Genomic DNA, 144,179 nt, shown 5'->3' with positions numbered 1-144,179 from the left:
AGCTTGAGCATTTTCTCTTTCGCAGATCACCTCTGACAGTCAGATTTCCAGCCAGGCTTTGACTGAGATTGAACTTCGCCATCAGGAAATCCTCTGCCTCGAGTCCAGCATTAAAGATCTGCACGAGATATTTGTTGACACTGCCATGATGCTGGAACTCCAGGTAAAACAAGTTACCTCGCGTGGGAATGTTTAATGAAGATTAATGTAACATATTTGTGAATGACATTCATGTTTTTTTCTTCTCCCAGGGCGAGTTAATCAACAACATAGAAAGAAATGTCACAACTGCTGCAGAGTATGTAGACAGATCAAAGGAAGAAACAAGCAGAGCTGTTGACTACAAGAAGAATCCTTATAAGATAACATTTCTGCCGAACTTCATGAAGTCCCTCAAGAAAAATAGTGCCCCTGATCCTGTGTGAACAGTGACTACACCAAATGTCCTGGTGTGCATTGAAGTCAGTTTTATCTGATTTATGTTGCCTGTGTGCCCCTCAGGCTCCTTTCTAAAGGATTTTGATGACGCTGTTGTTTTAATGAAAAGAATTCATTTGATAATAGTAAAACGATTCTGTGGACAAGGCAGCAGCTTCCTAACACCACCTTCAGTCAGTGTATTTAGATTCCTAGTCCTCAGGGTTTAGGTTTTAGAAATGGCAAAACAGCCCCTTTTATGTTTTCCTTCAGTCTCTTATTTAGCCAGTAGGTGTCATGACAACACTACAGTGTTCCTTCTCTATTTGCTGCCCTTTAAAACTATGGTGCTGCATATTGTGTTGTTTTGTTTTTTTAATGTTTGTTTTTTAATGGTTTAATATAACACTGTGTTAAAGTGAGAAAAAATGTCTGTAAACTGACCACGCCGATCTCAAAATAAACCTGTGAGGAATGGTGCGGTACTTAATTCATGGGTCTTGTATTATGATAGCACAAATGAAAGAGGAGAAGGGATTGCTTTGATGATTGAAGGCAGAACACAGGCAAAATCATATTTATAATGTAAGTGAAGGTCAACTTTAAGTTGATTTGGTTCAGCTAAAAAGCTATATGTTGTTTTTAGTGCGCACAGTGGCGATCCATATTATGGGCAATAGTAGCAGAAACATTCATTCAGAAACATTTGGATGACTGATTAGAAGGTTAGGATTTCAAGCTTCCCTGTACCGTAATGTTAAGCACCCAGCCTTCTCTTTAGCAGCACTCCATACTCTGACCTCAGTTTGCTAACAAGATGAGAATGTGCGACAATCAAAAAGAATGTTACTGTGGTGTAACTTTGTGAAAAAAAACAAAGGCTTGCATTAGAATGCTGTTGCAGGCCTGAAGAATTTCTCCTCACATAAAATCACTTCAAGGGGACAACTAAACAGTCTGGATGTACTTGCAGGAAGATGACAAAGCGTCTTGTGCTATTAAGCCATGAAAACAACTTCTACAGGGATGAACCATTCTTCCAAAGGTTGTCTTGGTTGGGGAATAAATTTGCATTAATTTTCAATAACACTTTGTCAAAAGGGACAAGTCCACCCAAAACCTTCAAGAAAAATCTGGAAATGTCTGCATTTATGTTTCTCCCAATGACTGCAGTCACTTGTCTGTACTGACTCTTACCTGGGCCTTAAGTTCAATAGGTACCTGTTTAAAATTATTGCGTGTGTTCGTTTTTCAGTGAGATCTGACTGGAGTGGAGGATGAGCAAGCATATTCCTGCATTATGGGAGTGCTGCCAGGTTGAACCCATTGACTTATCCATTAGGCTGCGTTTCTCGCTCTCTTCCCCCCTCCTCCCCTCGCTACAGCTCCTGGATAAGATTTCACAGCACCTTTAGCACTTTGCTGAAAGCTCGGATTTTCAAACAGGGAGGGAAGAAGGATGGGAGATAAGGATGACGATGTAATTTAAAGACACAAAAAGAGAAAAGAGGTGCAAGAAGATAAGGAAGACAATGAAACTGATACAGCACTACATAAAAAGATGGTTTCTTTATTGGTTGCGCCAGGTTGGCGAGGGCCCACAAAATAGGGCTTGGCCACAAAGGACTGAGTGGTGTGTGATGACATCAAATGTTAGGCCCTGCAGTTTTGCTTTGAAAGGTTATCCCTGTGTTTGTCATTTAAGCAAACAGTAAACTAATGGGCTGAAAGTGGCCTGTCTCCAAAAGAACCATTAAACGTTTCCCCAGTTGGAATGGACAACAAGGATCTACTAATAGATTAGAGGAAAAGGTTGAAGGTGGGTAACAGTCTCTTTTTCTGCCTCTACAAGGAGTCTGGCTTATTTCTTCGCTTTGCCCTGGGCAGCTACAGCCTCCATGGCCTTCTTTACAGTTTCCTCATCACCGAGGAAAGACATGGGCTTAATGGGCTTCAGGTTGGCATCCAACTCATACACAATTGGGATTCCCGTGGGAAGGTTCAGCTCCATGATGGCTGCATCAGACATACCTGGTGATGCAAGCAGACAGAGTAGATGAAGACATGCGGAGATCAGCATCAGAGGGTACAATACACTGTACTGTAAGTCTGTTAGAATCCCAGCAACATAGACAGGACAACAGATGGACAACAGAAAAAAAAAAAGTAAAGCATGTTTTCTTTATATCTCAGTGTATTTTAAGTTCCCTCAGATCTGCCTCTGTCTTTCAACACTGGACCTGCCACTCCTATCTGACATTTACTATTGCCCTTGAAGCTCTTTAAAACCCTTATCCGTCTCTGGGCTGCTCCTTGAAAAAGTACAACCTTTCTACATAAAGGTCGTGACTGTAATGGGAACCAAGCTCATGACCCTCTACCCTGTCCCTGAGATCTGGTGTGAGCCTCTGCTGCTATTTATAGACAATCCACAACTCTTGTCTGTATGTGTGTAAAGTCTGTGTAAGTGTGTGACACTGGCTATTCAGGTCAACTTTCTGCAGAACTCTTTGGCTATCATGAAAGAATTTCACTGTTAAGTGTTCTGCAGTGTCATTTTTTAAGTCACTCTATCTACTGTGTCCGACCTTCTCATTCTTTTCTTTTTGTAAACTTTGTCCACAGTGCTTACCCTCTAAGTGCTTGACAATGCCACGGAGGCTGTTCCCATGGGCAGCAATGATGACATTCTTCCCAGCTTTGATTTCAGGAACAATGACTTCATTCCAGAAAGGCAGAGCGCGGGCAATGGTATCTTTAAGTGACTCACATGTGGGCAGCTCACCAGGCTTCAAGCCTTTGTAGCGCCGAGACTGGAGGCAAAAACAACACCGCAAAGTACAAAAGCTTAATAACTGACAGCACTCTCAAGCAAATTCTGGAGCAAAGTAGCTTAGCTTAAAGCTAAGCTACTTTGCATTTGTCTCACCTCGCTGATGATTTTGTGATAAGGGTGGTCCTTATCCATGGGGGGAGGTGGGATGTCAAAGGAACGACGCCAGATCTTCACCTGCTCTTCACCGTGCTTTTCAGCCGTCTCGGCCTTGTTGAGCCCAGTGAGGCCTCCGTAGTGGCGCTCATTCAGACGCCAGGTACGAATCACAGGCAGCCACATCTGGTCTGTGCCCTCCATGATGGTCCACAGGGTCTTGATGGCACGTTTCAGGACAGAGGTGTAGCACACATCAAACTTCATGCCTGCCTCCTTGATAGCCTGGGCACCACGCTTGGCCTCCTCCACTCCCTTTTCACTGAGGTCAGCATCGAACCAGCCACAGAAGCGGTTCTCTTGGTTCCAGGCGCTCTCGCCGTGGCGGACAATAACCAAACGATGGGCGGCAGCCATGCTTAATACTATTTCCCTAGATTTTTACTTAAACCAGACACAGAGCCCTCAGCCCTCCTAAGTTGTGGACACTCACACACACTCTGGCTGACCAACAGTAAGCCCAAGGCAGCATACCACACCCTTTTTATAGCAACCTGGATCATGGCAATGCCTAGCAGACAGGCCTTCTTTACTTTCCCCCTGTGAGAGGCCTTCATACTCTGATGGACACACTGGGAGGACCAATAGAACCAGGCCTCTATCCTGGGACATGTGGTGTCTGGGAAGGCCAGAGGTCAGATACTGATCCAGAATAGCAACATGACTTTTAAACTGACATCTGTGCAAGAAAAGTGTAAAGATCAGAGTTGGAACCTCATGCTCAGATGAAGCATTTCCTCACTCTTCAACTCACTGCACAGTGAAGATTTTGTATGTTTAGTAAATATTTGTCCACAGGGCATTTGTTGTGTAGGCATAACAGTGACTATATGACTCATGTAGGTCCTCTGTGTTCCACTATGGCTGGAGAAATTCCATTTTCAGTGTGTCACTAAACAGCTGCATACAGTAGCTGCCAGTGCCAGCAGAAAAAATTAATTAATTAATAAATTAATAAAAAAAAAATACATATATATATATATATATATATATATATATGCGGCTGACTACTGGTGCTAGATTTACTCTTACTTCTATAAACAACAATTATGTATTATCATAAAGAACAAGATAAAGGTTCATAAACAAGAAAAGGAGTGTGTAAAAGTCTGTCAGAAGTGCCTATCTTGGTGCAACATAAAGACATTATCAAGTCAGTGTAAAATCTGAAATCAGGGTAATATATAAGGTGTTATTTCAATTAATCACCTCTAGGAGCTGCTCTAATATCATGTCGATTATGTTTACCATTGTATTACATGAAACTTGTTTTTATGAGATAAAAACACCACATAAAAAACTTTGTGAATTACAGTTAGAATATTTTAGGGGTATGTTGAAAACAGAATGAGTTACGAATCCAATAATCCACTTTTCTCCATATGATAGAAAATTGTCACCATCTCTGCTGCATGCTTTGATTAAAACTTAATCACTTTGTATCCTTAGTCTTAAATAGAAAAAGGCCTGGCGCTCCACCAAAGTGAACCTATGACATATGCTACTGAGACAACATTTTTAGTATTTTTCATTAAATTTAATGCTGGGAAGAGAAAATACACTGACAGACAAAGAGCTGACAAAGCAGGGGCATTGAGCTGCAGAGCTAACAGGAAAAGTAGATGCCTTGTGTCCTGAACAATCAAATTTATGATCCAGAGGAAATACAATAATCCAAAAATAGAATATTAATGGAACTCCAGGCATGAAGCCAACCTGCATCATGTGATCATGACATTGAGATTTTCTTCTATACAGAATATAAACTAATGAGAAGGACTGTGACAAGGAAGAAGAAAAGTCACTATTTTTTTTTTCATTTTTATGGCTAGTACAAGATGTTTAACAGAGAATGATGAGTAGTCTTTCAACGAAAAATTCTCTGTGTGCTGCCTACCATCAAAAAACTGTCTGACAAGTCTTGCAGAATGGGAAAAGTTAAGTTGGAAAATAAATATAATATAAATACTTGCATTTAACAAATACACAATTGGTTATTATGTTAATTTAAGTTGTGTCTGGTGGTGGCTGGATAGATGAATGGATGGTATTTTTGGCCCTCTGGTGGTCAAGCTGGACTAATGCATCTTATTAGTTTATTTCACCAAGACAGCAGATGCTATCATGGATCACAAAATTGTTGCTCTAATCAGAAGTATGATGCTGGCATCGTTTTTTGTAAAATGCTAGCAATGTTGAGTGCGATAATACTGTCGTCTTCACATGTAGGCCGAGCTTTTATGTTAGTCAGCATCGTGAAGGCAAGAAGTACCAACCTGGAAATTAGCGCTGTAAGTGATCTAATGTGCTTGGGAAGAGAAGTTAATGATCTACTTTCTCTGTTTTATTTCCCCAGGTCCTGTAAGCGCCTTGTCTGCCAGAAATCGCCCCGATGCAGATTGTCATACTGCTGTTACGGTGGGAAAAAAAAGTGTACACAAGGGAGTTTATGTGATCACAACTGTTACGATGACTCAGCCAGCAGCGCAGCCTATGCAGCTCCCACAGAAGCCCCCCCACCTCCCACCACCTACCTCCTTTTTATTTGGGCACAGCACTGCCTATAGGCACCAGGGGCATCTGCTGCAAAGGCAAAGAACACCAGCCATACATGCTGTAGAGCTTTCCCATATACGACAATAGACAACTACACAAAACTGCACAATTCATGCTGCAAAACACTGCAATGCACTTCACTTATTCATAAAGCTGGAAAGAAAAATGAATCTTTGAACGGAAACTCTTTACTTCACACGCACACACACACATACACACACACACACACGCACGCACACACACACACACGCCATATATAGCAGTATGGATATGTTTTCTCCTGTTTCAAATCATGAGGGCAACACAATATGTAACTAGTCACTGAATATTTTAAATATCTTGTGTCGCTGTTATGGGCAATATGATGCTCTTGAGAATATTTGTTCTATATATATATAGCAGAAGGGGTATTTGGGTGAACACACAATTTTCAACTTCTGCAGAAAATGAAATCACAGTAAATATTCTTTAACTAAAGGATCAAAGAAGAGTATTAAACACACCCTGCATGTAAAAATTAATAACCTTTAACAGCAGACAGTTAAGAAACCTGTTGAGAAAAATGAAAATCAATTATGGTATTTTTGCAAGCTTTGCTATACCTGTTGATACCATTGATACATGTTGTATTTATTTATAGTTCAGACATTGTTTTAGCTGCACATTAACCCACTCTAAGTCATGCCTTTAATAGTGTTATGCCATCTGTTTGGGTGGGATTTTTATCATTGCAGGTGTTGAGGCCATGGCTGTAGTTCTGCTCCCCACCACACACAGAGATGCTGTGTCATGATTGTAAAATGAGGACACCCCGGCCCCACCCTCACCCTTTTTTCTGCAGTGAGTGAGGAGACAGAAAATGTGTTTGAGTGATATTTTGTCATTTTTACAACATAAAATTACTGTAAAAACTGTACAGTTTCTTAAAAAGATCAGGTTATGTGTTTAAAACTGGCCATGTGATAGACTTTTTTAAAGTTTTGCTGTAGTCTTAAAAATTACTGTAAAAAGCTGTTTTTATATTCTAGTTTATTTAGAAACTGTTTTTCTTCCTCTCTGCTTTTAACCCTTGCTCATTTCCCTCCTCCGTGTATTCCCATGGCTCATATCTTTCTCATTTCTTGCCATTGCAGTGTAAACCTATCAAGCCTTCATTGTCAGAGGGTGCAGAAAGTGCTTGCGTCAGCCCCCACCTTCCAGCTATAAAAGCGCAGGCTGCTGCAGCAGCAAGCAGTCAAGACTTAAACCCAAGCCCTTCGCACTCCTCCACACGCACACATACAGCAAGAGGAGAGGAAGAGCAACTTTTCCTCCCAACACTCAACCATGAGTAGCATCGGATATGACCCTTACTACTCCACCTCATCATACAGACGCTATTTTGCCGAGCCTCCTGCACGTGTGGTGGTGACTAGAGGGAGGACCCTCTCTGGCTTCTCTACTCATGCATCCCCACTGTCTTCCTCCCGTCTGCAGTACTCCTCCCCTGGCCGTGTGCTCTACTCTTCTTCCTCACCAGCTTCTTCCCTGGAGCTGGAACTCAGCCAAGCGGCCCAGATCAGCTCCGAGTTTCGGGCTGTACGCACACAAGAGCGCAGCCAGCTGCAGGACCTTAATGACCGTTTTGCCGGTTTCATCGAGAGAGTGCGTGAGCTGGAGCAGCAGAACCGTGCCTTGGAGGCAGAACTGCTGCTGCTGAGGCAAAGGCACTCTGAGCCGTCCCGCCTGAGAGCTCTGTATGAGCAAGAGGCCCGGTCCCTGAGAGCAGCTGTGGATGAAGCTAGGGCAGAACAACAGGCTGTCCTAAGTCAGAGAGAGAGGCTGGAGCAAACCCTGAGTGCTCTGCAGGGTCGATATGAGCAGGAGGTGTTGGCTCGTGAAGAAGCTGAGGGCAAGCTGATGGAGGCTCGTCGGGAGGCCGACGAGGTTACCTTAGCAAAGGCTGAGCTGGAGAAAAGTGTGGAAATCCTGCTGGACGAGCTGGCCTTCCTCAAGAGGATTCATGAGGGTGAAGTGGTTGAACTTCAGGCCCAAGTCCAGCTGGGTGTGCAGGTGGCTGTGGAATCTGAGGCTGCCGCTCCAGACCTCTCTGGGGCTCTCAGGGATATCCGGTCCCAGTATGAAAGGCTGGCTGCCAGGAACATGCAGGCAGCTGAGGAGTGGTTCAGAAGCAAGGTAGGCTCCCTGACTGAAACTGTGGCCCAGCACACTGATGCTGTGAGAAATTCCAAGGACGAAGCAGGAGAGTACCGACGCCAGCTACAAGCCCGCATACTGGAAATCGATGCATGCAGAGGCCTCAATGGATCCCTGGAAAAACAGCTGCATGACATGGAGGAGAAACAGAGTGCAGAGATAGCAGCTATGCAGGTCTGTAAATGTCGTCCAGATCTTTGAAGTATGTTACTTATGGTTTTCATTTGATCCTGCAGTATGTTATTTCCCTTTGTCTCATTGTATAAAATAACACTTAACTTTGATTTTTCTTTAGGATACCATTGCAGAACTGGAGAGTGAGCTGAGGGGCACTAAACAGGAAATGGCCCGCTACCTGAAGGAGTACCAGGACCTTCTGAATGTCAAGATGGCTCTGGACATCGAGATTGCTGCATACAGGTAATGGGTGAAACAGGGAGTGAGTCTGATAAATGATAAAGGGTTTATTTTTAGCGTTGCAAAATTATATAGAAACTCCTATTTAGAGGCACCTAGGAAACTGATGCTTTTGGATTTGTATCAGAGTCAGTGAAGTTTTTTTTTACATTTAATGTCTGAGACATGCAGGGGCCCCCCAATAATCAGACCCAACCAAAAACCCCTCCCAATAAAATTATGAATTGTCTTGCATAAATAGGCTGTTGATTTTCTTTACTCATTTCAGTTATTACCAGCAAAATAGTTTAATCATCTCAGAATTTGCCCAGATTTATTTATTTATTTAGACAGAGATCCTGACAATATAATTCTAAGAGTAAATAAATGACCACTTACTGTTACATTTAAGACCCATGCTTTTAACTGATCTCCCATCCTTTCTTTTCATTGTTTGACGCAGGAAGCTCCTGGAAGGGGAGGAGTCTCGCTTCAGTGTAGGTATGGCTGGGGGAGTGTCTCCGTTGTACAGCCACAGTTTGTCAGCACCCTCTTTCGCTAGGCCCGTCTTCTCCAGCCTGAGCTCTGGCACCTCCTACCTGATGACCTCACGCCTGCTCAGCTCCAGTGTCAGCACCACTGAAGGCATCATCTCTGCCAGCCACGCCCAGCAAGCAGAGGCCAGCCCACCTGGTGAGGAGGAGGTGGAAGAGGAGGAAAAGGAGGAAGAGGAAGCTAATGAAGAAGAGGTGGGAGAAGAAACAGAGGAGAAAAAGGATGAAGAGGAAGAGGAAGGTGAGGAGGAGGGTGAGAAAGAAGATGAAGCTAAGGAAGTAGAGGAAGAGGATAAGGAAGAAGGCGAGGGTTGGTTTAACTTGCTCAGTCATGTTCTATCAGTCAAATAAATATCAATTATTAGTGTCATGGTAACTAAATTTTCATCTCTTGATTCAGGTGGTGATGAAGAGGAGCAAAAGGAAGATGCAGCAGAAGCTGCCGAAGATGAAGGAGAGAAAGAGGGAAAAGATGAAGGGGAGGAAACTGAAGCACAAGAGGAGGCAAAAGCAGAAGGAGCTGATGACAAAGAAGATGATACAAAAGATGAAGCACAAGAGCAGGAGGAAGTTCAAAAGAGTGAGGAGAAAGAAGATAAAGCTGATGACAAAGACGTGAAAGCTGTTCCAAAAAAAGATGACAAAGCCGAAGTAAAAAAAGGAGAAAGTTGAAGAGAAAGCTGCCCAACCTGAGCCAGCTGAAGAGAAGAGCACAAAGGATAAAAAGTAAACCGTTATGGTCAAGACTGTCCACAAAAAAACTGCAGCTTAAAGACAGGTAGAGGCAACAGTGCTGTCCTCTTAGATCTGCTTGTTAACATGGTGCTCAATAACACAGTCCAACAGCCATTTAAAGCAACAAATCAAGGTTAAATGCTTACCAATGTTCCGAATAGCCCATAAAGGTCTTGTTGCACAGTTCTGAGTGAATGTAATAGTGTATGTGTGTGAGAGTTCTGGTGGGTAAATAAATTATTCTTAAAGCCGTGCATCTCACTGATTTTGAGCCCTGATTTAAAGATTATGCTGACATGCATACAGATTTATGATATAGTCCTCATAGGCACTTGGAAATGTAGAGACATGTGTTGATTTATTATTTCCTTAACAGGCAGAGAGGTGAGCAGCCCAATCACTTACCACACACACACTGACAAATACAGACATTTAGAGTCACAACATTGCCTCTAAGATAATTGCTATCCTGCTGTGTTATAAACACTGTCACAAAAGATCCTGCTGTAGTTCAAGATTGATTTTGAACATCAAAGAATGTGGCTTAAAAACCATAATCTTCATCTTACAAATAAAAAACTGTTTAGTAGTAAAATCAGATTAAAACTTTCATCTTCTATACTGTCTGAGATCACTTGCTGCTCACCATATACTGGGTTACAGAGCAAGTTTGTAACTTTTGAATGTTGCCAGGATTTATAGTGAGTATCTAAACTCACTGTGTAGTTTACTCAAAGTATCACATATTGCCTCTTTAAGAATAACATCCAATGATAGTCACTAGCCTAGTCCTTCAAAGATCTGAGATCATTATGCATTGGAATGAAGGGGAAATGACAAATGAATATGAGGAAGAAAAGAAGCATCAATGGGTGCAAAGTATTCATCTTTATTAAGCTAAGGTAATATGCTCAGTATGTTATGTATGTATCAGAAATATCACAGAAATATATGCTGGCATTTACACATAGCTAAATTTCATTTACCACATTACAACTGTTTAACAGCAATGAAGAACTGAAAAGAAAATCATCTCAATAACATCAAAAACGTGTTCCTCATGTCACCAATTACATTAAAGCATTGTGATCTAATTGAATTCCCTACAGAAGGAATTGAGAGTAGTGAAGTTCAGAGCATTAAAAGGCATGTTTTCAGACTATAACAGAGATATTTTTGGTGTTTATGGATAGTTACCACCTTCACCTGCTGAATCATTTGAATTGTGATTTAAGGGGTGGAGTTTGCTGACACAGGCTGCTGTTGTTGGTAGACTGGGAGTCACTGAACTGGAAATGTCGCCAATGTTTGTGATGTGAGTGCCTTGTAGGGCATTTTAGGTTTATTAGCATTGATTACTACCATTGATTAGCAGCAGGAGTGACAAAAGTACTGACTTTCTTTATTTAAGTAGAAGTACAGATGCCTTTACTCCAGTAAAAGTTGTAGTACTGAAGTGACTTTTTTACTCAAGTAAAAGCAAAAAAAAGTACAGGCTCTGAATTTACTAACAATGGAAAAAGTAGCTACACAATTCTACTAGCCATTTTTGTACAAATGTAACTGAACCTTGTGCTATATTAATATAATAATAATTAAATATTAGTATATGAGAATATAGAAATTATTAACATTTTAACGTTCTAATTTCAATCAAACTGCTGTGTTTGAATCTATTATACAGGGCACATGCAGTGAAAGAAAATTTAAAACAAAAATGCTATTTTCTGTCACCTACGTTGCAGACGAGGACTTTCCCTCCACACCTAAACAGTAAAACAAGGCAGGGGTTAAAGTGGGTGGGATTCAGCAGGTCGGGAAACCCCGTGTAGTGATCTGTGTACTGGATCAGCATGGGGAAAATAATCACAACTCACAATAATTTCTAATATAAGCTTCAGTAGATATTCTTGGTGTACATGATGTGAACAGCTGACCTGTTGCTCTTTGTGGATTTATGCAACTGAACTGGCTGATGTCCATCCCCTACAGTGACACTACTTTGTTTATACTGTCTTTACACTAGACTGTATAAAGTTGGAAGTCAGTGAATGAATCTAAACATCATCAGCTTAAATGCAAAATTCATCTTTGTTTCGCTTGATGTAACATCCCTTCAGGCTTCCTCCTCTTCTGTAGTGCTAGTCACATTCTGAAGTACTGCAAACACAATTTAATATAAATATAATATAATAAAAACACTACAAGAAAGTGCAGATATTTGTTTAAAAATGAAGGGGAAATGTAGTTGAAAGTTGTCAGAAAAATAAATACTCATGTAAAAGTTCAGATACCTGAAAATTCTACTTAAGCACAGTAAAGAAGTATTTGTACGTAGTTACATCCCACCTCTGATTAGCAGGTATTGTATGTATGCATCCATCTTTTATTTACAGTCTATAGCCATACTATAGTCTATAAGCGCAGTAGTGATATGCGGATCGATACTGAAATATCGATTCCTCCGATACCAGTCATTCATGTTCTTGAATCGATTCTCATATTAAAATATTGATATTTTAGTAATTTAGGGTAAATTTGTAGTTTATCATTAACAGGAACACAGTGGAAAGAAACTATAACATTCGGATTGTCTACATTCGAAGGAACTACTTCCTCTTCCGCCTTTCATAGTCATATGCGAAATATGGCTGTATAAATGTGTTGCAGCCCCTTGGCGTGCGCACTCACAACAATGGCTGAGCGTAAATGGAGTCATGTGTGGCCGTATTTTACCTCCACAAACAGCCAAGACTTGTGATACATGTGGCAAGAAAGTGAGGTGTTGTGGCCACACCACTAACCTCGTCAAACACCTCAGAGTAAATCATATCACAGAATATGACGTCTCTCGCGGAGTCCTTTAGTGCTGCAGGCAGGCAGCGTGTTCAAATAGTGCACAACTTCAGTTTTTTTATTTCTATGAATTCTGCATTATTAAGTGATAAGAACGAGTACTCTGATATCCTGTAATCATGTTGACGCTATAATTTGAGATACAATAAAAGATACAATAAATAAAATATGTTTTTGTACAAAGTATCGGTATCGGATCAGTATCGTCGATACCACCCTGAATTTTACTTGGTATGGGATCGGAAAGGAAATCAGTGGTATCGCACATCACTAAAGCGCAGCAGCCTTGGGCTCGGTGCCAGTAAAGGGATAGATGCTTAAAAGTGACGCTTCTCACTTTTAAGACATACTTTTATTTTAATTTAAACACCACACAGCCAAAGTTTACGGATAAAGAAAGAGAGGAATGGAGGCCAGAGAAACGAGCTTCCATGACTGCCAAGTTCGTTTGGTTTCTTTAAAAAGAAAAGTAGCAACAAGAACCAAACTCGCTTGTCCAGGACTTAATGTTTCTAAACTGGTGCAATGCGGAGAAGTGCGAGTACACTACGAGATACTTTATTTCCATGCATTTATTTTTAAATGAAATTCATGCTGATACTAATGATTAACCAGTGACACCCAACCAAGATCGCCCATGGCATTGTTTTCCCAATTATCTCAAATAGCTCCCTGTAGTTAATATTCTGTTATCTCTCCTAATGTGATTTTTTTTTTGTTGTTGTTGTTGTTTAAAAATGCCATTTACACACAAACACACACTGGTCCACGTCATTAAATTAGGCTTTTGGAACCCTTGTGGTGGGTTTTTAAAAAGACACTGATGCTATTTAATACTGATTTTCTGCACCCAGCCTGTTAGTGATCACATCTGTCGTCACTGCTGGGTTTATGTTGCTGTTGACAGGAAACAAACCACAGTAACTACATTCAATTGCTAATAAACTATGTAATATTCCGTAGCTGTAATGCTGTATTGCTGCAGTGCTGTATACAGTTGCAAAAAATATGATTAAAGGAATAATAAAGTGACAACAGACAGTTGGCGTTTTGAAGATCTTTATGACATTTATTGAGCAAATGCTGCTGGGAAATTGTTCATGATGAGTAAAGTCATGGGATTGCAAACAGTAGCACCTCATTAAATTCTGTATTTAAATTCAAGTCCATCCTATGCATACAGGAATGCATGTTTCTATCATTTACAGTATATATTTTTTTCAGTTGCAGTCAGGTAAACATAACAGACACTGATAAAAAGCATGTTTAAGGCTAGGAGTTTCTTTAGGTTTCTTAAGCTTTATCTGCTTCGGTAAATGGATGTATATGGTATTGTGTTTATCATATCACCGTCCATTTCTTCCGTCACTGTTGGCTGTGTATTTGTTGTTGTTAGTTTCTTTTTGGCTCAGTTGGTATCTTCACGTGTCAAGTAAGGCTTCGTCAGTAGAATACATATGTCTGCATCGAGGACCCTCCATCCGCCAGTCCCCCACTTTTGCTTCAACTCCAAAACCCTCTCCGCAGTAATATTGTTTATTGATTGCTTTCTAGTATTTACTCTTTTTAAGGTGTATTTCTACCATACAGAGAGGAAAGTATTCCGCTCCCCTGAGCTAACATGCAGAGACACCCCACCCACCCAAGCACCCACCCATTCGTGAGCTCACCCACTAACTGCAGAAAGGAAAAAAATATAAGGAAGAATAAAATATCTCAGTCACTTGCTCCTGTCCGCGTCTGCTGTGAAGCCCGTTTGAAGCTTTCACTCAACATGCATTTTTGAAATTTGTAGCGTTTAACTTTTGTCTTCTCGCTCTGACTTGTTTTGTATGTTTGAGAGTGGTTATCTTTATTACATCGCTCTAGCTGTATGATTTTCTTTGTTATGTTAGTTCTGGATTGATTGCTTGTGTTGTTCTCTCCCCTTCCTCCCCTCCTTCTCTGCTCGCTCACTCACTCTCCGTCACCTGCTTGATGGACTGAGTGGAGTGTTTCTCGGTCTTCTTAGTAGAGACCAGTTTCTCCTGCAGCATCTCTTCCGCCTCCTTCACTGTTTCGGTCACAGTGACGGACTTGATGACATGCTTTGACCCATCCTCTCCGGTGGTGATTGTCTCCACGGTCTTGGTGATCACAACCTTCTGGCTGCCGTCTTCCTTGACAGGACTCTCGTCTACGCCGTTGGTGATCACATCAGCTTCTTTTCCTTCATCCTTCTTCTCTTTCTCCTCAGGGCTACTCTTGTCTATGTCACCGTTCATGGCAACATCTTTCTTTTCAACTTTCTTCTCTTCTGTTGGCTCGCTCTTTTTCTCAGTCTTGTCTTCAGTGCTTTTAGGAGCCTCAGGCTTTGCGGTCTCGGTCTTTGGGGATTCAGCTTTTGGGGAGCTAGATTTTGGGGATGCTTCTTTTGGAGACTCTGCTTTAGGAGAAGCAGGCTTGGGAGATTCAGATTTAGGAGACTCTGGTTTTGGTGATTCAGACTTGGGGGAGGCAGGCTTAGGGGATTCAGACTTGGGGGAGGCAGGTCTAGGAGATTCAGACTTGGGGGAGGCAGGCCTAGGGGATTCAGATTTGGGAGACGCAGGCTTTGGGGAATCTGACTTTGGAGAGTCAGGTTTTGATCCCTCTGTTTTGGGAGCTTCTTCTTTCTTTGGAAATTCAGGTTTTGTTTCCTCAGATTTAGGAGCATCTTCTTTCTTGGCCTCGGCCTTTGTAGCTTCAGTTTTTGGAGCCTCTGTCTGGGTTACAGCTGGTTCTGAGTCTGGCTCATCTTTTCCCTTCTTCTCATCTCCCTTTTTGCCTGCATCCTCTTTTTCCTCCTTCTCATCTCCACTTTTGGATGCTTTGTCACTACCTGCATCTTCATCCTGATCTCCACTCTCTTCTTCAGCACCTGCTCCCTCCTCTTCTCCACTGCCCTCTTTGTCTCCAGCCTTCTCTTTGTCAGGAGAGGCTTTAGACTCTGGAGCTTTGGTGCACAACATTGTCTCCTCAACTTCTTCCTCCTCTCCTCCTCCCTCTCCTTCTTCATCACCTCCCTCTGCATCATCCCCCTTTTTTCCCTCATCCTCACCCTCACCACCTTCTCCCTCTGCTTCTTCTTCCTTCTCATCCTCACCACCTTCTCCCTCTCCCTCTTCTCCCTCATCACCACCTTTTTCATCCTCCTCTTCCTCCTTGCTGGGCGCACTTGAGCTAACTTTGGCTTCAGTGACAGCTACGACTTCTTCTTCTGCTTCTCCTCCCTCCTCTCCTTCTCCCTCTTCCACCTCACCCTCTGCTTCCTCTCCCTCTGCCTTCTCCTCCCCTTCTTCCTCTTCACCCTCCTCTCCTTCCTGTGTGGCAGAGAGCTCTTGCGCTAGCTCTGCCAGGGCCTCATCCATTTCAGCCTTCTCATCCTCAACCCTTGTCTCCTCAATGATCTCCTCCACAAACTTGTGCTGCACCTTAAGCTTTGTGGGCTCCGACTTAGGCTTAGAGATTTTAGTGGTGGTGACAGTCTGGCGGTAAGGAAAAGTGCTGAAGTGGGTCTCCTCACCCTCTAGGAGTTTCCTAGTGTAACAAATGCATAAATCAGATATTTAAAGTATGCTTCTATATGAAAAGGACTGCAAATATTGTTTCAAAATTAAATTTCAATTGTGCATGAGTGTATCCTGTACCTGTATGCAGCTATTTCAATGTCTAAGGCCATCTTGACATTGAGCAGGTCCTGGTACTCGCGCAGGTGACGAGCCATCTCCCATTTGGTGCTCTTGAGCTCATTATCCAGCTGGTGAATTGTTTCCTGAGTGAAATACACAAAAATCAGCTGTTGTTATAGGGTTGAATATGTTGAATAATTTAAATGCAATACGAGGTCCAGTGCTCAAAACCAGTCTTCATGTATTATGCAAATTTTTTTTGAAGCCTTAATAGTTTTTCCAAATTATCTGTTGCAGTGCTGCCCATGTCTTTCTGTAAACTCTGCAGACTCTGCGCAACAAGGCTGCTTGCTTTTTAATACATTCTGACGCAATACAGTATTCTAGAGATGTTGAATGCCTCTGTTTCAAGGGCAGCCTCCGCACTCTTTCAATACACCCCCACCCTCGCCCTAAAATCTCAGTGGTGTGATGCAAGGACAGAGCCAATCAAGGCATCGACCCATTGCCTCTGACTCAGCAAGAGAGAGAGAGAGAGCGGGAGAGAGAGAGTCTGCTGCAGCGATTCCCTTTTAACCATTTCGTGACTCTTGGAAATCTCTCCAGCTTGTGAATACAATCAGCCTGCTTAAGAGAAAAGTGTTTGTGCTGAACAGTCACAGTTAGGCAGAAGGGGACAAATGTTACAGAACCTGTCAAAGATAATAGAAACTAATATTTTATATTTGTGAATCTTTTTTTTATTTGATTTTAAAGGCTCACGCTTAAATGCTGCGTCAGTAAAACGTAAATGTGTCCTATTAAGAACATCAACTCTTTTATCAAGTTTTAAAAACAGGCTACACAATTCTTTAAGAATAATCTATGACAGGGATCAATAAAGTATTCTGATTCTGATTCTGATTTCAAAACAGAATTGCCTTGTTTTAGAGTTGAACGTCTGTTCTCAGCCCACTCACCGCTCTTACCGGGCTGCCTTCTTACCTGCAGGCTGGCCAGGTCGCTGTTGTGGCGGTCCTCGATGTCATTAAGCTGTCTCTCCAGTGAGTCTCTTGTACCGCGGACGGACTCCAGCTCCACCGTCTTGGACTGCAGCTGACGGCGATAGTCGGCTATCTCGTCACGGGCGGACTTTATGGCGTCCTTGTTTTGCTCTGCAGCCTCGGTCAGCTTGACGTAGCGGCACATGAACCAGTTTTCCACCTGCTGCAGGTTCTGGTTGGAGTGGCCCTCCAGTTCGCTTCGAATCTCCCGGAGAGCCTCGGTGATGTCAGCCTTCTGGAGGTCTTTCCTTTCCACTGTCACCTGAGACGCCTGAATCTGGGCGATGAGGTCGCTGACTTCTTCCTCGTGATTGTTGCGGATGAAGGCGATTTCATCCTGCAGCGACTGAACTTTCTTCTCCAACTCAGACTTTACCAACTCCGAGTCGCTCATGTCCTTCTTCAGGACACGGATTATGGCCTCTGTCTCCTCTCGGATGCGAGCTTCTTCTTCAAAGCGGTCTCTGATCCGCTGGATGTCCTCGTCGATGTGGTCCGTGTCGAGCTGAATTTGTGCCTTGTCATGGTGGATTTGCTCCAGCAGCTCCCGTAGCTCCCGCAGCTCCTGGTCATAGAGGTCGTCCATCTGGGAGCGCGACACCTGTTTGTGCCGCAGTGCCTGGATCTCCGCCTCGATCTGCTTGTTCTGCTGCTCCAGGTAGTGCACCTTGTCAATGTAAACAACAAACCGGTCATTGAGCCCTTGAAGTTGCTCTTTCTCGTTAGAACGCTTGTAGTCTCCGTTCAGAATAGAGGTTTGACTATAATCAACGCTGTCGGCGGAGCTCAGCACAGCTGAGCTGTATGCCCGGGTTGCCGGCATATTCACGCTCCTCTTGTAAGACGTGGTCACGGTGGAGCCGGGACTGGCCCGGGACCAGGACTGGGACCGAAAGCCGCTGGAGGGGGTGCCGCTGGAGCGGCTGTAGCCATAGCTGGTCGTTCTGGTATCCATAGTTCTCCTGAAGGGACTCCCTACAGTGTCCACCGGGTAACTCATCCGGTTAGACCACAGAAGGGGATGTGCGCAAGAATGAAGGAGGACGGTGCAGGACGTGCAGGAGTGTGGCGAACGTTTATGTGGGTGTATGTGTGCGTGCAGGTGAGGGGTGTGTGGCTCTCACAGCGACTGAGACCTCCTCTGCGTGCTCCTTATATATCCGAGGCTCTGCAGTTGCCAAAGCAAGTATGAGGCAATTTTATTCCATCCACTGAAATAGGGGGAGGGGAGGGCGCATCCCCCTCGGGCCGTCTGCTAATGGTCCGGGGTCCCGTTCAGCCTGAACCACGTGGGCTATACGGGTTACGTGGGTGTCCGGCTTAAAGTAACCTGACAAAGTAGATAGATAGATAGATAGATAGATAGATAGATAGATAGATAGATAGATAGATAGATAGATAGATGTAGCCCCCTCTTAGTTCAGCACCATGGACAGCAACATGCAGTTCAACAGCAGTATCAGTTGCATTTATTCTCGGTTGAAAAAATAAACATTCTTATCCTTCTTGTCAATAATACGGTATAAAGAAGGTAAAAGGGAGTGCCCACCCAGTGATCCACAGTGTGTGTGTGTGTGTGTGTGTGTGTGTGTGTGTGTGTGTGTGTGTGTGTGTGTGTGTGTGTGCGTGCGTGCGTTCCTGTCTGCATGCTGTATTTTTGTGTTTACATTAATATTGTCCATAGTTTGTCTTTTTGGATCACTGCTGCACAGGGTAGTCAAAAACAAGCCATTTTTTGAGGGGGTGGGATTTTTAGTCTTTGTTGGACAGAGCAGTAAAGAGCTTATATTAAAGTAGGAGGAGATCAAGGTGGAATGACTTGCAGGAAATGGCCCAGGGTGGAATAAAGCCTGTGCCTTCCTTAGAAGCCTTTTGGCATATAGGCAACCTGCTCAACCAAGTGAGTTATAGTGGCACTCCATCCCAAATAAATAGCTTACCTTATCAAACATCTATGGCCACACATACAGATAATTCAAACTTTAAAGTTGAGTGTTTTTTCTGTTTACCAACACTTCTAACCATTAATTGATTTCCAAACTTCCGTGAAAAGAAAAATATCATCATAAAGAAGCTGGATTAATTTTCATGAAGAGAAGTCTGTTTAGGTTAAGGCACAGCTACAAAGTACACTGAATTTTCCAACTCCTGACACAGTCTGTTCTTACAATTGAATGTCTAAACATCAGGTATTCATTCAATAACTTGGTTAACCGACTTTTGTTTTCTTTTTAATCTCCATCATGACAAAATATAATCTTTGTTAATTTACAGAACTGTTTAGAAATTAGTCTGTACAACCTACACGGAAATGTGTTTTAGCTACAACACTGTAATAGTCAGTGTTTATATTTGTACATGCTGCACGTAAACTTTCTTCCAAGTTAGTAGGATTTTTGCATGGGATTTGTGAGTTATCGAAGCATTTGATAAGGACATTTCACCCTCAACAAATGAAGCCTCACTGTGTAGGTTGGCTGCATTGTGGCTTGGGCCATCAGGGTATTGATCTTCTGTCAATCTTGAAGCTTCACTCAAATATCGTGTGACTTTGATCAATGTGAAAATGATTGTTGAAGGTAATGCACCACAAACAGCTGCATCCGCCTTTTTTCCCCTCCACTGCTTATTTAATTCTGTCAAAATTCTCAAACCTCTCCTCTGCAAGTGCAACCATATTTAAAATCCTGCAAAGCCAGTGCGGACATAAGGACCAAGACAGATACTTTATTGCACATCTGGAGATTGCACTTTAAATTTAAAGCTTTTCAAATAATAATAATAATAATTATCACCTTGATCTACAGTTTATGTCCCCGTCCCCCCCCCCCCCCCCCCCCCCCCCTCATTTCCTTCTGCTGAAAGGTTTAGTCAGGCAGTACAAATGCATCAAGCTTGGCCAATTTTAGATTGCTCCAGAGACAGAAAGGCAGACAGCGAGAGAAGAAGAGAGAGAGGAAGACAGAGAGGGATACAGAGAAAGTCACAATGACTTTCTCGCCCTGTTTATGCATGTCTGCCTATTCTAAGCGCCATCGTGTATTGTAAGTAATTATACTCCAGGAGCCACACCCCAGTCTCTCTGTTTGCAGACTTTACTGTGCCCTTGATCACTGTCCCATGACGTTCTCTTCGGGCCCTGATACTGGCTGCAGGATTTCAGACAGATATATTTGCTGTAGGGCTGTCGACTCAGAACCTTGAGGTGCTTTTAGATGCCCTATGAGGGCGGTGGTGGTGTGATGTACAACTTAGAGTGAGTGTGGGTGGGTTGGGCAGAAAAAGGGGAGTCATTCAACATCAGTTTTGGGCTCCAGCGCACTGCAGAAGGGTTGGAGTGTTTTCAAATAGCACTGCAGTAGAAACAGGCTCTAACAAGGAGACAAGCCCATCCCAGTCAGCCCCAGTCTGTCCCAGCCTGCAACCTGCAGTGAGCCCTCCACAGTATTGAAGTGTACCCGCGTGGGGTCAAGGTGTGGACAACCTTAAGTTGCATAGTGTAGAGGTGTACTGTTACATATTCACAGTAAGCTGCAAGGTCAGCGTGACCTTTTATTAAACCGATACGAGTGGATCATAAAAATGAGCAGCAGCATAGCAATCTTTTGTAATAACAGAATAACACAAACATATGTAAGACATTCACCTGTAAACTTAACACATAAACATCCTTGCATCAACTGACTAATAATGAAACTAGTCGTTCAACTACAGTTTATAATACCTTGACTGTGTTTGCTTCACATTCATGTGTAAACTATATACACATGAACATACATGCAGTTCATTTGTTTTGCCATTTTGTGTAGAGCCAGAGGTGGTCATTTGCAAAAGTAGTTCACTAATGAAAAAAAAATTGTGCTTAAAGGTGTATTACTGTTGATCAACAAATATCAACAGATGTTGCTGCATCCTGTATCAGAGGTTACCTGAATAATCTTACTTTCTTCAATACTCCCATCTAAAAGTGTCATGAAATACAAAACTAAGACGAAAGTTTCATCTTTCCCATGGGTAGTGGGTCATAATTATTTATTTATTATTTATTTATGTGTTTATGGTTTATATGATTGGTGAACACACGCTCACTTTCTGCATTACATTCAGTTGAGTGATATTTTATGCTTAAAAATGTCCTATGAAATAATTTCATACTCCATATTCTACACGCTAAGTGTGTATTGAAAATGATATATTTGCACTAATGATGACTCTGTAGACTTCCATGTAGTTATAGCTATAGACTTTCAAAGTTATACATACATTTCACTAATAGAAATATTGCCTTTACCTTTAAAATAAAATCTATCTATCTATCTATCTATCTATCTATCTATCTATCTATCTATCTATCTATCTATCTATCTATCTATCTATCTATCTATCTATCTATCTATCTATCTGTATGCATATCTATACATACGTATGCATATCTATATATATATGTATATATCAGTTTTGTACTTTGGTACAACTACACTGAATAAAAAATGAGAGAGTCAATAGCTTCAAGCACAGAGCACATATACCAAAGTCCAAACAACCGTTTAATTGTCAAATCTAAACCTGGTTCTCCCAGAGGTTTCTTCCTGTTACAGTTTTTCTCCATTGGTTTGGCTCATTTCTTGAAACAGAAATTACATTCTCAAAACTCTAAGATCATTTGGCAAAACACTCTTACAGTTTAGCACAACACTATAGCTCACCCGCAAAAGCTCATATCTCTTCCAAAACTGTTCACACAGGCTTCAATCTAAATCCCTTTCGCATTTAAACAGTCAGTGTCTCCAAAATGGCAAAGATCCTTCTCAATAGCTTTGGCTCATTTCTCGACACAGATGGGACATTCTCATCATTCTTGGTGCTTTTGTCAAAATAAACCTGGATGGTTGATCACAACAACATGGTCCACCTGCAAAAGCTCATATCTCTCCTAAAACTGTTCACTCATGTGTCAAAACTACATTTCTTTCTAATCTGAATAGTCAGTGCCCCCAAAATGCATCATCCCTTTGGCATTGTGTGAGTACTGCCATACAAAATGTTTAGATGTTTTGTCACTATGGCAGAGGACCAACAATATACGACAGAAAAGAGTAGCCTCCAAGGTTTGACATCACAGATTGCACTCACACTACCAAGGAAGTTATAACCATTTTTTATTCACACGCAAAGAAAGTTTCATACATATGTAAAAAGAAAATGTACATTACAGTAGTAAATTGTATGAACACAAAATCAAAAAACAAGGACTTATTCAGTGGTCGCTGTACTCATTCTCCCGCTCTTGTCCACTGTCTTCACCCTCCTGATTATTTACACGCTGTTGTCCGTCTGGCCACAGATTCTCGTCCACATCACAGCGGATACTTTCTCTAGCAATGCAACGAGGGAAGACACGGCGTGCATGCCGCAACCATCCCCTGCATTGATCTCCTGTAATGTCGTCACACGCTGCGTCCATAGCATGGAGCAGGAACGGCTGATCCTGAGCATGATGCTCATACACTCTCCAGCTCCAAGCAGAGAAAAACTCCTCTATCGGATTGAGGAAAGGAGAGTAAGGTGGTAGGAACCCCATGACCATCCTTGGATGCGTTGCAAACCAGCCCCTAATGAGTGGGCTATGGTGGAAATTGACATTGTCCCACACAATTACATGAATGGGTAGGTGAGGCCCTATGAGACCTCTCTCATTTTCAGGGATAAAATCGGTATAAAGGCGATCCAAGAAGATGAGGAGCTTGTGTGTGTTGTATGGGCCAAGACTGGGGATGTGAGTGGCCACACCATTCTCAGAAATGGCAGCACACATAGTTATATTGCCCCCTCGCTGACCTGGGACATCCACTGTGGCCCGGTGGCCAATAATATTACGGCCACGTCTTTGGCCCTTGGCCAGGTTGAAGCCAGCTTCATCCACGAACACCAGGATGTGAGGGGTCTCATGTCCTTCCAATGCCATTATTCTCTAAAATAGAGTAAAGAACATAAAATCAGTCATACAGAAGAGTCATATACTACAGTTAGACAATTACATGTTCTCCCCCACAGGTTCAATATACTACAGGCCACTGCTCCAGTGGTTCTAAACTAGTGATAGGCCTATGAGGAAGTACTGCAGGGTATTTGATAGAAAGGGGAGTGGGAAATACTGATGACTTACTGAGATGTTACAGTAAAACCTACAGTATTAGATAGATTTGATTGGGAGACAACAAAATAAGGATTATAATGAGAATCGTATCATACAGTAAACTGCAGTTTTCTGTTGAAATTCTTAAAGTCAGATAAAGAAAATACTGATTCTGAAATCAGGTAAAGGAGGTATTGAAACCAAATAAGTGAACTACTGCTTACTGTGATTACAGGTAAGGTTATAATGAGAGACAACCAGTAACTGACTTACATTTACATACTGGTAGCGCAGATCCTTCACTCGGTCAGAGTTCCTCTCAAATGGTACCCTGTAGATTTGTTTCATTGTCATCTGATGCTTCTTGAAAACCCGGTCTATTGTGGAGATGCTTAATGTGTTTATATTCTGGAATATGATTGTCCTGAAGGATGGCATCACAGATCTGTCTCAATGTGATGGCATTATTTGCGGCCTCTTTCCCCTATTCCTCCACCACGCATTCTCAGTCCTCCTCCTCTTCTTCTTCCTCCTCTTCCTTGAGGAAGAACTTCCCCTTGTCCGTTTGCTTGGCCTTGTCTATCCATGTTCAAAGATCGGACTGGCTCTGGTCAAGCTCTATATATCTGTGTTTGGCAGCACACAATCATGGAACACACCTGTGTGTGACACTACCCCTTCGTTAGTCTAGTTTCACCTGACTGTCAATGACTGTCATCAATTTATCAAATATTCAAAGAAGTTCATATATGGTATTCATGGTATTATGTTCTTGACCAATTTTGACAATTGAACAGACAGTTGTGCATGCAAGTACTTATACAATGAAATCATGCTGACATGTTTTGGAGGGAATGATCATTAGACTGAGAATCAACTAATCAGTTTAGATCTACAAGATCTATTCATTTGGAAAATGTGCTAAATGTGGGCTAACTGTATAACTGTAGGCTACTTGTACTTAATCATTTGCAAAGATGCACTGAGACAATTGAGACATGTACTAAGGCATTTTCCATTTGATAAAATGAATGAGAAATGCCATTCTGTTGTGAACATTTGCCAAGAGGTTTGGAGGTTTGTCCATGTTATTTTGAGAATGTAATTTCTGTTTCAAGAAATGAGCCAAACCAATGGAGAAAAACTGTAAAATGGAGTTTCTCCTTCCCACTGTCGCTTGCTCATAGGTGGTCATCTGATTCTTGGGGTTTTGTCTTTTTTCTCTGTATTATTTTAGGATTATCTACAACATAAAGCTCCTTGAGGCAACTGTGTTTTGTGATTTGTTGCTATACAAATAAAACTGAATTGAATTAAATAACTGGATAATGACAAATGCTTCGTGTTTGTGAAGTCAATAAGTCAGACTACTTCCAGATTCAACCATGGCATAGTATTAAAATTTACAATTTATTAGTACATTTGTCAAACTAAAGCCCAGTTTCTGGTTGAAAATAGGTAACCATCAATTAGCAGGAGTTAAGACTGCTTTTTACAAAATACATATATTTTGATTCAAAGTGAGACTTTACGAGTGTTAGTTGGTGTAGTCACCAAGTTTAGTCATCTCTAATTGTAGTATTATATTTAGAGCTTAATCTACCTAATGTTAGGGTTCCTGGGTCGGTGACCCAGTGTTTTGTGTTTTTGGTTATTTGATTTTGTTATTTCTTTATATTCTAGCTTTGCTTTACGGGTTTTTCTGAAGTTAAGGTCCTCTGGGTGGGGTTTGGTTAGAGTTTTAGTGTTTTGGTTTTCTGTCTGTGTTCCTTTGTTGCTGTCTTCCCTGTCTGCTGTATTTCCACGTCCAGTCAGTGTCTGTGTCTGCCCTGGTCCCACGTCTCTGTTCCCTTTGTTTTAGTGCTTGCCTGTGAGTCTGTGTTATGTTTCCTGTTTTACTTTGGAAGTCTATGTCTGATGTTAATGTGTCTGGTTTTGCTTCCCCTGGTCTCGTTAGGCCTGATTTGCCCCAGCTGTTTTTCCCTCCTGTTACTCATTCCCTGATTGCTCCCTCTGTGTATTTAAGCCCTGTGTTTCTCTGTGTCCATGTCGTGATCTACTGTTTATTTTGCTGTGTGTTTTGCCAGTCCACCGGTGTTAGTTTATTTTGAGTTTTTTCCAGTTGTGTTATGTTTGCGTTCAGCATTAAAGCTGTTTTGGTTTAAGTTTGTCTCTGGAGTCTGCATCTTGGGTCCTATCCCTGTCCGCACACAGCCGTCACCTAACACCTAAAGGTTTTAATGTAGCCTTCTTGTAATAGTATTCAAGAGGACTGGGAATCTATAGCTTAACTAAATAATTGTAATACTTACCACAATGATGCTTCGATCTTTCATGCAATTAACAAGGCTGCCTGTTGCCTTTCTGTCACTTATTTATTCATGAGGTGAAGCAGTATGTCATGAGCCAGAGGAGAGAAAGAATGACACTGAGACATAAACAGACAGACATAAACACAGGGAGATTAATTAAGACGTCTGCTGATAATTCTCAGCTCCTCAGTACAGAGAGACTTCACAGGTACACTTATATTACATTGTAGGTCCATATATGAAAATAGGACATTTGATTAACCCTTTCATGCATGAATTATGACCAGTGTTGGTCAAGTTACTTGAAAAAAGTAATCAGTAACTAATTACTGATTACTTCCCCAAAAAAGTAATCCCGTTACTTTATTGATTACTTATTTTCAAAAGTAATTAATTACTTAGTTACTTAGTCACTTAGTTACTTTTTAAAAACACAATTTACAACCTGAAGAGGTGATAAAGTGATAGATCTTTCAGCCCAATTCTACTTTTTCTGCATAATCCATCATACAAAATGTAATCAAATGGAAAAGTCTCTTTTTTTAACTTGTTTTATTAGTTTTATTCTTTTAACTTTATGCATCAAGTAAAAATTTAATTATATGCACCATTCTCTGACTTGAATAAATTAGTTTAACATTTAAACCTATTTTCTACACATTCCAGCACATAAAATAAAATATTTTTTGTGTTTACACTCAGTCTTTCAAATAGATGCAAGTAAAACACAGCAGAAAATAAATAAAGTCAAAGACTCAGCGGTCCTGTTGCTCTATTTTCACCTGTAAAGCAGGACTGCGGTAGGCGGAGGTTTACCCTGGTGCAGGTGTGCTGCGGTCAGTGGAAGAATCCACGAGTTTCTCTGTGAATTTCCCATTACGTCGTAGCGCACTCGGTGCTTGCTTGGAAGTTTAGGGGGTTTTTTTCACTGTAAAAAGAAGTTTTCTTCCCACGCACAACGGACACTAATGTTTTTGTCACTTTTTATGGAATCAAACTCAAAGTAAGGTCAGTACTTCCACGCTTTAAACGCTGCACGCTCATACTCTCTCCTGCACTCGATATGTGATCCATTGTTGATCTGCACACAGCTGTTGTCACTAACAGCGCACTCGCTTACGTCACTGTCGTGAGACATTCTTGCAAAAAATCACGGTTTTAGTAACGCAGTAACGCAGCGTTCCTACGTGAAAGTAACAGTAATCTAATTACCGTTTTTGCAATAGTAATCCCTTACTTTACTCGTTACTTGAAAAAAGTAATCAGATTACAGTAACGCGTTACTGCCCATCTCTGATTATGACAACTTCAATCAGGACTTTTTTAAAAGTATTTTTATTCATCTTTAGGCATGAAAAAAAAGATTTTTGAACTTCATTTTCTTTTTAAGCATGCACTTTTCAAAGAATTGTTTGCATGTCCACTTAGGTGGACAACTGATGTGTATGGAGTGACACATCAGTGGTTTATGTGCAAGTATACCATCAACACTGACACAAATACAAGAAAACGGCCTTTGAATAGCTGTTCACTGTAGTGACCACTATGTGTGAAAGGGTCAATGATCAAATGTCACATCTTTGACTGTCTTCTTTCTGTTAGGAGACCTCGGTCATCAACCCAGAGTTTTGGGTTTTCATTATTATTGTACTTTGATTTTGCCTTAATTTATCATTTCTAGTGTTTTGGTTTCTTTGTTCGTGTTCTACTTTCTGGTTTCTGTCTGTGTTTCTTAGTTGCAGTATCCCCTTGTCAAGTCCGCGTCTCTGTGTTATGTTTCCTGTTTTACTTTGAAGTCTGTGTCTCAGGTTATTGTATCAAGTTTTGCTTCCCCTGTCTCGTTAGCCCTGATTTGCCCCAGCTGTGTTTCCCTTCTGTCTCTCATTCACTGATTGCTCCTCTGTGTATTTAAGCTCTGTGTTTTCCTTTGTCTGATCGCCATCGTCCCATGCTGTGTAGCAGAGGTGTGGACTCGAGTCACATGACTTGGACTCGAGTCAGACTCGAGTCATTAATTTTATGACTTTAGACTTGACTTGAAAAAATGTTCTAAGACTTGTGACTTGACTTGGACTTTTACACCAATGACTTGGGACTTGAATTGGACTTGAACCGGTTTACTTGAAAAGACTTGATATTTTACCCCAAATATAAAATTTAACATGCATATTATATAGAGATTGAAAATGTGACGTCATTCACGGGTAGAACCGCAAAGGATTCTGGGAACTCGTGGCAAGCGGTACTAGCGCACGCAGGCTTTCAATTGAAATCAGTCACACAGCGATAAAAAGAAACACAAAAATGTCAAGAAGCTGTTGTATTATTAACTGCAATAGCCGGTCGCATGACAGCCACGGGAAGCCGACGGGTAAAGAGATCGGTTGTTATCGGATTACATCGTTGAAGAGAAATTGTTTGAGCCATGTTTCCGAAGTAACAAAGACGCGACGGATGGCCTGGATTGCAGCCATTCAAAGATCAAATATAACGTCCCAGAACACTCCAGCTCACAGGTTAGTCTGCTCCAAGCATTTACACGAAGGTCAGTGTTTTTTAGTACTTAATACGTCATTTTCATAACATAATTGGTGATATAGGTTACAAGCAAGTCTGGCGCTGAACAGAAATTGTCGCGCTATGCTCCTTTATTTATTGTGCATAAATAGTGAATTGTCCTGACACAATATTGCGTTTCGCTTCTGTTATTATGGTACATTAACAAAAACATATACTTTTATTCACAGGATAAAACAGGTTTTTTGTATCACTAATTGCCCAGTACGATTACAGCATACAGTATTATTGTCACTGCTACATTTCTGTGATGGGTACCAGAAATTATTTCCACTACTAATTAATTACCGTTGAGCTCAAAGGTCCTATTAATAAACGGTTAACGAATGTGTATTTATGAAGACAATTTGTGAGACTGGTAAACTTATGATACGTACGATGGTCTTTCGTTCTACACGGTGCATTTCAAGGTCCTGCACCCATCCGTCGGTAAACTGTACCTGGGCTTGTTGCAGTGACCTGAAGTTACTAAACTTCATGAGTGTATGCACTCACTCCAAGAACCGTATGATTATAAATATGCATATAAATATGCTAAGATGAGATAGCTGACTTCATCTAACTAGCAAATGTTGGCCAGGCTACGTTGGTGATACAGTTTTTTTTAATGTGTATGATATTTTTGTCATGCGATTTTAAAGCCGGTCCTACAACCGCATCCAAGAATAACATGCAGCTTATCTCAGAACCGTTGGTGAAAATTATTCTTGGAGCTAGGTTTAATTGAGCTGCATTTTAAAGAGGTGCAATTTCACAATTTGTGTATATTTTCTAAGTTCACTATTTTGTCATGTGTTGAGAAAAACACAGATTTTAAAATTACATGGTCTAATATTTACATTTAGCATAACTGCAACATTCTTTTTTCGTTTTTTTTTTTTTTAAAGACTCGAAAGGACTTGAAATTCAAAGTTTCAGACTTGTGACTTGACTCGGACTTTTACACCAGTGACTTGAGACTCGACTCTGACTTGCCTGACATTACTTGAGACTTGACTTGAGACTTGAGGATAAAGACTTGAGACTTACTTGAGACTTGCAAAACAATGACTTGGTCCCACCTCTGCTGTGTAGTCTGTCCATCTGCTTGCCAGTATAAGTTTCCTGTATTTCCAGTCAGCCATCCACCAGTAAAGTTGCATTTGAGTTTATCTTTTTGCTCCTTGTGTCTGCGCTTTGGGTCCACCACTCCTGCCTGCACACAGCCACACATGACACTTTCATCCACCTTGGTAACCTTGTCAAATTCATCTACAGTACTAGCAGTTGTAACACTGGTGTCCTTCAAAGCACCAGACTGTAAAAATGTCATACATAGGTTAAAACTCTGTACTGATGCATATATATGCGTGCTTGTTTTTCTGAAGTGATGCATTAAAGACTGTGTTACAGTTATTTTATTTTAAACCTTTGGTTTAAAATGAATAACATAATTTCTATAACAATGTCAAAATATTTGACCGTATCACTTGTTTTCTTCATTTGAATTTGTGTACGTGTGTGCATACATTGCACTTCACAGGCACATGGTCTGTCAGTGATGAATTTACATTATTGCTTCATCAGCTCCCCTTCGAGGTGCCCTGTACATTGATTAACATATTTTTTCCCCGGTGGGTTTCAAAGCTGCTCTGATGCACGCACCAGGGAAGAAAATCTATTTGTACATTGTCTTTTAGGTTGAGTGAAAATAATTGAGAAAAATACAAAACAATTTCAGTTCTGTGTAAATTTTTTAGGGTTTTGATGATATTCTGCAACTAAAATCATTTGAATCCACTCCTATAACTTACCAGACTTCACTGTCCTGGTGGTGGCGGCGACAAATCGTCAATTTTCATATAAATGAACACCTTAATTACACTTCCAGAACATTTTATTTGTCCACAGATTTCTTAGGTGGGGTAACAATTCACTTTTAAAATAACAAGAGCCAGAGTCTGCATAACCATGGATTTTTGGCTCAAGGCCAAATCAATAATGATTTGTTAAACAATCTTATGTTGTAGTGGATCTGAAAACTTTCGTCTTCAGTGTTCTGCAAAGGTCAAAGATTGGCTGTACGCCTCCTGAGATGGATGGTTGAGAGGTGGAAGGGTAAGAGCATCTTGTGGGGAGGTAAGCAGGGTGTGACAGCTTGTAGATAGCTGTACTGGGTGGTGCTGGTGGGAGGTGGGGAGCAAGTGATGTCATGGATACTGCGAGGGCAAAAAAAAAAAAGAAAGATGAACAACAGTAGAAGGGGTTTGCAAAGGAGAACAGAAAGGGAGGGGTGACACAAGGATCTGCAGTTTATCTGCAATGCATCAGTAGCTCTCTCTCTCTCTCTCTCTCTCTGTGTGTGTGTGTGTGTGTATGTCCATGTTAACATCGAGCAGAGTTTTTTTTCTCATAGGCGATCCTCTGTGGATGGCTAAGTAGCCACAGACAGAAATAAAACTGTTCCACATCTTCCTCACACAGGGAAAAGGATTGGCAAAAGCCCAAGACAGGCCTGTCACTTCACACACACACACACACACACACACACACACACACACACACACACACACACACACACACACACACACACACACCGATCGTATGGAGCAGGCATCAGCAAGGAAAATGCTAATATTCAGTCCTTCGAGTTTCTAAATCAGTTTGATTTTTTCCACAAATCAGTAGGGGAAAACGGGTATATGTGAAATGCACAAATACGCAAATCACTTGTTCCACTAGAAAATGTTTGAAAAGCAACCTGAAAAAAGTGATTCCCTTCAACATACTTCTTCAGCAGGGAAGCCATCAAACCTTTAATAAATTCAACATGAGATTCAATCACTCACCTAAAGTTACATAACAAAATATATGACAAACAAACTGGGGAGTGTTGTATCAATCTGTCAGCTTGCTGAGAAAATTGCAAAACTAATCTGAAGCATAAATACACACATACAAACACGTTATATTCCACTAAGCATGTTTTATCGTTTCCCTGTGATGAAGGGAAATTCACAGTGTTGCCTAGGCAGTGATTTATTTTGTTGTTGCCATTTATCTGTAGCATTTGGTGCTCCAGATAAATTATTTAGAGCTCAGACTAATGATGAGATTGCCTATTTATGCTATATATTATGATAATATTTGCCTAGACCTCCTGTCAGACCACCATTAGTCACTGAAAGTGTTGGACTCCAGATATAGAATAGAATAGAATAGAATTCAACTTTATTGTCATTGCACATGCACAGGTACAGGGCAACGAAATGCAGTTTGCATCCATCCAGAAGTGCTTTAGTGATATAGATATATTACAATATATATTAGCAATAATATAGATATGTAAGTATATTACAGAAATGGGTCTATTATAATGTACACGGTATGAAGTATGTTATGAATATTCTATAACTATGTACAGTAACTGGCTGTAGTGAGTACAAGCTATGTAAATGGTAAATGGCCTGTATTTATATAGCGCTTTACTAGTTCCTAAGGACCCCAAAGTGCTTTACATATCCAGTCATCCACACATTCCCACACTGGTGATGGCAAGCTACATTGTAGCCACAGCCACCCTGGGGCACACTGACAGAGGCGAGGCTGCCGGGCACTGGCGCCACCGGGCCCTCTGACCACCACCAGTAGGCAACGGGTGAAGTGTCTTGCCCAAGGACACAATGACCGAGACTGTCCGAGCCGGGGCTCGAACTGGCAACCTTCCGATTACAAGGCGAACTCCCAACTCTTGAGCCACGATCGCCCCAGGCTATGAACAGGATATAAATATGAAAAACTCTACAGAATATGAAATAAATAACTTTACAGAAATCTGAGATATACAGTTATACAGAAATGGGAACTATGCAAGTTGTAAACAGTTGTAGGATTAAAAATTATCAAATGTACAGAATGATTATTTACACAGAGCTATACAGTAGTGCAGTTAAGGTAAGTGAGATATAATTCCTACAGAGGCTATATAAAGTGCTAGTGGTTGTGAGTGGTGGTTCAGTCCATGTTATTATTGTGTGTTTGAGGGTACAGTTGTCCATTGTGGGTGTGTGTATGTTCAGTCCATGTGTTAACGTGGGTCAGATGTAAGGAGGCAGAGTTCAGGAGTCTGACAGCTGTGGGGAAGAAGCTGTTCCGGTACCTGGTGGTCTTAGTCCGGAGGCTCCTGTAGCGCCTCCCAGAGGGCAGGAGGGTGAAGAGTCCATGTGATGGGTGACTGGGGTCTTTGATGATTTTCCCAGCCCTTTTCAGACACCGCTTCCTGTAGATGTCCTTTATGGCAGGAAGTGGTGCTCCGGCGATGCGCTGGGCAGTTTTCACGACCCTCTGCAACGCCTTCCGGTCCGAGGCAGAGCAGTTCCCGTACCAGACTGTTATACAGTTGGTCAGGATGCTCTCGATGGTGCAGCGATAGAAGTTCACCAGGATGTCTGAGGACAGGTGGTTCTTCCTCAGAGTCCTCAAGAAGAAGAGGCGCTGGTGAGCCTTCTTGACCAGCTTGGAGCAGTTGGTCGTCCAGGTGAGATCCTCGGAGATGTGGACTCCCAGGAACTTGAAGCTGCTCACACGCTCCACAGCCGTCCCCTTAATATGGATGGGTGGATGTGGGTCAGCATTCCTCCTGTAGTCCACGATGAGCTCCTTAGTCTTCTCGGTGTTAAGCAGCAGGTTGTTTGTGTCGCACCACTCAGCCAGATGATCCACCTTCTCCCTGTAGGCGGCCTCAGATAATATCCAGATATTACACTCTTAATACTCGCACTACAGCAAGCAGTATGATTAGTGAAAGTGAAAACCTTACAATTACTATGAGAAAACAACGCTGAATAATTATTTGCTGTTGCTGATAGAAGTGTCACTATTACTTGTCTTCCAGTATTAGAAGTACAAAGAGCCATGCAACTTATGGTGTACAACAACCACTCAGCATGTGATGGTGTCATACTGGGTTGTGTGCTTTAAATGATTCATTACTTTTTTTTAGGCATAGGGATACAATAATGATTGTGCTGGGAAAAATCAGTACTCACATTCACCTTCATTATAAAAGGGAAAAGGGAAGAAAGGAAACATAAAAAAATAAAGAAGAGCAAAATAAGAAAAACAGCAAATAAAAAATTAAATTACAAGTAAAACAAAGTATTTGAAAAGTATTCAGAACTAATTGTTATGTTTATTTGTAATTGTTGCAATTGTGTTTGTGTGTTTAATTATAAGTAAAAAACTAATTATTCTACATGAGTCTTTTATTCATTAACATTAATCCAGTTTCTTTTTGTTTTTTACAGTCTCTGGTCAATACCCGAACGTGTTTGTGAAACAAGAAATCAATTATTGTGCTGCTGACTCACTACCACACCGTCATCCTCAAAGGACACTTGATTAGAACAGAGCCATTGATACTGCGATTAATTCCACTCCAGCAATGACAAATCAAAAGTTTATGCTGTGAAGACAGCCTATGTCTATGAGGCCACTCCTGATTTCTTTATATTTTGCTCCCAAGGAATCACAATTTCTTGGAATTTTTTTAATGTGGTCTCCAGTAACAGTTCTCCAGGCTTTTGAATGTTTTCTTTTATTTAACACTGACATGAAAAATTGACAAAAAAAATTGGAGCTAGATCAAGGGATGAACCAGTGTTGTGTCTACACAGAACGAACAACTCTGACTGACGAATGTGAAATTTTGGTTTAAATTATGATTATCTGGAGGAGTCCAGGACAGAGGTACAACGGTGAGTCTCTACAAGCATCTGGAAAACATGGTGGAGACTTTGTCACAGTCTGGGGCTTTATTAAAAAAAAAAAAAAAAAACAGAAAAAGAAAAAGAAAAGAAACAAGAAATCAAGTTAGATTAGTGGTAAAATAAATAAATAAATTAATTAATTAATTAATTAATTAATTAATTAATTAATTAATTAATAATAATGATAATAATAATAATGATAATAATGATAATAATAATAATAATAATAATAATAATAATAATAATGATGATAATAATAAAAGATGATGATGACAATACATACAAATTCAGCTTTGTACTACAAAATGTCATATGATAAAAAAAGTACTTTAGTACAATAAAGTGTTACTTTATTGTACTAAATAGTATTTTAGGGTGGTTATTTCAACAAATTCTTTGACTGACAGAACAAACCTATTCACAACCATATTTCTGAGAACTATTTAAAGTATCAGAAGCTTTGCTTACTACCACAGTATTTTAGTAAAATCCATTAAAATATTCTAAATATACCATAGCAGGAATAGCGTGATCTCAGTTACTTATGAACTGCCATTTGAAGTCACAAGCAAAGTAGAATTAAACTAAAATGTCATATTCATCTAATAAACTTCACAGATAGCTAAATAAATTTCAATCAAATTAAATTAAATCAGATTTTTGAATTTTATTAATTTAATATTGATCCTGACTCTTATGTCACGGTACTGGGTCCGTGACCCAGTCTTGTGTTTCTTTAACTTATATCCCTTGATTGTTTGTTATTCATGGCTTTGGTTTTCTGTTTATATTATATCTGTAGTTCTAGCTCCTAGTTTCAGTCACTTCATGTCTTCCCTGTGTTCCATGTTGCATATCCAGTCAGTCATGTCTCAGTATCAAGTCTGTTTCTGAGTCTTCATCTTTGCAAATGTCTCGTGCTTCCTGTTTTACTTTGATAGTCCTTGTCTTATGTCAGCGTATTCTGCTTTGCTTCCTTTGTCTTGTTATGTCTATTTAAGCCCTGTGTTTACCTTTGCCCTTTGTCATGTCGTGCACCCTCACAGCTGTGTGTTTCCCTTGTCCTTGTGCGCCTGTTTAGTTTCTTAGCTTCTCAGTTCCAGGTTTGTTTTCTTGTGCTCCTGCTTAAGTTCCAGTTTTCCGGTGTTTCAGGCCTTAGTTCCCGCGTTCCCGTGTTGTTTATTTGGTTTTTTTTGTAAGGTAATGTTATTGTGGATTTCCCAGCAATAAAGCTGCCATTTTCAGTTAAACTCCCATGCCCAAACGAGTCCTGCATTTGGGCCCTCATCCTGCCTGCCACACAGCAACATTACAGCTATGACAGCTGGGATCAGTGTGCATTGACCCAAAATGAGCTATGCTTGTTACAATATTTAAATCAATTACTATCTTACTATAATACTGTCAAAATAACTAATTTGATTAATATTTCATATGTTTGTAACAATTGTTCTTTCATTTTATTGTATGATAGCATTGTGACCCCAGGAAGAATAGCTGCTGCACTGCTAAACTTAATGTGGACCTTGATAAGCTAAAAGGTCTATGCATAAAAACTACCTTAAGGATGTATAGAACATTTATTGCTGAAGATCTTTCCTCTGCCTTCAGCAGTGTTGCTCCTGGATATGTGAGCCCTTGTTGTCCCTGAACCATGTGTGTCAGCATGTACTGGCTGTGCCAGTTGTCGATGTGTCCCGGCACCAATGTCATTGAGACAAATTCGTTTACACATGTTGCAGTTTGCTAATAGGTCCACAGAGTCCCCCACAGACCCGATGTCTGTAGAGGATGCCATTCTTCAGGGTCAAGGCAGTCACGGAGAGCACGTCTTTTCCTGCCTCGATGCATCACACACGCTGATGGGGCAATGCCTCATATTGAGTCTTTAAAGGTATTTAAAGCTGAAGTCAGCAGCTTTGGATGTCTAGAGGAGGAAGTGAACGATCAGCTGAAGCAGAGCAGACTAAACCCAATTACCCCACTGAGGGAAAATGCTCTGAGACCCTTACTTAATTATTTCATCAGTGTCAGTTTTTCCTTCCCTTCTCTCCTTCTCTTATCTTGTCACAAAATCAGCCTCTTACATTCATAATACATTAGGCTTCATTCTGAAATGCCTTTGATCTGACAGCTTTTTAGCAGTTACAAACAAAGAAGAAACATTCATCCAAAAGAACAATCTAGTAACCAGGTGCGTCCCTAAGGTCCCAAAGACCTGACTCATGCTCACGATCTGCAGAGGCTATAAAAATACCAGTGCACAAGATGAAAGAGGAAAATGTTAATACTTCCTTCTCTGTGTAAAGTCACTGATATTATCAATCCCGTTAATCTGTGTTGATGTTTTTATTCCATTCTTTTCTATTTTAATCTACAAAAGTTAATTGTGTTTGTCTTAAAGTGCATTCCCGTTAATTTTTTTTCTCTGTTCAGGGCTCTCAGCAAAGCAAGCAGATATTATTTTCTAAAAATGTCAGTTGCTTGCAAACAGCATGGCTCCATGCAGTTCTAGCCATCTACCTCCAATATCCTGGATCATCTGTAGTGCTCTGACATTATGGTTTTAATCTGCAGAGTCACTCATCAGCCTCCTTCACTGCAGCCCTCCTCCCTCCTCTGTTGTCTCCACCTACACAGTAGCAGATTCACTGTCTCTCTTTTTATGTCTCCATCCTCCACCTCCATCATTTTTGAGACATTTTAGTGTTATGCCCTCTGTGGATTGTCTATTCAGTACCCATGCATGAGGAAATTACCTCAGTGCGTATTTTCTGTTGCGGCAAATGAAGAAACCAGAAAAGTTTAAAAAAAAATAAGACAATGTAGTTGTTAATTAACTCACATTGAAGTTCTCTTTTGAAAGGAAGACTTGAGAATAGATTACAGTATGTGTACTCACAATAATGGAAATGAAAATGACGCCCACACATGACCACGCTGAATTAAACGGTCAGAAATATTAGACATAAAAGGTAATGAGACTTAAAGGTTTCTTGGGGGTAAATGTCTTTAATGTTTTTGCTTTAATGTTTTTTGCTGTGATGAACTTTCAATGCCATTTTCTCCTATAAAATAATGTTATAGCTCTTTAGCTTTTTATAATTAGGTTATAGTACTTAGTATAGCTGATGCTCATGAACTAACTGGATATAACTGTGCAAATAGCATCTCAACAGCATCATGACGATGCATAATATATTCTTTATGAAATGTACACAGCATGGGGGATTGTATAATGTGTTTTCTGGTACATTTTTCTGGTCAACTCAAATGTGCACTGTGTATGAAGGCGTGACTTCACTCATACCCATCAGATTGTATCCATGTCCGCACCTGGCAGCAAAACAGGCAGATCAGGTTGGGACGAGATTGCCCTGAGGTGCTGAGGACTGTAGACACTGTTGGTTGTCTTAAAGTGGGTTTGTGGCTCTCATTTGTAAGCAAAAAAAAAGACTTGAGGGTGTGTTGACAGGTGCTAACAGGGTGCTAGAAGACACTGTCAAATCCACAAACTGTACATAAAAGATGAACATAGCCACAGTGACTTCACAGATTGGTTTGAGAGGCTCTGTTTTGAAACTTCATAGTTAGCATTTTAGCTGCAGTCATGTTTTCTTTGCGAGTACAGTGGGACAATAAGGCAATAAGAAATAAGTCCCAAGGTATCAGCTAATGCAAGTATGTTTGAATAACATGCAAACTTATTGCATGGGTTGTATGCACAAAAGCATGTACCCACAAATAAGTGCAAAGTAACATAGTAATAACATAAGCGCAATCTGATATCCCCGTGTCAGTGAATGGTCAACATTGCAACTGACCAGTTACGTTATTTGAGTATTCAGTTAGCATTAGCCAAGAAGTTACTGTACCTAATGTTATCAAAAACTATCACAAGCAAACAAAAATAGCTAACAGCAAATCCAACCTTACAAACCTTATTTGTTGTATTGCTTTAAAAACAAACAAACAAAAAAAATCACCATAAATTATGATGAACGACAACAACACAAGATAATTAGATATTCCGATGACATGCTATAACCCAGTAAGACAAACATTTTTAGTACAAATTAACATGGCCAGTCAAATTATTTGTCTGAAAAATCCCCTCAAAAAGTTGATTTGGGAAAATATATGCAGATTTGAGTTCACGCAGAACAGTCAACCACATCTTTACAAATCACAAGATTATGGGAGTTCCTGTCCTGTTTACAGATGGGGAACCAAAACTCTTAAAACTTCTAGAGACAAAATGTTTAAAATATGTCACACTTCCTGTGATATCGCATTACAAACACTTGATGTCAGATATAAAATTACATTTTCTGAAAATTTTGCAACTATAAGATTAGGGAAAAAAATAGAAAACTGCAGATACCTGAAGATTTCTTACAAACAAATAAAAACAAAGTTTTTTATTTTTAGGAAATAATGGTTTAAAAATGTGTTCAAAAACTTTTTAATGCTTTAACTGTATTAAAAAACTGTTCAAATCTGTACTTTTTCCTTTGCTTTCATGCCAAAAATGAATAGAATTCAGCTTTTGTGTCATAAGGGGTTTGTCTCTGTGTAAAGAATACAGACAAAGGTGGAGGTTTTTCTCCTCTAAATAAGAGCTGCAGGGAGGATGGAGCTCTTTATGTAGTGTTGAAGGATTATTATTATAAGGTCTACATTATAAGTACATTATAGACCTACATTACATAGCTATGTATTGTTATATCTCAGTCTGCCGATAACCACATTAGGAAAGATTAAAGTGTCTGTGAAGCTTAAAGTAACACTCAGTATGACGTGTGCTGTCTGTGATGTTTGTGTGTATACAAGAATTTGTGGTCATGCTGCAAGTCTGCAGTATGAGTGCTTGTATGTACGACAAAGAGAGGACAGTGATATTTGTGTGTAAGTGTGAAAGTACTATAGTTCTACCTCCAGTTATTTTAAGCCATTTCTGTTTCTCCTGGACTCGTCAACAAATAGAGGGGGGCTGAGGTGCAGAGAGGAAAGTGGAGTCATGCTGCAGAGGTTGAGCTGCAGAATCATGATACAGCTGAATGAGGGAGGAGGGAGAAGGGGCGGGTGCAAGGAAGGGGTGGGGGGGGGGGGGGTGATAACCGAGGTGCTGAGGTTTAACAAAGTCGGATTTGGTGTCTGTGTGTGCGTGTGTGTGCGCTCGAGTGTGTGTGTGTGTGTTAGGAATGTTAACTATTGCTTTGAAACTCATTACGTAACTGTATCTGTTGCTGCAGCAGAGCAGAACACTGTTGCAGTGGAGAGGACCTGTCTACACTGTTGAGCTGTTGCATTCAACAAGCTCGCTTCTCTAAATGGCGACATTTGTCACAGCCTTGTTAAAAACTCATAAGACCATTTTTTTCTTCTGCCACCTCCCTAGATAATGATAGCTGAATTTGGCAGTTAAAACTAGTTTACCAGAGTTAGAGAAAGCTCAAGGTCAACACTGAGAGTCATAAATTAGCTTGTCCCCTGTGACACTAGAGAAAACAATGAGCATAAATGTGACATGAACTTGCAATCTTGTTGCCTTTGAAATGGCTACTTCAGCAAGGGACCAGGTCTTGTCTTCAAAGTGACTTTGGTGCATCAAGATGGAAATAAAGCTCCAATAAGACAGAGTCAGTTTGCTGCCAGTTCGTTATCAGTTTGTGACTGAATGGGATCAAGTTGACAATTAAATGCAATCTGTCTTTGGTAATACAGCCATTAACTGTGATAATTCTGGAAAAATCTCAGCAACCAAATGCAAAAAATAATGTAGTAGCTAATATCAACATTAGTAAAAATAAAATGATTGTGAATATGACACCACAATAAAAATCTAATTGATTATCTTATCTACTTGAATATAAATTTATCAGAACAAAGAATATTAGAAAAATCACAGGCACATCACAATCACAGTCAATGGCAAAAGTCAAAAAATTCATACATTAATATCATATTATCTAAAGTATATCCAATAAATATATAAATTATATTTATTATTACTACAAGGTATAACGTTAGTTAGATTATGTTAGCTTGCTAACAGTTTAGCCTACAGAACATGGTTTATTTCAAAATAGCGTGTATTTGAGGATGACATAAGAAGGCTGACACTTTGGATGTTGATAATATTAACTGAGACTTACTCAATTTAAATTTTGTTAATAGATCTTGAGCCCGGTCTTTTAGGCACTTCAGTAAATTGGACTGCCTTCCTTATGATGAGTTGTGACAGAGTTATTGCATCAGCTGAACTGGTCACCGTCTTCCATGTGTAGTTTTCTGTAATTTTGTCTTTCTTCTTCAGCAGATAGACTAGAACACTTACAGTTGTATGCTGTTACCCTCATTTCCACACAATTTGCAGCCTTGGTACATATGCTACATACCTAAAAAGAAAATCAAATACCACTGAATTTTGAGAATTTAGTAATTGAAAAATATATTGGCTTGCAAAAGTATTCGGCCCGCTTGAACCTTTCCACATTTTGTCACATTACAGCCACAAACATGAATCAATTTTATTGGAATTCCACGTGAAAGACCAACACAAAGTGGTGTACACGTGAGAAGTGGAACGAAAATCATACATGATTCCAAACATTTTTTACAAATAAATAACTGCAAAGTGGGGTGTGCGTAATTATTCAGCCCCCTGAGTCAATACTTTGTAGAACCTCCTTTTGCTGCAATTACAGCTGCCAGTCTTTTAGGGTATGTCTCTACCAGCTTTGCACATATAGCGACTGAAATTCTTGCCCATTATTCTTTGCAAAACAGCTCCAGCTCAGTCAGATTAGATGGACAGTAGTTGTGAACAGCAGTTTTCAGATCTTGCCACAGATTCTCGATTGGATTTAGATCTGGACTTTGACTGGGCCAGATCGGATGGCCCATTTGACTGGGCCATCTGCACACTGATCCGAAACAGATCAAGACTTATACTAATCTGAAGCTAGGGCAAGTTTGCAAAACCTAAAGAGCTCAAGATTATTAACTAAATACTTCAAACTACCAAGACAACTCATAAAAACATATGACTTAGTCAGCTAAGCAAGCAACACCAGTAACACTAAAAAGATGTGTCGAAAAAGAATGTACGGTTACTGTGTAACCTTGGTTCTCTTAGTCTCTTATATTGAGACTATCTCTCCACACCGTTACATATTCCATATGTACGGGGTACGACCCCCCTTTGTCGTGGCACGTGGATACTTCTTTAAGACACTCAGGCACGCCCTACAGCTCACGTATAAAACAGCTGTGCAGACATGACACCGGTGATAGTTTGATTGGAAAGCATCTCTGAGCGGCCTGACGGTTGAGAGATAGTCTCTCAGTAAGAGAACCAACGTTACACAGTAACCGTACATTCTCTAGCATATCGAGGCTATCTCTCCACACCGTTATATATTCAATATGTACGGGTAACTCTGTAAGACACCCCACGAGGAGACAATGCAACTGAACCACCAAGAGTGAAGGTGCCAATGAACCATTGACCATTGAAGTACACATAAGTAGACCACCCCGGTCAGGGCTTCACCAGACGCGAAGGCCAAGCCGGGGGGGTGGAGGCAGCAGTCTGCAGATGCCAGACTGGCCCGAACCGGTCATGCAGGACCGCAAGTGATCGGCCGCTCAAGGTCAGCCCAGGAACCGCGAGACAGACCACCAAGGAGTGCAGCACACCGAGCTGCTAAGTAGTATCCCGCTGGTCGCATAGGCCTATGACATGCGGGCAATGCCAGACAGAGAGTCGGCACTACAGGCTGGAGAACTCTCACTCACCACAGCGAGGTCCAAATGGTGTGTAAGCTAGCGAAGCAGGCAGTATGCCAGGGGAGCACAGCCTACAGTAGCAGGTCAAGCTAGGGATGAGACCTGTCTATCCACAGAGCCGAAGCTGCCCCATGCTGTCGACAGACAGGGAGGGGGACTGGCAGCTTAACCTACTAAAGTGGAGGGCTGAGCAAGGCGACGACCCGAAGGTCCACCCCCAGCACCATCACTACGTGCTGTCCACAGACAGATGAGCCTCAAGAGTGAAATCGAATGAGACACTTGAGGTCAGTCATAAAGTCCCAGCTCACTGAGCGGGCCTGTGCTGGCCTTGTAAGCCCGTGACACACAGCCAATGCACGAGACAGGGAGCCAGCGTTGCAGACTGGAGAGCTCTCACTCACTGGCTGAAGAGCCAGACACAGCGAGGTCTGACAAGCGTGTAAACCCGCGGAATGCGTGAAGAGGAGGAGAAGAAGGGTAGCTCGCCGAGCCGCTGAGTGGGGACCCTATTGGCCGCGCAACCCTGCAAGAAGCGGGCAACGCCAGGCAGGGAGCCAGCGCTGCGGGCTGGAGAACACTCATTCGCTGGCCGAGGTACCAGACACAGTGAGGTCCGACTGGCATGTAAGCCAGCGAAGCTCAGAAAATACGCCAGTGGAGAACAGCCTGCAATGTCAGCACGGCCGCTGAAAGCGGAGGACCGAGGCCGCAACACCACCCCGCACCATCCACAGACTGGCAAGGGTGCTGGGGGTCCAGCGAGCTGAAAGGCTAAGTGGGGACACAACCGGAAGGTGTGCCCCAACGCCAGTCGGCCACTAAGTGCTGTCACAGCAGGGGAGCCACAAGGGCGAACTTGCTACTTGTGCACAGTTGGCGCTGCAGGCTGGAGAACACTCACTCACTGGCTGACGTATCCGGAACTGGCGAAGCTTGGGCAAGACGCCACACCTGCAGCTGCAGTAGCAACAGTAGCAGCAGCAGCTCAAGCTGCAGTCAGAGCCGAGAAGCCTCCCCGTTCAAGCAATGACAGGAACCCCGCTGGTCGTGTGAACCGCGCACGGCGGGCAACATGCCAGAAAGAAAACTGGCTACACTAGCCTGAAGAATTTGCACTCCGTGCAGCGAGGTCCAACTGGCGTATGAGCCAGCGAACGCGGGCAATACGCCAGGGGAGCGTAGCCACCAAGCCACTCGAGCACAGCAGCTGGCTATCGCCATGACAGAAACCCAGGGCATAGCAGCCACTTTGCGCCGTCCGTACGTAGGCCAGCAATAGTGGGCCCAACGAGACACTTGCAGACAGTCGGAAAGTGTCAGCACACTGAGCGGGCACCTGCTGGCCATGTGACCCGTAACACAGGGGCAATGCACTAGACAGAGAGCCAGCGCTGTGTGCTGGAGAACACTCACTCGCTGGCTGACGAATCATACACAGCGAACCGCGGGCAATACGCCAGGGGAACACAGTCCGCAGCAGTAGTACAACTGCGAAGACGAAGGGCCAAGGCAGGGATGCGACCCGAAGGGTCCATCCCCACAGCCGTGAAGCCGCCCAGCCATCCGCAGATGGGGGGGCACTGGCAGTCTAGGCCACTGAAAGCCAAGTGGGGACTTAACCCGAAGGTCTGCCCCAGGGCCAAGCAGTCGCTATCGCTGTCTGCATACAGGGGGGGCAGCAAAAGTGAACTCGAGAAGGAGACACTCGTGCACAGCGCTGCAGGCTGGAGAATCAGACACAGCGAGGTCCAGCTGGCGCATAAATCGGCGAATGCGGGCAGTACGCCAGGGGAACACGGCTAAAATAGGCTGGAGAATGCTTACTCGCCGCAGCGAGGTCCAACTGGCCTGTAAGCTGGTGAAATGCGGGCAACACGCCAGGAAAGGGATGTGAGCAGCCCTTTCCTGTGGCGACTGCTTATCGGGGCCTGGAGCCTGGGGCTCGCTTGGGCCACTTTGGAGGTGGGGTGCCCTCAGCCTCTCGGCCTGGGGCTCGGTCACTCAGGCACAGCTGGCTGCCGGCGGAGCTCACGGGCGCGTCACTGCAACTCCCCCTGGCTTCTGCTCCGCGGCTGCTGAGTGAGCCCTCATCTGGGACTCTCCTCAGCTCTTTCTGGGACAGTGGCGCGGCTGCCCCTCTGTTGGTCTTCCTTGGTCTCTTGTGTTCTGGGGGCCTCTGGATGTCTGGAGTTTTGATCTCCTCCATACCTGCTTCATGCCCTGGAGGACGGGGCAGTGGCCCCCCCACACCCTCTAGCAGATCATTACATGAAGGAACCTTTTAAATACAAGCGTGTCCATGCTCACAGGTGTACACACGGGTGATCACACCCACAAACTACACCCTTTTTGGCTCCTACCTCAAAGCACACTGTGTTCTGTTGATCTTATGTGCTGCACAATAATGTTTAATATTTAGTATTTACTGTCATATTCCCATATATCATTGTGATGCTGTTTATTCTATTACTCTTGTTTTCTTCTGCTTGTTTTCTTTTTTCTTTCTCAACAGGTGATCCAGGTGATCGATATATGTATTTTTTTTTCTCTGCTTATTCTGTTGGTTTTTGTTTTTTGCCCTTCTCCCCGTCCCTCTTCTAAGCTGTTTTTCTTTCCCTCTTTCTTTCTCCCCTTCTTTCCCCCAGTCAAGTCTGTCCCGTATTCAGCAAGTGAAAATAAAATAAACAATAAAAGGTGAATCAAATGGACCATTACGGCAAGGCTGGGATGGTCAGTTTGGTAAAGTAAATCCGTTGGGCATCTTTCTTTGCCTTTAGACAATAATTCTGATGGCAAAAGAGCCAAACGGGACAGGCAAAAAAAAAAAAAAAAAAAAGGAAAGGGATGTGACTTGCCGGGGGTGTCAGCTCACTGAACGGGCCCTGCTGGCCACGTAAGCCACAACATGTGGGCAATCTGCCAGACAGAGAGCCAGTGCCACAGGCTGGAGAACTCTCAACTGCTGGCCCAGGCACCAGATGCAGCGAAGCCCAACTGGGGTTTAAACGGTCGAAGCGCGGGCAATATGCCAGGGGAACACAGCCTGCAGCAGTGCTGGCCACTAGGCCCAACTTAAAGGATGTCAGTTGGGCCTAGACAAACGCCAGACAGGCTAACAGACCGGAGAATGATCACTCGCCGGCCGTGGCACAGCAAAGTCCCAGCGGCGTGAAGCCTGCAAAGCGGGCAAGACGCCGAGGGAACACAGCCCGATACACACAGACTCTAGCTCGATCGGCGAGGGAACCGGGCCACGGGAGACCGGGGCCGAGGGAAAGCTAAGGGGAACCAAGCTAAGGGGAACCGGGGCTGAGGAAAACCAGCTAAGGGAGACCAAGCTAAGGGATACCAGAGCATACCAGGGGAATACCAGGGGAGAGGCAGTGCCCATGGAGGCTGCCGAAACAGGCTTCAACAGATGCAACACACACACACAGAACTCTCAAGGTAAACACACACACAACCCAAGTGGAGATCAAACGATCACCAGTGTCACGCCTGCACAGCTGTTTTATACGTGAGCTGTGGGGCGTAGCCGGGCGTGCCTGAGTGTCTTAAAGAAGTATCCACGCGCCACGACCAAGGGGGGTCGTACCCCGTACATATGGAATATGTAACGGTGTGGAGACATAGTCTCGATATACTAGAGAACTGCCCATAAGGATGATAACCTAATACAATCTATTGTCAGGTGCAGAGTAGAGATGGTGGATAGATGGGAGACAGAGGAGGTGGAGGCTTCTTCCTTTTAATCGTGATGACTCATGGCTGTAAGAGTAGGGGGCAGGGATAGCTCAGTAGGTAGAGTGGTGGCCCCATGATCGGAAGGTCGGGGGTTCAACTCCACTGAACGGCTACCCTGAGGTACCCCTGAGCAAGGTACCGTCCCTACACGCTGCTCCCCGGGCGCTGCACTGGTGGCTGCCCACTGCTTCACTGGGTGAATGGGTTAAATGCAGAGGAACTATTTCCCTATGGGGACTAACAAGCTCACTTTACACACTTTAAGAGTCATACATCAGCTTTATGCTTCAGCTTTGCTTTTACATCAAAATCATTGACTCTGCTGCTTTCTTCTTCTTCAGCAGTTCCTCTTTACAATGTGAACTAAGCATTGCATGTGTAATTTACATTTACTCTTAAATGTTTAAATGATTGTCAGATTGGCCCTAACTTGTTTGCATAATCAAAGCAGATCTTCTACTTTACTGTAGGTGCAGAAATATTATATACAGTTTGGCAGAAAATGTAATATGCCTGTTATAGTACTACCTACTAGTCTGTGACACAAGCACTCTATTCACAGTAAGAGTAGTATCATGGCTGAGTAAGCCGTCTCTTTGGTTTGGATCATGGAACTCAGAGTCACGCAACCCTAACTGGTGAATGGCTTAACTCTGCATATTTCATGAGACTTAGGCTGCAGAAAACCAGTGCACATCAGCAAAGTGTGAGTGTTTGTTGATGTGTAGCACATCTATGCCAAAAATAAATAAATTCTTCCCAGGTCAAATATCCCATATTTATTCTAGGAACGTTTTCAAATGTGTTTTCTTTCCAAAAAGGTCTTTGATTCACTTCTTGTCCAATTAGTTATTTGCCTAATGCAGTCTCACAAATCATTTTGGCTTTAAGCAATACATTTAGTAGCTAAAATTAATTTGATAACACTGATGTCTGCTGTAATATTTACAGTAAAAATTATGCAGACACAATAATAATTATAGTTATCAAAAACAAAGCTTATACGGAAAAACTCAGGGAATGGGCATCTTAAAAAGTATTATGTAGGCTCAGAGACAAAAGATTTAGACAAGCCATTAAGAGATACATCACAAGATTTTTAAGAGGATGCACTGCAAGAAAGAGCGCAACAAGAAGACTGACAAAGATTAGAGATCTTAGACCCCTCTTCCCCCAAATCCTGGGGCAGGCTGACTCACTCTGATGGCTCTGAAGTGCTAAAATGCTTTGTCTTAGCCATGAGAGACCCTTCATCAGCATATTTCATTCCCTCTGAACAAGAAGAGAGGAACGATAGGATGTGTTGTGTTGTGCGCGTTGTTGGATGTTTTGAATTTTGAATGTAGCAAGTTTTCCCTTGTGCCTGACAAGCAAGTCTCTTCTCTGCAGAGTACCCGAAACTCTTTCTTCTTTTTTTGCATCTTTGTTAACTCTGTTCCATCCTCAAATCCTCAAATTGGTGTTTTCTTTGAAATAAGTCTTTAAATTCAAACAGAAGCTTCAACTAGAATAGGATGCTCAAAAATAATTTTGTATTAATATATATAACCAAAAAGGTTGAAACATGAAACCAAAAGCCTTTTCCTTCATTATGTTTCTCTAGGAACAAACGTATGTGATTGTGTATGTTTTATGTACTCTGACAATATGTAGGCACAGGTGTGTACATTCACACACATGCACTGACATTTTTGTTATAATTCTAACCTGAGGCCACTGAGTTCACGAGAGTAGCCAAGAAGATGTCATTAATAATTAATAAGCACGTTCAGTGTAGTAAAGCAGGTCTGACAGAGTCATTCACTCGAGCTACAAATCCTGAATTGCAAATGACGCTGCCAGCTACGGCAGTGCCACACCTTTAATAAGGTTGTTTAAAAAATAAATAAATAAAAAACATGCTGAATTTAAAAGTCTTATTTAATGTGTCTGACACTGCCGGCTTTTATCGATATAAAGTTAAAAATAACTGGCAAGATGTACAAATGAATCTGTGCTCTTTTTCACTGCTGGATCAGATTTAGTGTCATATATCAGACTTCCTTTTGTTTGCCATTGCTGCATTGATTTTTTTTCCTGTTTTACATCTGAAATGCAACAGTCATGGGAACAGTGTCAGTATTACTGTAACACACTGTGTGCAAGTGTTCTGAAGGCTATTCAAGTCTGCATAACCCCAGAATCGGGGAGGGAAATGGGGGCATACAGTGTGGGTATTTTATATAATATATATACTGACCACATGATTTTTTTTCAAAGGGCTTGTCTGATATAGTCACTTAAAATGGGCAGTGAGACAGACAAGAAGTGGGCTGACTTCATCTAAAGTAGACTTACCTACACCGAAGTTATAATATGCCAAAGAATGACATCCAAAAAGTGCCTCTTAAATACTTCACTACGTGCTGTTTTTTTATGTGTTGTTTTATGCAGACATCTACATGAGAAGAATGCAAGAGTCATTAAGCAGGATTACAGTTTACCAGTTAAAACAACAAAATGAAATGGTTTCTGTCACGGGTAGGGAGAGGACTCAGGCGCAGACTGGAATTCAAAGTTAAATACCACAGTTTATTTACACAACACCAAGTGCATGATATATACATGTGGGGGCAGTGGTGATCCCCTAACTCAGGGATCACCACAACATAACCTAATAAACCTACACCTTAGTTCACTTCAGGGGCGATTTTAGCCCATTTTGGGGGGTGCTTAAGCAAAAATGAATCAAAGCACCCCCAAAGATTTCTTACTTTTTTTTGACAATATTTGCTGTTTGTGTGACACACTACTAAAAATATAAAAACCATACAGTACTGTACTTGTTTGAGACGTAACATTTTAACAACAAAATTATAGATAACCTCCCCCCTTCCCAAAATGGTTTGTTCCAGCTCGCCTCTCCCCTGCTCTGGCTCTAGCGCTCTTGCTGCCAGAGCGATGGTGGCTGAGACGCAGCAGAGCGGAGGTGTAAGTGCCTGACTTAAAACAGGACATATTAGCTGCATTTAACCTTCAGTTACTCTTATATAGTTAGGTAGGAGTCATACCATGTTTCTTTTTAGCTGAAAAGCATTACACCAGGTAACCTGCAGTGTTAAAAACGTGTTTTCCGACAATGTTTGCTACCCTACAATCCGTCCTGCTCTGTAGTAAATTCAGCGACATTTGACCGTCCTGTTGCTCCCATTGAAATGTATACAGCCTATTTAAAATCTAAAACTTAAAATTGTCCGTAGCCCGCTGCTGTTACCACTGTCCTGTTTGAAATGGATACTAACTAGCTAACTGACTGAATGCCCATTAACCTTATAATCTATTTGTGTATGATTGTCAGTCTAAAGAGGGAGAGAGGAAAGAGGGGAACGTGAGGAGAAAGTACAAGGTCAGGAAGAACCAGGTAAGAAAACAGAGAGGGAACAGTGACAGGCAAAACAGAAACTGTTAAACTGACAAAGAGAAAAAAACCCTGATTTTACTCACACAATCTGGAAGTTGTGTTCTCCCTATATTAATGCTGCTATACAGAATCTGCTAAACAAACTGGGTTGAAACATTTTTGACCCTCTTTAACAACATTCCAACATACCATTATAATGGATCGCGGAGATTAAAATTACTGATATATTTTTATGTGGTTCAGCCACAACTGTACTAAAACCTCAGTCGCAGGACGTACATCACATTTGCACACTATCAGAAAGTGCCAAACAGCCCTGGTGGAGTGAGGAGCTGTAAAGAGAAGCAGAGTTCTCTGTTTATATTCTAAAAATGTTTTAAGCTTGTTTCAAAGATTCTGTACAGCAGCTTTAAATGTTTTCCAATAGCACACATACTACTTATCAGTGTTTCTTAAACTTTTTACAGTGTGTACCATCTGATAAAAATGTCAAGCTCTCCTAAGCACCACTATGAATGCATGAAAGTCATAAATCTTACAACGCAAAATTATTATTATTAAATTAGTAAAATTATTATCTGCAATAAAGGTTTTTTCATACATTGTATACATTCTACCACAGGCAAAGTTGCCTCCATTTTTATAGTTTTTATTAATATTTTGTAATAATTTATTTGTAATAATTTATTCTGTTTTGGGAGTGTTTTTTATGTATCTGTATTATATTATACATACACTTTAAAAGTGAATCTCTGTCCAAAAAATGCACTCAGTTTACTTTTTACTCACTATGAGCATCACTCATTATTCTCCCGCAGTAATTAAGGTTAGTATATGTATTTTTTCTATTCCAATCCATTCTTCTTTTGCAGCATTTAAGACAACAGACGATGAGGACAGGGAGGAACAGGGGGTTAAATGCACCAAAGTGACAGTCAGAGAGAACTCGGGACAACATTTAAGGATGCAGGGACTGACAGAGACAGGTTTATCTTGCCTGGCTGGGCAGCTCTCTGGGTGCTCAGCACCCCCAAAGCTCTGATCCTAGAATCGCCCCTGGTTCACTTTGTCTAGGGTTTATTTCGAGGATTTCGCACAACCCAGGATTCAAATCATGAATACATAATGGGCTTGGATTTACAACATTATGAATGAAATGTGGTCTACTTGGAAGCAGCAGGGCTCTCCTCCCCTTTCGATGGTTTGTGTGTGAGACTTTAAATCATCAAACTGTAAATTAGGAATTTTAAATTGTTATTGATCCCTGTACCCCTGGTCCTAAAGTGTATATTTATTTTCTTACTCTTCTTATATATATTGTTTGTTTAATTGCACTGCTGTAACTGGAGCCTCGTCGTCTCGTCTCTCTATATACTCTACTGCAGGGGTGCCCAATCCCGGTCCTCGAGAGCTACCGTCCTGCAGCTTTTAGATGCATCCTTGTTCCCACACACCCGAATCAAATGAATGGCTTGTTATCAGGCCTTTGCCAAACATGATGGCATGCTGAAGAGGTAATCAAACCATTTGATTCAGCTGTGTTGGAGTAGGGATGCATCTAAAAGCTGCAGGATAGTAGCTCTTGAGGACTGGGATTGGGCAGCCCTGCTCTACTGTATGTAGCGGAGATGACAATAAAGTTTACTTTGACTTCAGCCGCGAGCAGGCGCACTGAGGGCTCTCGCGCTCACTTTTCGCGTATAGAATTTCGAAAAAAACATCAGTGCAAATTATAAGTCTGTATCATGATGTCTGGTGTTTTCATGTTTGTTAGTTTGTTTTTATTTTGTTTTATTTTGCAAGTTGGTTATTAGACGCTGCTCCAGCCAGCCAGAGAATCCCGCCCCGCCCTCTCCTCCCTGTGCCGCAAGCAGCAGGTGCACCTCGCAAACGGAGGGCGCCCTTACTCCCAGCAAATGGGCGGCAGAAAACCGATTGGTGCCTATGCCATTCCCAATATGCGCTGTCATGACATCGGGGCAGCATGGCGTGATGCCGCCCCGCTACTGTGTGGGGGGAAAGATCCAGGGGTCCAGGGAGTCCAGGGGTGATTCGGGAAAGGTCCTCTCACACACTTGAACTCCACCACATGAATCCACACACCAACACGCTTGTAATCCAAAGCAGAGACAGGGACCATGACAGTTACCTTGAATTCTGTGGGTGACTTTATGGGTGGGTGACAGACTTCATCCAACATTTATTGTGGCTGTAACAAAGACACATTTGCATCGCTTAACTCAGGAAGGCAAAGTAGTAAGGTAACTAATTAGAGCTTCTGGTTATAAAAACAAACAAACAAACAAACACAAAAACAATGGGACAAAAAACAACTTGCAAACATGGAAATACCAAAATCAAATTTAGAAAAACTGTCTGTATCTTCTTTTATTCGTAACCTCACTGCCTTCTTCTCTAACTTTTCTAAATCTCTGTCTTTTTCCTCATTTTTTTCAGCATTATTTTTCCCTGTTTTTTTACACTTTCCTTCTTCAGTCTTATTTCCTTTGAATGCAAACACAGCTCTCCTGATGGCAAAAGCAGCACCGTTATCAATTACTCCCCGTCTCCTGCAGCAAAAACCTCTCTGCAGACACAGCACATTTCCCTGGCCTAGAGAGAGAATGAAAGTGGGAAGAGGAGTTGAAAAAAAAGAGGGGCAAAGTTAAGAGACAGAGAGACTGAGTAAAAAGAGAAGGAGCACAGGGGAAAAGAGGAGGTAGGTGGGCACATACCGTGAAGGGGTAAAAATGATCTGGACAGCACAAAACATTCGAAGATTATGGTAGGCTGGGAGATGAAGGGAGCACTTGCACCTTATGGCTTAATATATCATGACAGCCTGCTGTGTGTACGTGTGTGTGTGTTGGATGGCCTAATATGACCTGTGTAGCTAGTACACTCAAAGATACACAGTATGAAAGAAGATAGCAGCAGGATATCAGGATATGCAGGTTTCTAAGCAATAATATTGGCATAGAAATCAAAACACTGCAGAGTAAATAAAAAATAATAAACATCGACAGTAACATATACTGGAATTGTTTGCTTTGCGACAATCCCACTAACTGCATCACCTGACATACCCAAGTGCAAATTAAAAGAGTAATGTCCCATTCTTTTCCGATATAGGATTCTAGCTGCTCAATAGTCCAGGGTCTGCTTTCATCTTCAAATGTTTTTAATTAGTGAAAGTCTGGAAAGGCAGGCAGGTTCAGCACCCGGATTCTTCTACTATGAAGCCATGCTGTTGTAATAGATGCCGTATGTAGTTTAACATGGTCTTGCTGACAAATACAAGGCTTTCCCTGAAAAAGACATCTGGATTGGAGCATATGTTGCTCTCAAACCTGTATATACAATTTATCACTGATGGGGCCTTTCCAGATGTGCAAACTACCAATGCACTCCCATATCAGATGCAGGCTTTTGAATTTAGAAATGATAACAGGCTGGATGGTTCCTCTACTCTTTAGTCCAGAGGATATGGCCTCCATATCCACAGAACAGTTTTCCACTTAGCTTAAGTCCATTTTAAATGAGCATTGGCCCAAAGAAGACATCTGCATTTCTAGATCATGTAGAAAGCTGCGTTAGTAGATGGCATGGTTCACAATAATTTCTGGAAGTGTTCCTGAGCCCATGCAGTGATTTCCATGATGAATCATTCCTGCTTTTAGTGCAGTTCTAGCTGATCACATACAAATACCAAGCAGCCAGTATTGATTTTTGGCTTTGTCCACTAAGCAAAAAGATTTCTCTAGATTATCTGAATCTTTAGATGATGAGATACTCAAAAATCTTTGCAGTTTTATTTTGAGAAACACAATATGCAGATTGGTGAACATCCGCCCATATTTACTTCTGAGAAACTCTGCTTTTCTAAGAGCCTCTTTTTATTCCCAGTCTTGTTACTGACTTGTTATTACCACATACTTTCCCAGCCTTTTATTTCCCCTTATTTGCATTCTGTTTTCATTTACATTTAACACAGGATCCTAACTTTTTTGGAACTGGGCTTGTACATTTAGCCATTGTAGGAAAATAATTCAGGGTAGTCATGGGGAGAAAATAGTAATTGTTATATATTTTAGTAACAGTATAAAATAGTTTAAAACTATTAAGAGTAGAAATGACACACTGAAAAAGGTACTAAAACAAAACGTGTGCTGTGTAATTCAAATTCAAATTTTATTTGTCACACACACACAACCATACACAGTATGACATGGGGGTGAAATGCTTGTAGCTGGACAATGCCCGACCATTAAATGACAGAAGAAAAGTTTTACAATATTTACAATTTACTACAAAAATGTACAAATTAACTTAGGAATTTACAGTAAAGAATGTGCAAATAGCAGAAGAGATTATAAAGATAAGGATTATAAATTATAGGAATTATAGGATTATAGGAAATGTGTGGTGGTGCGTGTGGTGACGTGTGTGAGAGTCCAGTCTTATAGTGACGTGTTTGGGAGAGTCCAGTCCTACACCGTGTGTACGTGCTGTATGCTTAATAGCCCATAGCTCTGACTCCATTAATAAGTATTGATATTATTTGCATTATTTCCAAGTTTTATGTGATGATGGATCCTCGTTTATTAGCTTTTTTAATGTTTTGCATGAAAAATCTGAAACCAAAGAGTAGCCACGAAGTTTAGCTGGCAAGTGGAGCTGGAGAGTTTAACAAAGTTATCTAAGAAAAACGTTCACACGTTGAAGGAAATTCTGTCTGGATAAAGACTACGTCTTGCTGCTGCACATAGCAATGCAATACACCTCCTCCAGACCTCTCATCTCTCTTCTGCCTTTTTCTGTCTCCTCCCGTGGGCTGAGCCAACGCCCAGTTGCTGCAGTGCAGCTCACTTTCCCATTTCAAAAAACTCTCCCCCCTCCCTCTCCTGATCTCTCCCTCACTCTACATCTTTGCCTGTGTCTCTCTGCAGTGAGGCAGCGAGCAACACAAACTGACAGTACAAAAAAGTGTTTTTTGTACGACTAATCAGCTTAGAATTGCACTATCCTACGAGCAAAAGTAAAAATTTGTGCACATCTACATTTTGCATAAATGGTGACTCGGTTTATTTTCAAGAAATTCTCAATAAGTTTATTTGAAGGATGTTTGATTGCTCCTTGGATATTGTGTAATGTACATGAACTATTGTATAGATTTGTTTTCCCCATTAATATCTAACACAAAATTTAAAAAAAAAAGGGGGGGGGGATGTGGAGTTTTATTTATCTCCAAACACTGCAGCAGACACAAATTTCACTTACATTGATCCTTCCTCCCGGCCTTCATTTCCTCTACCCTTGGTAAACTTAATGACCCAAACAGACTCATCAGATCACCCGATGTCTACTTAATCTGTTAAAAGTTCAAAATGATTTGGGACTTAAATAACTTTAATGACTAACTTTAAACCACTTTGAATGTTGTTATCGCAGAAGCACTGCTGATAAAGTCATAAAGCTGTGTTATTGGAGTGCCACTACTGAACCTTTGGGAGTAATTGAGAAACATAAGACATATGGCTTAGACTGCATCCTCTACAATGAATGGGGCCATCGGAAAGACTGATTAAAAGTTCGCGCAATTAATTCTGGAAAAGGAAAATATAGAAACATAACACAGAGGAACTCTTTCCCTTAGCTCTAACAATATTCTAAAGTATTGTATGCATTTATGAAGCCATGATAATTTCATATTTTATAACTGGCACAACATATCCTACTTAGGAGCATGTATATTCTAAATGTCATATATATAGCTAAGCAGACTTAGTAACGTCAGCTTAGTTTTATCGAAAAGAGATATAATGTGATAGAAGACTGTGATACATGCTTATATCAATTCTAGATTAGATTACTGCAATTCATTACGCATTTGCCTGAGCTAGCAAAGCTATAGCTGATCCACAATATAGAAAGCATACTTTTTATTAAAACCTGAAAAATAGAGCACATCACTCCCATTTGAGGTTTTCTTCATTGGCTATCTACTAATTTTGGAATTGATTTTAAGACATTTTTTTTTTTCAACTTTTAAGACCAAAGCATATTTCAGATCACCTGACACCGTACACCCTTAATTCTACCCTGAGGTCCTCAGCCAAGGCTCTGCTCGTACAATCCTGACTAAGAACTTGGGAGTGATCAAGCTTTTTCTGTCAGGGCACCTTCTTTGGAGTAATCTCCCTGAGGAGATCAGATAAGCAAACTCAATTTTATCTTTTAAATCCCTCTTAAAGACATATTTTCATAAGCAGGCTTTTTTCTGTTCATTTGTTTTAAGTTATTTCTATATTGCCCTTCCTGTCCTAATTGTTTTAACACCTTCTCCTAGTGATCATTTTATAGCTGCTTATATTTTGCTTTTAATTTTCTTAATTTACCTGTTTAACCTGTTTTTATTATAATTTTCTTTATTTCTTGCTTTTAATCTCCTTGTGCTGACAGTATTTACCTCCTCTTAAATCTTTTATTTGCTGTTTATTTCCTATCTTATCTTGTGAAGCACTTTGTAAAGGTGCTATATGAATAAATTGTATTATTATTATTATTATTATTATTAGTATTATTATTATTATTATTATCATGTCTTTGTAATTTTAGTAACTTTGAAACAGACTGTACATGTATCTATTCATATGTGCATTCTTGTTATTGACTGTTTCATTGCTTGGGTTTGGTTTAAGAAATGCATTCTTTTTCCAGCATATCATATAAATCTCTTGTAGAGTTAACGGCCCCATTGTTTTTGTAGCTTGTGCACATTTTGTCATGTGGCTTTCAATTAAGTCACAACTTGCCCTGCCTTTTCTTGTCATGTCCTATCATACCCCACTCCATCAAACCACATCCATTCCTATCACTTTGTGCCACGTCACAGCATGCATGACATTATATGCAGCTTTTAGAGCTGCAAGAAAGACAAACCCACACTTTGCTGTACTTTGCCACTGGACAAGGATCAGACTTCTATATCTAGCTTGTACCTCCTAATCTATGGAACAAGCTATTTGCCATTGCAATTTGCAGAACCACTGCAAAGCAAACACATTTACTGTAATGTAACTCTTGTTAAAAAAAAAGAAGAAGCCAGGATCAATAAGTATTGATTGTGATCTGTGCACGTCCTCAGCTCTAGTGCTTGGACTGCTCTCTCAGGCACTGTAATCCAAGCCTCGGAGGTCAGCAAAATTCCCGGCAGGTTGAGGCTGCAGCTCTAGAGTAAACGAGAGACAACATAATCTGTCACTGATCTGGTCTGTCTTCTTTTTTTTCAAAAAAGCAATATATATGTTTCAATACATCTCATATTTTCTTTCCCAAAAACTAACAACAGAAACCTTTTGGGAAGGCATGGATATTTCATGGAAAATGTTGTAAATATGGAACCTGCACCATCATCAGTTGCTTGCTGAAAAGGCTTTGACAATGGAAAAAGGAGACATTATAACCAATGCAGATCAGCCATGTGTGCAAGTCTACTCATCAGCATTTCAAATGCAAAGACAGAAAGTCTGCATAATTCTTCTCCTGGACAGGAAGCTGGTCTGCAGTACTGTGGGATCTTGGCTTCAACAGGGGTGACTCTGAGATAATTTCTGGATGTCTGCCAAGTGCTTTTCACCCCCGACCACTTTGATTCTCAGAGTGTTTCCAGCATACCCAGCTCCAATGATCAATGGTTCCTAATGGAGGCACGGTCGTGGACAGCATGAAATTTAAAAAGAACATTTAGCTCTTACCTTTTTTCCCCCAAAGCCATTCTCATTATGGCAGCATAAATGAATTGTACCAATCTAATTTTGATGATCCATCATCATCCCAAGAATATGTTGTCGAGCTTTTGAAACTCTGACTGTACTTTATTCTTCAAAGGAAAAGTTTGACATTTTGTTGTCTGTCATTGTCATGGCTGAACGCTAATATGGAAATGAAGTGACATTTGTATAGCACTATTGTACTCTTACTGACCTGATAAATCCCTTACTGTGAAGCCAAATGTAAGCTAAAGTCACCACTTAAATAACATGGCATATTTCTACTATTCTGTGTCCTAGCAGTAGCTTAATATCTAACAAATTATAAAGGCAGTACTGACCTTCCAATCTAACATTGTGCAAAAACAAAAACGTGCTCCCTAAAAAAGTTTATATATACCAACTTCAAAAGTACTTTTCGTGGCTTTAATTGTTCATATGTGTTGACATAAACCAGTTTACTGCAGCATAAGATGCTTCAAAGAGTGTCCTGAACTTGATGTATGCATGCAACAAAAAGGGTTCACATAAGCCTTATATTTGAATTCTGGTTAATAAAAAAAAAAAGTCATTTGCAAAGTTTAGGATCTTTTGTTCCTATAGGATTCTTCCTTTCAAGTCGTGGTTAACACACCATCCCATTGTTCTCTGACGAAGTAACTGAACTGCTGAGCAGGCTATAATTCTGTGTTTTGTTGCACCATGTATCTGCATGCTGTTTCTACCCTGGTGAGCATTATATATCAGAGCCAGCACAGCAAAAAGCATTGATACTCTTTGCTCTATTGCAGAGATTACTTAATTAATTATTTTATGTATCTTAATATTTGGTCTTTTCTATGCTGCAGTTTCGATTAAGGAACACACCACAGTACAGAAAGTGAGGAAAGACAAGAACGAGATTAAGAAAAACTGAGATATTACACTTTGTACATATCATACAAATGACCATATCATATTTTGTGTGTGATAACAGCAGATTTGTATGTGGTCTTTTATAGTGTGTACCTCTTCAGCAATTAAATGGTTTCTTAATATCCTGTTTGGCTTTTTCTTGCTGAAACTTTGAAGTTTGCTGACATCTAGTGTTTCAAGTGTGAAAATATGTTATGTGCCATTTCTGGTATTACTGCAGTGGAAGATGGTAAAATCAGTAGTAGAGGTAACAGTAGCTTCATCAAAAAGGAGAGAAGATAAAAGTCTTCTTAACTGAAGACATAACACTTTTCTGTTAATCCCTTTATAAATTAAATTGTCCTGTTAGTATACTGTGTGGTTTAAACTGTAATGCCATAACAGTAATAACACATATTAATTGTTATTGTGAAAGAGTTACTATTGATGTTAACAGGAACAGAAATACTTTAACATAAAGCAAAAGAGACTTGCACAAGATTTTTAACTCAAGTGGTAATTGTTAAACCCTTTAAGAAAGATAATACATAAAATCATATGATGAAGCAGGATGAAGGTGTCCATACTAAGAACAATATGGATTCATTACATCAAGGTGAAAACAAAGACATGTCCTTTGTTTCAGCGTTCCCTGCCTCTTCTTATTTCTGAGGTGGATGTAGTTTGTAATGGACACAGCAGCACTGGCTGAGTCCCAAAATGCTTTTTTTGCTGAGGGAAGTGCAAGTCCTCGCCAAGGGCAAAGGACTGGTGGATGCACATTCTACATTGGAATAAAGCCAGATGGCATGTGGCAGAGCTGGAAAGACAGTGAAACATTAGGGCATTTCAGGGGCATTACCCAAAACACATGAGTCATATTTATTATTATTTGTGCGTAAGAAAAACAATTAGAAAAACTTCAAATACGGATTGAAAGAATACTTTTAAAGAGCAGAAACAGATGGCGATAAGGCGTTTGGTAGCAATAACATCCACTTGCCACCTGATGGTGCAACAACACAGTGAAAGCCAGATGACCAAAGACGCTGCAGTGATATGTGAGACTTTAAATAGTAGTGATGGAAATCTCTCAGCAATGCAGAATCATGAATCACCATTCACTGGAAACCATCCAATCTACTCGGGAATGTAGAGCGTGACATGCTGACATTAAATCACACTTTCTCGCTACACCATATGCTGACTGTTGAACCAAGACTTCACTTTTGCAACTACAAATTACAACGATCCATAACTCATCCTCCTCGCCAGCGCTCCACTACTTAATTTACTGAAAAAGTGTTAAACTGTTTAATCGCGGTCGTGCACTGACCTTGGGAATCTTATACTGCAGGCAAAATATTGCCCAAAGCACAGAGGCCTATAGTCACATTGAGCTGATAGGAAGGCAACAGTAAGACAAATACCAACTTGTTACAACCAAGGTATGCAGAAGAGCATCTCATTGAAGTAAATGGCCTATGGGAGCAGAAGACCTCACCTGGCCTCTTTGGGATTCGGTGGAACAGAAGATTTACAACAATAAACATATCTGCATCAACTGTGTGATGCTGTAATGTCAGTATGGACCAAAATCTCTGAAGAATGGTTCCAGCACCTTGTTGAATCTATGCCACGAAAGCTCTCCAGCGAGTAGTGCGGTGCTCTGAACGGATAATTGGAGGTGAGCTTCCCTCCCTCCAAGACATCTACAGGAAGCGCTGCCTGAGGAAAGCGGGGAGGATCATCAAGGACTCCAGTCACCCCAGCCATAAACTGTTCAGACTGCTTCCATCAGGAAGGAGGTTCTGCAGCATCCGGTCCCGTACCAGCAGACTGAGAGACAGCTTTTTCCATCAGGCCATCAGACTGCTGAACACGTCATAGACACCTCAGCTTCACTACTGGAACTTCAACATTATGCACTCCACACTGTATATAAATGCCACTTGTTTTGCACATATTCAACTCTGTATATTTTATATATTTTATTATTATTATTATTATTTTTTTTTTTTTTTTTTTTTTTACTATTTAATTTGTAAAAATGTGTATACACACACACACACACACACATACACACACACACACACACACACGTAGGAAAATATTTAGTATACACATCCAGAAATGCATACACTATTATATATTGTACATATATTTATTAGTTTCAGGTTGGCCATTCTTGTATTTTGCTCGTTTGTGTTGTTGTGTTTGCACATCTCTGTTGCTTGTGGGGCTCGCACACAAGAATTTCACTCGCATGTGCTGTGCCAGTGTGCCTGCACATGTGATGTGACAATAAAAGTGATTTGATTTGATTTGAAAAAACAGCTCTCAAGGCCAAAGGGGATCCAAGCTAATATGAGTAAGATGTAACTAATGAAGTGACCAGTGGCTACATGATGCATATCTTTTTGATGTCTTAAAGAAAACAAAAAGTCAGTGATCTGTTATGTTCATGTTCAGGTATATGAAAAACTGTACCCCTGCTCGTCTTCATCAACTGCCCATTCTCTTTATATGCCCAGAAATTAAAAGTGTAGATTTTATTAGCAGCAGACATCCCTGTGTCTGCTTCATGTCTGAATTATGTGTGCAACTGTCACTGAAATAAGTTTAGAGCTGACTTTCCCCAAAATTGCATTAAACGCTGGGAAAGACTAGTTTACCATGGCTTTGGCTTGTTTCTTTTCTCCACAGCTACACTGATTACTTACACTGATTAAGTGACTGATCTCATTAAGCTAGAAAATTGCAGTGCCAGATCTTCAGGTAACAAAATATGCAGCTTCATCATTTTCTATATTTAGCACACACCATACTGGCTCAGGAGCTAATGGACCCAGCAAATGTATTTTTATTTTTTTTCATCAGTGATGGATTCATGCACAATATGCTCTTTCTAACGCAAATACATCTCAGACCATGCAAGCAAATTAAAACACACCATTTATTCATTTTATGGATCAATATATGTTTTTATATTAAATTCTAGTTGTATAGTATATAGTGTATAGCTTAGTGTATAGCTTATAGGTGCAAGATCCAGCTAATGTGATACACACTTGTAGGTTAACTAAGCTATCTTTCATGGGTGGCAGCTGGCATGTACGCAGTGGGCTTCATAGAACACAGCAGGAGAGCGCAACTTCGGCAACAGTGAGTTTGTATTTAAGAACAGTACATTAAGTAGAAAAACAAACAAATAAAATACAATGCAATACATGAGCTACGTTTATGAGTTAATTCATGAAGTCTGTACTTTGGCGGTTGGCACAATAGCTAGCAGTATACCCTTTCCTGAAAAATGTCGACTTATAAAAATGTTATTATAGTTATGGGGGGAAAAAACAGCGACTGCATCGGCATTCTTTTTTTTTTTTTTTTTTTAATCAGTAGCAAATATTGGACTATGCCTGTAAATGTTAGCCCAACTTTAGCTAGGCCAAGATTTTTTTGTTTTTTCTTAAAAGTATATTGCAACAGAAATGTTATGAGTAGGTATCAAGGGCTATCATATATCATAGCCTCATATATCTTAGTTAATATAGTGGTTGTATTGCTAGCTGGCTAACTACTGGGATACCAACCTAGTTCTGCTGGCCAGTAGAAGCCCTGTAAACTAGCTACCCTGGGTTTTCTTAAGTTATCTGTACCAAATTATAAAATATCAGAAACATACATTATGGGAGTAGTAATGGCTTTAACTTCAAATACACACTACCACAATGTAATAGAGAGAAATCTGCAGGTTATGATCTATTTTTATCTTGTCATTTAAGTTATTATCTAATAGAATACATTTCTAGCTGCTCCTGATTTCTTTAGAGACTCCTAGTAAATATTGGAAACAGGTGTAAACAAACATTATATATGGCAAAAACAGCAGTTACAATGAGCTTGAAAGTCAGTATTTGGTACGACTATTTGACCTTTATTTTTCAACACAGTCTGAACTCTCTAAAGCTTTCTTATAAATTCTTTAAGAAGTCTTCAGGAATAGTTCTTCAGGCTTCTTGAAGGGCATTCAGCGCTCTCTTTTGTTCTATTCTCTGTCACAAAGATACAATTTAAAATTGGTTCTGTGTTATTTGTGATGTGTAGTCAGTGTCCAGAGAAGAAAGAAAGACAGTAAGAATAGGACTGGCTCCATGAAAACATAAAGAAATTGGGGGTGGCATAAAACTTTTACAATACTGTATTCTAACCATCAAAATGTTCCTGCTGATGACAATCCTGTGTCTAAAGAAAAAAGGTCAATGGATATTTTTTACGTTGATCTTAAAGTTGTTTAGAGTTCTGTTCATTACATATTGGTTTTGTGTGCTGAAAGCTGTCAAAGACCGTTTTTGTAGTAAATTGCAAAAGTGTGAATACAACAGTAACCTACAATTGCCTAAACCTGCTCCTGTGCTTCACCCTGCTCAGGCTGAAGTAGAGTGTTTTGGCTGTTGCTATCTAAGCCTTTGGAAAGAGTCCAGAGCACAGGTCAGCATTTTCAGAAATAACTATGCCTTTGTTCACTAACTTGAAACTAGAGATTGAGGCTATAAACCAATCAGAAAAGTGTTTACTGAGGTCATAGAGCAAGGAAGCTCACAGTCATTTACATTTGTCCTTCAGTTCAACTAAGTCTTTTTGCAACAAGAGGAATCGCCCCCTGCTGCCATTTAGAAAGAATGCGGGTTAGAGGCGCTTCCACTTTGGCTTCAGTTTTCAGTAATGAAAGTTCTGTTAATTAAAAAAAAATTACATAAAGTTAATGCATGAAAAGAGCAACAGCAACAACAATGCTTTCCTTCCCACAGGTGAATAAATGACGCCATAAAGAGGTAAAGACAGGCACAAACTGGACTAATGTTCCCGTTGTGCTTTATTTACTAGAAAGTCTAAATAGCTGCTCATCTGAGATATTTGCACTAGAGTCCTATAGCCACACTGTTGCATAAACTATTACCTATTTAGTCTGTATTTTATGCACATGGCTTTCAGAGGGCACATGGATCACTCTGAGGGGAGTTTTTATGCAGGATTTGCAACAATTAGTCTGGTTGCTTTGATGGTGAGTCCAAGGCAAGCTCTGGCATACATTTTGTTGCTAGATCTATTAAGCTAGATCCATTAGCCTGATACTAATGGGTCTAGCTTAATAGATCCATTAGTATCCGTATAAAATGTCACTCAGATGTGATGCATACAAAGAAGCAAGAAGTTGCATAGAGTCACACAAACACAGAAGGCATCTATGAATATAAAATGTATGCATTCCTATGCATTCCTATGCTGCACTTTACGTTGCTACATCATTCTGCAGAAAGATGATGTTGCAGGGGCGGATGGGGGAATAAATGAGAGGAAGAAAAAGAAAGAAAGAAAGAAAGAAAGAAAGAAAGAAAGAAAGAAAGAGAGAGGGGGGGGGGGGGGGGGTTGGTAGACCTACACTCTGGTGATGAACAGTGTGTACAGAATGCAAATGTGTTATATTAATGAATTAATAATAGCTAAAGAAATAATTCATTTTGGAAATAAGATGCAACTGTTGATAAGACAACAAACAAATAAACAAACAGATATTGTCATGTCTGTTGAATATAATGGATTTTATAGTTTGAAAATTGGTTTCCGGATTTGACTCACAATAGGAAAATAAGAAGGATTTTAAGTTAAACCTGGATGTTAGCTTATTAGAACCAAATAAAACAAATTTTATAATCATATGAAGGCACAGCAAGTCAATTTTCCATTAGATGGTGACACAGTCAAAATCAGTTGGAGATTACCTGCAAAAACTGTTAGTAGTTTTTCAAAAATGAATGGTAATGTTGTTTTTTGTTGCACCAAACATCTGTGCATACCCTCTTGATTTGATGGAAAAAGGAAAAGTGGTGGAATGAAGGGGAAGGCAGAGGAGCATGCAGTTTTTATGAGGCGTTCACATCGTTGATGCTTTTCTTCTGTTCTGCTTCTGACAAAACATGAGAGAAACAGGCAGGTCTAATACTTATCACACGGCATACTGTTTCCATGCCACCTTAAAATCGACTTTTGGCCAAGCTGTGCAAAGACTCATCGTAAAAGCATGATGCTGCATATTAGAAACCCGTTTCTGTTTCACAAGCTCCCATTTTTCTCACTTCTGTTCTTCTTCTCTGTCTGTTTCCAGGAGGGAGGTGCCATAGAAAAGCTATTGGCAGAGAGAGGGAAAAAAGACGTGAGAAAAAAATTATTTGAAGGCATTCAGCAGCTTTAGCGCCCTCATCTTTTGTACCTCACTTATGCAAAAACAGCTATTCTGAAAAAAAAAAGCCTTTAACAAAGAAGAAAACTGGAGAAAGATGCAGAGCAGCAGGAAGAGGAGGGCATCTGACAGATAAAACGAGGGAGCTCTGCAGCAGGATCCCTACAGTGCTGTACACAGAACTGCGTGACTGGTCTCTGCAAGCAGAGGGAGGAGAGAGGAGAGAAGGGAGGAAGGTAGGAGAGAAAGAAAGGGGGAGGGGAGGCAATTCAGTGCAGTGCTAGCAGACTGGATGAGTAGCAGCCGCGGCATAAGAAGCAACATCAGCACCACTAGCTGTAGCATCTTTCTTTGTGGCTGCTGGAGGCTGTCTTGTGGCTGCTCTACCATCAACAGCCACAAGACATACACACACACACACACACACAAAAATATTTGGACACAGACGCTCCTCGTGCTTGCATCATACACACACATGTCGTGGTGGCCACCAGAGAAGAGGTAGTAAGTGACGGGGCTCGGGGGACAGAGGGACACAGGAAGAGGAAACCGGGACGACTGGTGGTAGTGCAAACAGGAGGAGGGCTGGAGCGACCGTGACTGGAGCAGCAGCAACAGTAGCAGCGGCACCATGGCGCAAGCCGCCAAGCAGCTCCGCAAGACCAAGGACCTTGCGGAGGCCGCCGCCCAGGAGCAGAGGGAGAAGGAGGAGGAAAAGATAAAAAAGAGGAATCGATCCAGGGACCGCAGGCGCAAGGTATGGCTGATTATCTCAAGAGACAGGGGAAATGGCAGTTATTCTTACATCCACCTGCCTTTCTCTATCTCCAGCAGTCTTTCTCTCTCACTGTGCTTGATTGGTTAGGGTGCAATTACACATGTATAATTACACAGTTGGTCTTATGGCCTCAGCTGGTACGTGTGCCTGTGTGTGTGTGTGTGTGTGTGTGTGTGTGTGTGTGTGTGTGTGTGTGTGTGTGTGTGTGTGTGTGTGTGTGTGTGTGTGTGAGTGTAGGCTAGCCAGTCAAGCACATTTGCTCTGGTACAGGTTGTGTCAGCTCTGTCAGATATTTAACCATGGGGAAAGAAAATTAGGCTTACGATGACTGTTATGCCACTAGAGGTGTGAATAATATGCGCTGCCGGTCAAATAACACGAGCTGTCTTTTTGTTTTTCTTTCACGACATGCGTTTTAGGGGATTTCAGCCTTACAGTGTGTGCACTATATGTATTTGAAGGAAATGCAAGTTAGAGGTACTGCCCAAGCTTATATTTCAATGCAGATTTTTGTCACCACTTACATGGTTTGCATGCTCTACTCTCTCCTTTATATTTGGTGTCTTCCCCCATATTACAGTTTTTTTGTTTTGTTTTTTCATTGGAGGAAATGTAAAATGGAGGGGGAAAATGGAGGTACACTCTAATAATAGATGCAATTTTAATGCATCTGTGTATCTTTTGGGGCATGTTTGTGCTCCGTGTAATGTTCGAAGGAGAGATTGATGGGGATGATTATTTGTAAAGATTTTCAGCACGTAATATTTTTGGTTTAGAAAATGAATATTTTTTGTGTGACAAAGTGTGCACACAGAATATCATCCTTTAGGCACGAGAGCACTCATTCACCCCCTTTCACTTGTCTCCTGGACTCTTCCGCTCTCGCTGTGCCACTGGGTGCAGATTTTATTGGGGTTGTGCCTCCTTGCACTCATGCTTGGCAGCGGTGAAATGATTTATGGAAACACATATTACATTTTAGAGATGTTTATTGAATGATTAAAAAAATATATTTTTATCCATTTCTACATCTGATAACATTATTCCATGATCATAGCCTTTGTATTTAATATTATGCAGTATGCAAGTTTTCTCTCCCTCTTTCAATATTTCTGTAATGTAAAGTTCCTGGATAATGTAAAGGTCTTTGCGTATTCACTGCACAAGAGCTGTGTGTTGTGTGTGTGTATGTGAGAGACAGAGTGTGAAGCAGGGAAAATAGATTTGTCAGACAGACAGAAACAATTATAATACAATTATTTAATATTATTTTAAGTATGAAACTGATTCTTCTGAATGGAAATATGTGTAGTTTCTGAAGCTGTACAAAATATTTTAATTTTATGATCGGCTTATTTTGCTGGTTTAGTTTTTCTTAATGGTACTGGAAGAATATTGGAATGGGTAAATGGCATAAACATGGTGATGTGTTGAGGTGTCAATTTATGTGATATCGTGACAACCTATATAAATGTACTTACATAGGATAAACATATGGATTGTTCTGCAAAATGACACCCCAGCTTGGTGTTTTACCTCAGGCCTCTCCTTCAGGGAATACAAGTTAACGCCATAATACTTTGTTCGGTTTCACACATTTCCCCTTGTGGGACAATTAAAGGATTATTCTATTCTACATATAGTAATACACATACAGTATAGGACATACATATACACACCCTACAGAACAGCCACCAAACTGGGGCTGGTCCACCGGCACCCTAGTCCATAGAAGACCCAGCAGGAAGGACATAATGAGCCACCAGAGTGTGTGGCGATGATCAGCTAGCCAAAGCATATATCATTTACAGACACCCCTTTAAATAGTACCCATGAGGTTCTCATTCCCCTGATGAAATGTGTTCTTACACTCTGAGGCAAAGAGAGAGCTTTGTTGCTGTAAGCTAGGAACATAGCCTCCACTAGCCTGTGGGAGACCCTCTGTTCAGACAGAGAGCTTTACCTTTGGTGGGATTAGCAAGGCACACAAGCAACTGGTCACATAAACACACATTCTGAGTGCGGTGAATTTGGGTACATAGTACACGCTCCAGGCACAGGGAATGCAGCTCCTCAGATGCAAAAGGAGGGGGAAGCAAAAACTGTAACCATGAATTGTAGTAATAATCTGAAGGAATAAAAATCCCTCATTTGAGCATACTGACCATGAAGCCAACACAAGAGAACTGTCTGCAAAAGGATTCACAATGTATGGTCACTCACTCATTTTGTAGAAGCTAACCTGAGAAACAATAGTCTTATATGAAAGAAGCTTCATATTTATTTATTTTTTCTTTGGGGGGGGGGTACACAAAGGGTCTGCAGCACCACAGCCAAATCTCAAAATGCTGGTGATGCCTAACTACAGATCTCGGGTGGTGGACCCCTTTCAAAAGAATTCGTGGCCAGAGGATTTACACCTGGCATCAACCTGTCAAAGTCGATATGACTGACCAAATATACTTTAATTATTAAAGAAGAAAGAAGATATAACAGCTCCCAGGGAATGTCAAAAAGATCTGCAATAGAGGACTGGAATAGGAGAACATGTCGGTTCTGGTAACATTGCTAAAAGGTTTACTATTTATGACCATGCAGTTTTCTGCTGCATGAAGCCCTAGGACTTTAGACAATCACACTGTGTTTGGACCAGACTGCGTATGGAAAGTGCTGCACCTGCTTGGACTGACAACCTGAACAGAACTTAGGTGGTGCGTCTTGGTTGGTAACAGATGAGAGATGTGTCCCAGCTCCACAGCTAGAAGGACTGAGGCTTCCTACTAGGAATCTCATTTCTTTGCTCTTTGCTCCAGACCAGTTGGTGCAGAACTCAACTTTGAGACTGGGCTCTCACCTGCCATGCTCTCTTGGGGATAGATAACAGAATGGCAACAAGTGATGGCACACATAAACCCTCAGCAGACACCGATTGATCCAAGTGGATGGTCCCTTTTCTATCCAGGACATGAGAGAGGTTCAGCCAGATGCTGCTGTTGTCCTACTCTTAAGGCCCTCAAAGGGCATAGGGGTACTGCTGTACAGCAGGGCCCACAGAGAATGCAATACATGGTTCCTCTGATGTCATTAAGGAGAGGTGCCAGGGGGCTGTCAAAGTGAACCAGTGACTTGAACTCCAGCAGGTGCATTGCAAGGTGACAAAGTTGAGCCCGTTAAATCTGATATCCATAAAGCTGAGATACAGCGAATCTGCTGTGCTTAGAAGAATTAAGAGGCCTATTACACCATGGTTGTGAGATGGGGCCAGATGAGCAGCCAAGTGTGGTTCCCGGAAAGGTTTAGATAGTGAATTAACTAAGCCAGCTTTCTCTGCATTGCCCAGCTCCAGAAATGGTCCGTAGCTGTTCACAGTAATGCAGGTAGACAGTGGTTAGCTTCATGAAGCTGTTAGCTCACAGACAAAATCAGGGAATATGGGCAGGTGTTTTTTTTTCTGAGACAGTACAGGATCCTAGCCGCAGCTTCTTGCCTGTATGGTGAAACAGCTCAAGCTGTAGCTAGCCAGTGACTTCACAACCTCAAGAACGAGCATCAACATACTCCAGTTGGTAAGCCCAACTAGTCTTGGGTTCATTGAATGGACACTCCTTACTAGGAGAAGGTCATGCTGTTCAACATCAGTCTTTTCTGGTCCTTTTCCACAAACATCACTTGTTTTTCTAGTGTTGAATGCTGGCAAGAAAACACATGTTTCTGGCTTAGTCAGTGCTCTCCTAGCATGGACAGTCCCCAAGCAGATCGGACATGCTTTGTGCTGGTCTTCATCATGCAAAGAGAAACCACTTCCATAAGGACATGGGTGAATAGAAGATTTCTTCTTCACTTGCTTTGGTTTGGTACTCATATCTAAATGCAAATAAAAAAATGCTTGGAAACATGGAAATTAGTCCACATGAGGACTACACCACTGGTAATCAAATTAAAAAGGGTAAATTTAACTAGGAAGGAATAAAATATAAATTAAGGTTAAAAAGGAAATAACTGTACAACACAAATTAGAATGAAGGGTAAATTTAACTGGGAAAGAATAAGATAAAATATATAAATTAAAGTTGAAAATAAAATAACTGTACAACAAAATACACAATATAGAACTATATAAGAATGTATGAAGAAATATAAATAAATATATACACAATAACAGCAGCTGTACAAGTATTAACTGGAAATGAAGAATATAATGTCCAGTGTTGTGCAATCCACATTATGTCTTCTGCAGTGCAAATATGCACCGCCTGCTGTAGATTGAGTGCAGGTCAGGGAGCTCGGAGCGGATGGTGCGCTCAGCTGATCACACAACCCTCTGTAGAGCTCGTCTGTCCTGCATGGTGCTGTTTCCGAACCAGGTTAAGATGTTTCCTGTCAGGATGCTCTCTATGGTGCACGAGTAAAAGTTCCTGAGCACCTTGGAGGGCAGTTGGAAGTCTCTCAAGCGTCTGAGGTGGTAGAGACGCTGACGGGCCTTTTTCACCACGGTGTTGATGTGACAGGACCATGACAGGTCCTGCGTGATGTGAACTCCGAGGTATTTGAAGCTGTCCACTCTCTCCACTGGGCACTCGTTGATGACAGGGGTCTGGTAGTTCCTCTCCTGCTTAGTGCTGAAGTCCACTATCAGCTCCTTTGTCTTACTGACGTTTAGAAGGAGGTTGTTCCTCTGGCACCAGTTCTCCAGATTCCTAATCTCCTTCAGGTAGGCCGTCTCGTTGTTATCAGAGATCAGGCCCACCACGACGGTGTCGTCAGCAAACTTGATGATGGTGGTGGAGCTGGTAGTGGCCACGCAGTCATATGTGTACAAAGAGTACAGCAGGGGGCTCAGAACACACCCCTGGGGGGCTCCAGTGCTGAGAGTGGTGGAGGCTGAGACATGTCCGCCCATCCTTACTGCCTGTGGTCTGCCAGTTAGGAAGTTGGAGATCCACTGACACATAGATGAGCTGAATCGTAAACTCTTTTTGAGTCGGCAGGCAAAAGAGCTAACTAGCAGTAGCTAGCTCGCCCGACTCAATAGAGGTGTTCTTAGTGATGTGAGGAGTGTTAGAACTGAGGAATGATTGTGATGTGTGATGTTGACAACCCCACTCTGTAGTTTTATGTGGTCTGCCATCTGAACCCCCATAAACACTTCCACTTTGTGATTATACTGTTCACATTTAATCACTGAATATCTAGGAGGGAATAAATCTCATAAATCAACTTGCATTGGTGGCATCCTATTATAGTTCCACACTCAAATTCAGTGAGCTCTTTTAAAAATATTTGTAAAGATAGAATTCACGGCTAAGTGCTTCATTGTCACAATGTAGCAATGGGACAGAAAAAAACCTGAATTAATAGGTGTGGCCCAATGCTTTTGTGTATATTCTGCAGAATAAGCCTAATTCAAAGACTTTTAGTTGTCATTTATATATTGTTTTTAATAAAAACACATCAGACAAACCCTTCCAGGTTTGTGCAATGTCCTCCTTATTAATGCTATAATATATTCATAATTATCGTCAAATATAAGACAACTTCTACTGTTTCATACATTGTGAGTGAAAACCTAATATGGAAATCAGAGTGTGCAAAGGATTGTGTAGTATAGTGGAGATGTGCCAACCCCCCTGCTCCCCAAAAAAGTGAAACCTGGTCCTTTACAATACTGTTCTTATGAATACTTTTCTACAGGAGTTGTATAAAAACAGTGCTTCAATTTGTTTAAAACTAAAAATGAAAGATGTTGAAAAGCATTTAGAATCATTATTTGCATTTAATTATTTGTAGAGAACAAAAGTGGTTGAATTGACTGTTCTTTTAGACTATGTACAACATAAGTGTTACCGTAGTCTGCTGGATTTCATAGGCCGTTTGACCTTTCCGTCTCACCTTCACCTCAACAATCACCCATGCCACATCAATATATGTCACTATCTGTATCTGTCTTATTTCCTCTTTTGCTATAATCTCTGAAGACATGAAGGAAGGAAGATCAGGCACAGGCAGGCCTTAATGTTCTTGGGATTTTAATTGGCCCCATTCGATGTAAATCAAACTCGGCAGGATGGCATCTCTCCTCCCTATTCCTCCCCTCGCACAAAGGTTATCCACTCCAGTGCCAACAGAGATCCTATCACAGCTATGGACAGACTGGACAGCAATCCAGTTAGGGAGTCTGCAAAGGAAGTAGCCGTGCTGGCTAAGGTACATGCGTTACAACTGCCCAGTAGTTTTTGAACAGACTTCTGCCATGTACATTTCGGGAAACTAAATAACTAAACACTAAGTGTAGAAATGTCTTTGAATCACTGAATATGCTTTTATGTTCTAAATACAGATTTTAGTTTTATTGTATTGGAAAAGTGTTGACATGTTCATGCAAAGCACTTTTATCAGATTAGATTGGAAAAACATTAACCTAGCTGAAATAATCGTGTGCTCTTTACTATTCATAATACTCGCATGACTGTTAATGATTTCTGCACATCCTAATTACCAAGTGAGTGATTCCAAAATATGTCAGCAAAAATAATGATTGAATTATGTGTGACAGACTCAATACAACCAAACTGCATTACGTGAGCATCTTAAATTATAAATGAATGTTTTACAAGGTAGATCTTCTTATGACATAAATGATTGCTTGCAGAAAATTCAGTTTTAACCTCTTGAAATCTTACATCTAGACATTAAATGTGCCCTATTAGATTTTTCTTTAAATCATGCCATCAACAAGATGACTGCATTTCCACGATCATTACACACTTGTGAGGTTAGTTCTTTTGCGTTTTGCTTTGTGTTGTTTATATTTTCTTTATTACTTTTTAAAATTGTTTCTCTAAATTCTGGGCTTCTAACTCACTGTTGCTCAAATTCTACACTTGAATATAGGGTGGCATTTTTCACATTAAGCCCTTGCTGTGGAAAAGAGGTACAAGCATGCAAAAGTGGAGAACACATTACACAGTAAAGCTTGGCAAAGATACAGTCATTTCTGGCCACTGGTAAAAGGATAGCTCATGAATTGCAGTATCAAACATTTGAAGTCCTGCTTAGTACGTGTCTAATAGTTTTAGTGCATGATATATACCTATTCTTTAATAGGGTACATAATTATATGCCTTTATTATTAGCACAACAAATGCTAAGAGTGGAGTAATGCGATTTAGGAAGTACATGGTAATGCTTGTCCTTCTTCAAATTGCACTTTTTGCTCATTTTCTGTAACCAACCTGTTATGTGAAACCCTTTTAATGTAGTAGCTCAACACAAAGCTCCTCAGGTCCGTGCATGTCCCTGCTTCCTTCGGGCCTGCACTTAATACAATGAATCTAGAGACCTTTTAATGGATACTGTGTGTCTTTTGTTTGCCTTTTACTCCTGTTTTCCAAAAGAGCTTTATTTGTGCACATGTGAGGACATACAGTGTGTGTGTGTGTGTGTGTGTGTGTGTGTGTGTGTGTGTGTGTGTGTGTGTGTGTGTGTGTGTGTGTGTGTGTGTGTGTGTGTGTGTGTGTTACATGTCAGGCCTTCGGGTTATATCATTTCACTTTTATGTAACCTTATGGACACCCAACACTAATTAGCCAAAGCTGTCTTCCATCTCTCTACTCACTTTCTTGGCCACTCTTCCATTTTTACAAGATGCCCCATGGGATAATAACACTAGAAATTCTTCTTAGTGATGCCTAATTTTGGTAATTAGAAGTTTTACATCTGCAAAAATAATTTCATCCAAATATTTTAGATGGGGAAAATGTATCCTTGTCTGGCTGTTTTTTGCCCGCCAAAAAGTTGGATGAATGCAGTGAACAGGAGAAGTGCTTTTATCCAGTCTGCAAGAAAGCAACCTAATCACACCAAATCATTCACAAAGGCCTTAGCCATTACTCCACTTTGAACTCTATGAACATATTGATTTATATGGATTTACTTCAGGCCAGACGACTTACAGTAAAACTGCTCCCGACAGGAAAATTTGCAGTGCTTGCATATTTTAATAAAAATATAGATATCTGGTTTCAGCGAACTGATGCTATGGATTGTTGTATCAATATTTTGTCCTATCCCTAGTGGTCTGATGCCTTTCCATCCCCTTTGAGAAATGGGAAGGCAGGATAAGCCAAGGTCAAGCAGAGCAGAGCAAAGCAGCACTTTGCCCAGCCCTAAGCATCCGCAGGCTATATTTACCAGGCAGCCTAGGATTACACTGCATCTGAGACCAGCTACCCATCTATCTACAAACCTCTACCGTGTTCTAACTGAGCACCTGCTCCGTGCTCAGTACTGTGTCTGATGTTACCCCAGATGCATACCTGCTCAAACGTGATTCCAGAACAGAAGCATGATGGCCGATATTTATCGGATCTCTCTGAGGGCTTATCTTGTACTCAGTTTGACTGGCACGTATTTTGATCTGGAGATCAAACTGACTTTAGATGAGTACTCCTTGTCAGACACCTTTGATAAATATCAGAATCATTTTGCTCAAGTATTGTGAATCTTCAGTGGCTGTTTACCTTGAATTCAGGTACTTGGATTTATGGATTTAATGCTTTAGCGCATGAATAGGAAAAAAAAGTATCATAACACAGTTGCCACATTGCAGTTAAAGGTATGGCCAGTTGCATTTTGACATTGTATTGATCAATCTGTAGTCTGATTTTGTGTGAATCCCTCAAGTGTCACAGCTCATCTGCCGGCCTGAATCTGTCAATCAGCGCATCCATCATCATAGTTAGCAAGGCCACTCAATGTGAAGTATGCAGTGCGAGGGGTAACAGCTGTAAATCTTTTGGCAAAATTTAATGTGACCCTGAGGTCATCCTACCAGCGGTCAGAAGTGATGGATGTTGCCATAGTGATTAAGGTTTGACACTGCATGTGGTGGGATGATGAAGAGATGAGTTGATGGACGAGGATATGCTTTGGCTGGTGATGGGAATTCTAACTTATGCCCTAGGCACAAAATCCCAGGGGGAAAAACCTTGTTGATTGATTTTTACTCCCAAACTGGCTGTATTTGGTCCTGGCTCCATTAGGATGTGTGATGATTATAATTTCTCACAGCACAACTGAACTCACTAAACTAAATCAATAACATGAGTTAGAGAGCTGTTGGCGTCTAGATTTTTTTATGAAACAAGACTTGCATTCCACTAACTTCTAGTTTAAATCAAAAGTTACATCTAAAATATACAACACAACATCTAATTGTTACAGCTGACCTACCTACATGCATACCTAATGCTCATGATACATTTATCAAATCAAATCAAATCACTTTTATTGTCACATCACATGTGCAGGTACATTGGTACAGCACATGTGAGTGAAATTCTTGTGTGCGAGCTTCACAAGCAACAGAGTTGTGCAAAATACAATAATGTAAACAAGCAAGCAAGCAAGCATTTACATCATCATAGTTCATTAGTGAAATTGTGTGAGGACAGCCAATTACAAAGAATAATTAGAGGAAAAGTGAAAGTGATGCAGAGTGGCACAATGCCACACACACATGCACATTCACACACACTTAGAGCTGTAGCTGGGCATTATGTAATGGAATTACTGCTCCTGAAGGTCTGCGTGGATCATGTGGCTCGCAGGAGCCCACTAATGCACTGAAGCAGCCACTCTCAGGCACGCCCTGACTCCATCACTTTCCTTCGCTGACCTAAAGACACTTTACAGTGCACGTGCTAGCTAATGCACGTAATGCTTGATCAGAAAGAAAGAACTGTATATAGTGATGATGGTGGAGATATTTTCAGTATTTCTTATATATTTAAAATTCTTGTGCAAATGTACATTTCTCACAAGCTCCAAACTGTTGTGAGAATGATTTTAAGGTTTGAACACAAGAACAGACTACCACGGAGAATGGTTCATGGTGGACAAGGTGGACACTTATAGCAGTGTAAAGATGAAAAAAGCCTTAGTGATGCAAAGCACCAGTTAAATGTTCCTCAACTTTGTCGTGAGTGATTGAAGCAGCTACCAAAGTGGAACGAAACTGCTTGACATTTGAAAGGTGGTGAAATAAAGTAGTGGGTTTTATGTGGATGGGATTAAGGCAATGAGCAAAGCTAGAACTGATAAATAATGAATCTAATAAGAAACAACTGATGTACACAACCAATAACATAGCTATTAAAAGTAGCCAAGTGTTAATCTACCATGTTTTAACTGCGCCTGTTATAAAAACAGAAGATTTTAGGTCATTGCCAAAGCTTTTCAAGACTTCTTGCTGTCTATGGTCATATTATTTTTTTTGAAGTAGATCCTTGAAGTAACCAAAACATGTCATGCTGTTTTGGGGCACCAGCTGTATTTCGTGTAGTATGGTTAAAAACACATCATTCCAAATGGAATGAACAAATGCTTTTTTCACATCAATTTAAGGGGGAATTTGTGGTGGTGGTGACGTAATTGCTTTGTGTGTTCGTGTGGTGTGTGTGTGCATGATGAGAAGGGGTGTCATGTGTCTCTGGGATTGCTGTCTGATGTCAGGTGGTATGGCTCCCCTCTCTCTTCAGCCTCATCAGTCAACAGCCAACCATGGCTGGTGGGCAGCACTCTTGAACACATTAAAAACAAGTTTACTTACTGTAAACACTATTGGTTTTCAAGGTGTGAAACTACCAGAAAAAGAGCTGAAATATTACATCAGCAGTTTCCAGTGCATCCCTGACAGAACCAGCTGCCATTCATTCACTGATATCACTTCACACTCTCTGATCAGAGCGCTTGCATCAGCACCCACTGATGGCAGCTGGACTGGGAAGGAGATAGCTGGGGGAGAGAGCTAGAAGCAAACTGAGAGTGGTTCTCCTCAGTCAGCTTTAAATCCTTGTCACCCCTCAGCCATTTCCCCCTCTAGAGCTATAATTCTTTTTTTCTTCCTCTCCCCCAGTGAGGAATCCTGTATTTCTGACTTTAAACATATCATCAAATCCCTAATATGGACGTAGGACACTTATCAACACTGCTCTGTTTCCCTGCACTATCCTCCGCTGTCTGCTGTACAAAGGCATTGAGTTGGAAAACCCACACCACATTTGTATAAATACTTCATTGGTAATTCAATTTTAAACTCTAGATGGGAGGAGGGGAACTGTAGCAACTGTTCGTTCATCCATCTGTTCATCAGTGCTTTCCTGCGTTAGATATCTTTCGGTTTCTCTGCTTATTCTTGTTTGCTTTATGTTGCATCTGTTTCTCTACAACTTCCCATCTTATCCTGTTCACCTTCTCCTCTACCTCTCTCTCCATCTATGACTTCCCCACCCTCTTCCATCCTGTCTCATAGCTGCGCTCTTGGTTGTTTTTTTAGAAGGCTTACTCCTGATTTTTTTTCTGTAGTTTTCAATGATTGAAAATAAGAATATACAGTGAAATGAATGACTTTAACCGTAAAGCTAAGTAGACAAATTTTTGTTGCATAACTTGACTACAGAAGTCACTACAGACAACAAAAAACAAGGCTGATAATATTGCACCTTTTATCCTCTCAGCTGTGTGATTCGATTTTGTTGTGCCTCTAATCTTAAATTCCAGACATTTATTGCTCCATTTCAAAATCTAAAGCTAACAGAGAAACAACCCCAATACAGTACAACAATCTTGAGCCACATCTCATTTCTTTATATTTTGTTGGGTAAATGGGAAATGGGTTCAGTGATTTATTGAAAGGTCCAAACATGGTAAGGCCAAAACAGAGTTTGTACAATTCTGACAAGATTGAAAGTCTGGTATGAGCACTGTTATTCTTCAGCACAGCCTGAACTCTCCTGGGCAGTTTTCTTGTAATTTCTCTAAGTTTTCAGGAATCGTTCTCCAGACCTCTTGAAGGACATTCAAAACTCTTCTTTGGATGTTGGCTGCCTTTGATTCTGATCTCTGTCAAGATGATACTATACTGCTTTCAGGCTCGGGCTCTGTGGAGTCCAGTCCATGACTGATTGTGTTTCATGATTGTCAACAATGGCTCAAGACCACTTTAAAAAATAATTGTGTGCTCCTTGGAAATATTACGCAAGTCAGTAAAGAATATAGTGTGTATCAAAGTAAAGTGCACACACATGGCAGTGAAAGCAAGATGTCTTTGTAAAACAGAGTTCATCAACTTCCTGTAGTCTTCCTCCCCAAAAGTCTGGCAAATGTTTGTATATCTAAAATTCAGAAACAGCTCTCTCTCTGGAATCCCCTGCATGCTGCTGTCAACTAAACAGACTCTCCTCATGTCATTTATATATTTTGTGTTTGTAATATTTTGTGTCTCAACCAATGCTCCCATAAAAAAGTCCAGCAAAATCAAATGCTAGAAAATGCCATAATTACTGCTTACAATACAAATAGTCAACCTTATAATTTATTTATCATTGACATCTGTGCTGCCTGTTATGGCAACTCTAGTGAACAACAAGGTTGCGCATCCATAAGAAAAGTATCCATTAGCAGTCTGGGATCGAGGATGAGAACACTAAATAAATAAATGTTAACACGGTCCTGTGCCAGAACAGCCTGTGAGTCATTAAATATGATTTCCTAGCATCGAGTGAGCAGGAACGGATGAATAGACAGAAATCTCTATGAAGGCACTGCAGTGGTTATTATTTTGTCTATTTCAATCCTTCAACCTTTCGCTTTTACTGTTTACAAAATAACCGCAAAGCCAAAGAAGAACTCATTGTGAAGCCTGACCAAAATGACAACTGTAATAGATAACAAATGTGTTGATATACATATGTGCTAATATTAAAACTTCAGCAAAAGAGGCTTGAAATAAGTCACGTATTGTGCCATCACATATCTAGATCATAGCAGCTCTGACTCCACTATTTACAGTACTCTTGAGACTGTTTAAGGGGATGGTGATGTAGAGTAAGGCAGCATTTTCATGATAATTTGCTAACTGGTTCTTAATTTACATTGCTGGAAGGTGTAAAAAAAACAATAACTCCACCCCTTTCCCCTTCAGCATACCTTGAGCATACTCTCTTTATATGCATGCACATAAAGAATAATATTAGCCTATATGCAGTATATTGACAGTGAGGTTTTTTTTAACTCCCTAAATGCTCAGCTTAAATAAATACATAAATAAATAAATTACACAGAAATGTATAATCTAAATATACTTCATATAGTTGCTTCTGCTTATCTATTTGAATATAACATTATAATTCTGAAGCACTCTCCTCGGAAACGATGCATCACATCCAACTTCATAAATTCATATTTAATCAGATGTTACACAATGCACTAGCATATGTTTTGTGTTTTTGAGCTGTTAAGGTGTTAAGTGGGCACCTGTGACTTTGCAAGATGCTCTGAATTGATTGATTGTCATTTTCTTTTTAATCACATTCTTTGTCTCACTTTATTTTGCGCTACTTCCTGTTTTTGCTTAATTTCTTCCACTTTCTGCCACACCTGTGTCCAATCGACTAATTACTCAACTGGGTGTGCATGTTTGTGTGTATACATGCAATTCCCTTGATCCCTGCCAGGCTGTCTTGCTATTCCCATTAGTCAAGGATTCCAGCTTTTTCCCAGTGTTCTCTGCACATGTTCTTTCGCTTTAATATTTTCCCTTGTGCATTTCTTGTTTCCTTCTGTTTCTAATTAGCTCTTATTATGAATGACCTGCTTGATTGTTTTGGGTGGTTTGTGCCTTTAGCAGTTATGTTGCCTCTCTCACTGCCTCCGTGTGTATGACCCTATAATGATGAATGGAAGATCTGGATATTGGAATTTGCCCCCTTCTTTCTGAACTTCCTCTGGAGGGTTTAGTAGCACACCAAACAACCGAATATTACTCTTTATGATGCAGCAATAGTACACTTAAATTATTGATTTCCTCCCTCCCTCAAACACACACTTTTGACACTGTTGTGCCATCTTGCATCTATGACTCACAAAAATGCGCACAGGCTAAAATATTTGTGGATCGTGGCCTGATTGTAATGAAGCAGCAAGACTGACTCAGCGGTTTTAAGCCTGTGTGACGGATGGACAGGGTGACAGGGTGTGTGTTGCTGGCTCTACATCAGCAATCCCATGGGGAAGGCCAAGGTGAGAGGAAAAACTCACAGGCCTTTAAATATGCACATAACATACATTAAAATTACAGTTTATCTGAGGCTTCTTCTTCGCCAATGCCATTCAGAGGGCACTCACATGGGAGCGTGCAAAAAGTCTAAAGTGATTGATTACACTGTAATTTGCATCACCCACTGGCAATAAAGACAAAACAACCCTTGCTACTGTAAATAAAGCATTATAATACTTATATCAGTTTACACATCTCCCTGTGGCTGCTGTATATGTTAGTGTAAACTGGATATATTTCTGGTTTAGAAACAAGTGCAGACAAACCTACTCTGTTAGTTTACCTTCTGAAATAATGAAAGCGGTAACTTATATCTTGACCCAATAATAAAGCTTGGGAAGACTTTGCTTTTCATACTTTTAATACCAACATGAACGGCTAATCTTAAGATGTAAGATTATTCATTTTTCCAGCATCTATCGGGGAATAGCTTATCACGTAATTGAATTTAGTTTCTTTTTTCCCTAGTGAAAACCTCACATTCTGGGGCATGTGTAAACGTTTTTAGGAATGCCAGTGTGCATGGACATGTCATAGAGAGCACAGACAACAAGCATCAGCAACTGTTGAAGGGTGATTGATGGTGCTCTGAATGAAGTGCAGCTTTCTGCAAATGCAGTGTGTCAGCTTGTCTAGCCCATATTTTTAGCCTTCCCTGGTGCATAAGGTTTATTATAGCACGAGGTTTGGAAGGAGCTCAGTGACTTCTCATTCTGAGATCATGTGACATAGTCATGCTGCTACCCAATTTGCATCATTGTTCGCCAGCTTTTGAATTTGGATAAAGCTTGCATTTTTAGTTGGGATGCAGTATGTTGTCTTTTGGTTATATTAGGAGTTTGATGTAAGTGAAGATGAAAAGCTGCAGATTTGGAGGTGCAAACAGCAAACGTTTGCTATACGGCTGCAGATTTTGTGCCATTTAGCTGTCTAGCTGAGCTGCCTTGAGTGCTAGACTAATCCAGGCATTTGGGTAATCCCGTAGTTTATGTTACAGTGGTCACCTTAATGTCTGCTTTTTTTAAGATTTACTTACTTTCTTTGATTTTCTTACTCAGTGTATCTCACCCTGTGACTCTCTTTCCTGATGTATACTTTATGGAAAACTGCATTTGGCTATCATCTTGGGAGACAAGACATTTGATTTCAGTGCTACTTTAGCGGTGCTTTAACCCCTAGCAGACCTTGTGCTTCAGGCCTGACCCTGATATCAGGAGTGTGCCTCATTGATGAATAGCTCCTTATGTGTTGAAACGCCCCTTGTGATCCTGCACAGAATGCTGAATCATGAGGTGAAGGCTTTATCGACTGGCCTCGGGGAGCAGTCACAGTCCCTCCATCGCACCAGTAGCAATTTGTGGCTGAGAATAATGCCCTTTTTTTCTTAACAGTGGGATGCTAAAATGATTTGCCACTACTGTGAGCCTCTTTTCCAATACATTTTCAGTATATTTCATCTCATCTGTGTTTCCTTATGAGTGTAAGCTTTAAATTATTAGAATACCAGATTTAATCTTTTGGGTTAAAATGCTAATTTCCTTTGTCTCATAATAGATAATCAACTCAGAGCGTGGCACTGTAGTCATTAATGGTATTGCTGTATGACTGCTATTTTTAGAAGCAGCAGTGGTCCTCGTAGTCATAGAGGTGGTTGCTACCTCACAGCTGAAGGTAACCATGCCCTCCTGTGATCTCGTCCTCTAATGTATCTTGTGTTTGTCCTCCATGACTTTTCTTTCTTTATCCTCCATCCGCCCCTCTCTGCCTACATCACTCTTTCAGCATGTTGCTCACTGGTATGATGACTCTATACCCACTGGGTGATTAGCAGTGACCCGCTGTCACTAACACAGACTGCACAGTAGGGACACCTCAGTGTGCTCAGAGTAGAGGGCGAGTACAGAGGTGTCAAACATATGGTTTGCAGCCCAAAAAAAGGCCCAACAAAGTGTCCAGAGCAGCACTATATAGCTTTGCAGAGTGAAAAATTGCAGAACATTTATTTATAATTACAGATTTTTAATTAAATCAGAATCAGAATCAGAATCAGAATACTTTATTGATCCCTGGGGGAAATTATTTTTTGTTACAGTGCTCCATTTTAAACCAACATTAAGACAAGACAGACAATATGCTAACTAAGAATAGTACAATATATACATATATATACATACATACATACATAAGTCACTTATAAATAAATATTTGGAAAAGAAACATGTGTAGTTGTAGCAGTAACCAGTGTGTTAAGTGGATGCGTTGTACAGGGAGATGGCCACAGGCAGGAATGATTTCCTGTGTCGTTCAGTGGTGCTTTTCGGTAATCTCAGTCTCTCACTGAACGAGCTCCTGTGACTGACCAACATGTCATGGAGTGGGTGGGAGGTGTTATCCAACATTGTCTTTATCTTGGACAGCATCCGCCTCTCCGACACCACCTTGAGGGAGTCCAGCTCCATCCCCACAACATTGCTGGCCTTACGGATCAGTTTATTAAGTCTGTTGGCATCTGCGACCCTCAGCCTGCTCCCCCAGCATGCAACAGCATAGAGGATCGCACTGGCCACCACAGACTCATAGAAAATCCTCAGCATTTTCTGGCAGATGTTGAAGGACCTCAGTCGCCTCAAAAAATAGAGACGACTCTGGCCCTTCCTGTAAAGTGCTGTGGTGTTTTTAGCCCAGTCCAGTTTATTGTCAATGTGTACTCCAAGGTATTTATAGTCCTCCACAATGTCAACACTGACCCCCTGGATTGAAACAGGGGTCAAGTGTTTCCTGGTCTTCCTGAAGTCCACGATCAGTTCCTTGGTCTTTGCCACGTTGAGCTGCAGATGATTCTGCTCACACCACGTGACAAAGGAGTTGACCACAGCCCGGTACTCTGTCTCATCATCCCTGCTGATGCATCCAACCACCGCAGAGTCATCAGAAAACTTCTGAAGATGGCAGGTCTCTGTGCAGTGGCTGAAGTCTGTGGTGTAGAGGGTGAAGAGGAAGGGGGAGAGGACAGTCCCCTGTGGTGCCCCTGTGTTGCTAATCACCTTGTCAGACACACACTGTGGGAGACGTACATATTGTGGTCTTCCTGTCAGGTAATCAACAATCCAGGACACCAGAGAAGCATCCACCTGCATCGCTGCTAACTTATCACCCAGGAGGGTCGGCCTGATGGTGTTGAAAGCACTGGAAAAGTCAAAAAACATGACCCTCACAGTGCTCGCCGGCTGCGTGTACTAAAACACATACATATTCTTACATTAATATATTAATATGAATAAAATATTGTGTTTTTTGTTCTCCAAAACACTACGGTTTAAGGTTTTTTGGCTTTGTAAATGTGGTTTTGAAAATGTGCTCATTTTTCTCAAGACATCAACATGTGTTTGTACAGTAACGAAGGGGAATTTTGAGTGTAATTTGGGGTTGGATCAGGAAGGGCATCTGGTGTAAAAATCTGCCAAATGAAACATGCTGAGCTGCCCACTGGGGTGAGCCCGTGTGAAGAAGGGGGCAGCTGAAAGTAGCTCATTATGCAACTGTTTTAGTGGCTCAGCCCACTTGAGATCAAGTGGAGCTGTTTGTATGAACTGTAAATCAAAATGAGTTTGACACCCCTAGGTTAGAGCTTACAGTTGCCACATCTGTGCACAGGTATGCAAACACATAAGCATAAACATGTCACTTTGGATTTTGATCAACAAGATATTACAAGACATTACTCATTATCTCATTAACCCTGTAATCTCTCTTTTTTCTTTTACATACTATGTCAAGTCTTTCACACTATTTTTTCACATTGTAATAAAACTACTTACAGTAGGTAGACACTATGTCAGGGGTCCCCAATCCCAGTCCACGAGGGCCGGTGTCCCTGCAGGTTTTAGATGTGTCCTTGATCCATCGCAGCTGATTTAAATGGAGAAATTACCTCCTCAACATGTCTTGAAGTTCTCCAGAGGCCTGGTAATGAACTAATCATGTGATCCAGGTGTGTTGACCCAGGGTGAGATCTAAAACCTGCAGGGACACCGGCCCTCGTGGACTGGGATTGGGGACCCCTGCACTATGTTATTGTAGTGAGTGCTTAGACAGCCAAACATTTGTGTTTAAATTGCTCCATGCCATTCTTTGTACTGTAGGAACATGGTCACAAATATAGTTTGGTCAGATTGAGTAGGGTGTATGGAATACACAGATACATTTTCTTATATTATGTTCAGTGTATTTGATTTGTGCTGTCTTTTGTGAAAGCCTACTCTAATTCTCAGGTCCATCAATCTCCATCCATCCATTGCATGTGTGTGTATGTATGCCAACCTGACAAAGGAGGGAAATGATATCAAAGAGATTTCTATCCCCAGTGGTCCTGCAAAAGTGTGCAGGAGATTAGCTTTTAGTGTTGGGTGCAGCTTGCTCTGGAGACATTGCAGTGGAAGAAAGACATTTATGAAGATGAATACGAGTGTGGAACATTTTGAATAAACTGTCTAGGCTAGGAGGTGGTCAGGGCGCTGAACAGCTTTTGGCCACTGCTCTTGTGACGTGATTTTTGTCAGCTTAGATGCATATTGCAAACATTCAGCTGACACGTGCGGGCTCGTATGTGTTGGACTCTCTACATCCTGCAGTGAGGAACATATGTCAGCTACTGTGACTGGTTGCTGACAGCAGGGCTGACAATGATGCAGCATGTTGCACTCTGTGTATGTACTGACATGTGTGCACATAAAATTGAGCGCACATCGCTGCATTTGTGTGTCTACATTACGTGTGTGTGTGTGTGTGTGTGTGTGTGTGCGTGTGCGTGTGTGTGTGTGTGTGTGTGTCAACCTGAGGATCCAGATTATTAGGATTTCACATGCATCCACATACATGTGAACTGTGAATATTTATCTTGTGCCTGTCAGGACGCTTGTGTGTCTTAGTATGTGTCACCTCCAGAGCCCTCTACAGAACTGATTCCTGACATTGGTAATTTGATAGTCAGTCTGTCAACGTCGCGTTGGAGGCGGGAGAACCTGCCCCCCACCCCTCTTCTCATCTATCTCTCCCTCCCAGGCCACAGCCATGATACTCTGACATGTAACATCCAACTGTGCCTTCAGACAACTGAGTCATAAAGCAGTGACTGCACAGTGACTGTTGAGTTTGGTGGTTTTGTTCATATATATATTATATATCCTTTGCTCTAAATACCATTAATGCCAGTCACTTCTGTCATAACATGTCATTATGACTCAGGATTGAAGAGAATATTGGATAACAATAATTTCCATCTTTATGTTAAGATATTGTAAAATTGTTAAAGTTTTTCATGTCTCACTTGTCAGTTGTTCTGCCATTCCTCTTAGTTTCCAGACTTGCTTGTGGCGCACTGATGCTCACATACAGATATTTATGAATAGATGAAGGTGAGTGTTTTCTAGCAGCTCAGTTAAAGCAGCCTTTCCGTGCTGCTTCACAGTTCAAGAGTTTCACATATGTTTACAGAGGTATGCCTGAATAATCCTCTTTTATTATATTTTGCCCTGCACTTGATTTAAAATACTGACTCCCAATTTAGAGAGCATCTAATGCGGATAAACACTAAACTTTGCATTCATTGAGGTTTATGCGTGTACTGGAATATATACACATGTGAGTCCATGAATCAGTGTAAATAAAATAAACTGAATACACTGAGATGGTCACAAAAAACATACCTTTTACTTTTTACTGCAATTTTGCTAGTTTTATTAATAAAACCATCTAAGGTTTATAAGCGAGGTAGGGTACGGATAAGACATCTGTGCTCCTGTGAAAATGCAAAAATGCTGTCATACAATAAAATACTTATAAAAAAGTTCAAGGGCTGTGGCAGCAACCTCGGCCTTTGCCTAAGATAACCTCAAAATGAGCAAATGACAGATGGATCAGGGAGGTTGGAGTGATAAACTAACAACTCTGAGACTAAAAGTATTTTAGGTGCACAGTTCTGTGGTGCTATATATATATTTAAGAATAAATAATGATTTTATGCTCGTATTAAATATTGCACAGTAATGATGATCAAAATGTAGTGGGCAGAGGATAGACTGATATCAACTGATGCACAAGTAGATAGATGGACCATACATGGGTAGACAGACAAACAGATTCAGCTGTACTTAATGTAATTGATGTAATTCTCAGATTTTTTAGTTTAACCAGTGCATCAGTGAGGTGTAACGATTATGCAAATCCGCCTTCTTTTCTTTGTCAGTGACTCACTGACACTCACTGACACTGCATCCCATAAGCACCAGAGGTGCTGCTCTGTATGTGACCGTGACCTCTGATTTCTCTATTTCTGAGAAAATTCACAGTGGTGATTCATCAATGACCCTAAAATGGATATGTTTCTTTAACTCGTGACTCTTTTCTTACACTCTTCTTTCCTTCTTTCTTTCCTGCTTCAATTCTCCTCAATCTCATTTCTTGTCTACAAGACACAGCATATTTATTTCTATTTTGACATTTTTTAACTTTGCTATTGAAGCTCAGAATTTGTAAGAGTCTGGGAGTATCATCTAATATGCTGTGTGATCTCTAATGTCGCCAGTGTCCATGGTTCTCATTCTTCCTCCTTCATGCTCCTCGCTACCATTTTTCTATATCCATTTTTTTCCTTCACTTATTCATTCTGCCATGACTATTTTATATCCTTTATACCATCGTTTATCAGAGGCACAGTCCTCGTTTTTGTACCATGTGTACTTTCTTTCCTCCTCCTCCTTCCTGTCATTTGTAACTTCTCCTCCCTTTGCCGACTGCTTCTTCCTGTCATCGTGATTGCATAGTGCCCTTACGGGAGTCACTGGTCGTCTGCAGCTGAGTGCTTTGCATTAGTTATGTGCACATGATTTTCAGACATAATGGCTCCCAGCTTCTCTGTGTGTGTGTGTGTGTCCCCCCCCCCCCCCCCCCCCCCTTTTCCTCATAGTTTTTTCTTCTACTTTTCCCTTTTCAAGTTCATGTGTGTTGTCAGTTTTGGCTGTGGGAAAGCTGGCCTCACATTTGATTCTACAAAGCTCTGGTATACAGAAGATTTTGTGGTTTGCTCAGTAACTGCGAAGCACCCTGGTCCATCACTGCCCGACCACTGTGCTTGGGATATATGTTTAATTGTTTTGTGGAGCAGAATTTGTTTGGAAGACTGATTGATCGGATGTTTGCTAATTATTAGTTGACAACCTGCAGCTAATATTTAGCTTAGTTTAAAATAAAGACTTGTGCTAAGATAAAATAAATGGTAAATGGACTGCTACAGGTACTTTGACTGAGTGCTTTCATGCTACAAGATAAACCCTTTTGGACCTTAAGTACATGCATTTCATTTTTACTATATACTGCAAGGAGTAACTTAATATTCATGGAGAGATAAGAGAGTGACAGAGAGAGTGTTCTTTTCACTTAAATCTCTGCAAGAAGGAAAACAGGTGCATGTCCCAAGATATCAAACTTTTATTTAAATGAGTGATTTAGATGTTCAAGGTAGTGGCACTAGTGAAGCAAATTAAACAGAGCAGCAATTAAGCAGCAATAAGCTCAGCATGGGCTTCTGTGTGAGGGAGTACTGAGTTAAAGGCACACTGCTTCCTTGTGTCAGATTTAAGATTGGTCACTTGAGGTAATCAAATCAAATACAGCTGTAATCAACTTCTAAATCATGCTGTGCTTATTTTAAAGCATCAGCCTCTCAAAGCTTGGCAGTCACAGATTGCTTTGCACTGAGGAAAGTTAATGTCAATTTGGCCAATTAGATGTGAGTAGAAATACAAGAATGTCTAAACATTCAAAGTTATATTTTTCCCCCATTTATTTAGTGGTCTGTTTTCTAATTTAGTAATGTTGGTTCTGTGGATATGAAGCTTATATATAAAACATGCATTATTTAGTCTTAACAATTATATAGGCTCAAATCATATATATAAGCTTTTCATTAGCGGTCCTGTCAACAAAAGTCTTGTTCCTATGGTGGTTAAGCCATTTCTCTTCATTTCAATGATATTTTATCTATATGGCACCAAATGACAACAACCGTTGCCTCAAGGTGCTGTTTTTAAACAGTTTCTATGACTCTGTATTTTCTGTGTGCCAGTAAAATACATTTTCAGATTCAGTTTTGCTGGCAGAGAACTTGGAACTTGACTTTGATACTGGTGGGGAGCCCAGAATGCCAGTGATGACGTCAGGAAGAGACTCTGAGGGACAGCTGTACCCAGCATGCTTTGCTCCTAGCATTTCTGCAGTCCTCATAAATATTAAAAGGTTATGAAAAGAGAGAGAGAGAGGAGGCACATTGAGGGTGGGGATAGTCTTCACAAAGCTGAGAGAGCCTGGGATGGGGAGAGAGAGGTTAAAGGAGCGATGACAAGAAATGAGTGGAAATGACGGATAGCTGAGCAAATGAAGAAGTGCTTGTGAATTCAGGAGTTCGGGGCCTCCTTGCCATGTCACTTTATTGTCTCTTTCTGTCTGTCTTCTTTTCTGTGCTGTAGGCAGAAATGCCTAATGGGGTAGTCAAATGAAAGCAGAAATCATCCAGTGGCAGGTAGAAATGCAAGTTAAAAGGGAAAAAAAATCACTAATACGTCTGTCACCTGAACAGATCTTTCTTGAAATGTCCAGTAAAACACAGTACAGTAGCTGAATTCTTACAGTGTGCACATGCAACACAGCCACGCAAAGGATTATTCTCAAGAGGTAGTAGATTATGAATATAGAGTGCAGACTGAAATGAAGAACAATAAATTATTTAACTTAGAAGACGTGGTAACAGTGTTTCTTCTTTATTTTAGTGCATTTTTGCCTTTCTTTGATGATAGTAGAAGAGCTATAGAGACACGTTTTCTGTGCTGGTAGCTCCAATGTTGTTATACATGTCCTTGCAAAATAATAAAATGTATTTTATTGTTTGTTTCTTTGTAATGAATTCTTGATATAAAAAAAGAGGAATGGACCAGAACCTTGCTGATACAAAAAGCCCCCTGTCACAACGGATAGATCCCCTCAATGTATGAGTCAAAGGTCAAGGTTTTTCTTTCATTTCTGTATGGCTGTATCCCTTATTAGCATTTTCACAAATGTAAGCAGGTTGCATAAGGTTGAAATATTAATCATGGCCTGGACAAAAAATGTCTGTGTATAGTTTATAAACCATAAGCCATCTTTGCCACATTTTCTTTTTCCTTGTCTGTGCTTTTGTGTTGTGTGCATTTATATGCTAGCCCCACTACCTACATGCGCTACATGCACATGTGATGTGCATGCATTTAGACATCAAGATAGATATATAAAAAATAAGAAGAAGCATGCTTTGATTGTAATGGGCTGCAGAAGCAGTGGCCTGACAGAAGCTATAAATATTTCAGAAGCTCTGTTTTAGCACAGAGATAGAGAAGACAACAGGAATATCCTGGTTTTGATGTGGCTCTTCATTTTGGAGGAAGGAAGAATTTGGTGCACAGCTAAAGTTATTAATCTCAACAAACCATCTAATCATTTATTCAGTCGTTAACTGCTGTCTTTATTTTTAAAGATACATGTCAGCTAAGCTTCAGATGAGCATATGAACATGGAGCTGTGTAGTTGTGGTTGTGGAGCTGTTTGCTCAAGTTGATGGAGGTCAGTCCTTAACTGGAGCTATTTTATTTTTTTCTGTTTCCTTACTTTCTGTCATATATGTAATGTTACAATTCAGCATATTCATATATTAAACATGTCCAAAGTTTGAAGTATGAGGTCAGTAGGGAGGCCATGAAGAGGGAAATAACACAAAATACAGACACTAAGAACTGAGAGACTGCACCATTAGCACAGTATATATAGCACAGTTATAAATAAAAATGATTTTGAATTGTCAATAATTCAAAGCTCCTAATAGATTTCAAGAAAAAAAATATGCGTCTGGAAATGAAAAGGATGGGTCCGCTTTAGATTTGTTAATCATCACCACAAAATGTGGTACCTTGAAATGAACTTAGCAATGTGCTAACAACATGACTTTAGTAGGTACAGTCAGTAAATGGTAAATGGGCTGATTCTTATATAGTGCACTTTATACAATGTGTCATTCACTTGGTTATGTTCATTCACACTATAGCACTTTTTTCTATACCCAAGTGCTTTCTGTCTAACGTTAACATGCATTCCTATTCCAGTGAACACAACTGAGAGCTACTTGGGGTTCACTATCTTGCCCGAGGATACTTTGGCATGCAGAGAGAAGGCAGCCAAAAATCATCTACTTCCTACTTCCTGAACTACAGCCACCTCCCAATACTAGTGTTCCCACTATTCTTGCCAGTCTCTTATTTTGCAGTCATTACTGTGAATAGCATGAACCTTTCTCAATCTTTCTTAATCTGAAGTCTCAGTCTTTGTGCTTTTACCTACATTTAGATCCAGGATGAGTCACTTTCATGCTCACATCCATTGTATTAGTGTTCAGATCAAAGCCTATATGTTGCACGACACCATCTCATACTCTGAAACTCTCCATCCATCAGTAATAGATCAGCTCACACACCGTAGAGCCTGCAGGACTCAATCGATTTTTAATTCTCGGGGCTGTGACTTCATCTTGCCAACCATAAGCACACGCTTGAAGTGATGTCCATTTTCCTTGGCGAAAATGTTAAATTATGGCAGCCTAATTATGAGTTAATGCTTTCAATATCATTAGTATGTTAAATTGTTTACATGTTAAGCATTTTATTTAGATACTTCTTAGCTGATGTAAAATCTTTTGGAGTGACATAAAGACTACAAATATAGCAGCTTTAAGATGATGGATAGCATCTGTATCTACTTACCTGACAAATACAACTTAACTAAATAACTAAAAACAACTTTCATGTATTTATTTTAAAATCTATCTTATTTTTTGTGTTTTAGCCCGTCTCACTTGTATGTCACAAAATAACAATTAACAAATTGAAATTTTTATTCAAATATATTCCAGTTTATTTGATTTAATATTGACATAATATGAGATGAGAGGATAATTTATGTATCTGTTCTTATTTACACAGATGTAGATGTCATGAGTATGTAAAGCAATAGAAAATATATCTTCAGATTAGACTTTTTTAATGTGATTATTCCAATCATTGCTTTTATGAGCTTGTGCGTATTCTCGTGAAAATATTTTATGCTATCAGACCTACAGGGACTTGAAAACTGTGGAAACATGGAAAATAAGAAACTGTGCCAGTAATAATATAAATGATAAGCTAGGTGACCTGTTTTATGTACCTGTACTGTGCAGCATACCTCTCACCAGTGATACTGCCATGTGTAGGGGTTTCTTTCTGTTAGGATGGATTGGCTCAGCCTTAGTGTGAGGAGCTTGGACATCTGCTGCTCCTTTGTGTCAAAAGGAGCCAGTTGAGATGCTTATTGCATCTTATTAGGATACCTCCTGGCCACCGTCCTTTGGAGGTTTTCTGGGCATGTCCAACTTGGAGACCTGCTGGATAGATTACACATCTCCAGCCTAGGAATGCTTTGAGATCCATCAGGAGGAACTTGAACGCTTTGCTGGCGAGACAGATGTTTAGAGTTCCCTGCTTGGTGTGTTGCTGTCACGACTCAACTTTGGATAAGCAGAAGCTAATGCCCTGATAGACACATCTGTTTATGGTATTTACAGTATGTTGTACTCATGACTGTGAGATGCACTTGACAGCTGGAGTCTGCAGGGCTTGATCTGTTTTTGTCCTGCTGTCAGTGCATGAAAACCATGTGTAACCATACCTTTGTGTGTTAATCTACACTCAGTCGTGTCTCTGTGGTTTTTTATATTTCTTTTCTGTTCCTATTTTATGTGTGTGTAAGTTTGCCTGGGAATCTGTCTTCTGTGGTAGAAGTGGGTCTTTGTTTAAACCCAAGAGGATTCATTACTGTGATCTATCTCCCTCCCTGTTGGTGCTAACACTAACATACTGTGGCGTCTGTGCAGCTATTTTTAGTTTTGGTTTGTGTGTTTGAAGGTAATTTGTCTTGGTATGCTTTTTTTATCATTATATGAATGAACGTCTTGTTCGTGCTCACTATTATTCCATCTACAACAGATATTTGTGTCCAGTATTTATCACAATAGACCCCAAATATGCTGCTTAAGATCATCCATGATTGGTTTTGAATATTTTTCTTGATTATTGAGCTTCTACACCTACCCTCCTATGCCTTTGTTTCTTTCCATCTTAATTTTTATCTCTCCATATTTGCACAGAAATTAGGGCTTGTTGTATTATGTTTAAATTATGTTGTCTTGCTCTTATTAAAGGACCATAGTTTTACATTTTTGTTCTTATTTGATTTTGTTTTCAATTTTGTCTAGGTTCAGTTACTTTCCAGAACAGATTTGCTAGCTTCAGTTTAGTTCTTTACTGTTTGAGAATGTTTTGTTTGGGTTACAGTGATACAGTGGCTTTTATACGGTGGCCCTGCAACTGGTCCGTCGGGTTATTGTCTCCCCAGAAACACTTCCCTTGTGCTTTTGGAAATCTGTTTTTTCCTATTTCCGTTGTGTTTTGTGTGCTTTTGCCGTGTTTTTCTTATTGCTGGTGTTTTCTTAGGTTGCAGTCCGTTTGGCCTCTCAGGGCCACTGTACTTTTCAGCCTGTAAAGACGAAGTGATTGAAGTGCAGAACTTCAGTTTTAATTTTTAAGGTGTCTAATGTAAGTGGTCAACTGACATGGTAAATGGACTGATTCTTATATAGCACTTTTCTACTCAAAGCGCTCTATACAACATGCCACATTCACCCAATTGCGCCCATTCACACAAGCACTGTCTTCTAAGTTTCTTAGTGCTGCCTAACTACTCAAGTATGAATTCATACACATTCATACTCCGATGGACACATCGGAGAGCAGTGTGGGGTTAGTATCTTAGTATCGAACTGCTATCGAACCACTAACTTCACAACATCTAACCAAGTCAAGAACACTTTCAAGGAGGTAGATACTTCATTATCAAGATCTACATTTAAGAAATACCATCAAAAATTGAAATACCAGAAAGTACAAACCATTGGTTATGCTCAAGAATAAGAAGACCAGATTAGACTTTACAAGAAAACATCTAAAAGAACCTGCTCAGTCCTGGAAAAATGTCTTTGGATAGATGAAAGCCAAATTAGCTTTACTAGAATGATGGGAAAAGAAGGGTATGAACTAGGAAAGGGATGCCTCATGATCCAAAGCAGATCACATTATCTGACTAACAGGATGAAGGCAATGCTATGGCATGAGCATGTAAGGCAGCCCGGTGAACCGGGTTGCTAGTGGTTATTGGTGATGTGAATCCTGAAAGGTAACAGGATGAATTCTGAAGTGTATGGGCCTATACTCTGAGACGAATGCTGCAAAATGGATCACAAAGAGCTTCAAAGTGCAAATAAATAGTAATACAAAGCATAAATGCAACCCAAGAGGTTTTCAAGGCAAAGAAAACATATTTTTCAATAACAAAGTCAGTGACCTGATCTCAACCCAACAGAACATGTCGTTCAGTTTCTGCAGGCAAAACTGAAACCAGAAAGATCCACAAACAAGCAGCAACTGAAGATGATTGTAGCCAAGGCTTAGCAGGGCGTCTCAAGGTTTGGAAAAACAGCATTTGAATGTCCATTTGGAGTTCTAGTCTTCAGGCAGGCACTGACTGCAAAGGATTTTCATACAAAAAAATATTATTAAAAAAAAATGTTAGTTTGTCCAATTAATTTTGCACATCTAAAAATAGCTGTAATTCCTGAGGACTTAATGCAGTAATTTCATCAAATTACGGTCAAATAACTGCTGAAAGTCTGAAATTCAATCCCAAATGCTTAATTTTCTAAAAATAAAATGTATCTAACACATCCATGCACATGCAAAAGTTCCAGTGTGGAAGAGACGAGATGCATGTTTAACTGTTGGAAGAAGTCTCAACTTTAAGTGACACAAGAACTCATTTCAAAATTAGATGTGACAGGCGCTGTCACTACGATAAGTACAGACATCCAGTGTTCTGCCAGTGACTAATGTCAAATACCCACAGCACAGAAAGTCAACAAAACGCTTCCAGTACAGACTTTGTGATATTTAAAGTTTCATGATCTATATCTTCCCTCTCAAAATCACCTGGGGAAAAGCTAAATGCTAGAATTGTGCACTTGATACTGTAAAACTTTATTTGGCATTTACACCACTGTCTCAGAACATTAATTTAGTCACATAGATGTCAAACTAAGACCAGCAACAGCTTATTTAGCAGATTATATTTTTCTCTCCCCATGCTCCATGACTCATTGCCATACGTGTCTTAACATTTCTCATCTTGTAGAAAATGAGGTGTTACTCATGCAGTTCCTGTCCGTTCTAATAGACTATTCCTGCATATTTGCATTAGTGTGTATGCATATATTTATCTTGCATGGGTGCCTTCTTGCTTTCATTTCCATGTGTGTGAAGTCATGGGACTTTAGCTTCAGTTTTCTCTGCTTCTGTATTTTCTTTCTGAAGTCTTTGCTTTCATAGCTTTTGTCATGCAAAATTTGGCTACAGTACTTTTTTGGGAGCGTAGGTTGATGAAAGTAGGTTTGATGTGATGGCAAGATTTGGTGTGTTTAAGAACCCTGACAGAAGAGCTTTTCACACGTTGCATCCTACCAAGAACTTTGCTCAGCATTGACCTCTGTATCAGGTCCTGTTTTGGCTTCTGAGAGGTTAGCCAAACCCTGGGGAGTAAATAAGAAAGTTGTATTCAAAGTACACTTGTTTCTTTCATACTTTGTATGTGTTTGTCCATAAGTTGTTGTGGGATTCCTTGAGGTTTTGCAAAGATCATCTTTCTGCCTCCCCTAAGTCACCAGTTAGTATTTCAGGTGAAGATATTGAAATTTCAGCATATCAGCGCCCGAGGAATATTGTAGTATTTAAGTTCATTCAAAATTCAGATTTTAAGACAAACTAATTGGATTTATTGTTTTATAGTATATTGTGCAATTTTATCATTTTTCTAGAATATTTGTGATTATTATATTTCTAATGACAGATAAAAAAAAACCTCAATGTTTTATTAATTTTTGCAGCTTGCAGGCAGCAGCATTTATAAGTATAAAAGTAAATAAAGCATTTGCAATCCTCCTTTTCGAGGGGTGGACCTTGAGGCTTCATAATATCACTTGGTGATGTCACAGTGGCTACATTCTTACTTTAAACTGCGAGCTTTAAAAACAATGAAAATGTATAATTTAGAAAATAATTAGTCGCATAACTATTTGTTTTTATATATAAATTAGTAAAAAATTGTGTATTTTATGACCTTCAAAAATTGAAGAAGAAGAAGCCTCCCACAAATGATTGTTTCCTCCTGACAAACTTATCTCCAGATGTTTAGCTTGATAAAGCTGAAAACTAAGAGGTGAACAAGCAAACTTACTGTAAGAGACAGTTTTCTGATATTAATATTTCTTGACCTTGACAATACAAATTATGTCTGAAATATAAATCTGAAATCACTTGCATAGCATCAAATTATATTCATTTACTGGGTGATAATTAGCTTACTACATATCACACTACATATCACTACATTTTGATTAAAACTTGAATATATGGAATTGAACCTTGAATATATTGAATGAACCTGAAACAGTGACATTTGTCAGTAACTGCAAACTTTTAAGCAGTAGTGCAGCTATCACCATGTCTCTTCTTAAGTACATCATGGAGTTCAGTACCTTTTTAACTGTCACTTCTACTGTGTCTACTTCTACATCTACTGTTTATCTAGAAGGATGTGCAGGATAAAGTGTGAAATTAAAAAAGCTAACAAAACAATAACAAAGAAGAATAACTGGCACTAGTAAATGTGTTGCAGAGCAACAGCAACACAAACAGCATAAAACAGAATGGGGAACACATGAATATGGGGAAAATACTGTAGAATGTGAGGAGGGAAGCAGAAGCGAAGTGGTGCAGAATGGGTTTCTGGATTTTTCATTTTCAGCTAAATGTGGTCAGCTCATGCCTCATGTTGTGGCTGGGTCTATTCACCTGACCAACACTCATTAACAAAATAATTTGCCACATGAAAAATGCACATAGAAAATGGCTTCATTTAACAATGGTGCAGAGTCATTGGGAAGAAGAGAGGGGATGCAGGTGTAGACTGTGATCAGTAATATTATGACACCAAGATAAATGAGGCAAAGGACCGAGATCTGAAATGGCTTTTGGTTGTAGAATAAATCATAGCGTAATATACGCATGATAAATAAATTTAGCTGAACACCAGCAGGGTTCAGGACCACATTTTTTTGTGATGAGTCTTTGCTAGAACCCATTTGATCGTGACAGCAATTGTGTAAAATAATGTGACAAGCGACCTTGATCAGCTTGATAAGCAGGTATTATGAGGTTATAAAACTGGAGGATTATACACCAGTTTTGGTGTATAATTTGCGACCGTGGTTCAGGTGGTTGAAAAGTTCATCTTTAACCGGAAGGTTGCCGGTTCAATACCCCAGCTCTCTCTGTCCTGGTCGTTGTATCTTTGGGCAAGACACTTCATCCTACCGCCTACTGGTGTTGGCCAGAGGGGCCAATGGCGCGATATGGCAGCCTCGCTTCTGTCAGTCTGCCCCAGGGCAGCTGTGGCTACAACTGTAGTTTGCCTGCATCAGTGTGTGAATGTGAGAGTGAATGAATAGTGGAATTGTAAAGCGCTTTGGATGTCTAGGAAAGCGCGATATAAATGCAATCCATTATTATTATTTTTATTATTAATAACAGCCACGCCTTTTCAAACTTGATGCAGGTTAACCACCGTCCCCTGTTCTCACAGGATATTTGCATTGCTCAGATATTATCTATGCTGGCACAGTAAAATAATCAAGATTTAAATAGCTAGGCCCTACACTGCTGCTTGAAAAGCTGAACTTCTCCCTGAAGACATGTAAAGGAAAAACAGCAAAGCTACAGAACCAAAATTCAGCATGCATAAATTGCCTCACAAGCTTCACAAGCTGCAGTGTGGAGTTGAAAAGAGCAACTGTAATTGTTTGTATTAGAAAAAAAACTCATCTGGAAAAACAGGTTACCACATTCTGTAAAGACAGAGTAATTATCATGTACTGTTTAAAATATCTTCTCTGCTCACTTGCCAGTTCCTAAAGATAGAATATTCATAAGAGACTCTCCATAATGTGACAGACACCTACAATGTACACAGTAGCAGCACACTGGATTGTTAAGTAGGAAGGCTCCTGTCACTGATAGTGAGTCTTTGAGGTCCTGTCTCTCATCTCTGCTGTGCACAACTGCTGTCTAGCTCTTATGTTCAAAGTAAAGAGACCAGATGCTGAATAGATAATACAATATTATCCTTCAAATACGCACGCAGGAAGATAAGAGTAACAGGTAACATGTATGATATTTATAGTATCGTCAAATGTATTTACACAAATCACGTACCAGTTAAACAATAGATTGGTGCCAAGATAGATGCCTGTGCTGACTTCAGGAAAGGGCACTTAGAGTAACATGAACAAATCGAGCTCCTCTAAGAGTTGATGTCTTTCCTCCTTGGTATTATGTTAAAACGCACCTGAATGCTCCAGACCTGCAAACTGACAAAACATCTGCTTTTTTACCCACTTATTTGCTGATGATCAGTCAATGAAGCGCATTCAATTAGCAGCACCTGGCTGCCACATTCCCTCTTAATTCTTATGGAAGCAGTCAAGGTGTACCTTTTCACAGGACTGCATGGAATCCTGTAAAAGTGTTATTTTTCACATGAGCTGTGAGGAGAGAAGAAAAGATGACTCAGTGACTTGAAAAGGGCAAGCATATCTTTAAGCAGTTCAGCCTAATTAAAGTACTTGGGAATAACAGCTCAAACTGGTGGTGACAAGGGTGGAGAGAGGGTCAAGAGTGCAGTACACTGCATAACATTTCTCTTTCACAGCGTTGAATCATTTCATTGTGCAGGTCAGTTGTATTACATTATTTGCTGATAAATGAAATCGGGGTGGGCGTACAAACACTGACACACAATGAGATACAAACCACAGGAGCTTTCCTGCCTGAGATCAGACAGGCAGACAGCGGAGCTTGTGATGAAGCGTGCTATGAATGCCAGCCCAATGCAGAGTGTGGGCGAAACACGAATGGAAGGAGTCTGACATTTTAAGCCTCTTACAGAGGGCAGAGAAGCAGTGAATGTGCAGTAGTATCATATTCCTGCATATTGCCCTGTGTCTTGCCTTGAAGGGTAGTTACGTTATTATAATGGATTAAGATGTGTAACCTGACTGAGGCTCTTAGTGTAACTACAACTTGATAGCAAGGATAATGTTGGAGGAACAGTTAATATTGAAGGATCTTTGCATATTGTTGCTCTTTTTACAATTTCACAAATAAGCAATTTTGTCATCAGTCATCGCTGTTATGTGAAAGTTTTTAAATGCACAGAAACACAGTGATTTGTATTCACCTGCGTGCTCGCTTCCTCCTCTCCTCCACCTTCTGCAGGCCGATGCAGCCACCAGCTTTCTGCGCGCAGCTCGTTCAGGGAACCTGGACAAGGCGCTCGATCACATCAAGAATGGAATCGACATCAACACAGCTAATCAAGTAAGACAGTTTCAGTCAATTCACTGGAACAGCCATCAAAAATCTGCTTACGTTTGTGCCTGTGTGTGTGTGTTTAAGAAAAAATGGCAGCCACTGGTTTCTATAAACAAAAAAGGCAAAACAGGGCTCATATCAAAATCTGTTACAACATTTAAATAAGAATTGTGGTACAAAAATGGTTACATTGCAGCATTACTCTATTTGGTTTTGCTTTTTGAAATGTAAAGAAATTAAAAATTAGCCAGAAATACATAATGGCTCAACTTATCTTGGTGACCGCACCGTATATAAATATATAAATGTATAAATATACCAACACAAGTGATTTGATTGGAAGAAAAACAAAATAAAATAAACATCTGAAAACTGGGCCTAAAGAAACAAAAACAAGAAAGGGTGCTGGGCCAGTCATGCAATGGGCTGTAGGACCCAGAACTTTCCTTACTAAACTAATGAAGTAAGAAGGCTAAAATAACAAGTAAAGCCACAAAAAACAGACTACTAGCTCATCCATTACTCCACGTGGTGTACCTAGGTGAAAATGAGGAACAGAGGAGACAGGGGAGCAGGAAAGAGAAAAGGAGGCGAGAGAAAGCAAATAAAAGAGGAGGGTGTATAACAAGGTCTCAGTGCCAAGCCTTTTTCTCAGTGAGATCTTCCCTAGATCAGTCATCATGCATTCTGGAAAAATGGACAACCTATAGCAATCTATTATCGGTACAAGTGAATTAGCTTTGACTGATCTAATAATCATACCTTTCTTTTTCCAAATCCACCATGGAGTTAGTATTGGAGTAATAAACATTTCAGTGCACTGTTAAAAGTGAAAGAGTACCACTGAACAAGAGCACATAATAGGAGCAGACCAAGCTTTATTGTTTGGTCTCTTAATGTTTCTCAGGAGAAATTTCTACCAGTGCAGTAAAGAAATTTGTGACACTTAATGTGCCCTTGCACATCTCTTGCCCTCCTGTTCATTTATTACTTGCTCTAGGGCAGCATGTTGGGAACGAGTTTTGTCTGCTTGTACTGTTTTTATTTAATCACTTCTTGCAAGATACCTTTTATAAAATATCACACCATTATACTATTTTTGGGACAAATGGGACCTGTAATTACACCATTGAGCCAAACCTTTAGGAAGATCCATCCTTGATATGATAAAACCCTGATAACTCATTTAAAAAAAATCTTTAAACCATCATTAAAGTATTCTCAGCAAGATTATGGATAAAAGTAGAATATATACACATGAGTGAATGGTGAAGTTTTTACACCAGGGCAAATCCTACTAGTAAAATATACTCACTAACTACTGTCGCAGGTATGCTATGCTGGTAGTAGGTTGGACTCCCTTTTGCCTGCAGAACCTTAAATATTCATGTTAGAGATTCAAAACATTGCTGGAAAGATTCCTCAGAGCCTTTAGTCCATATTGACATGATGAGCATCACACAGTTTTGAGCTTTCTGCGACTGTGAGTTATCATGCTGGATGCAGCCATCACAAGACGGTCATAAGGGGACAGACATGATCAGCAATAATACTCAGGCAGGCTGTGGTATATAATCATTCCTAAGTTATTTCTTATGAAGCCCAAAGTGTGACAAGAAAATATCCTTAACACCATCACACTACTGAAAAACGGGACGATCGCATTTTTTACACCGTTTACTCCAAATTTTGACCCTGCCATCTGAATATCTCAGCAGAAAATGAAACTCATCAGACCAGCCAATGTTTTTCCAATATTCTTGCACGTGCCTGTGCACGGTAGCTAACAAGAGCGGCACTGAGTGTGGTCTTTTGCCACTATACCCCATCTGCTTCAAAGTTTGATGTGTTGTAACTTCATACATGGTTCTCAGCACACACTGGCTGTAATGAGGGGCTATTTGAGTTGCTGTTGCCATCTTATAAAATCAAAGCATACTGTCCATTCTCCCCTTACCTTTGACATCAACAACTGGATTTTCTCTTTTTCTGATCATTTTCTGCGAACCCTAAAGTTGGTTGTGTGGGAAAGTCCCAATAGATCATGTGTCTTGGTAGCTTTTCAGTCATCCAGCTAATGTTGAGTGCTTTCACGTGTCATCCAAGAGGTTTCTTCAGTTCTAAACTACGGATAAAGAGTCCGAGGTATGCAACCCCCCTTGAAAATGGTGTTGAAGGTCATTGGCCCACTATTATCCTCGTAAGTCGTCACATGAGGCAAGCTGTGAAAAAAAGCATCGAACATTAGCATCGCAGGGGCCAAGGTCTGAAACCTCTGCAAGACATTTTGAGCTACTAAGGTCACCTGAGGAACGCAGGATGGGCTGAAACGCAATGAATCAGCAGTTTCTGTAATACTTAAATCAGCCAGTCTGGCACCAACAACCATGCAACATTCAAAGTCACTTCAGTTAATTTTCTTCCCGATTCTGAGCCTCTGAACTTCAGCAGGTCATCTTGACCATGTCTAAATGCACTGAGCTACTGCCTTGTGATTTGCTGATTTTATATTTACATTAACAAGCAGTTGAACAGGCATACTTAATCAAGTAGCCAGTGAGTATATGTACTCAAATCTGTACTGTAAGTACTTTGCCTTGATGATTAATGTTTCACTAGCTTAAAGAATTAAATTATAAATAAAAAAGTGGAAAGATTGATTTCCCTACAACATATATAGTACTGTAGCTCTTTAGCACTAAACTGTAGGAAAGAAAGGTTTTCCCTTGCTAAGAATATCAGGATTAAAAAACAAGCTAAATAGATAATTGCAGTTTATTTTCATTCTATTTTGCCATTAAACAAACTGCATAGATTTTTGTCATTAGAGGAATACTTAATGCCATACCATTATTTCAGTGTTATCAGTAGAGTGCTATTTTGCAAAATCAGCAAAGGATTTAAATATAAACCAAAAAGAAAATTAACTATTCATGACTCCTAGACCCCCCTGGATTTCTTTCATTTTGTAAAGTAGGGTATATTAATATTTAAGTACAGTTGTGGTCAAAAGTTTACATATGCTCATCATGGTCATGAATGCCATGATAATTTGGGATTTTTAATGATTTTGTTGAACTGTTCTATTTCCGGGGTGGAATGACTACATAACACATCTTTAATGACTAGAAAATACGAATTGGATGCACAAGGTTGAATTTTGGGGCGGGTGGTTATAATCCACACACAGTCAGATATATATAAATATACACCCCAACTAATATTTGGTTACATTTCCCACTTTAGATAGCCATCAGCATAAGCCTGGCTGGATATTTGACCACTCTACTTGGAAGATGGGGTTGGTGGGGTTAATTTACAGTTGGGGAAATAATTATTTGAACCCCTGCTAAATTTGTAAGTTTGATCAATTACAAAGAAATGAACAGTATCTAATTTTATGGTAGTTTTGTTTTACTGGAGAGAGAGAGAATACCAACCAAAAATCCAGGAAAAAAACATAGTACATAAAAGTTTGTTTAGGCTGGCTGTGGCATGGGAGGATTTTTAGTGACTGACGAATGCTTTTATACATGGATAAAACACCGCTACTGAAATGTAAGTCATTTTTGACAGTTAATGTTTACTCTCAGTATGTGATGCACTACTGATGGAAGTAATGCAATTCAATTGTATTTTATATAGCACCAAATCACAACAACAGCTGCCTCAAGGTGCTTTATATAAGGTAAAGACAATAATGCAAAAGAGACAGAAAAACCCAACAATTATAAGACCTCCTATGGTCAAGTGCTTTGGTGACAGTGGGAAGGAAAAACTCACTTTTACCAGGAAGATACCGCAAACAGAACCAGCCTTAGGGACTGGTGGCCATCTGTCGTGACCATTTGGGGTGAGGGAAGGAAGAGTAACACACAAATAAAATAACAGTGGATGTGCAGTGGATTTCACTAATCACTGTGGGTCACACTTCAAAATGAGAATTGCATCAGTACATATTACACATTACATTACACAGAGTTTGTAATTGCAGAGACAACTCCATTCATTTTGGGCATGTCATTTTCAAGCAGGAAGCTCAGAAAGCCCTTTGGTTTGCTTTGGTTTGGTAGTGTGGGGCATTTAATAAACTCAGATTTATTTCACAGGATTGGAAGAGTTAAGTAAAAAAAAGTAAAAGAAAAGTTAGATGTCTTTGATTATGATGGTTTCCTGGTACCATATTGCCTAGAATTCTGCCATAAAATTGGCCCTATACAATGGCATCACTTTTTTCCCTTTATATTCTTTGAAAACAAAGAATATGTCAATAAAAGATGCATACTCGGGCCAGTGTGAAATTGTCAGTCTTCAGTATTTAGAATATTTGCATTTCATCGTTATTGGCTGGTTAGCTTGCAGGTGTGGTAGAGGAGCACTTGGTGATTTCATGGGCAGAAATCTCTATGCAGACCTACAGCCACACCAGAGAGCAGGATTTGACCTGGAAGCCTTGGTTTCTCAGTAGTTACTATTGTTAATAGAATCTAAAAAACTTGGATTTAATACCCACAATTCTGATCATTTTTAAGTTATTAAATATTGTTTTTATCTTATGTTTATTTGTTTACTGTTACATTGATGTCTTTTTGCTCATGATGAAAGCAAGGGCAGACATGGTATATTTATATATGATATATATTATATGTGATTCTGCAGCAATGATCTGGCCTTGCTACAGAAATACAGGCTGTTCTTGGTTTACCTGTACCTACCTAACTAATTTTCATAGCTATTCCATTATTCGTGTGTTATGATGAAAAAAGAAAAGAAATCTCACCCTGTAGCTGCTTCAATCACATCTACACACAGCAGACATTCACACGTTACAGTGTGTGTAATTGCCTTTGATACAAAGTGTGTTTCCCATCAGAGCGCATGCTCGCAGAGATGCTCTGTTACCCATTTGAATTGAGTGACACTGCAGTATGATCAGAAGTCTGAGAGTTTGTGGATCACTGAGACTCCTGGTGGCCAGATTGTTTACTACAGGCAGACTGCATCTTCTACAAACATCAGTAATTCACTGTGCAACTAAGCTGCCACAAAAAAGACAGATAATCACAAAGAGAGACAAACCATGCTGAGATAAAACAGCTGTCTCATTTTTTCAGAACTGAGCCCTCGTGCTGTCACAGTGGGTTTATCCGTTATTTTTAGAGACACTCTAACTAGACAAGTGATGTTCTGCACAGCTAGAGAAAGTGAGCATATGTTGCTGCACTCACAGGGGTGAGTGGCTTCCTAATTACCTGTCAATGAAGTGGGTGGAGTTAGAACCGATGGAGAACTGTATAAGCTTTGGAGTCTGATTATGTTCAGCAGCAAGTCCTACACATTATACTCAAACCACAGCATGGATAGCATATTGTTTCCTTTTCTCAAAGGTCATAAAATGCTTTCATGTCTAAGCTTTACTATTATAGCTTTGGTGGGAGTTGTTTGTGTAACTAAATCTCTCCATTTCCTCCTTAAGAATGGTCTTAACGGGTTACACCTCGCCTCTAAAGAAGGCCACGTCAAAATGGTCTTGGAATTACTCCATTCTGGCATTGAGCTGGAAGCAACTACAAAGGTACATTTTTTTCTGTTCTCTCTGTTTCTATGTTTCCAACTTGAAGTGAGTGAACCGTGGTAACTGCCACACTTTCCCAAAACTTTTCTTATTTTACTATTTTAACTCAGGGTTTGTTTAGTTGAGTTGAGTTGTAAATACTGGGACCAATGGAAAACTACACTTACAATACAGATACACAACATTTTTTTAATGTAATACTTTTGTATTTAAACACAGTTTAAATAGACAGTTTAAGTGTTTCTCATTTATACCAAAGGTATTTATTGATGAACAACTAAATAAACTAAAACAAAGTTTTCCTGCTTTTAGTCGGTATAGCTTTTTTAATCTTATACACACTACACAGACTAGATTTCACTGTTGAGTTCTCAGTGTAGCGATCTAGGCCATTAGGCTGTAATAATTGCCCTCTCACTCACTTTAATTTTCTTTTCTCGCCTTCTCTGTGGTTTTTTTATGTGACCTCAAGAAAGGGAACACTGCTCTCCATATCGCAGCGCTGGCAGGGCAGGAGAAGGTGGTGGCTGAGCTCGTCAACTATGGTGCCAATGTTAATGCCCAGTCACATGTGAGTCGCCCCAAGCTGCGTAGAAGGGTTGAACGTATGAGCCAAGTGTGTCGAGTGTATATGTGCATTTGTGCGTGTTTTGTTCCTGTTGAATATGTGTCACAGCAGCTGATAAATCATTTCTCTGCATATTTATATATAGTATCTGTACTCATAAACATGTGTGCGTCTGTGTCCTCGGAAAGATAAGCACCTGTTTTGTATCCAGTACTTTACCCATAAAGGTAAAGGTAGGATGCTTTTAAAAACTGATACAATTTTTTATTTTTGCAATTTTTATTCATCATTAACCTTTTAAAAAAGTGCAGTACAAAATTTTCTGACGCCTCTTTGCTTTAAAGACAGAACCAATTCTGCTGGATGCAGTTAATAATTAATAGGCAGGATTGTTTGGGGCAAAGTTTGTTACCAAACTTTAGCTGTATCAGTGTCCTCTGTCCATTCATGTAATCTAAGGCTAACTGCATAATGTTTGGATTAGGCCTCTATGAAAATATGGGTGCTTTGAAAATAGTTCTTCATGACTCAGGCTTTACCTTTGGATTGTTGTTCATAACTGCTCTAACTTTTGCATAGTAGTATACATGTGTATGCATATGTGTGTTTGTTTTCTGACATCACCACTTGCAGTATAGGTGGATGTCCATTTCTTGTGTGTTTTTTCTACAAAATGTATTTATGTCCCAACAGAAAGGGTTCAGTCCTCTCTACATGGCAGCACAGGAGAACCATTTAGAAGTGGTCAAATTTCTGCTTGAAAATGGTGCCAATCAAAGTCTCCCAACTGAGGTATGTGTCTTTCAACAGCCTGTTTATTGTTGGGTGTTTCCTGACAAACCACACTGATGATGGGTCTTTATTATAAGAAACTGTAGGATGTGTAAAGTAGTCAACAATTGTGCCAATGCGAGAGGGTTTACCAAATGGAAATTTCCTTAATTAACAACAACAAAACTTTAATTGTCAACAAACATTGCGGGATCATGTAAATACAATTAACAATAGAAAATAAATAGGAACATATTTAGTGGTTTTAATTGATAGAACAAACAGAAATTGTCGGGCAAGAGGATATAATTTGAAATCACATTGTCTCTAACATGCTAACATCTAACATCTCCCTTTATTATGCCTGCTCTCATTCCATTTTGTTTTGGCCTACCTTTTCTGTCACCTATCAATGTACATACTTGAATTGGTGTGTTGCACCGTTTTCATTGTAAGAGTCCTACAAAAAAAAAAATAGTTGCAGTCTATTTTTAGTGACAAAAAAGTGGTTCGTCCTTTAATTAACCTCCTCTTCTTCTTCTCTCCTCTCTGTTTCTCTTCTGCTTATTGTCCCCTCCCTCAGGATGGCTTCACTCCCCTTGCAGTGGCCCTACAGCAGGGCCACGAAAACGTAGTGGCACTGCTCATCAACTATGGCACCAAGGGCAAAGTCCGCCTCCCTGCCCTGCACATTGCTGCAAGAAACGATGACACGCGCACTGCTGCAGTTCTCCTGCAGAACGACCCCAACCCTGATGTTCTTAGCAAGGTATGCATTCACTGAGTATGGGTAAACTAAACTGTCAATAAGTCAGTCAAAAAGAAAAGATGTTGCATGAGCACAAAAATGCAGCTGATAAGGAAGTTCTTTCAATTAATTATACACATTTAAGGAAAATTCTGTAATCTCCTTCCTTCTTTTATCTGTAAACCTTTCACATTGTCCTTATTTAGTAAATATTTTTAAACTGTTGCTTGCTAATGCCCATTGTGTGTCTATCTCTCTCTTTCTCTTTAGACTGGTTTCACACCTCTGCATATTGCAGCTCACTATGAAAATATGAGTGTAGCCCAGCTGCTGCTGAACAGAGGAGCGAATGTAAACTTTACCCCCAAGGTCAGTTTAATATTATAAAACATAACGATTTGCTTTTCTACATATATATCTACATGCAGAAGCTTTTAATGTAAATATAGCTGGGATATAAATTATACTATAAGCATAAAATTGACTTGATTTATTGACTTTGATTGTTTAGAATGGCATCACACCCCTTCATATAGCCTCTAGGAGGGGCAACGTAATGATGGTCAGACTATTGCTGGACAGAGGAGCACAGATTGATGCCAAAACTAAGGTACTAAGCTGCAATTTAACATCTTCTACATTTCCCAGCCTGATTTTGGAGTTTGTTAGTCTGCACTTCATGGTGTTTATTTCTTGTCTAATTTGCTTCACTTCTCTCTTTGTAGGATGAGCTGACTCCTCTCCACTGTGCAGCTAGGAATGGTCATGTTCGCATTATTGAGATCCTGCTAGAACACGGTGCTCCCATCCAGGCTAAAACCAAGGTAGGTGGATTTTGTGAAATATTGCACTATGGCTGATCTATGGAGGTATGCTCTGTGGAAAAGAGGACTGAAAGTCGTTAGAAGCAAGACGAACTACAAGCTGCAAGAACCAGAAGTGGTGAAGTTAGATGAGTTCTAATACCTGGAGTCAACCATCCAAACCATCCAAAGTAACAGACAGTGAACAAGAGATGTGAAGAACAGAGTGCAAACAGGGTGGACAGAAGAATAGCAGCAAGAGTGAAAGGGAAGGTTTTAAAGTTGTGAGACCAGCCATGATGTTTGTTTGGAGAAAAGGGTAAGTGACAAAAAGACTGGAGGCAGATACGGAGGCGGCAGAGTTGAAGATGCTTAGATTTTCATTGTCCATAACAAAAGTTTGTCTATTAGAGTGACAGCTCAGGTTCAACAGTTTGGAGACACAGTTAGAGAGGCAAGCCTGAGGTGATTTGGCCATGTGAAGAGGAGGTATAGTGGATATATTGGACGATGTTGGACATAGGTTAAATATAGAGCTGCCAGACAGGATGACAAGAGGAACACTCCAGAGGAAGTTCATGGATGAAGTGAAGGAGAAGTTTGGTGTGACAGATGAGCATACTACAAATAGGGTGAGATTCCTGACAGAAGGAGAAGCAATCACCATGGCTGCATGTTTCATTAATGTGGAGTCTTTTCCACATTTAGCTACTGAGAAAATCCCATGATGACTCAGTCAGTGTCAACTCTCCAACCTGCTCTGCCTCCATATAGCCTACAGTTGATCGCTGGAGTCCCTATCGTATTGTTCTTTCCTACAGAACGGTCTATCCCCCATCCACATGGCAGCTCAGGGGGATCACATGGACTGTGTCAGGCAGCTACTCCAGTACAATGCTGAGATTGATGATATCACACTCGACCATTTAACTCCTCTTCATGTAGCAGCCCACTGCGGTCACCATCGCATGGCCAAAGTTCTCCTGGACAAGGGGGCCAAAGCCAATGCACGGGCTCTTGTGAGTAACCGTTTTCTTTTGAGATAATTTCTATTAAGTTACTGTGGAAAGTTTTAGGCAATGAATGCGATCTCTATGGCATTCATACATTCTAGGATCTTGTGTTAATGAGGAACTAACTGTAGCAGTAATTTGATATTCTCCGTTTCTCAAAGTTGGCATAAACTCAGCTCACATTGCTTTGTCTTCTGCCCTTAAATGAGTTATAGTTGTGTTCAGTTCAGCAAACTTCTAAATTAGTAAAAAAAAAAAAAATCTTTATATTAAGTCCTTTAAAAATAACGTTTTCTGTAATTTTGAGTTGAAAATGTACAACCCATTTTTAAACTGAAAAGTCAAAAATCTTCAGCACTGTGATTTATTTCTGAGCTGTTTTTTTACTATTTTTTTATGTTTGCAGAATGGCTTCACACCTTTGCATATTGCTTGCAAGAAGAACCACATGCGGTCTATGGACCTGCTGCTTAAGCACTCTGCTTCCTTAGAGGCTGTCACAGAGGTAGGATGGTGTGACCACGAGGAAAAGGGTCTAAAAATTAACAAATCCTTATCCCGATGTGCAAGCCCTCACCCTGACAGTTGTATGGTACTTGACAGAGCTAATCACAGCTCTCTAAATCGCTGCCACCATCATTGATAGTAATCCACATAGGCCAGACAGACGTGGCTAATGAGGTTAAATGTAATTTAGCCTATTTATAATGCATGAGTTTGATGTGCTTTTCTTTTCTGTTTTTTGTTCACAGTCTGGTCTCACTCCTCTTCATGTAGCAGCTTTCATGGGGCATCTGAACATAGTGAAAAACCTGCTCCAAAGAGGGGCTTCACCCAATGCTTCCAATGTGGTGAGCACTGCTTTTCTCATCCCAGAACAGAACAAATTGAATCTGACTGAAAGGGGAATAAAGTCACTCCTTTGGAGATCTGTTTTGTGGAATGCATATTAAATAATAATTAACTACTGGATTACTGAAATTAAAAGGCCAATCTGAACCATGGCCTTTAATACTACGATAGAGGATTAAAACAAGATTTACTCTAAATTTTAAAAAATATGTGTGTTTGAACTTTATCAGAAAGTTTTAAAACTCAAAATAAATAAATATAGAAACTTTTCATTGTAGGTTGTTACAGATGGATGAACTGCAAATGTCAGTATACATATGGACCCTTATATACACATTTGGGGTGCTATTTTGTCATTTGAGTAACTACCTGTATTTATCTACATCAGAAAGTGGAGACTCCTCTTCATATGGCCTCCAGAGCAGGACACTGTGAAGTTGCTCAGTTCCTGCTCCAGAACTCAGCACAAGTGGATGCCAAGGCTAAGGTATGAGCTGAGTAGTAGTACTAGTAGTACTACCAATGCTTCCAAGCAGAACACGGAGGGTCAGCCTGTCCATGCCACTAAATAAACAAAACAAAACACAAAACAAATATTTCTACAAGCTCCTCTGGGTGCAAAGACCGCCTTTTATCATTTGAGGAATATAGCCAGAATCAGACAAGTTTTGTCAAGCGACACTGCAGAGGTTCTTGTCCATGCATTTGTGTCTTCACGTATTGATTATTGTAATGCTCTTCTTTCTGGGCTACCAAAGAAAAGTTTTAGAGGTCTACAGATGGTGCAAAATGTAGCTGCTCGCATTTTAACAAGAACTGGGAAAGTTGAGCACATTAGCCCTGTACTGAGATCTCTTCATTGGCTACCTTGTCAGGTTCGAGCAGATTTTAAGGTCCTGCTGCTCACCTACAAGGCTTTAAACGGACTGGCACCTTCATACCTCTCTGACCTTTTACACCATTATGTCCCATCCCGTGCTCAGGACTCAGGACTCTGGCCTTCTAAAGGTTCCTAGAGCCAGAAAAAAGACAATTGGAGAGCGTGCTTTTTCTTTCCATGCCCCGTTTCTGTGGAACAACCTCCCTCGAGATATTAGGCAGGCATGCTCTTTGGAGGTTTTAAAAACTAAGCTGAAGACACATTTGTTCACCCTATCTTACATGTCTTAATTCTACGGCTTTTCGTTTTTGAATTCTTACTGTTTTAACTTATTATTATTATTATTGCTGTGTATCGCTTTTATTTATTTATCTTTTCAGTTTCAAATAGCTGTACAGCACTTTGTTTGAAAGCGCTTTATAAATAAAATTATTATTATTATTATTATTACTAGTAATAGTACCTTATTCAGCACCCAAAACAAACTTACAAATGATCGTGCAGCAATTATCAGTCAATCACTGATCTTTTTAAGTTGTCACAAACAATGCATAAAGGCTGTTTCATGTACACAGTGGCAGGTTTTATTAGGCATGATGTTTAATTTCCCGATGCTCAGCTGTATCTGTTTTCCAACTTGAACTAAACTCATTGTCCTCTGTGTCCAGGATGACCAGACACCTTTACACTGTGCAGCCCGTATGGGCCACAAGGAGCTTGTCAAGCTGCTCCTTGAGCACAAGGCCAGCCCTGACTCAGCTACAACTGCAGGTCACACACCTTTACACATTGCAGCACGTGAAGGACATGTCCAGACTATTCGAATATTATTGGATGCTGGAGCGGAGCAAATAAAGATGACAAAGGTAAAATCAGAATTAAGATTAAATGCTCAGTTAGTGCAGACCGCGTTTTATTGCTAACTGAACCGCTTCTGGCAAAAGATGACCGTTGAGGTTATTTGAGTCTGTCTTATGCTAAATTAAATCATTTAAAATAATTTTATCAGCTAAATATAAGCACAGATAGCCACAAATAGTTACATATAGTAAAACCCCATATTCAGAAACATTGTGGTGTACAGATGCAACTGAATCTTTGACAAACATCTTAGTCTTTTCTTCTTCTTCTTCATTTGAGTAGAAAGGTTTCACTCCCCTCCACGTGGCCTCCAAATATGGAAAGGTAGATGTGGCTGAACTCCTTCTGGAAAGAGGAGCAAACCCAAATGCAGCTGGGAAGGTGAGCCAGTCTGTACTTTTGTTGACAGGCAGTGAGGAGCAGTTCATTCTGCAAGTTTGACCCCACCCCGAGATAATTTTGTTTTCAGCTAATTGATTGATTACCATGGTATGTGTTTCATATATACATGTTTCTGTGTGGTTTTTTTGCATATGTGTGTGCATCTGTGGGTTATATATATGTTCATGCGTATGTGTGTGTGTGTGTGTGTGTTTGTGGTTAACAGAATGGTCTGACACCCCTTCATGTGGCCGTCCATCACAACAACCTGGATGTTGTTAGACTCCTGGTCAGCAAGGGAGGATCTGCACACAGCACTGCCCGAGTAAGATGTTCACACATATGTGTGTGCACATTAGAGGCAGGCCAGCATAACCTGCCAATCCATGACTGACAATCATACAAAACAGGCTAAATTAGAGTGATTCTCAAGCATACATTGACTTGCATAGCAAACTTTGTACTGGCAAGTGCTCTCTCACAGCAGCGTTTAAGTTATATGCTGGAAGAATAGCAATGTCCACTTTTTTATTTCTGTTTTGTCCTTGTTTCTTTCTGCAGAATGGATACACTCCCCTTCACATAGCAGCCAAGCAGAACCAGATGGAGGTGGCCAGCTGTCTTCTTCAGAATGGGGCATCGCCCAATTCTGAGTCCCTCCAAGGCATCACGCCCCTACACCTGGCTTCACAGGAGGGACGGCCTGACATGGTGGCTCTGCTCATTTCCAAACAGGCCAACGTAAATCTTGGAAACAAGGTATAATATTAGAATGGAGAGAATTGATCATGTTCTAAAGAGTAAAGTTTAATTCCTGTAGTTTTATATGTGCTTTTTTAAAATTATTATTAGATTAATATACTGTCCAAACAATAGATAAACTATGATGCTCATTCCTCTGGTCGTTCTTTGTAGAATGGACTGACTCCTCTGCATCTTGTGGCCCAGGAGGGTCATGTGGGCATCGCAGACACTTTGGTCAAACAGGGGGCATCTGTTTATGCTGCTTCACGTGTAAGCTACATCGATTCCACTGAATACACATAGACATAAAATACCATGTGTGTGTGATGAACTGAAGAGATGGCATCTTTTGTCTTTATACAGTCTTGTGCGCCAAATGACTAAGCACATATTTGCCCGATATTTAGACTGACAATTAATGGGTATCACTAAAGCAACTAAACAACAGCTTGCTGTCTTTCTCTCTTTGGCTCAGATGGGCTACACACCCCTTCACGTGGCCTGTCATTATGGCAACATCAAGATGGTGAAGTTCCTTCTGCAGCAGCAAGCTCATGTGAACGCCAAGACAAGGGTAAAATTCCTTGTCAGCACCCCCCCCCCCTTTTTTTTTATCATATTTAGTTTCTTCTTTTGTCCGTCAAAACTTTTTTATCGCTTTCTTTTTTGCTGCAGATGGGCTACACCCCTCTGCACCAGGCAGCCCAGCAGGGCCACACAGATATTGTCACACTCTTGCTGAAACATGGAGCCCAACCCAATGAGATCACCTCGGTGAGAAACCTTTACTAAACCCTTCCTTGTGCAGCAGTTTTTCTGAAGGAACAAACATGTGATAACAAATAAAGAAATTGCCTTCAGTAGAATAGTTAGCACTAGATTAGATTCAGATCACAGATCATCATCATCATCATCGCTCTCTTGACTGATAAACATTCCTATCCTGTTAAATATTTCTCTGTAAACGTTTTTCCACATGCACAATGTATGTGTGTTCACTGTCAGGACTATTATTTACTTTTTTAGTTGCTGTGACTACGTTGCAATGAAACTTTTTTTTTTCAGTGTGTACTCTGGAGCTAGAGTTCCCCAACTAAAATTGATGTTGCATCCTATTTTGTCTATCCATTTATTTTACATCAGTATTTTTAATTTTTGATACTTTGTTCAGAGATTATTTTTACATCACTACATACACCTGACAGCCCTAATTGGTTAGTTAGATTTTAAATTAAGATTTTGACAGGCACAATTTATGAAAGGCCTGAAAGATGCAGTTTAAGACCTAGTAATTAAACCGCAAAATTTAATAGCTTTTTTTTTGTCTTTCCATTCACTAGTTTTGATATATTAGAAGTTTGGACATGTGTATAACTATGGTGGATACTGTCCAGTATATGTTTGTTGCAGCCTGTAGGATATATCAGTTCACCTTTTGCCTTCATTTTTCATATTTTTTTATTTATGTTGTAGATGTGTACCGTAATTCTAAAAACTATATTTCTTACAGGACTCCATGCAGTCATGATAAACTAAGTATACCTTGTAGCTTGTAAAACAACCTTTAGCTGCAACAACTTGAAATAATGATTTGCTGTATGACTTTATAATTTACAACATTGCATTAGTTTATGGAGGTTTGCAGGCATTCATTTATATACAGATCTCTTATGGTCCCATCACAGCATTACAGTCAGGCTGAGGTCTGCACTTTGACACTGTGACACCTTGATTCCTTTCTTTTGCGGCCATGCTGTTGTATACCAGCCAACCTTTAGCTCTTGGACAGATGGCCTCAAATGTGACAGATTTCATGGTCAACTCAATGAATACAAGGCGCCCAAGCTGCAAAACAAACCCAAATCATCACCCGTCCAGTACCAGCATGCTTGGCAGTTGACATGAGGTATTTGTTTTTGCCAAACATGGTGCTGAGCAGTATGGCCAAACATCTCCTCTTTGGCCTTGTTTGTCCAAAAATCTCTTGTGGTTTCTTCAGATGCAACTTGGCAAACTTCAGCCATACTGTCCTGTTCTTTTGAAGGAGAAGAGGCTTCTTCCCGGAAACCCCATCAAATAAACCATACTTGTTGAAGTTGATTTTAATAGTCAACATGCTAGCAGAGACCTGTAGAATCAGAGCTGTAGCTCTTGGGTTTTTTGCACTTTCTGAGAATTGTAGAGAATCTGTTGGGATGTTGACTCCTGGCAAGATTGTGGTATTTTGTCTACAAACACCTGAATGCTTTGAGATCTTCTACTTTTGTTTTTCACAGGACACTAAAATACTTCTTTTTCCCAAGAGTATATGTTTTCTACAGGAAAGAATAAAGTTCTTAAAATCTGTGGAAATGATTTTAGTAATTTTAATTATCTGTCTCCGTGTAGAACGGCACGTCTCCCCTGGGCATTGCTAAGAGGCTGGGTTACATCTCTGTCATCGATGTGCTCAAGCTGGTAACCGAGGAGTCCGTTTCTGCGGTGAGCATGGTTCACCTAGTTACACCAGTACATGAAGAAGAAACGTTGACCCACCATGATCAGATGTTCACTGAGCAAACTCTGTTTTCCTAATTACATTCAGCTCCCTCACTGCTTGCAAATTAACTCCCACCCTGGTTCTCCACAGATCACGACAGAGAAGCATCGGATGAGTTTCCCCGAAACTGTAGATGAGATTTTGGATGTTTCAGAGGATGAAGGTAGGCTGTCTTATTTGATTATGTTAAAAGCATCAACTGTGCAGCTTTGATAATTAACTTTCAGCTCTGATTTTGGTAGAAGACGAGCGCATGGGAAGTACACTGACATGTCGAAGTACCAGCATGAATTTGACTGTATATGTGCGACTGTTTATAACACCCTTTTCCATTTGTCTTGTAGGGGTTGCCCAGCTAACGTTAGGTAGGACTGTGTCTGTATCTCTGCCTTGTCCGGTCCGGTGACTCGTAAACTTGTGCCTTCATTGCAGTTGCACTTTCTCATTTTCTCTGTGTGTCACTAAATGTCTTTCTAATCAGTTCTACTTTCGACTCCAGCCCTGTTTGTTATCCTCTATTTTCTCTGTCTTATCTTTGATCTCTCCTGTTCTCCCTCTTGTTCAGAGATTTGCTTTTTCTTTAAAAAGTCTGTTTGTCATCAGCATGTAGTCACAACATTTTCCTTTTACCAGCACATATCTGGTCATGGATCTATCATTGACAGAACTCCAATATTTCTGTATTTAAATTTAAATGGCTCCCTTGCAGTGCAGCGTTGCTGTTCCTCCTGATTTTTACAGTGTAATTGATCCATAAACGGATAAAACACATACTGTGGCAAAGCTGTGACACTTTCCAGCAAACAGCTCCAGTTTATACAGTCATCGGCCTGCCTTAAAAATCTAGAAAAAATAAACCAAATTCGAATCTTTTCAACACGTTTTGGAAGCATTTTTTCCTTTTGCAATGTGTTTTCTTGTTTTTATACTTGTTTAATTTTCTCACTTTTTACTTCTTTAACATTTTTTTGCTTTGTTTTCCTGAACAGCTTATACGAATGGGTGCTAAAGTGTCTGTCTTGTGAAGCGGTTTAAAGTTGTTGTTATAATTATTATTTTAGTATCATTCCTATTTAATAATTAAGGTGTTTTCTCCTACACAGAAACAACCATCACCACATGTGATTTCATCTTTAATGGGCATGCTCACTAAAAAAGCTGTCACCAGGTGCCTTGCAGTTTGCTGTCCATGCAGTGTCCTAAACTGTGTTGATATTCACTGTCTTACCAATCCTCTTCTTTCACTACTTTGGTTTCCATCGGCTCTGGTTGTTGTTGGTTTGACTCCATTGCTTGGACTAAAATGTTTGGAACTGCTTTGTGGCCATTTTTTTCTGTGGTTTGGTGAAGGGATGGGAAGGATGGTGGAGTAGTAATTACAGATTTCATCTGGGGATTATATCAAAATTGATTTTACTCGAATTTGAAGAGAGTTCAAGGTTTTGAGAGCATTTCTCATAAAATACATTTTGAAACAACTTGAAATGTATTGAGATAAACTGATATTTATTGGGAGAACTTGTCCTTAATTTAAAGTTTACTCCGTATCCCCCTGGTGTCATCCTTTTCTCTCTTACTTCCTTATGTGCTCCTTGCAACCTGTTCCTTACCACTTATTTTTCTCTGTGTTCATTTTCCATGTTCTTTCTAAACATTTCTTTTACATTTTTACCACAGGAGACGAGTTGCTGGGGATGGACGGAGCTCGCTATTTGAAGCTTGATGATTTTAAGGACCAGGATGATGACTTTCTCTCCCCAAAGAAGACCCTCAGAGACTTTGAGGGCGGCATGGGCACCACGTAAGTCAGTGTGAGGTGGTGTGACGAGGAGTCTTTATGTGAAGAATGCCTAATATGATATAATTGAAAATGAAATTTGAGCTGGCGATTAAATTACTGACATAGCTCTTTTATCCTTACCTTAGATTATGAGAAGCAGCAGAGTGAGCTCATATGATTTTATTAGAATTTTGATAGCGGTGTCATATTCAGCGATGGTTTCTTGTCTTACCTTATTCCTACCTCCTCTTCGACAGTCCATATTCTCCTGCTATTCCCAGGATCCCCTGTGTGTCACCAGAGACAGTTATGCTGGATCAGGTATGCTTAGCTCGTGACTAAGAGTGGCTTTGTAAGCATTTGTTACTTTATCTTATCCTCCTGAGACCTGAGCTCCCATTTGAATACTTTTCTAATTTCTTCTAGCTATTTGGGATTAGTTGGATCTGATAAGTATATAAACTAAGCTTCCTCTTTGAATAGGAAGCCATTGATTTGTTACGTAGTTGTTACATACTTGTATGTACTCGTAAAGGGACACTTAATTTAAGTTAACATTGCTTGACAATCACTTTCTTGTGCAGAATGAAGTTTTTAAGGTGCAAAAAAGAGGCTATAGAAGACAGATATTCAAATGGAAATATCACTAACTTATATTATTGAACCAGATTCTGACTTTTATTCATACCTCTTCCTTTATTATGGTCTTCTCTCTGCTTCATGTTTTATATCACCTCTTTCTCTTTTCATATCAGTCTTTCCCTCCTACTTTTCTCTGGTTTAATCTTCTCAGTCATAGCTGTTTTACAGCCTCAATTTCTCACCGTTTTCCATTTTCATTTCTCCCTCTCTGACCTCAGCACACCCCCGTCCCTTTGCCAAAAGAATATGATGAAGATTCTCTTATCCCAAGCAGTCCAGCTACTGAGACTTCAGACAATGTCAGCCCTGTAGCCAGCCCTATTCACACTGGGTGAGTTATTAAAATGTTTTTCTTCCCCGTTAAACCAAATTTTTAAAATTGCTTTTATGTTAAACAGTATCAGTCGTCGATGCTTCTTGTCAGGATTCTTATTATAGTGTTTTGGCAGACTGTGAAATTTCTGGCTTTACAAAAAAGTAAATAGAAAAAAAAAGTGCAGATAGTGCAGACTTGTTAAAAGCCTATGATGATAGTCAAAAGCATATTATATTTATCATCTATTTTTCTCTTAACCTGATTATAATTAACAAAATTGTTTAAACTCTAATGTCATTAACATTTAAAACTGGCAACCGATTCCATTAATTCATCTACTGAGGTGATAGTTTATGTGACAATAGCATCCTTTACTTATATACAATCTAAAGTGCTCTGTAAACTGCTACGAAAAAGGGCCTAGGTAAATGCAGTCCATTTATGTTTTAATGTTATTGCATAGAGGTATGATACCAAAAGATAAATGGTGGTTGTAATGATTATCAGTGATGATCACGATGATCACAATCCAAATTTACAGATATCTTATATTTAAAGGAACTGCATTCCAGCAATAAACACTTTAATTTATCAATTATGCAAAGTCATAATTTACTGTAACTGTACCTCCATGAGTCAGCTTTTGAAATAGTGAGTATGAAAAGATGACCTCAGACATAGAGACACCTGTATTAAGCCACCGGTATAATGCAGGAGAAGCAGAATCGGGATCTCTTTCAAATCTTTTCACATCATTCTTGCTGAGCATTGCTGCAGATCACTCGTTCTCTCCTGTCATATCCAGACAAGCAAATGAAAAGAGCGCCTACACAGTCAATTGATGTCTTCTTTATGAATAGCATAAACCATGAGCGGGCAAACCAGATCAATTCAAAACACTGCTGAACAAACAGCACATGAATAATCTGTTCCCATCTCGTAGAGCTGGAGGATTTCCCTGACGAAAGTCCAGTCTTTGTGTTTTTTTTCTTTCTGTCGTGTTTTATTAATGTTTAAATGTGTGTTGATAAAGTAAAGTTTACATGTTCTTAATTTATGGCACCATGTAACTCAGCTTCCTGGTGAGTTTCATGGTGGATGCTCGAGGGGGCTCCATGCGAGGCAGCAGGCACCATGGACTACGAGTGATCATCCCTCCCCGAACCTGCGCTGCACCGACGCGCATCACTTGCCGTCTCGTTAAACCCCAGAAACTGACCACGCCTCCTCCACTAGTGGAGGGCGAGGGCCTCGCTAGCCGGATCATCTCCCTGGGGCCGTCCAGTATGCAGTTCCTTGGGTAAATCAGACCTTTCTTTGGTTTATTAACTGAATTTGATCGTATTTGACTGTGCATTTACAGTCAAAGCAAAATACTTTTGTGTGTATTTGAGTGCCTATATGTGCATGTATTTGCGTGGCTCTTAATAGACATGACATGTCCAAGACAAGTTCAGTGATTGTGCCATTTAATGGACAAGACTAGATCATGATGGGGTATTTATAGGAAAATAGTCATTTAAGCAGTTTAAAACTAACCTATCACAGTGTAAAATTACAGAGAATATGGGGATCATCTACGGTACAAATTATCTTAAAAATATTTTTAAAAATCTTCAGAAAGTATTGTACACAAAGGACTAGGTTGAAAACCAATGCTGAAAGGTCCAGAGTCATGCTGGGATGATGTATCAAGCATTTCTGAAAACCATTGTGCGTGAGCACTGGTCATTTTTATTGTACAATATTAAAATTCTAACCATGCAAGGAGAAACATAAAAAGCATTCATAAACATGTCGTCTCTGGACATCAGCTCATTTAAAGAGGACCAGGTCTGACCAATCAAGTGGCAGAGGTTTTTTAGAAGTCACACATGTTGCATCTTCTAAGCTGTGAACATGCACTTCAAAAGGCTGTGTATTAGTGCAAATGGCATTGATAACTTGTACTGTTAATGTTAGTCTGGGCTCTGAACCAGCTGGCCTGTAGTTCAGAGTCATCAATTAGAATGTTTTGGCACACTGTGAAATAAAATAATACCGCAGAGCAGACCTCAGTCTGATGAGTACCAAACCAGGCAAGTAGGGAAATGCATTTGACTTTCAAAACTACAGCATTTAGTCTTCTCTGTTCCCCAAAACCTATAGATTGTCATTAAAAGACGAAGAAAAAGAAGATAAAATATGCACCTCTCCTACCTTTTTCTAAAAACCTTTCTGACATTTCATTCACAGACCAGTGATAGTAGAAATCCCTCACTTTGCCTCACTGGGACGAGGAGACAGAGAGCTTGTGGTGCTCCGCAGTGAGAACGGCTCGGTCTGGAAGGAACATCGTAATCGCTATGGCGACGAAGTACTGGAAACTATTCTGAATGGCATGGATGAAGGTTAGTGGGATTGTAATGGATGTCGCCTGTCAGGGAAACCTTGAGGGGTTGTATTAATCTTGATGTATGTCCCTGGAGTTACAGAAGACAAGCATAGGAAGGTTTTTTTTAAACACAGAAGCTGCCTCCGCAGCATCAGACAGGCTTTATTCCCACAAAGTGTTCATTTAAGACTGAAATTTTCAGCTAGACATGTATCCTAACACCTACCATTACCCTCTTTTTCTTTCCTCTTTATCTCTTTTCTCTGCTTATCTCCACTATTTCACCTAATATAGACTTGGAGAGCCAAGAGGAGCTGGAGAAGAAGAGAATCCGTCGAATGATCTCCACTGACTTCCCCCTCTACTTTGCAGTAGTGTCTCGCATACAGCAGGAGAGTGATCTCATTGGTCCAGAGGGCGGTCGGCTGACCAGTAAGCTGGTCCCCCAAGTTGAAGCCATCTTCCCTGAGACTGCTGTCACCAAAAGAGTGAGGCTGGGACTGCAGGTGAGAATATGAATTGAAAAGAGGCTTTGCACATGTACACTTTTCATAATTGCTTGATTGTTCAACACAAAAACAGATGTTCAAATGAGAAAACAACCAAGACTGTGCCAACATGTTTACCTCTGGCCTCATTTTCTGTTTGTGCTGCTTTCAGTCTACGAGTTCAGATTTGACAGATTTCATGCCATGAAGTTGATGTTATGTGTGTTTGACCAATGAGTCTGAAAATGCTTGAGTTTTGCTATCAGTCATGGAGACCTGATGCGAGACGTGAAGAGGCAGACTGATTTATTTCAGTACTATAAACCTTAATGCTAGAAGAAAGGTCATCACTTGTCATTTGAGATATCCCATCAAATAGTAAATCTATATTTCATTCAGTGTTTTGTGATGTAGCATCAGTTATTATTGGTATTACTGTAAATCATGTACATTTTTTAAAGTAAATTTCTCTTGCCTTGCACTTCATTGTGATAAATTTGCTTTGGTTTATTCAATGAAAATGTAAAAAAAATACATCTACTTCACAAAATAGAGCTGTAACAAACAGTGATATCAAACCGATAGGAAGAAGATTTTCTCAGTTTTTAAACACTGTCAATAAGAATTTCATTGATAGAATAGGTTAATATAGAAAAATTATATACTTTATTAGAACATTTTCAAAATTTGCCTGACCTTTAAGAAGCATCTCTGGTGTTTGCAACACGTGGTGTCTGCCCTGCCAAACAGGAGCTTCTGGCAAATGTATGACTGGCTGTTACTCATCCAGACCTCTGCAGACACCCGTCTGGGAACTTGGCACACACTCATGCTGACTGATCTCTTTTCACACTACACCTACATTTGGCTTTGTTTTCCACAGCAGAAAGATTATGAAGGATTATGGCTTCTTCATTTCTGTTGCTTGGTCACTTGAGTGTACATCGTTTACGTTCTTTGTCATGGCACTAATGTTATGTACGTAAGAAGATTGCATGAGTTTTACTTTGGCTACGCTCGTCTGTTTTCCTTTTTATCCAGCCATTCGTCACTCCTCAGTTCCCCGATTTAAGTTGTGAGCCACAGTGACCAAGCTGATGCACTGATCTGAGTTTATGAATTTGTTGCATGTGTGAGTATGATTGGGAATTTGAAGTTTTAGCCTATTGCACATTTGCTTTTATGGTTTATGGTTTGTTTTCCTTTTTTAAACATTTTGTTTTAATTGTTTGTTGATCCTTGTGGAGTTTCTGTTATGTTTTATTTGTGCTTGAGTTTATCTTTTCCATTCTCCATGTATGCAGCCTTCTCCTCCTGTCTTTTCGTCATGTCCTCAGTGTCCCTTTTTTGCCATTAACACTTTAACATCAGGCACAACCAATCCCTGATGAACTGCTGACCAGGCAGCTTGGTAACCAGGCCACCTTCAGCCCAGTGGTTACCATCGAACCTCGGCGACGCAAATTTCACCGTCCAATCGGATTGCGGATTCCTTTACCACCGTCGTGGAGGGAGAGCCCTCGTGATGCTGGCGAGGGTGATACCACCAGCTTGCGTCTTCTCTGCAGTGTCATTGGTAGGAATAACTTTACAGAGTAATCCCTTTTTATATTTTGTTTTTTCTTGTAACAAACATGAGATACCTAGGATTGTATTCAGGAATTATTACCTTTCTCATTAGGGTACAAACAAAATGATCTGCCACCAGATTATATATTTTTTTGTGTTAAGCAGTTTTATTTACCAATTTGACTTTTTAGAGTAACCTTAAAATGACTCTTTATGGTGGTGAAGGGGAAAATTTGAAATACTGGGGCAAAGAAAATCAGAGCACCAATTCACTAAAATGGACCCTAACAAAACTGATTGATGGCAGTGGACACGTGGGTGTACTTCTGACTCAAACATCACAATATAAAAGGCTCTAATCTCCTGTTTTAATATGCAAAGCAGGGGTCATACATGGAGATGCACTTCTCAAAACAAACATGGCAGCAAAAGAGGAAAGTCGAAAAAATACCATACCAGTCTAAATTCGACTTAAACTGTATTTACATTATGTGAGTTTGAGCCGTCTCTGGAGAAAGACGACCAACATAAAAGGATATTTCTGAGTACTCAACTGGTAATCAAGTAAAAGCAAAAGCAGCATAAAATTACGTGCAAAGAATCTTGTCAGACGGAAATAAACATGCACATTAACAAAATGATTGAGATTCCAATCATGTCTCTGTGTAAGTTGTGTCCTCCATCTGTTAAAGCTGAGCCAAGGAGGACACAGGAAGCAGACAAACAGCAGAGGAACAACAGCTGTCTGTCTTAGCCTTGATTCAGTTGCTTTTATCATTGTAAGACAATTAAATTTTCATGCAGCAGACTAGAAATATTTCTCAAGTTTATCAGATCAATGTCATATAGTGTGGACTTCAGTGTGTGGGAGTCATTACAGGGAGTAGTGAAAAAATGACCAACAAAACTGCCTGGAAGTCATACAAAAGGGACGCTAAACAAATGATGCAAAAAGGAGAAGCCAGGATACTGGATGTATATATTCAAAAAGACAGTCACTAGATAATCGATAATAGGTGGGAGACCTAACAAAGAAAGGAAATCAAACTGATGAAGGTCCAACTTAGACAACATAATGGGACAGTTTTTCCAACACTTGCACATCAATCCAGGTGGAACAGCACCAGCTCAGTGGGAGGACATCACTGGAACCACCAAGCTGATGTACGCCAACAACTGTGCCAATTTTACCACCAATGTGTCTGCAAGGTGAGCTCAGTAAACACCTGTGCAAGCATGTTCCCAGTCAACTTTTTTTCCTGCACTCTTGCACACGTCTGGATTTAGATCCAGCTGGTTTGTTTAATTCTTCTCTGTTCTCCTGCTATATCCAGATTCTGGCTGGCAGACTGTCCACGTACGGCGGAGGTGGTCACCTTTGCCAACCTGCTGTACAGGGAGCTAATGGCAGTCCCATATATGGCCAAGTTTGTTATTTTTGCAAAGATGAATGAGGCACGTGAGGGACGCCTGCGTTGTTACTGCATGACAGATGACAAGATGGACAAAACTCTGGAGCTGCACGAAAACTTCACCGAGGTGGCCCGTAGTCGAGACATTGAGGTGCGCACAGGGGCAAGGCCACAGAAAGCCAGCTTATTAAGGAGCGCAGTTGAACATGTGATTCGTTTTAAGTTCTCTAAAAAGTGGCGGCATCGTGGTGTGGTGGTTAGCACTGGTTCCTCAGACCAAGAAGGTCCTGGGTTTGAATGATGCTGTGTAAAGCAGGGGTCCCCAACTAAAATAACAGGAGGTTCACTACCTCCATCATCCAATCAATCTGGGTTCCGAACACTTTAAATGACCCAACAAAATTATTTTCTTTCATTTCTATTTAACATTTAATTAACAATATAGACTTTTGCCTTGTAACTACTGATCAATTATTCATATGCCATTAAATCATCTGCTGAACCGAAAAGTGTAATCCAGTTCAAGTACTAATATTAAACAAAAAACTATTTAACAATAAAATCATGCAATAATCTTTACCACATCTATTGCACATAACCCAACATTAAGGTGTCTTGATGCATGCTCAATCATCCAGGTAAATCCAAATCAAAAAAGTTGTTTCTGTTCATCTGGACGAACCGTTTTCAGTGGGAGAAACATTTCATTACTCATCCAAGTGACTTTTGAAGAAGAATGGGAAAAGGGAAAGACCACCTTTGAATCGATGAGCGAGCCTAAGGGTACATCTTTCGCTATCTTACAACGCTGTGATTGCAGCCATTCCCCAACTCTCTGTGAATGGTACTCATGGCCATTGATCAATGGTCTTTGATCAATGGGCTTTGATCAGTGGTTGTTAATCAATGGTCATGACAATTTGGATTTTAATGATTAAGAAACTGACCTCACAGCCCATTGTTCATTCAGTGGGCTAGTCATTGTGCAAAGGTACTGTTTGTAACGTTGGGGAAACCTGCAGTCAGCTGACACTAAAAAAATCAGTTGGATGACTGAAAACACTACATCCAGATGAACAGAATAAACTTTTTGGGACAACATTAAGGTGCAAACAATTCACCTAAAAAAACCCTCAATTTTCAGGAAAATTAAGAAGTGCTTTAAAACGGTGCAGTAAATATGTTTGACAAACTCAACACCATGTAACTTAAAACATACTGCAAAACAGTGCTGGCTCTCACTTCAGTGAGAGAAATTTGCATGTACATTTGCAGCTAGCATTTTAAAATTTGGGTGAAATGGGGTCAATGCAGTTCTTAAGCATGCATGCAAATGTTCATTAGTCAGCTGTGAGCGAATTTTGTCCATTCATCTTTAAATGTCAGATAGTCCACTATACATGCTTTTGATAAAGCCATCTTTTTTTACTCATTCAACTGTGCACCGCCAAGTCATCATTCTACTGTCGGCAAGTGCAAGCTCCCAAGCTGTAACTTAGCAACCTGTGTTGAAGGGCCCGCATTGGTTGTTCTTCTTTAGCGTTTTTTTTGGTGGTTGGTGGTGCAATACCGCCACCAGCTGGCTTGGAGTGTGGACTAGAAAGTCACTGATCCACATAGCTGCCCATCACGCCTGTTCAAAAGTTAGCCATGGCAGCCGGCAGGAATAAAATATCTAGCTACATAGTAAATGAGGAAATGCTTTGCGGTCTGGGGGAAAACCCTCTCGGGGTCCGGTTTGGGTCTGGAGACCGGGGGATGGAGACCCCTGGTGTAAAGTTTGCATGTTCTTCCTCCCACGGTCTGAAGACATGAATATGTTGAATTGTCCTAAAGTATGGGTGTCTGTCTCTGTGTGTTAGCCCTGAGATGGATCGGTGACCTGTCCAGGGTATACCTGTGTTGTTCCAAAAAGTGATTGCCTGCCAAAAACTGATTTCCAATGTTTCCGTGTATTTTTAATGTGTAATATCTTTACGCATGTTGGTAAATAGACTACAAAGGGGTTATATATAGAATTAAAAAATTATCTGTTTTTTCAAGTATCTTTATAACTCTGTGTTATTGTACTTACCGGTACATTATAACCAATCCGGTCCTTTATCCCCACTTAAAGTATTTTTACAGAACTATTGTAATATTTGCTGCCATTTCTGCTGTCCAACTTAATCTTACAAAATACATTTTTAATGTTAATGAGATTTTTTTTAACTGCATAAATAAAGGTTCTATAAAAGTCGCTGCCAAAAACTGATTGCGGCTTCTACCTTGTCACACGAATGTTGTTTGTGGTCATCCATGAGGGATGCATTTGACATACTGTATGTTTCACATATTATAGCCCAACAAGTTACTTAAAGCAGTTTAAATACGAGCAATCAGTTTTTGGCAAATACCAGAAATCAGTTTTTGGCAGACAATCACTTTTTGGCACAACACCTGCTTCTTGCCCTTGTTTTTGCCATTTTTGTTATAGATTGCATTTGCTGCACCTAGAAAGACAATGGATCATTCTTTTGTTTGGGTTTTTTGGGTACAGCGTATTGTATCATGAGAAATCTGCATAAATTCCCTATGAACGAGTGCTTGTGAAATGTTATTAGAAAAAAAGCAGTTCCATTTTTCCCTTTTATGTTATATTTTCCACAGCTAATGGAGGGCATGCCTCTCTACCTGGAGTGTTCCGGGAACTTGGTGCCCATTCGGAAGGCCACTCAGCAGCCTCGTAGCTTCAGCTTCCAGGCCTTCCGAGATAACAGACTGCCTGTCTCTGTCAAGGTCTGTCCCTAGCTGCTTGTTCATATGCCTGCTTCTTTATCACTTGCTACGTGTTGCTACAGTATTGTGTGTTTGTTTGTGTGTGTGTGTATACATGTGCAAAAGTGTGTGTTGTTTAGTTTTTGGATACAGTATGTCAAGGACCTTCTCACCAGTTATTTACACTCATGAGCACCTGCCGATGACTCAAACACTGCGTTCATATGGTGGTTTTTGTGTTTGCTTTTCACTCTCATATCAGTGATGTAAACACGTAGGTAATAGTACAGTCCTGTGCTCACTCTGCAATCATTGCATATTAAACACAGCAGTATAATTGGTGCACTATAATTGCAATATGCTACCTTTTTTCATAGAGTTGAGAGATATTCCAGGCAGTAAAGTTAAGATAAACATTAGAAATATTGGAATGTCAGGTTGTTCATCGGATCTCGGGATTCTCAGTTTCTTCAGTTAGCTTTTGGCATGGTGTGTCATTGTGAGTCCTTTTGTTCTTTTTTCATTTTCATTGTGCTTTGTTTGTTTGAAATGTAAAGGTAATAAAAACCAGCAATCTGATTTGATAGGGTGTTTTTGTTTTGTGTTTAAGTTCTTTATGAAATGCATCATAATTTCATCTCTTTTTATTCCACATTACATTGATGACTTGTGTATTTGTTCTTCTATTGATCGTATATGTTATATATTGTGTGTACGAGCCGTTCCATGCCTGTCCCGTGACCATATTTATGTAATTTCCATATCACTGTTTTTCCGTTCATCTGTGTCTGTCGATGTGATAAGCCAAGTATTGTTCAGAATCAGCTTGATGAATACTGGTAGCCAAGCAACAAACAACTTACCTGTCTAGCTGTCAACTCTCTTGGGTAATTGTTTGCATGTCCTGTGACTCCTTCACTTTCTTTGCCTGCCTTCCTATCTTGCGGCCTTGCCTGTCTGTATGTGTCTGTCTCACTGTCTCTCTTTCTCTCTCTCACGGTCACTCTGTAACTGTCTGGTCTGACAGATGTCCAGGTAAAATGTGCAGGTAAATCTCTCCCTCTTGCCTGCCTGTGGACTGCTTCCATCCCTGTTTCCCCCTGCTTCTCGTCCCATGTTACTGCGCCACATGCTCAGGACAACTGTTAAGGGATCTAGTGCTCTTTTTGATTTTTTTTTCTTCTTCTTGCCCATCTTATCTTCCTCTATTCTATCTTTTCTGCTCAATTTCTCTTCCCGCTCTTCTCTGCTCATCCTTTTCTGTCTTTCCATTCTCCTCCTTTCCCTCACTCCACATTATTCTATTCTATTTTTCTTTCTTCGTCTCTGTCTACCTGTTTTCTGTCTATGTTTAGGTCAGAGACAGTAACAAGGATGCCTCCGGGTTTTTGTCTTTTCTGCGGAAATGCACCAAGTATGAGGACACACAACACGTACTGTGTAACCTTAATATAACCATGCCACCTTGTGTCAAGGTAAGAATTTGGTAGCAAACATGCACACATAATAAATAGAGGTGATAAAAAGAAAGATCACGCACTGTGACCTTATCTCGATAGATGGTCATTTTTTTCAGGTTGTTTTATCAGACTGGGGCTTGTCCAAAATATATGTGTGTGTTACATATATTATTATGTATTATATGTAATATTTGCGCTTATTAATTTTGTATAGACAAAAAGAGATTCCATTAAAAAAATAAATGTACAATAATACAACTGAAGCAGTATAACATTACACAGTATCAGTTAATCCTTTTGACAAAGGGTTTACTCTTGGACTGACAGGCTACCTTAAAGGTATGGAGACTCCTTATTTTAAAGGTTTAAAGTGTTTTAATCTAGTCTACTGCATTTTACCTGGATTACTATTTTAATATCAACCATTACTTTGCCAGGAGTCTGTCTGAAGTGCTACATCTGTCTAATGTTACATGGGTCAAACATGGTGACATGGGTGTTTGTTAAAAGTTCAAAAGTTCTGTGTAAGGCGATTAATTATTGTAATTCTTTCAATTTTTTAGGTTGTTGGAAGTGAGGAGCGCAGACGAACTTTAACCCCTCTTGCTTTGAGAGAACGCTACAGTGCACTGAACGAGCCCAGCGTGGGTAAGTCCTTCAATGCTTGACCGTCAGCCCTCTCCGAATATACACACAGTGGAGATGGGCACTGAATGTTGCACTGCCACTTTACCCACAACCCTGCTTCTTACTCTGCCCTCTCTATTTTCCTGTCTCGTGTGCACGCATGGCACAACAACTGAGCCTTGGATGCAATGTACTGCTCTACAGTATCCCACTAAGTTTTTTGCAGTGCAGTTAGTGGAAACATATTGAATGTGCAGCCACAAGATGAGCAGTCGCCCCCAACATGACCTGAAATGGCTCCATGGCACATGGCAATTTAGCCTTTTTCTGTCCTGAGTGTCCTGGTAGCTGTGACAATCAATGAATGACTTCTGTGGTTGGTTTTGCATGGCGCTGGTGTCTCCACTGCGATTTCCAATGGCATGGCAGCAGATACTGTTAGCATTAGCACTATAGCTTAGCACTGAGAATGGGCAGGACCTCGCAGTGGAGCAAGACAGATGAGCCCTTATACTGGCCTGTGGTAACTAAAGAGAGTCAAGATGACCATTCTGATTGGTTTAAATGGTGCTGATGGCGAGTGAGGGTGAATGGATAAAGGCCTTTTCTGTCTATCAAATACACAGCGCTGCTATATTGCACCTCAGTCTCTATTTAATGGTTACTGAATGCTACTGTGGTTAGCAGGAATAGCACCTGAATGAACCCCAAATTATGACCTTTCCTTGTCAAATGATGTCCTAACCCTGAGAATTATATGGGTAAAAAAACACTGTTGTTGGTATTGCTTATTTCCTCCAACAGAGCAGTGCTTTTGTCAAGGTACGTATTGAAACTTAACTGTCTTTTAGGTACAGATGATGAATTGGAATAACAAGAAGAAAATGAGTCAATACTAGCCACCTCTTAATAACATTTGCTTCAACACTATCAAGTCTAAAAAGAGTCTTAAAAAAGTCATAAAAAGTCTAAAAAATTCATCCCAATTTAAAAAAATATTTTTTTCCACACATCAATATCTGTTTGACTTCCCAAATACGTTTTTGTGTAAAACAGTATACTATTAGGTCATTGAAACATCTTTTACTTGTGTGCTGTATTACATGTTTCTAAACTGTCTGTGTGTTTTTTTTCTCATTAGCCACAGTGAATGCCATGGAGAGGACTGAGCTCAAAATCAACATCATATCCGAACAGCTGGGTTTAAGCTGGGCAGGTTAGTCACACTGGATACTGTACAATCTGTATATAAAATGGATATATAGCCATTTGAAAAAGAAATTCAAAGCCACATTGTGAAAAACTAAATGCACCCTGATTGCTTCAATAGAAAATAGCTACAAAGTTGGACCATGCAATGCTTATAAAAACTGCAAAAAAAAACAACCCAAGAGCACCATCTCAAACTCTACAGGCCTCAGTTGGCAGTTGTTAAATGTTAAAGTTCATAATAACACAATTAGAAAAACACTAACGGGCTCAGGTTTGCAAAGTTACATACGAAACCAAAATGGAGACATTTGACCGTAATGTACAAAGCTACGTTTGGTTGAAACCGACCACAACAGATCAGCACTAACACCTTATAGCAGCTGTTATAACTCCTCTATATGCCTATATGCCTATATGCCTATATATATGTATATATATATATATATATATATATATATATATATATATATATATATATATATGTATATTCACACCAGTGTGTGAATGCGAGAGTGAATGAATAGTGGCATTGTAAAGCGCTTTGTGTGCCTTGAAAAGCGCTATATAAATCCAATCCATTATTATTATATGTATATGAATCACATATGAGGCTATCAATGGTTCCTGTTAGTTTAGAAAATTAGGAAAAACACGTATAAGGGCAGGATTATGTTGTAACAGACACATCACTACTGTATTAGTGTACAGAGTTCCTCGGTTTCTCAGACGGATCAAAGAGTCGCTTATCACATACTGTTTGAAAACATCAAGATGGCAACTGAGAAAAGAACAGTTATTAACCAGTGGGTTAATGAGTCCTGGCTAGGTACATCTTTTAGATCCGGTCTATGATGTAGACCACTAAACCGAATATTAAGGAAACCCCTGCCAGTTGTTATTCGTCCAGATCAGAGATCCTACTTATGTTTGTCCTTCCCGTAGACCACACCACCGATGACCAGCAGGAGCCCACGTCTTGCTGTTTTGTGTTATGCTCCAACCCAATTATTTGGATTTAGCAAGTTTCTCATTATCAAAGTCTCCCATCCAAGTTGGTGACTAAGAACGAGCAACAGCTTTTACTAATATATCACAAATCTGCAGGTGTGCCATTATACTTAGATTATTCACTTCATCTGTGAGTGGTTATACAGTAGTATTTTGGACTTAGTTGTATAAATATGTGCTTTATGTTTCTTTCTATTCTTAACTGTGTCCATTAGAGTTAGCACGAGAGCTTCAGTTTGGTGTGGACGACATCAATAGGATCCGTGTGGAGAATCCAAACTCCTTGCTGGACCAGAGCTCTGCCCTGCTCAACCTGTGGGCCAGCAGAGAGGGCAAAAGGGCCAAGAGTAAGTTAGCACTATATCCCTTTAAAATTCAGACCAAACGATTAAAACTTTGACTAGTGCAAATATTTCTGTGTCGGGGCATCCTTATCTGTGCATGTGACAGATATTTAAAAAGAAAAGTTGAGTGATAAATCGTGGAACCTTTGCCTCTCAGTGGAGAGCCTCTACTTTGCTCTGAAGAACATCGATCGTGCAGATATTGTAACCTCTTTGGAGGGTCAGGCTCCGCAACCAGCACCTGGTTCTTCAGAGGAGGGCGCCTGTCGGCTTGGTGACCGCGACTCCACTCTGTTGTCCCCCAGTGTCATTAATGGTAAGATACAGGAACACATTAAACATCCTACACACAGGACATATAAGAAGGGTCAGTTCAACATTTTTTTTAACAAATTACCTCTTTACGGTTAATTAGCAAAGATATGCTGTGCCTTAATTTTGTATTTTGTATTGTTAAATAGATTGACTTCTCTAGCTACATGTGTTGTAATTACAGAAAACAAAGGGTTCAATACTTTTTATGTTTATTGCAAGACTGATGTTCTCATGATGGTTTGTAACCGTCAGAAATGGAAAGTTTTCAGGAATTTCCTGTTCAAGAAGACTTTAGAGGCAACAATAATGAGAGGCTCAATTTACTGTGCAAGTGCAGTATCTGGTGTACTTGGTCTTTTCCAAATAGATACATCCACAAAATATCAGGAAATGCAGATGTAAATGGAAAAAACACGGTGGGACCCCACAAAAAGTTGCAGAAAGCATAGAGCGGAAATTATTTCCTAAAAAAAGTCTTCACTGCCAAAAATCAGAGACTAAATTCTTCAGCCCAAGAAGGTGAGGCTTTTATTCTCATTTACTTTCCACCTCTGAAAACCCCTCCTTGCCTTCTCTGAGTCTGGGTAACAGCCACTTTACCTTGTCTCTGTTGCCCCACAAGAGATCACGGACACAAGGCCATCGCGCCTAGTGCACAAGCCACGCGTTATTAGACCCCCGTTTTTCAGAAGGGGTAAGTTGAAGGGAACTTGGGTTGCATGGTGGTTTGCTGCTCATGACCTGTAGTGCACATGATGATGATGATGATGATGATGAAACCAATGATAATGATTCTCAAATACCATTTTTGAGGTCTCAGGAATGGTGTCATTCTTCCACCATGAAGCAAGCTTTTTGCAGCATGCAGTAACACCGCCTCTCCTCACTGGGGCACACATCATTTTATTTTCATTTTTTTAATTTATTTTTTACTTTTTCTTTTTACGTTACACTTTTTCACACCTCATACTTGAGCCCTAAACATGATGCCATTTATTCTTCTGACTCAATATGAGAAACGAGGATAAGTCACTTTTTCTGACAGGGGTTTAAGTCGTCTGCAAAACAGCCAACAGTTAACGTATGGGTAACGTTCGAGATTTTATAGATTACATGTGGGTGTATGTGTGGCTCTGCGCGCGTGTGTGTACACATACATGCACGTGTGTGTGCATACACGCCCTTATGTGTCCTGTCTGGGATGGATACACTAGTCAAAAGTGGCGCTGGTGCACAGATGACAGTGTGCTCTGGGCCTCCATACCTTGTTTCTGTCCCTGCCTCTTTCTTTCTCTTTCTTCTGTCTGAGAACAAGATAAAATTTCACCTGTCACGTTGTGCTTGATCGACAGCAGACATTGGTCCCCAGCGACAATGTCTTCTTGCAGTCTTGAAATTTTGTCTTTTCCTCGGGATCCTGTCCTACTTTCTGTCTTTTTTTTTCTCTGAACCTGTAACATGTCATATCTGCTGCCCAGCTGCCCCGCTCCTCCTCGTCCTCCTCCCTTCTCTTGCTCTTCTTCCTCCTCACAGCTCTTCCTGTCCGACCTCTGACCTCATATGACCTCATGTTGACCTCTGGGCCTCCTCTTCTCTTGTCATCTTATTTTCCCGCGCTCCTCCCTCGTTCAGTCGAGTGGGGACCCTCTCCTCCTCTTTAAAACAGCTCTGTGTGTGTACTACAGTTTGTGCATGTGCATGTGTGTCTGTGCATGTGTGCACGTGTGTGTGTGTGTTTCAGACTTATTTATTCAAAGTAAGTCAAGTAAAAATGACATCATATAGCCGAGCTTGAAATTTATTCATACTTTTTCTAGTTTTCTTCCAAGATTATAGAGAGTAAGTTCAATATTTTAGTTACACAAAAATATTTTAAAATTCATTTTAACCCCAACACAAGATGGCCATTTGTAAAGGTGTGCGTGGGTGTGTGTGTTTGTGCGTTTGAGCACAGAGTTTCTTGAACAGAATAACGTTTGCTGTTTGTGACATCTTTTATGTGCATGGCATGCTTTCAATGTATGACGTTTTCTTCACAGTGTAAAATATTTTCTCTGTTCATGGATGTATTTCAGTCTTTTATTTAACGCTATATTAACAAACAAATGTTTTCTTTTTCTTTTTCCTGTAAAATAAATGGTGTGTGTTTTTTAATGCTACGCTATAACACATGGTCAGCTGCATAGCACATAATGCTCAACATACAATGTTGCTGTGGTGGTCTTCATTCATGGGCAAAATAATCACATGTTTGGTAAGTTACAATTTGAGTGGTTTAACACTTAACCATTGTGTAGTTGGTTTGGCAGTTACTATATGTAAAATTAAAAGAGCTAAATCCAGTAACCAATGAAAAAAAATGCCATGAATTATCTATAACTAAATTTTCTATGCAGTATTTTTTTGCCCAAGTCTGATGATGGCCTTGCTGCTAACATTGTGTGAACGTTATTTGCCAGCAGGGATTTTACTGTGAGGTGTGTGTTGATTCTGGTGTGTATGGTTTTTTTGTACATCCGAGCGTCACCTGTGAGCTAAAAGTGTGTGTCCTCCTTGTGTGTTTTTAAATGAATGCAGTGTTGTGCGTTTATACATGTATGTGTGCGTGTGAGTGTGTGTTTGCTGTGGTAAAGTGTGCTGTGTAGTGCTCTTCTCTTCTGTTTCTTGTACCATGAGATTCTCCGTGGAGTTTATTTGTGCTTCACTACATTTTGTGCCTTTGACACCTGTGTGAGTGTGTCTGTGTTTCAGCAGCAGGAGTGAAGGGAAGGGCTAACCCACATTCATCTAACTCATTCTAACTCTCATTCTAATTTTGATTCATTCCCTCCTTGCTCACCTCATTCTGATGCCACCTCTGATCATTCTGGCCCTGTACCATCCCAGAAACACACACATGTGTACCCACACAATGGACCATTGTTGCATAAACTCTGAGAGACAATTACTTTACACAGTAAAGGTGTATTTTACCCATTACAGTGTTGTGGATCACATCAGAAAAGGTTTAGATTTTTAGCTCCATAGATGTGCGTACTGTGATAATTAGTATTAGTGTGTCATTGAAATATACAGAAGTAGATTTACTGATAGTACAACAAGGTAGAATTGCTATGTTGCTTTACTCAGTCGTTTTTTGCCCATAGCCTCATTACTACATTAAATTATGGTTAAATGAACAAAAGTAGCGGTGCATGAAGGTCTAAGAAACTTTCTGTGGTAACTTTCAGATACGTCTCACTTTAAACTGTGTTTTGTTTCCACAGATGAACGTCAGAGCATTTTCCATTTAGTACAAAGAGATATCAGGATGCCTTCTTGGTGGGCATAAATTCATGACTGATTCTGTTAAAAGTGTATTTAAAAAGATATTACACATTAAATGCTAATAGGGTTTACACACTTTTTTTGTATTTAGTTCATGTGTACTGTCCCTGATGCCAGGATATAGTGAGGATCAGGAATTAACATGTTTCATTGCACAAAGACATTTGAACTAAAAGTATTATTTTGAGTTTAACCTCATACTATACTCATTCTGTGGGTTGTCTATTCGGCCTGCAACCTCACATTACAGCACAGCCTCTACTTTGTGCTTTACAGTGGTTTATCATTGTGATCTGTCAGTGTGCCGTTCTTTGTTTCATATGGGTGAAATACAACTTTACTGTTAAGTCTCTATTCATCTGAACTCACTGACACACTAGTTTATTAAAAATATTTTGTTAACGGAATTAACTAATCCAGATTTGTGTCAAAATATAAGTGTTACCATGTTCAAGTATCACCAAAGATCAACATATGGGTTATAAGCTTCGAGTTAAATGAAATGTGAAAAATATGAAAAATTTTACATTCAGAATGTTTTATTATTATTATTATTACTATCATTATTATTATTAGATATTATTAGTAGTAGTAATATAAAGTAAATGTAAAAATAGTCTTAAAAAATAAACAATGAAAAAAGACATTAAAATGCCACTTCCTCAAAATATATTTTTAAATGTATATTTAATAATTTTTAATTATTTATCAAAGAAAATAAAACAAGCTTTGAAACGAAAATCTCAGATCATGTCAAATCTCAATGAGATTACATAAAGATTCTAACAAAAATTTGAATTTTCTTTTTAAAATATGTATGATATAAATTAGAACCAACTACAGTGTGTGATTGTGAATTTGACTGTGTGCTTTTGTGCGTCTTTTTGTCAAGTAGTCCAACAAGCTGCATAATAAGTGTCATCCTGGAACTAATAATAGAAATGTGTAAACCAATCTAATTGGATCTAATATAATCAACGACTTAGTCAACGACTTATGATTTAGCAGGATAAGATTAAACAACACATCATGCAGTGATTCTATTTTTTTTAGTTACCCTTAGATTAAAAGTTGTGTGTGTCTTTGTGTGTGTGTGCGCGTGTGTGTGTGTGTGCGTGTGTGTGTGTGTGTGTGTGTGTGTGTGTGTGTGTGCGTGTGACTTGTTTTATTTGTTTATTTTTCTGAGTGGGTGCTGGGCAGGGGATCTTTTGCGTACAGACACATGAATGCATGACTCTGAGTTGCAGCTGCAGTCGGGGAGAATGCGGCAGTAACTTGCATTTTCTTTTCCAGAATTTGCAAGATGCTGCTGATTCCCCCGCAGAGACTTGTGACAAGGGTTGGAACGATAAGCGATGTTTCATTACATGTTTGGCAATTGTATCACAGCTGCTACTTTAGCACCGGAAACAAAATTTGTGCAATCCTCTATGTGGAAAATCCAGGCTTTACCCCAATTAAACCTACCTTGAAAAAAAAATTATAATAAAATGTTGATGTAAAGCAAAAAAGGATGAAAATTTATACTAAAGAGAGTAAAGCCTTAAATTATTAAAAAAGAATATCGTGCCAACCCCACAATCAATTAAAGAACCCTACACTCATCTTTCTTTTCTCTTATCGAGAAACAGTTTCTGTTCTGCAGATTCACTTTCCGAAAGTGGGAGCAAGCTAGAGCCCAGCATCACTCACCTCACAAACAATGGATGACTCACCAAATTCTTTTATCTCTCACCTCACAAATTGCTGTGTCCCAATGACAGTTACCTGAATAGCTCTGCAAACTTGAAAAGAAATTTTTTTTTATTCGATTAGCCAAAGTAACAGTTTTTGAGTAATATCATTGTGTTCTGCCTTTTAGATCGAAAGCGTGAAAGCAACATGTTGGCTGGGATTAACTGAGAGTCAAGTCAGAATTACTGGCTTAGCATCAAGGCATCTTAATCCTAAATTAGAATTCTAAATTGTGATTGATAAGTAATTGATTAAGAGAAAGTCTTTTGTCTTGGTATATTGGGACAGAGCTGAGCCCCACTGTTTCCCTGGTAGGTTGGAGAAACAGTTGTCCCACCACCTCCCCATCCTCTCAGTGGCTGTGCCTGCTTGGTGTTAGTCTATCTCTTGTCTCGCTCCTGTTTTCCCTCCAGGTTATGGGCTGGTGCAGGAGGAGCTTCTGTCCCCGGCCTCCATGCAGTACAGCTTGCCATCTCCACTGGGCGTGGAGCCCTACTGGCAAGAGGTCTCCAGCCTCGAGTGCGCCCCCATTGCCACCACAGAGGAAGATACATTAATGGAGATGTCGGACGTTCAGGTGTGGCCAGCAGGGGTCAGCCCCTCTCTGGTTACAGTGGAGGACTCATCACTAGAGGGAAGCAGTCGGGCTGACGACTCAGAGGGCGCCACACTCTCCTTACCCTGCAGCTTGGGTCGCCCAAGCAGTGGAGCCAGCGGGGCCAGCGGCTCCATCATGGAGCTGGAGGAAGAGGAGGAGGAGGAGGAGGAAGGGGAGGTTGAGGAGGAGGAGGCACCACAGGAGCCAGCAAGTGCACTGGCGGAAAGGGACAGGGTGAGAGCCAGTGGTGCCGTTCCCAAGGTCAATCTAAATGGCCAGCTGGGAGGTCAGAGGTCGGACGTGAGGAGAGTGGAGAGTGTGGCTGTAGGAGGAGGAACAAAAGGAGGAGGTGGAATGGTAGGGCTGGGCTCAGTGGAAGGGATTTCTGTTGTTTCAGGCCAACAGGTGTACTCCCAGAGGTGTGAGATAACGGGGCTGGGTCGAGCTACAGAGCACAACGGAGACAACCGGTAAGTCAACTGTGTGTGATCGCCATCACTCTATATTTGTTTCTTTTCCACTGCCTGTACTCAGAATTAACATATGTGCTTTCTTTGTTTCCCTTCCCTCTGGTCTATTCACATTCTGCTTTTCAGGATGGTGGGAGGAGGAGCATTTCAACCCTACATGCCAGACAAGGACTCCCTACAAGGCTGGGTGGGCTCGGTGTCATCAACGCGTGACGGCAACGTGCCAGGCTTGCACGTGGCCCAGGAGGCTCTGCTGACTCCGGTGTGTGACACTGGTTACTCTCATGTGCTGCGTGGGCGCCTCCTGCAGGGCACGCAGCCCTTTGACAAGGGGCTGGGCTTCTCTCATCAGGAGGCAGGCCAGCGAGCTTGGGAACAGGAGCAGAGGCGGGGACAGGTCAGGTTGCAACGCCGACCACCTGCCGCTCCCTGCGCCTGGAGGGGGAACATCTTTTCCATGTTTTCTTTTTTTAATGATCAACCGGGAAGATCGTCATTCAGTTTGATTTTTAAAAAAAAAATCATCAACAGCTTAATCTCACTGAACGATCATCAGAACAGATGATTGACCACAATCAGTCACAGAACCAGAGCAGAATGATGTGTTGCACAGCTCAACACATCTAATGAAAAGCTGCCCATTAATATGATTTAACATTTGTGATTGAGAACACCTTGTTAAGAATTAGAAATGGATTTTATAAATATATATAAATTGTGGCCTTTTTTTTCTTAACAGAGAGAGGAGAAGGAGGAGTATGTTGCTGAGACACAGTTTGTTGAAGAACGTGGAAATGCACTTGCTAGAAAGGTGAGTCACTTTGTGGGTATTTTTCATTTGCAGTGAATCATGGTCATACCAACATTATAATTGTTGTTTATTTGTTATGAGTTTTGTGTAATTTTATTTATTCACTTATTTTGAGTTCAGCTTTCATGGTGGATTTGCTCATTTCAGTCTAGTTTTGATTGTTCAGTTGCTTTTTTTGAGTTTACCTATTTTTCATGGTGACATTTGGGTGCTTGTCATGGGCAAAATGTAAGTAATTCCAAGAGACATTACAATGCAAAACCTTGACTCACAGCAGTGAAATGTCTTTGTGCATATTGCGTTGACATATTTGACCAAACTGACAAATACTAAAACATTTGCCAAAGGTCTTTGGCTGCACAAAGGGAAGGATTGTGACTCTGCAACCAGTGCAGATGTGCTTGCCTGCAAAGCTCCAAAATTCAACAGCACATAGCCTGCCGGACTTTCTGAAAAGTTGCACAGGGAAGTTGCAATGGAGTTCACTATGAACAGGAAGAATTGGGGAAGTATAGTGAAAGATCAGAAAAGCAGCAAATGAAATTGGACATAAAGGGATGGAGGTGGTCATCAACTACACTAAGTAGGCTGTTGGTCAGTCAGTATTCACCGGCTGAAGGTGTCCCAAGAAAATATCCCTGCACCATTACACCATCGACTCAAACCTGAACCACTGATGTATGGCAGGATGGAGCCATGCTTTCACGTTATTTGCATAAAATGTGGTCCCTGCCATTTTATCTTGTGTTCGAAAGACTTATGAGACCAGACATTTTTCCAATGTTCTTTCATCCAGTTTTGATGAGCCTGCAAAGACAGTAGCGTCAGTTAGCTGCTGGTGCGGTCTTCTACTGATGTAATCAGTCTGCTTAAAGATTCAATATGCTATACATTCAGCACTTCTGCATACTTTGGCTGTAATGAGCCACCTTTCCCCCTTATATAAGTTTGAAGGACTCTGGCCATTCAGACCATTGGAATAGGACAATCATCGCTCTATTCTATTTTTTTTTTTTTTAATTGAATTTATTTATTTTCTGTATATTTTCAGTTCTAGTTCATTTGGTAAAAATTCTCACTTGTTTTAGTTTTAATTTGAACTTTAGTTGAAACCTTCTTCACACCTACTTTCAGTTTTAGTTAACACTGATAACCTTTTGTCACACCCAAGCACTGCAAACCCCGTGCTTTTTACTGTGAGTTATCCACAAAGCCTGGCCAACAGGGTGGGAAATTAACAGCAGCCACAAGGCAAATGTTGACAGCAGATATGAACTTAAACCAATTATGATTCAGAGATCATCATTAAAAAAAAGCTTTTTAAAAATGACATTATAAAAACGGGCATTTGTATGGCATGAAATCTTTTGTGACTGATTGGCTGATTAACTGTGAAATGATGGTAAATTTGTGAGCCACAGCGGCCAGGTGGGCAGACAAGTTAGTTTCCTGCTCTGGTTTCACATGGAGGCTTCAGCCGTTAACTGGTCCAAGTGTTGTTTCCTTCCTTCCTTCCTTCCTTCCTCCCTGCCTCCTTGCTCCAGGTGGCGGTGGATGTGAGAAAGGGCGCTCAGTCAGTGCAGCGCAGCAGTCTGCGGAGAGTTAAACACTGAAATACACTTTCTGCCCATCCCTTCAGGTATGGGACACAAGCACTAGTGCATCCCAGTGCTTGGATAGATGCCTTCTACGGCACCCTGTTGGAGCCTGTTAGAGCCTAATCATCTCTCATACGTCGTTTTGTCTCATTCGTTAAACTTTGGCAGTGATTTTATAGAAGCTAAGACTAATTTAGCCCATGTGATGCATATCTACTGGTGTACTCCTTGTCTCTGTTTTGTAGGACCGGAAAGCCACTGCCAAACCATCCTCCACGAAAACACGACCGGACCGCAGAGGAAAATGAGCATGGAGGAAGTGCAGACTATTTAAAAAAACAAAAAAACAAACAGAATCATCCTCAACCTGTGACCATGGAGCACCACAAAACAAAATAGAAGAGGAGAAAAAAAAACAGGAATTAAACTTGTAGTTTTATAATATTTGTAAAAAAAAAAATCAACTAGACTAAGGCATGACGATACCGTTTCTTTTTCTTTTTTATACAAAAAAACATAAATGTTAGTTAAACAACTAAGAAAAAAAAAAGCAACAAAGTGCTTCCTGTGAACTGTAATCGCATGATGACTGCTGGTGCATGCCCTTTTGAACTGTCATTATCTACAAACTGAAGGGGTACAAGGTACGGGGGCGGACCCACATAAGGGTTACAGGCTTTTTTTAAGGGCCTTCTTTCCCCCAACTGGAGTGGTTTGTTTCAGCAAGTTGAGTCTAATAACACTACAGCCAAAAAAAAGAAGTCCCTCAATGGATGGTTCTCTATACAGCTAAGCCTCTGCTGAGCCTCCCAACGCTTCTTTCACTGGACCCTTTGCCCTGTTATTCTAAATGTGATATATGCACTCTATGCTACGTGGACATGTGTCAGTGTGTGTATGTGTGTGTGCGTGTATTTTTCTCTACCGCATGTGTTTCTTGCTTCCGGCTTGGCGCTGAGCCCTTCCCCATGATTGGCTTGTTGTCCCTGTAATGTCACGGCGTGCTCAGCGCTGGAATGAGAAAGCCGCCGTGCTGCCCTGCTCGTGACTTCTTGTCCGCGTGCGTTTTTTTACATTTTTAATTTTTTTTCCTTTGTGGATGAAGATCGCTCCTCATTGTTTCTTTGGGACTCGTCCACTTTGGGTTTCAGCTTTGTTTGACTGCGGATGAGAAATGAACCTCTAGCTCCCCTCGTGTTTTCAGGGGGAATGTTTTCAGACAGCGGGAATGTTTTCTTTGGAAAAAGCGTGGGTGCTCGATTGCATTGTACAGGAGCTCTGAGGGCACAAAGCTTGACTTTCTATTCCCTCAAGCTTTTCTGTGCTCTTCCATTGCTTTTTTTGTTTTCTTTTTTTTCCCCAGTAGCGTACTTTACCTTCACCCATAATCTATCAGTAGCCTCAGTCTATATGCAGTCAAATCACAGTCCTCTCCCATCAGCATCTAAAGGTCCTCCAAACCCTCTGTGCTCCCTCTTTTATCTGCTTGCAGTGGCTGTAGCGCATCACTGTTGAATTTTTGAGTCAATATTTCAAATTGTGGTGAAGAAAACATGAAGGATCTCATTCGTGTGACGATGCCGTGATTTGAGGATTTCTAAGCGAGAGTGAAATGGCAGACAGGTAGCACTGTGATCGTCTTATTAACACTGACCCCAGACTCGTGAACTGTCAAGACCCACATTCATATATAGCACAGGCAAAAGCACAGAAACATATATGAACACATTTCCAGAAACACACAAACATAGATCACACGGTTAAATAATTATTGCCTGGTCAGTGTTGTTGTTGTTGTTTTTTTCTTGTTTTCTTTGGAGTTTGCCACAGCAATAATACACAGAAACAAAAAAAAACATGAAGATGGAACGGCAACTGTAAAAGACTGGTTTCCTCAGAGAAGACACAAACTGTATCTGGATGAACAGCATTTGGCATTGAAGCTCGCCCTTGAAGTGAGTGAGTCAGGACGTACTGATGCAAGATGAGATGACTCAGCTGTAGCAGTGCGAGACCTTGGAGGCCGGAGAGTGTTTGTGTTTCAGCACTTAACGTAGCAAAATATAAACCAGGATATCTTCATTTAATATCTGTTAAGAAGCTTGCTGCTGCCATGAGGCGGAATCCACCGAACTCTGTTTTCCTTCTTTTTTTCCCTGGATAATTCAACTTGTGTTTCTGTAAATCATCAGCTCATCACCTCTGAAACACTTTATGCAGAAACTGGTTGGCAGCAGCATGAAGGAGTTACATCATAGTAGCACGCATTTCCTTAAAATCACCTATATCTCCCATAAGTACTGTAAATGCTACTGTAGCCTGAATGAGTGAGACCGGATGAATGAACACATTGGTTATACATCACGCAAATGCACTTACTTTCCACGCCCAGTCCATGCACGAGAACCTCATGGGATAATAGCACGTTTTCCACTGTTACTTCACTCAGGTTTTCAGTTCTGCTCTATCAGAAAGAACAAAAGATGTTTGTTTCTAAGTTCTGAGTCATCCTCTCAAAGACAAATGTGGGACACAAGTGAGCGATTTAGAGTTTTCTGTTGGGGCTGTTTGAGGTGGGATGGTGATGCGTGGGCTTTTTTTGGTTTGGTTTTTTACTTTTTCTTGGTGGAGCAGGGTGGTTTGGTGCAAGTGTGTGTGTAGTTTAGTTGTGTGATTCACATTAGACCAAAAAACACTGAGTGTGTGGTCAGTGCCAGCATGTCTACTTAACCTCGCTGGTGCGCTGCTCCTGCTGTGACACCACTGTTGGTTATTTTTGTCTTTACTCATTTTTTGTTTGTTGGTTGGTTGTTTTTTTGTCACAGATTGGAAAAAAAAAAAGCCAAATAAATTTTGTTGAAGCACAGGCAAAAGATTTTCCTTTCACCAGATAAATATAAAACAATTATCTTCTCATATGTATACCTTCAATTGTCGATGCACGTTATTGTGTAATCTTACCTAATCGGCCATTATGCTGAAGATAAAGTCAACAAATGACAAACAAGACGCCCACTCGACTTCACAGCTCCCACAATCACTCTGTTAGTCTTTAAGACTTTTACTGTATCAGCACAAGAATGGGGGTTGGATCCAGATGTTTTATTTCTGTGTTGAGGTTTTAATCCTTAAGATTAATACTCTAAAAAATGTATTTTGATGCTGTTAAAGGTCAGAGGTTTTTCAATTTGCATCCCTTAGTAGATTAGTTTTATTATCAGCAGCAAGAAACTGGTTCATGAAAAAACTGTGTGACCGTAGTGGATGTAAAATGGTGGATGCATGCAACAGTCCTAAAGTTTAGTGCTAATCCCATGATTTTGTTGGAGCTCTGATTGAACTGTTGCTTTTCTTTTGTATGTGAAGAAACTTTGGAAAAATGTTTGCACTTAATTGATATACTATATTTTTGAAGTGACTGCAAATCTGGTCACTGACATTTTATAAAAGAAATTGGCCATAGCTCCCATAATCTCACAGTATGTCTCACCCACTGATTTGTAGAGACCCACTTTGAAGCTTCAATTTCAGCATTTTGGTTGTTAATTTGTGTTTCCTTGGAACCAGATGGCACAAGCAAGGTTTGGATCTGGCAGGAAAAACCAAGGGACACTGCACACGTTATCGTTTATTTATTTATCCACAATCTGTCTGGTTTGCAGTGTGTAATTAGAGTTAGGTTAATTGGTGATTCTAAATTACCCATGACTGTAAGTGCAAATGATTGTTTGTCTCTATGAAATCATCAACCCCCATATTGGTTCATTAAGCAAGACTAGCAGTAATTGCCTTCACTAACAAAGTAGTTGTTCAAACAACAAGATTTCATTGTGTTTTCCTAAAGTTTTTAACTTGTGTAGCATGAATTAAAACAAATTTCACTCTACAAATTTAAATAAATCACTTCAAGTCAATGTAAGTATACTACGTTGATCCAACGTAATCTGATTACATTAAACCACCAAATGCCAAATGTGTTGGTTTGACATGGTCAAAAATGGGTTATTGTACTTGGTTAAATCACATGGAAATAGGTGCCATGATTAAAATGTGTTCATCCCACAACAGATTTTTTTGAGTGTAGTCAGTACTCTTAAAACATGCTTACTTCCCCCAGAGGCATCAGCCAAGACTAAAATCTTAAGGATCATAACTTTGACTTTAAGGAGCTGTCTTCCTGCTTAACTTCCTGCTTAGTCACATTTGAAATCCTGAAAAAAAAAAGTCTCCACAAAGCAAAATGATGTATGAAGTAGTTTAATTATGTTTCCATACATAGATCATTTGGATTTGCCGTCTGAATTAAACTTGTCTGTGATCCTGTGCACTTCCCCAGTGTTTGTATGTACAGTATGCGAGTGTTTGTGAGTGTGTGTGTGTGTATGATGATGATGATAATGATCATGATGTTTGGTTCCAATTCTGGTTGGATCAGCGGGAAGAAGAGAGACCGCAATTTCCCAGGCATGTGATCTGAGAGGACGTGTAACCTACAGCAATGTATTTTAAAGAGTATTGTAAAATTTTAACTGTTGCAAAGAATAAAGATCACCTATACTCCTTTAGAATGGATACATGACAATGTAAACGCAATATCATATTACTCTATCCTAAGGAATGCAACTGCGCACATGCACAAAAAAAAGATGTTTTTATGAAAATATATGTATAAATATATGACAAAATATATTTAATTAGAATGCTATGCACCCTCATAGAGTTATTATGGATGTTCTTTAAGCATTATCTAGACTAGGCCGACGTCCACGTCATGGGGAATGTAGAGGCTTTGTAGCTATGACCACTTGTTTTCTTTTCTTTTGTATTGTCCCGGAGAGAGGATAAACCAACGTGAATATGTATACAAGCCTTTCAATCAGAGTCATTCTGACATGAAGATATGTATAGATCATCTTACCCTGTACACCAGCTCAAACCATTTACAAGAATTAATAAACAAAGATGTGACATAAATGTGGTGTGTTGTTTTCGCAGCAAGTGCATTTAAGTGCCGTCTTTTTACTCTGTGGATGTATCACTGAATTGGTACCGTCTCACACCTCAAGACACAGACGTGTGTCCTGGATGTCTGAGAAGTTACAAACATGCATCTTCTTAATGTTTTATTCGACAGATCCAATAATTTTATGCAATATTTATTCCCTTCTTATGCATCTGAAACCTTATTTTCGAGGAAAATGTCCCAAAGCTACGGAAGCGTAGAGCTGCCACCCAGGCAAAAGAAAAATACAAGTGTATCACGTTATAACGTGAAAGGTTTATTGTTCTAACAAGATACTATCATGTTTGTACAATATACTTTTCACGTTTGAACAACATAATATCACGTTATTACAATATACATAATTATCACGTTCGTACAATATAAATATTATATTGTACAAACAGGAAAAGTATCTTGTTAGAACAATAAACCTTTCACGTTATACCGTGCTACACTTGTATTTTTCTTTTGCCTGGGTGGCAGCTCTACGCTTCCGTACAAAGCAGTTGCACATACACAATACATACATACACGAGAACTTCAGATATCTCACGTCTAATTGTTCTTTTCCCCACAAAGTGGTGATTGAATAAACGGGATTGGCTTCAGCTTCTTTGAATCGTCAGTTTTTAGTGTTAAGCAGTTAAGAAAGAAGAAGGAAGAAGAAAGATCCTTTTGGTCTGCCAAATGTACAAATATGCACAGACTGCTAATTTATTGTACTGTCATGTATGGTTAAAAGGCTGAAGAAAGAAACTCAAAAAGAGCATGATTAATATTTTTAACTGTCACAGTGTTTTCTCTTCATAAATATGTTTTTACTGTAGTTGATCATATATTGATTTGTGGAATGTGCTTAAGAATGCCATTTACGCTATCATCCACTGTAAGTATACAAACTGAACTTCTTTGTCATTGAAATCACTACATTTCCATCCCGTTGTAGAAATTTGCATGATTGTAGCCTACCTCTGTGTTGGTTTTGAAAATCTTTTGTACATTTTGAACAGTTGTGCGTTTTAATCGCACGACAAATGTCTT

General features: G+C 40.2%; 5 protein-coding genes across 12 annotated transcripts in view; 3 read left to right on the top strand and 2 right to left on the bottom strand.

Moving 5' to 3' along the window:
* Nucleotides 1-907, top strand: part of LOC101469587 (syntaxin-2) — a 306,839-nt gene extending 305,932 nt beyond the window's left edge. For all 4 annotated transcript variants that reach the window (XM_076886385.1, XM_076886386.1, XM_004538317.2 and 1 more), the window contains 2 exons: nucleotides 26-163; nucleotides 252-907. In XM_076886385.1, coding sequence (XP_076742500.1) covers nucleotides 26-163; nucleotides 252-425 — 312 coding nt within the window. In that variant the 3' untranslated portion in view covers nucleotides 426-907. The remainder of the gene's footprint in view (nucleotides 1-25; nucleotides 164-251) is intronic.
* A 1,060-nt stretch (nucleotides 908-1,967) lies between these two features.
* On the bottom strand, nucleotides 1,968-3,874 carry pgam2 (phosphoglycerate mutase 2 (muscle)). Its single transcript, XM_004538319.4, has 3 exons — nucleotides 3,347-3,874; nucleotides 3,050-3,230; nucleotides 1,968-2,448 (listed from the first exon to the last, which is right to left on the bottom strand). Exons 1-3 carry the CDS (start codon nucleotides 3,761-3,763, stop codon nucleotides 2,279-2,281), a joined length of 768 nt encoding a protein of 255 aa, XP_004538376.1. The 5' UTR covers nucleotides 3,764-3,874; the 3' UTR covers nucleotides 1,968-2,278.
* A 3,340-nt stretch (nucleotides 3,875-7,214) lies between these two features.
* On the top strand, nucleotides 7,215-10,105 carry LOC101470344 (neurofilament light polypeptide). The gene is made up of 4 exons (XM_004538320.3): nucleotides 7,215-8,332; nucleotides 8,454-8,578; nucleotides 9,018-9,418; nucleotides 9,509-10,105. The coding sequence occupies exons 1-4, from the start codon at nucleotides 7,289-7,291 to the stop codon at nucleotides 9,778-9,780; spliced, it is 1,842 nt and encodes a 613-aa protein (XP_004538377.3). The 5' UTR covers nucleotides 7,215-7,288; the 3' UTR covers nucleotides 9,781-10,105.
* A 3,636-nt stretch (nucleotides 10,106-13,741) lies between these two features.
* nefma (neurofilament medium chain a) lies at nucleotides 13,742-18,576 on the bottom strand. The gene is made up of 3 exons (XM_004538321.4): nucleotides 17,334-18,576; nucleotides 16,368-16,492; nucleotides 13,742-16,257 (listed from the first exon to the last, which is right to left on the bottom strand). Exons 1-3 carry the CDS (start codon nucleotides 18,390-18,392, stop codon nucleotides 14,652-14,654), a joined length of 2,790 nt encoding a protein of 929 aa, XP_004538378.1. The 5' UTR covers nucleotides 18,393-18,576; the 3' UTR covers nucleotides 13,742-14,651.
* A 45,482-nt stretch (nucleotides 18,577-64,058) lies between these two features.
* On the top strand, nucleotides 64,059-142,456 carry LOC101470944 (uncharacterized). Of its 5 annotated transcripts, XM_076886378.1 has the most exons (44): nucleotides 64,059-64,772; nucleotides 97,461-97,562; nucleotides 103,033-103,131; nucleotides 103,604-103,702; nucleotides 104,393-104,491; nucleotides 105,054-105,239; nucleotides 105,489-105,587; nucleotides 105,730-105,828; nucleotides 105,944-106,042; nucleotides 106,843-107,040; nucleotides 107,441-107,539; nucleotides 107,787-107,885; nucleotides 108,275-108,373; nucleotides 109,435-109,632; nucleotides 109,910-110,008; nucleotides 110,235-110,333; nucleotides 110,570-110,767; nucleotides 110,924-111,022; nucleotides 111,228-111,326; nucleotides 111,428-111,526; nucleotides 113,141-113,233; nucleotides 113,382-113,454; nucleotides 113,636-113,656; nucleotides 114,969-115,092; nucleotides 115,329-115,392; nucleotides 115,932-116,044; nucleotides 117,105-117,329; nucleotides 118,265-118,419; nucleotides 118,698-118,909; nucleotides 120,263-120,467; nucleotides 121,573-121,669; nucleotides 121,795-122,023; nucleotides 124,522-124,650; nucleotides 125,985-126,104; nucleotides 126,653-126,737; nucleotides 127,858-127,932; nucleotides 129,152-129,283; nucleotides 129,438-129,596; nucleotides 130,218-130,289; nucleotides 135,070-135,724; nucleotides 135,851-135,986; nucleotides 136,464-136,535; nucleotides 138,080-138,174; nucleotides 138,379-142,456. In XM_076886378.1, the coding sequence occupies exons 1-43, from the start codon at nucleotides 64,647-64,649 to the stop codon at nucleotides 138,146-138,148; spliced, it is 5,709 nt and encodes a 1,902-aa protein (XP_076742493.1). In that variant the 5' UTR covers nucleotides 64,059-64,646; the 3' UTR covers nucleotides 138,149-138,174; nucleotides 138,379-142,456. The 5 variants fall into 5 exon arrangements, with proteins under 5 accessions (XP_076742493.1, XP_076742495.1, XP_004538379.1 ...); XM_076886380.1 differs by lacking the exon at nucleotides 113,636-113,656; XM_004538322.5 differs by lacking the exon at nucleotides 130,218-130,289 and having other exon boundaries at nucleotides 64,060-64,772.
* Nucleotides 142,457-144,179: the final 1,723 nt, after the last annotated feature.

Source organism: Maylandia zebra, linkage group LG7 (assembly GCF_041146795.1).
Source record: "Maylandia zebra isolate NMK-2024a linkage group LG7, Mzebra_GT3a, whole genome shotgun sequence".
NCBI lineage: Eukaryota > Metazoa > Chordata > Actinopteri > Cichliformes > Cichlidae > Maylandia > Maylandia zebra.
Note: the sequence above shows the minus strand (reverse complement) of the source record. Positions and strands in the feature narration are given on the sequence as shown.

Excerpts from the sequence above, each read along its gene's own strand:
- pgam2 (XM_004538319.4), bottom strand. The coding sequence starts at position 3,763 with ATGGCTGCCGCCCATCGTTTGGTTATTGTCCGCCACGGCGAGAGCGCC. Across the intron at positions 3,231-3,346 it reads ATCACAAAATCATCAGCGAG|TCTCGGCGCTACAAAGGCTT; the intron begins GTGAGACAAATG and ends TTTTGCCTCCAG. Across the intron at positions 2,449-3,049 it reads CATTGTCAAGCACTTAGAGG|GTATGTCTGATGCAGCCATC; the intron begins GTAAGCACTGTG and ends TTGCATCACCAG.
- LOC101470344 (XM_004538320.3), top strand. The coding sequence starts at position 7,289 with ATGAGTAGCATCGGATATGACCCTTACTACTCCACCTCATCATACAGA. Across the intron at positions 8,333-8,453 it reads CAGAGATAGCAGCTATGCAG|GATACCATTGCAGAACTGGA; the intron begins GTCTGTAAATGT and ends ATTTTTCTTTAG. Across the intron at positions 9,419-9,508 it reads GGATAAGGAAGAAGGCGAGG|GTGGTGATGAAGAGGAGCAA; the intron begins GTTGGTTTAACT and ends CTCTTGATTCAG.
- nefma (XM_004538321.4), bottom strand. The coding sequence starts at position 18,392 with ATGAGTTACCCGGTGGACACTGTAGGGAGTCCCTTCAGGAGAACTATG. Across the intron at positions 16,493-17,333 it reads GCGACCTGGCCAGCCTGCAG|GAAACAATTCACCAGCTGGA; the intron begins GTAAGAAGGCAG and ends TATTTCACTCAG. Across the intron at positions 16,258-16,367 it reads ATTGAAATAGCTGCATACAG|GAAACTCCTAGAGGGTGAGG; the intron begins GTACAGGATACA and ends TTGTTACACTAG.
- LOC101470944 (XM_076886378.1), top strand. The coding sequence starts at position 64,647 with ATGGCGCAAGCCGCCAAGCAGCTCCGCAAGACCAAGGACCTTGCGGAG. Across the intron at positions 107,041-107,440 it reads AAGCCAATGCACGGGCTCTT|AATGGCTTCACACCTTTGCA; the intron begins GTGAGTAACCGT and ends TTATGTTTGCAG. Across the intron at positions 136,536-138,079 it reads GAAATGCACTTGCTAGAAAG|GTGGCGGTGGATGTGAGAAA; the intron begins GTGAGTCACTTT and ends TCCTTGCTCCAG.